The 121,975-nt window shown below is 39.2% G+C and overlaps 3 protein-coding genes and 2 long non-coding RNA genes across 6 annotated transcripts in view; 3 read left to right on the top strand and 2 right to left on the bottom strand.

Moving 5' to 3' along the window:
* Positions 1–7,776: 7,776 nt before the first annotated feature.
* Positions 7,777–12,137, top strand: LOC309859509. The gene is made up of 3 exons (XR_014308739.1): positions 7,777–7,855; positions 8,771–8,819; positions 12,041–12,137. It is a non-coding gene; the product is annotated as an uncharacterized lncRNA (long non-coding RNA).
* Positions 12,138–12,939: 802 nt separating this feature from the next.
* On the top strand, positions 12,940–49,290 carry DNAJC12 (DnaJ heat shock protein family (Hsp40) member C12). 2 transcript variants are annotated; one of them, XM_082715082.1, is made up of 5 exons: positions 12,940–13,190; positions 24,807–24,885; positions 35,986–36,125; positions 40,279–40,483; positions 48,748–49,290. In XM_082715082.1, exons 1-5 carry the CDS (start codon positions 13,113–13,115, stop codon positions 48,840–48,842), a joined length of 597 nt encoding a protein of 198 aa, XP_082571208.1. In that variant the 5' UTR covers positions 12,940–13,112; the 3' UTR covers positions 48,843–49,290. The 2 variants fall into 2 exon arrangements, with proteins under 2 accessions (XP_082571208.1, XP_082571209.1); XM_082715083.1 differs by lacking the exon at positions 40,279–40,483 and having other exon boundaries at positions 12,942–13,190.
* A 9,086-nt stretch (positions 49,291–58,376) lies between these two features.
* Positions 58,377–81,089, bottom strand: LOC309855146. Its single transcript, XR_014306639.1, has 3 exons — positions 81,021–81,089; positions 69,731–69,808; positions 58,377–59,056 (listed from the first exon to the last, which is right to left on the bottom strand). It is a non-coding gene; the product is annotated as an uncharacterized lncRNA (long non-coding RNA).
* A 15,292-nt stretch (positions 81,090–96,381) lies between these two features.
* Positions 96,382–97,258, bottom strand: LOC309858933 (putative protein BRICK1). The gene is made up of 2 exons (XM_082719258.1): positions 96,974–97,258; positions 96,382–96,862 (listed from the first exon to the last, which is right to left on the bottom strand). Exon 1 carries the CDS (start codon positions 97,244–97,246, stop codon positions 97,019–97,021), a length of 228 nt encoding a protein of 75 aa, XP_082575384.1. The 5' UTR covers positions 97,247–97,258; the 3' UTR covers positions 96,382–96,862; positions 96,974–97,018.
* Positions 97,259–120,495: 23,237 nt separating this feature from the next.
* The window catches only part of CTNNA3 (catenin alpha 3), a 1,840,263-nt gene continuing 1,838,783 nt past the window's right edge, over positions 120,496–121,975 (top strand). The window contains exon 1 of the mRNA XM_082714750.1: positions 120,496–120,574. The gene's annotated coding sequence lies outside the window, so the exon portion shown is untranslated. The remainder of the gene's footprint in view (positions 120,575–121,975) is intronic.

The following is a 121,975-nucleotide window of genomic DNA, read 5'->3' as shown; positions in this document are numbered from 1 at the left end:
TTTAATTTTTTATAAACATATAATATATTTTTATCCCCAGGGGATAAATCTGTGAATCGCCAGGTTTACACACTTCACAGTAGATGAGGTCTTAAGGGCGAAGCCCACATGGTGGAAGTAACATCTTCAGAGGAAGCCTTCTAAGAGACAGAGAGACCAGAGCTCTTTCTCACCACCACGTGAGGACCATGAGTAGGTGGCCATCGGCAAGGCAACAAGAAGCTCTTCACCAAGGAACCAGATTGGCCATCCCTTTGATCTGAGACTAATTTTAACCTCCAGAACCGAGAAGTAAATTCCTGTTGTTTAAGCCACTCAGTGTATGGTAGTTTGTTAGGGTAGCCTGAGCTAAGACACAAACTAAGGCTCGAAGAAGAGAAACATTAAAATTACACAGAGAACTCTCCTGTGGCAAAGTTGCTATTTTTAGTGTTGTGTTTCCTAGAGTAGCATTTTATCCACCAGAGGTGACTCTTCAGTTATAGTAATTAAGGAGGTTACTTGCTAATTGTAGTCTCATCTTCACAATTCTAAGGTCCTTGACTGCTCTAAAATTCTATGTTGCTAAAAAAAAATGTAGTGGAAACAACACAAATGTCCATCAATGACAACTGGATTAAAAAAATATATATCCATACACGGGAATATTATTTGACCACAAAAAGGAATGAAATACTATGCATGCCACAACATGGAGGAGTCTTAAAAACATTACGCTAGGTGGAAGAAGCCAGTCACCAAAAAAGCAAATACGCTTTCATTTATATGCAATATCCAGAAAAGGCAAATGTATAGAGACAGAAAAGAGATTAGTGGTTTCTTAGGACTGGGGGCAATAGGAAGAAAAGGAAGGGATAGCTAAAGGGTATAGGTTTTGGGGCTGGCTTAGTCAGTGGAGCATGCGACTCCTGATCTCAGAAACATGAATTCGAGCCCTACAGTGGGCATAGAGCTTACTAAAAAAAAAAAAAAAAAAAAAAAAATATATATATATATATATATATATATATATACACACACACACACATATATATATATATAGGTTTCTAGTTGAGGTGATGCAAATGTTCTAAAATTGACTATGGTGATGGTTGTGAATATGCTAAATACATACTTTTAAAAAAGATTTTATTTATTTGAGATATAAATAGTGAGAGACAGAGAGTGCATGCACACAAATGGGGGTGGGGAGGTAAGGGCAGGGGGAGAGAGAGAAACAGGCTCCCCACCGAGCAGGGAACCTAATATGAATATGCTAAATATACTTTAGATAGGTGAGGTATATGATATGTGAAATGTACCTCAATAAAGCTCTTTTTAAAACATGAAAAGGTATTCAACTTCATTCATAATTAAAGAAATGAGAATCAAAACAATGGTGAGTAACCATTTTTCATTCATCAGACTGGCAAACATTTTTAAGTCAATAGGTATCATGGGCGAGAGTGGGAGGTTAGTGCTCCTGCACATTGTTGGTGGGAGTATAAATTGAGGCAATCTTCCTAGAAGGAGGTTGGATAAGATCATTCATGATTCAGTATACACACACCTTTTGATTCAGTCATCCCACTTCCAGGGATTTATTCTGCAATACATTTATTGAGAATTAAAATAATTATCACAATACTGATTACAACTGAAAAAATTATTAAAAATTGAAAGTCCATCCATAGAATACTAAGTAAATTATATTATAAATTCATATAAATTACGGGTTTATGCATGGTTAAATGAATGAAGGTATAGAATATACTATTTTGTGTGAAAAGGGAAGAAAATAAGAATAAGAATATATATGTATTTGCATAAAGAAGGATCCACAGTACATGAATATAAACTATTATCTGGTTAAATGGGAACTAAGTAGATGGTAGCTAGATTACCATCTACTTAGTGAGACTAAGAATACCTTTTTATATTGTTCTATTTTTGAGCCATATGAATATCTAACCTAAAAAAAAATCATTAAAATTAATAATATAACTGAAAGAATAAAGTAAAAAATAAAAGTAAATAAATAAAAAGTAAAATACAATTTATACAAGATACACTAAGTGAAAAAACAAGTTGCAGAATAGTATGGATAACACTTTCTTATTTATTCAGCTAACAAATACTTTTAAGTCCCTAATATATGTCCTAGAATCTAAGGATATAGAAATAAACAGGCAGCCAAGGCTCTGGCTATCATAAAGTTTACATTTTAGTAGGAAGTAGGTATGCAAGCACATAAATAAACAAAGGTAAAGGATACTGACATGGGTTGGGGTATAGTTGTTTGTTGGATGACACAAAAAGCCCGAGGAAGTGACAAATGTGCTGACACCTGAATGAGGAGGATGTGGGAAAAGAGTGGTGTAGGAAAATAATGTAGTGAGTGCAAAGGTCCTGAGGCTGGGACAATTCAATGAGTTTGAAAATCTGGAATACAGGCTGCATTACAGGGAAAGTGGTAGGGGATGAAATCAGAGTAGTAGTCAGGGGACAAATAATGGGTTTAAATAAAAGAATAATACATGTGTTTACACATCAACTGCAAATACTTGAAGAACACACAAGAACCTTAACATTATTAAGTGGCTGTTTTGTAGATGGGTATTGGAGACTCTTTAAACTTTCTACCTTCAAGAGAAGTCTGGATTTATTAAAGTATTTAAACATGCATAAAATAAGGGCGCCTGGGTGGCTCAGTGGTTAAGCCGCTGCCTTCGGCTCAGGTCATGATCTCAGGGTCCTGGGATTGAGGCCCGCGTCGGGCTCTCTGCTCAGCAGGGAGCCTGCTTCCTCCTCTCTCTCTCTGCCTGCCTCTCTGCCTACTTGTGATTTCTCTCTGTTAAATAAATAAATAAATAAATCTTTAAACATGCATAAAATAAGAAAATATGCTTCACGCACAAAAAAGGGTTATTGTTGTTTTTTAATGTAGAATATTGAGTAGGAATCTAGGAAAGTGAATATGGTCCCTAGAAGCTCGATGATTCCTTTGGTTCTGGTCCCTCTAGTGGCCATTATGGGGTAGTGCTGGTGCCTGTGTCCAAGAACAAGCAACCCATCGTGAGAGCTTAAAAAAACCCACAACTTTATTTATTTATTTATTCACTCATTTTTTTTAAAAGAACTTTTTTTTTAAAAAAGGTTTTATGTGTTTATTTGACAGAGACACAGCTAGAGAGGGAAGACAAGCAAAGGGAGTATGAGAGGGAGAAGCAGGCTTCCCACTGAGCACAGATCCTGATGTGGGGCTCAATTCCAGGACTCTGGGACCATGACCTGAATCGAAGGCCCACCCTTAATGACTGAGCCACCCAGGTGCCCCAAGAGAGCTAAAAAATCTTTAATGGAACTCTGATACACTCAGAAGTTTAAATTCTTGAAATTGTTTAATCTTTGCCAAATGGTGGGTGAAGAAAACCCTCAAATTGCTACAGTGATTGTTACAATCACCTATTTACATCATGAAGCAGGGGGCAGCAACATCTTCAGATTTTAAAATTAAAACATTAGGAAAATGTTGCAGTTCAGGAAGCTGTCCTGCAATTTTATGAGTTAACTACCCAGGCCCTGGTCACTATCTCTTCTGAACCTTTGCTCAGACCTATACTGTCTTATCTTCTCTCCATCTGGATAAGTTACGTCTCTCTCCCATCTTTGGACAGCTCACCTCTTCTGCACAACTTCCCCAACAACTCTCTTTGTCCATTTCTTATCCCAGCCCTAAGTTCTTCCTGACCAGGATAAAAATAGCTGACATTTAGGGAGCTGTCACTGGGTACCAGACACCATGTTAAATCATGTTACCTTGTTCAGTCCTCAAATCAACCCAGTGAGGTACTTGCTATTATCGCTACTCTTATACAAATGGAGAAGGGCAACCTACGGCATAGGCCCCTACAGTAGGATCAAGGCTGATAAATGGTACCTTGGAATTGAATCCCTAACTAGACCACACACATTTAACCAGTTACCTGTACTTGAATATATGGCTTTTTAAAAATTTATTTATTGGGCACCTGGGTGGCTCAGTGGGTTGAGCTGCTGCCTTCGGCTCAGGTCATGATCCCAGCATCCTGGGATCGAGTCCCATATCGGGCTCCTTGCTCGGCGGGGAGCCTGTTTCTCCCTCTGCCTCTGCCTGCCATTCTGTCTGCCTGTGCTCGCTCTCTCCCCCTCTCTCTCTCTGATAAATAAATAAAATCTTAAAAAATAAAAAAAATAAAAAAAAATCTTTTTGTTATTTATTTTTTGAATATATGGCTTCTTATCTAGATAGATATTGCATATATATTTTAATCAGTGTAGATCATGGATCATAAACTCAGGTGTGAATAGGGACTAGGATGTGAGTGCAGAGAACTTGATATTACATTCTGTATTTTCTTAAAGGAATATGTCCTCTTGTTTTTCTTGAAACATAGGGCCTTTTTGCTCTGTCTTTGGATAAAACTAGGGATCAAGAAATATTTCACTTTTAACTCTATGATAAAAATGTAAGTGATAATGCCTGACAACTGATACTTGGCCTCAGTGTCAGAGAACAGCAGGGAATCAGGAGACCATGACATGACTGTGACATGACAGCACAGACCCCATCTAAATGGTTCCACTTTGGTTCCAGGCAAATGTTGCCACTAGGAATGGCAAGTGAACCCCAACAGATACTCCAATGTTTCAAAAGGAAATAGAAGCCTGGAATATTATGTAAGTTTTCCCAACTTTAAAATGTTGGCAACTAATTCATATCTAGGAACATGGCTTGGTAGGCCTGATTTGATCTGTGCATCACAAGTTCAATCTTATCTCTTATTGTCATGCAAGTTCCTTGTGAGGAACCACTAAACAGATTCCTTTAGCTCTCTCACAGTGCTGGGTGCATACCACTTACTCAGAGAATTTGTGCTGAGCCACAAAGCTGCTCATGAGTATTTCTCTATATTTAGATTTCAGTTCCTTTTGGCAAATGTTCTGTGAAAGCTTGGGCTTTCACAGAATCATATAGTATCTGTCAATTTACCACAAAATCAAATGGATTCTCTGAATTTGCCAAAGAGGATGGGGACCAAGACATAGAAAATATTAATGAAAATTTCTTGTTTTGGGGGGATACCTGGGGGGCTCAGTTGGTGAAGTGTCTGTATCATCCCACATTGGGTTCCCTGCTTAGAGTGGAGTCAGCTTCTCCCCCTGCCCCGCGTCATATCCTCTCTCACTTTCTCACCCTCAAGTAAATAAAATCTTAAAAATAAATAAATAAATAAAATTTCTTGTTTTTGAGATACTGGTCTGGCTCAGTCAGTAGAACATGCAACTCTTAAACTTGGAAGTTGTGAGTTCGACCCCACTTTGAGTTAGAGATTACTTAAAAAAATAAATAAAAATATAAAAAAAAAACAGTAAGTTTCTTTTTTTTTTTAAAGATTTTATTTATTTATTTGACAGAGAGAAATCACAAGTAGATGGAGAGGTAGGCAGAGAGAGAGAGAGAGAGAGGGAAGCAGGCTCCCTGCTGAGCAGAGAGCCCAATGCGGGACTCGATCCCAGGACCCTGAGATCATGACCTGAGCCAAAGGCAGCGGCTTAACCCACTGAGCCACCCAGGCGCCCCCTGAGACTCCTTTTTAATTAGTCTATAGGATGGGCCTTGCATTGGTGTGTGTGTGTGTGTGTATTCACCAAGTGATTTTAATATGTAGCTGCACTAGAGATTACTTGTCTAGGTTCTGGGAGTTAGGACTCATAGGACCAGAGAATCACAGATCTTACTGCCAGGAGTTATCTCATGAATGATTTGGTCCAGTTTTACACCCTCAAGTCATTATTTTCTTAAAATTACCATCATATCTGATTTGATTACCGTATTACTGATATACTCCACTGCAATTCTATTTGAGAAGGGAGTGTGAAGCTGAAATGTCAGGGACTTATTTATTTAAAAGATTTTTTATTTGTTTTTTAATTTCTAAAGTTTTTTTTTTTTTTTTATAGAGAGCGCACAAGCAGGGGGAGCAGCAGGCAGAGGGAGAGGGAGAAGCAGACTTCCCACTAAGCAGGGAGCCCAATGTTGGGTTCAATCCCAGGACCCTGGGATCATGACCTGAGCTAGGCCAACACTTAACCAACTATGCCACCCAGGTGCCCCAAAATATTTTTTATTTTTAAGTAATCTCTATACCCAATGCAAGGCTAAAATTCACAACCCCAAGATCGAAAGTTGCATGCTTCACTGACTGAGCCGGCCAGGCACCCCCTGTCAGGAACATATTTAATATTTGCTTCCCAAACATAATCAAGTGACTATTTAAGGAATTTCATTGTTTAAAATAAATGTTCTAGTAGTAGACACAAACAAGTAAGTTGGTGGCTTCTTTGTTTACCAACAAATGGCATATTAACCGCTTTTTTATGATCATTAAAATGAGTAATTTTTTAAAAATTAGAAATACACACACACTCCACACACTTAATAAAAGTTCCAAAGGTATAAAAGTATAAAGTTTACCTACCATTCCTGTACTTGGGCCTTCTAGTCCCCTCTCTGAAGGCCCATGAAACTCATGGGTTTCTTGTGTATCTTGTCAGGGACATTATTACTATACTTCAAATAGCTATTTTTTTTTTTTTTTTTGCCTTGAGATAGGAATTTTTAGCCACTGTTCTTTTTGACAAATCCTTTAATTAAGCTGCTGGAGAGTAAAGGTGCTAAGGTATCAACAGCCTTTAAAGAATCTTTCACCGGGTGTCTGGGTGGCTCAGTGGGTTGGGCCTCTGCCTTCGGCTTGGTCATGGTCTCAGGGTCCTGGGATTGATCCCAGCATCGGGCTCTCTGCTCAGCAGGGAGCTTGCTTCCCTTCCTCTCTCTCTCTCTCTCCATCTGCCTCTCTGCCTACTTGTGATCTCTGTCAAATAAATAAATAAAAAATCTTAAAAAAAAAAAAAAAAGAATCTTTCACAAATTCTACTCTAATGTCTGACTTAGAAGCAAGACTCCTTTTTGACACAATGTGTGGGTCTCAAAATGCTGTTCTGCTCTTGCAGCCAGGGAGGGATTTTATTAGCTTGTTTTACAAACTGATGGCAGTGACACACGTGGAGACTAAGGTCCTGGCAGGCTCCGTTTTCTTTGCATGGGTCCCATGCTGGACCAGAGCAGTAACGTCTGAGGAGCAGGCGTTGGGAGCTAGGAGCTAGGTCAGAGATGGAGGCCTTTTCATCACGTCGCGCAAGTGGTGTCCGCACGATCCCAGTCTGAGCAGGGGGCGGGGGCCCGCGTTGCGGGAAATCAGGACGATCGGTTAAAGGCAGTTTCTGCAACTATTGGGTTTAGCGCCTTGAAAGCTCGGGATGCGAAAAGCTGCAAGGGAAAAGTGCCGATTTTGTCTATCACGACAGAAATTTAGCGCCAGACTGGAAGGAAAAGAGAGGGAGGACACCAGCCAGTCCGAGAACGACCCTGGGGGCTGCGCAGAGCCCACCTGTAGGCTGCCTAATTTCTTTTCTCACTCGGCGCTTCTGAAGCTTGTTAGTCTTCAACGTCTAGCTCGTCTCCTTTTTGTTTCCACCGACCTTGAGCTGTTTTTCTCCTTCCCCCTTAAAGACTACCGCACTTGATGAGAAGGGGGAAAATTAAAAAAAAAGCCAAACCCAGTAACACCTAAACCAAAAACACTTCCGGAGGGTGGTTCCTGGAGACGCGACGTAATTGGGACTTCCCGCCATGCCGCTTTCATGCTAATCTCGCAATGCCTGGTGGGAGTTGTAGTCCCGGGGTGGGAACCCGCTCTCCGGCCCGGGGCGACTGGGGCTTTTTTTCTGATCTGGATTGGCCTGGGCTTGGACATCTAACCCCGCGACTCTTGAGGTGCAAAGAATTTTAACTCATAAAAAGTTCTACATGATTCCTATTATATATATTTTGCAGTATGTATTTTTTCAAGTTCTTTTTTTTTCAACGACCATATGTAAATAAGACGAATGGTAGTTGCTCCTTGACTTGATACAAACAGTTCAGAAAAGCATAGATTGAAACTAAAAGCCTCTCTTCTGTGCCTGCCCAGCTCCCTCCCTAAGAAGAAAAACACCAGCCTTTTAAGGAAATAATTATAGGCGCAAATGTACATATTATTTTAAAAGTACACAAAAGTGTTAGTGCTAGGGCGCCTGGGTGGCTCAGTGGGTTAAGTCTCTGCCTTTGGCTTAGGTCATGATCCCAGGGTCCTGGGATTGAGCCCCACATCATGCTCTCCGCTCAGCGAGGAGCCTGCTTCATCCATGCCCCCGCCCCGCCTCCTTGTGATGTCTGTCTGTCAAATAAATAAATAAAATCTTTAAAAAAGTGATAGTGCTATAATACTTTATAGTGCTATAATACTCTTTTTTTTCTTTTTTTAAGATTTTATTTATTTGTCTGACAGAGATCACATGTAGGCAGAGAGGCAGGCAGAGAGAGAGGCGGAAGCAGGCTCCCGGCTGAGCAGAGAGCCGGATTTGGGGCTCCATCCCAGGACCCTGGAGTCATGACCTGAGCCAAAGGCAGAGGCTTAACCCACTGAGCCACCCAGGTGCCCCAGTGCTATAATACTCTTATCAAACTACCTTTTTCATTTGATAATCCATCTTAGAGATCTTTTCATACTTGCGGAGAAAGAGCTATCTTACTCTCTTTTTAATGACTGTATAGTAGTTTCTTCCACAAATATAATTTAGTCATCTGCTATGTTCTCTGTTGCAGTGAGGGACATTTTGGTTGTTTCTGATTTTTTTTTTTCTGTTGCAGAGAATGTTGAAATGATCGCCTTGAACATATTTTGGTGTAAATCCACCGGGTAAACTCACAGAGACAAAACTGCCCAGTTAAGGAGATAATAACTTTATAAAAATTAATGAATACTACCAAATTGTGCCAATTCACAGTCTTATCCAAAAATGTATAAAGGTGTTTATTTCCCCACTTCTGCTCTAGTGTTGGTATTATCAAACTTAAGAAATTCCACTTCTCTGAAAGATGAACAATTTGTTTTCTTTTGATTAGAAGTTTCATAGTAAAAAATGAGGTTGCACGCCTATGTGTTTTGACCATCTATATTTCTGAAAGTAGCCATGTTGTCTGCCTAATTTTCTACAGGGTTGTTAATTTTTTTCTTACTGATTTGTCTGTACTTTTTGTAAATTAAAGAAGTTGGTCTTTTGTCTATTATGGGAATTATGAAAATGTTCCCTTTGTACATTATACCTTCTGATTTTGATTTTTTTTTTTTTTTTTTGCCACACAAATGCACTTAATATTGATATACTCACGGGGGGCTTGGGTGGCTCAGTTGGCGAAAGTCCTCAGACTCTTGATCCCAGCTTGGGTCTTGATCTCATGGTCTAAGGACAAGCCCCACATTGGGCTCCATGCTGGTTGTGGAGCCTATTTAAAAAGAAAATTATATACTCATGATTATTAATTTTTTCTATGGCTTCTGAGTAATTTGGTTATATGTAATTTATTTTGGCATAAGGAGGAATGGTTCTAACTTTATCATTTATCATTTCTATAAATAGTAGCCAGAGGACCCAACGTGATTTTTGTTACATTTATTGAGGAAAAAAGCCCCAATGAACATTAAAAATATACCCTTCAATGAGATGCCACAGCAGGTTTGGAAGTTTATTTTGGGGGAAGAATAGAAATAAATAAGTGGCACACCAACTTTTCTCAAAGCATCTGTTTGTCTTGTATTATTGCCTTTTCTGAACAATACCCCATAAAGGCTGCATCTATTTATTAAATACATAATGAGGGGTGGCTGGGTGGCTCAGGGTTCTGGGATCGAGCTCTGAGTCGGGCTCTCTGCTCAGCGGGGAGTCTGCTTCCCCCTCTCTCTCTGCCTGCATGTGATCTCCCTCTGTCAAATAAATAAAATCTTTAAAAAAAAAGAATAAAAGGTAGATGCCTTATTCTTATAAACTCACAATACATTTTTCATAATATATGATTTGAAACATGTAGGTTAAAGTAAACCTTAAAAGTTAAATATTGTGAAGTCATTTGATCATTTTGTATATTAGCAAATAATGAAAGTGTTACATTTAGGCATTTGATTAATTTATATATAATATATATACTCTAATTGCATGTTATATATACATATATGGACCCAAACTTATTTTATCATTTTGGATTGTCATTTGGTGAAATTTAGAGTTGGTTTTTGTTCAGGCCTATGGTATATGATATATTCTATACAGTATATGGCATATTCTTGTCATTTTTCTATTTTTGATCACAACTTTAGTGTAGATAAAGCAATGCAATACTTTACCCTTAAAAGAAGTTCTGAAGTATTAAAAAAAAAATAAGAAGTTCTGAAGTATAAACATCATTTAGGAACAAGGAACAGGGTTTGGCGTTGTTTACCTTGCATTATGATTCTTGTAACTTACCAATCAGAAAAGATAGTAGCTGAGACACCTGTGAGAGGGGAAGCCCTGTGATGGGTGCATTCATTTTATTCTTCTTTGTCAACTGTACAGCACAATGTGAGCGTCCCAGGATGAGTAAACTGGTTAATTACACAGCAGCACTAGGATGTACAACAAACCAAACTAAACCAAACAAAGAATAAACCTTCCGAGTTATCATCTCTATTAAGGCCATAAATAGCTGTGTGCTGTTTGTCATTTTCCAGTTTTTACTGACTTGTTTTTTATTGCTCCTTTTTTTGTTACAAGAATAATACATGTTTATCTTAGCAAATGTAGATGAGTAAAAAGAATAAAATGTAAACCACTTGTGACCCTATTATCTAGTGATAACTGGTCTGTTTTGGTATATATGCGTTTTCATATTTTGTAAATACACATAACATATATTTATAAAACTGGCATTGTACCATATATATTTTTAAAATTTTACATGTTTTTAGGTTTTAAATTGAGATATAACTTTGACCCAGTGACATGTACAGTCTTCATGCTCAGTGAATTTTGACATAGTACATACTGGTTTCTAACTGTTTTTTCACAAAAAATTAGATGGTGAACATCACTCAGGCATTATTGATGTTTCTACATCATTTTGTTTTTTATTTTATTTTATTTTTTTAAGATTTTATATATTTATTTGACAGACAGAGATCACAAGTAGGCAAAGAGGCAGGAAGAGAGAGAGGAGGGGAAGCTCTCTTGCTGAGCAGAGAGCCGGATGTGGGGCTCGATCCCAGGACCCTGAGATCACGATCTGAGTCGAAGGCAGAGGCTTTAACCCACTGAGCCACCCAGGTGCCCCCATTTTGTTTTTTAAAGAATTTAATTTATTAATTTGACAGAGAGAGAGAGGGAGGGAGAGAGAGAGAGCGTGCCCACATGCTTGCACAAGTAGGGGAGGGGGAGGGAGAAGCAAACTCACTGCTGAGTAGGGATCCTAATGCGGGGCTTGATGCCAGGATCCTAGGATCATGACCTGAGCTGAAGGCAGACACATAACTGACTGAGCCACCCAGGTGCCGCTATACTGCATTTTATTTTTTCCTGTGTCAAACACTCGGGCTGCTTCTACCTTTTCGCTGTTGTGAATAACGATGTTATGAACATGGGTGTACAAATACCTGTTCAAGTCCTTGCTTTCTGTTCTTTTGGGTCTATCCCTAGAAGTGGAATTGTTGGATCATATGGTAATTCTATATTTAATTTTTGCCACCCTATTTTCCATAGCAGCAACTTCCCATGATTTTAAGGCCATTTGTCAGTTCTTCTGGTCAGTATTTTGTGATACCCAAGTAGGCCTCCGAATACCCCAAGGGATGTAAATTCCCCAGAACAAAAATAACTACACTTTTTAAAAACAAATTCCACACAGAAACGTAGTAAGAGAGGATATATAATGAAGACTTTGTAAAAATGGTGCTTCAGCATTTTATTTATTTTCCGAAATAAACCTTAAGAAGATGTATATAGGTGAGCTCAAATAAACCATTTCTTTTTTTTAGGTGATAATGTTTAAAGGGGTAAGGTGGTTAAAATGTTGCATCTGTGACCATTCACCTTCTTCTCTAAATCCTAGACCTGATCTGCAAATCATCCTAGGGCCAGAGCGAGCTGAAACAAGTTCCCTAAACCCACCTTGGGCCGGATGCATGAGCCTGGAGAGAGCTCAGGAGGAAGGCTACAGTGAGACAAACCTCCGTCAGCATACAGTTCTTCTCTCCCTGTCCTGTTTTATTTCCTGCAGAGTATAAATCACTATTTTAATTGATCTTGTTTGTCTGCATGTTTCTTGTCTGTCTCCCTCCATCAGAATGTAAGCTCCTGAAGAAGTGACTGGTGTGTCTGAGTGGCTCAGTTGGTTAAGCATCTGCCTTCAGACGCTGATGTCAGGGTCCTGGGATCAAGACTCTCAGTGAGGAGCCTGCTTCTCCCTCACCCTCTGCCTGATGCTCTCCCTGTCTGTGCTCTTTCTCTGTCAAATAAATAAAATCTTTAAAAAAAGTAAAAGAACTGACTGACTGACTTATCACATCTTTTCTCATAGTCACACTGGGCACAAATCACATTCTCAATAAATACTTGTTGAATGAATAAATTACCAAGTGATTGAAAATTTGCTCTCCTAGTCTATTTCCTTTTACTCCCAAACTATTTAAAAGATTATGAAATATTTTAAACACTCAAAAAATGCCCCCTACTCAGATTTAACAATTCTAGGAGTTTGATTATATTGCTTCAAATTTTCTTCTATCTCTTAAAACAAAAGGAAAAAAGATAAAAATACATAGGGAATGGAGAAATGGGTAATTTGGGGAGTACGTAAAAATAGTCAGTCTTTGTCAACCCATAAAATGAATGGTTCAAGTGCATTACTTACTGTAAACTCAAACTACAGATCCCAGGCAGCTTTGCAGCAAACAGCTCGGCACTTGGCCTATTCTTTTCTCTTCCACCAACAGCCAATGAAAGGTAGAGTTTACAAAGGTCTAGGGTGACATCTGGTGTACTGACTGTGACCAGCCTTAAATCTCATTATTGCCATTTGGAACGTGCGGCTGAAAACAAGATCTAAAAAGGCTTTTCCGATTAATTCACAGCTTATTCTGTCTCTTGTTTCAGAGGGAAAAGAAGCTGATTTAGTAATTGAAATGGATGCAATACTAAATTACAGTTCAGAAGACACTGAAGATTTCTACATGCTGCTGGGATGTGATGAACTGTCTTCGGTAAGACTGTGGATAATGCTCTTCTTTTTCAAGTTTTTATTTAAGGTGGTAACTTTGAACTTTTAGTCAAATTGCCTAAAAACATAATCTTATATTCTTTTAAAGAACATTTGACTTAGAGAAAGTTAAGGATTTAAATCTTGGGTCCTTAGTGGGGTAGTGTCCTTTTGTGATTTTTAGAGGTTTCTGACCAAATTTGTGTATTCTGGCACATGGCCATAGACTCTATTTCAAATACACTAAAAATATGTATTTGAAATTTTATTGTAATGCTCTTGGCAGTGTTTAACAGAATACCCAAGTTGTATCTTCATTATGGTAATTTATACTAAAATTTAGATGAAATGTAATTTTCTAGTAATTAGTGTTTTTAAAATGTTTTATTAAAATATGTACTTTTACACGAGCATTTAAATTATATAAACCAAGAAACATCCTTTTATATTAACATTATAAATCATGTGTGAGAAATTACTTAAAAGGGTGGCTTCTGAAACAAAATATGTGAAAAGCTCTGTAGTTATTCACTGGATCTATAATAAAATAATATTTTTAAAGGACATAAAAAATGTTTTGAAGGCAGTAAAAGTTTTTTAAATTATGGAAAACTCATTTATAATTCTATTTCCCAGGAATAATGCTATTGATATGTGATTTATTAATCTTTAGTCTTTTTCTTATGTATATTTTTGGAGATATGTTTGGGAAGATACTATATATTTACTTGTTGATTCCTGCTTTTTACCCACTCAGGGATTTCTCCATATTATTGAACACTCTTCATACATATTTTAATGTTGCACATTTCATTTTATTGTTGTATCACAATTGATTGTTCCCTTATTGTTAAATATTTCATTTATTCCTAGTTTTTCAATGTTTTAAATACCATTGAGATGAATAGGAAGTACCTTTCAACATATTATTAAATATATTATATTTTATATAATAATTATTAAAAAATTTTTGCTAAAATATAGCTATTAATATCAAAATATTTTAAAGCAAAATTCTTTTCTATTTATCTTTGTTTCATTAAGGCTGGAGTTTAGTAATAAAATATGCTTAATTTTGTTTGGAAAATAAAATGTGATGTTGGACTAAAGGATTAAAATCTCTATCTTCATCACACCGAGGGAGTTACCTTATGTATCTTGTAGTTAAACACACACACACACACCAGGTTATAATACTCCTTTAGCTGTATATTTCTTCTTTAGGGTAATATGTCACTCTTGTTTACTTTAGTGGTGGTTTACTTAATAGCAATTGAGAAAGCTTATTGACATTTTTACCACCTGTGTTATGAGTTATGCTATTGCCAAATAGTTTTTGAAGGAGCTTTTTAAAATCAAAGGAACATAATTTAACTTGATAAGCTTCACAAATTGGATTTAAAGAAATATTGTTATTCTAAGTTATGAAGTAAAGGTGATTATATCCCCATAATAAATATCTACATCCTTTTAGTCAGTCTTTTGTAGGTATGTTATTGTTTCCTCAGTCTACAAAGAAGGAAAAGGAGGATAAGTTTTGAATAGACTGAAAAAATGATCCTATTGTTTATTTATAATGTTTATGACAGTCTCTTTCATTATGGTTAGCAAGTTTGTTACTAGTTATAGTCAAACTTCCCTGTATGTACTGTAGCATATATTAAAAGGAGAATAAAAGCATTGTCTTGCCATTCCTTCTTTACTGATTCTGCAAATGACATACCATGTTTAGATTACAGTCATTTATCTAAAATGATCTGTCACAATTTTGTCAATTCTTTTTATACGTATCTTTCCCCTGTTTTCATATATATCTTTCCCATTAAAAATATTTACTTTTTCTTATTTGTAAGTAATCTCCACACCTAGTGTGGGGCTTGAACTCACAACCCCAAGATCAAGACTCACATGCTCTACTGACTGAGCCAGCCAGGCACCTCTGAAAATATTTTAATTCCATTTTTTGAGTATTAAGTGTGACGTTTCTTTTAGTTGATTTGTAGTGGATGGATTTCTTTTACTTTAGATATTCCTTGATATGATACTTTAAAAAGTTGACCAGAACTATTCATACTCAAAAGCAATTTACCAATTATCATTTCAAAGCAACTTATGCAACTTATATTTTGATTCTATTTATAACAACTGTGTTGACACACACACATATAATTCTTTTGCTTTAGTATATAATTCTTAAAATTTAAAGCTTCCATTGAAAATTAATGAAATGACATATATAAACCCTGGGATGATTTCCACAGTGTTGAGTGGAAAACAACATACCCTCATTTCAAAAACATTTACTGAAGGTTGATTCCAAGTTAGCTTTTTTGCCTTGAATCAGATTTTACACAAAAGACACATGTTATGAAATCTTCTAAAGTCCTTATTAATATACACACCACTAGTGTGTAAGGCATCCTCTGTGGTTTATTTTATTTTATTTTTTTTTAAAGATTTTATTTATTTATTTGACAGAGAGAGAAATCACAAGTAGGCAGAGTCAGGCAGAGAGAGAGAGAGAAGCAGGCTCCCGCTGAGCAAAGAGCCCGATGCGGGGCTCGATCCCAGGACACCGAGATCATGACCTGAGCCGAAGGCAGCGGCTTAATCCACTGAGCCACCCAGGCGCCCCAATCCTCTGTGGTTTATACCTTACTTGATTTTTTGATATTTGGTTACCATTTCAGTAGTATTGATAAGAAGACATCCTGATTTCAAGATTTCACAGACTTGAAAATTGAGCATAAACTTGATAGATAAATGGAGACACCTATTTTTTTCTTACCATTTACTAGCTATGTGATCTTGGGAAATGGTTTAGCTTTTCTCTGCCTTTGTTTCCTAATCTTCAAATGGAGTTAATAATAGTACCCACCTCATAGAGTTGTTGTGGGGATTAAATGAGACATGATAAATAAAGTCCTTAGAATAGTGCCTGGCACATTGTGGGTGTGGGCATGGGTATGAGCATTGCTTTGGCCTCACAGTAATACTCTACACTTGGAACTTTGTAAGTTAGACTACTCCATAATTGACATTTTAAAAAATGTTTTATTTTGAAAAAGTTTTTCCTTTTTAAAAAATTTTTTGAGTAAGTTCTATGCCCAATCTGGGACTTGAACTTAGGACCCCAAGATCAAGAGTCATATGCTCTACCAACTGAGCTAGTCAGCCAAAATGATCTCTTTTTAAAATTTTTTTTTATTTTTAAGTAATATTTACACACAATGTGGGAGAGTCCCACATTCCACTGACTGAACCAGCCAGGCACCCTCCAAAATGACTTTTTCTTTAAAAAAATTTTTTTTTAAAAGATTTTATTTATTTGTCAGGGAGAGAGAGAGAGAGAGCACAAGCAGGGGGGAGCAGCAGACAGAGGGAGAAGCAGGCTCCCTGCTGAGCAGGGAAGCAGATGTGGGCTTTAATCCCAGGGTATGGGGTTTGATCCCAGGACTGTGGGATCATGACCAGAGCCAAAAGTAGATGCTTAACTGACTGAGCCAACCAGTCATGCCCTAAAGATATTATTTCTTTATTTGAGAGAGAGAGAGAGAGAGAGAGAGAGAACACAAGGAGGAGTAGGGGAAAGGCAGTGGGAGAGTGAGAAGCAGACTCCCCACTGAGCAGGGAGCTGGATATGGGGCTCCCTCCCAGGACCCCAAGATCACCACCTGAGCTGAAGGCACTTAACTAACTGAGACACCCAGGCATCCTCCCATCCCCCAAATGATTTTTAATACTCTTTAAGAACAGTTTTAGATTCATAGCAAAATTGAGGGGAAGGTATAGAGCTTTCCCCTATACTTTCTTCCCTCCCTTCATGCATAGATGCCCCTCTCCACTTGTTATCAATATCTCCACTAGAATAGTTCACTTGTTACAATGATGACACGTTGCTATCATCCAAAGTCCAGTTTGTATTATGGTCCACCCTTGGGTTTGTACATTCTATAGGTTTTTTTTTTTTTTTTTTTAATATTTTATTTATTTATTTGACAGAGAGAGATCACAAGTAGGCAGAGAGGCAGGCAGAGAGAGAGGAGGAAGCAGGCTCCCCGCCGAGCAGAGAGCCTGATGTGGGACTCGATCCCAGGACCCTGAGATCACGACCCGAGCTGAAGGCAGCGGCCTAACCCACTGAGCCACCCAGGCGCCCCTGTACATTCTATAAGTTTGGACAACATATAATACCATTTATCTTACAGAGTAGTTTCACTGCTCTAACAGTCCTCTGTGCTCCACATATTTGAATAATTTTTGATTTACAGAAAAGTTGCAAAAATAACATAGAATTTCTATATACACTGAATCTGGCTTCCCTTGGTGTAAACATTATATTTACAATTATTGTGCACAGTAAAATTATGCAAATCAGAAAATCAACATTGGTACAAAAGTATTAACTTAACCAGGGACCAACAGGCTTTTTTTTTTTTTTTTTTTTTTAAAGAATGGATAGACAGTCAGGAATGGAGTGAAGAAAGAAGGGCACTTAGGACACAAATTTTTTTCAAGTTCTTTTTTTATTAAGTTTTTTTTTTCCCCCCAAAGATTTTATTTATTTATTTGCCGGAGAAAGAGAAAGAAAGAGGGGGTGGGCAGCAAAAGCAGGGGGAGTGGCAGGCAGAGCAGGCAGAGGGAGAAGCAGGTTACCTGCTAAGCAGGAACCTGGGATCAGGACCTGAGCTAAAGGCAGCTCTTAACCAACTGAGCCAACCACAATACAAAATTTAAGGATGCACTCTCACGGTCATGCAAGTGCAGAAACCTAAGAGAGAGAGAGAGAGAACCTCCTTAAACCTAAGTATCCTGCTTGTTTCACCCTGGTGCTGTCCCTGAGATAGCAAACATTTTACTTTATTTTATTATTTTTGAAAAGTAGGCTCCATGCCCAGTGTGGAGCCCAATGTAGGGCTTGAACTCATGACCTCGAGATCAAGACTTGAGCAGAGATCAAGAGAATGATACTCAACTGACTGAGCCACCCAGACACCTGAGCCACCCAGACACCTCCCCCCTCTTTTGAGCTAGCAAATATTTTAGAGACTTATGGTCTCTGTCACAGCTACTCAGCTTTGCCAGTGCAAGAAAGTAGCCATGGGTAATATGTGAAATGAATGACTATGGCTATCTTCCAATAAAACTGTATTTAAATAACAGGTGACAGGCCAAATTTGGCCTTTGGGCCAGAGTTAGTCAACCGCTAATCTAAGGATAGTTCCCATTCTAATTTCATCAGTTTTTCTACTAATGGCTTTTTTTCTTCCAAGATCCAAGCCAAAATTCTTTATTACAGTCAGTTGTCTTGTTCCCTTGGTTTCCTCCACAGTGACAGTTTCTCATACCTTTCTTATCTTTCATGACCTCAACATTTTGAAAAGTAATGTTATTTTGTAGAATGTCTCTCAATTTTGTTTTGTTTTAGATTTTCTCTTTATTAGACTGAGGTTATGTGTTTTTGGAAAGAACACTGCTGAAGCCATATTATACTTTTTTCAGTGTATCACATCAGGACTACATGATGCTGTTATGTCTTATTGACCTGAACACTTGGCTAAGGTGGTATCTGTCAGTTTTTTTCTACCAGGATCTTGCATTATAGAGGCACTGGTTCCCCTTTTGTAATTAAAAAATATTTTTGGTGATGATTTTTTGAGACTATAGTGTGTCTCTCAGGCTTTTAGCATTGTTTGCTGGATTTTTTAAAAAAGATTTTATTTACTTATTTGAGAAAGAGAGAACAAGAGAGCACCAGCAGGGGGAACAGCAGACAGAGAGGGAGCAGGGAGCCGGATGTGGGATTCGATTCCAGAACCCCAGGATCATGACCCAAGCGGAAGGCAGATGCCCAGCTATGTGAGCCCCTCAGGTGCCCCTTGTGGATCTTCCCTGTAACAATTACTTACCACTATGGTGTTTGCCTATGGTGACTTTCTATTTTCCTCATTCATTTTACATTTATTACTAAGAATTCTTCCATAAAGAAAAGTTATCCTTTTCCCCATATTTATTTATCAGCTGTTTTGTCCCTATGAATTAATAGTTATTGAATTTTTCTGGATTATAACACAATACTACATTATATATTTTGTGGCTCAAATTGTTTCTCTGGCTTACGTTTTAATTGTCATTTGATTAGAATGATGTAGGATCATCTCATAGGATTTATTTCAGGGATATCATTAATATTTGGAGTTTTATGGGAAAAATCCAGTGTCACATAAGTGAACTGAAATGATGGATACTAATGAACTCACTTATTAAAATGAGCCTTCTCTTTTCTATAGCATATCAATTCCCATCACTAGAATCAATTCATTCTTTTAATGACTAAATCACAATTGCCAGAAGCTCCTCTTATGCTATAATCATATTATTGAAAGAACTTCTGTCAGTCAATAATCAAGTATTTATTCAACACTTGGCATCTTGCCAGTACTGGAAGTGATGGGGGTAAAACAAAACAAAACGAAAAGGTGAGAAATAGTGCACGTGTATAAGACACTTGGCAGCCAGCCGAGGAGGCAAAGCTAATACAAAGGAAACAATTTGAGAAAAAATAAATACTGTGCTGTGTGGTACTATTTATACGTGCAACAGGAATTAAAGGAAGACTACCTGAAAAAATTTTGGAGAAGAGATGAGGGTTGAAGTGATCTTCCTAGGTCAAAATTTAGACACATGGTGGGAGAGATGGAGGGCATTTGTGTGGCCAGGGAAATGTGGAGAAGATCCATTCAAGCGGGAATCAGATTAGTGCCTATTGCACAATAGAGTATTTCCTGACACAGATCCAAAGATTGTGCTAATATGCTATGGAAAAGGTACATTTTTTAAGTTTTGAAACTTCATTTCTAAAACTAATCTATTTTCTTCTTTTTTTAATTTTTAATTTTTTTAAAGATATTATTTATTTATTTGACAGATCACATGCAGGCAGAGAGGCAGGCAGAGAGAGAGAGGAGGAAGCAGGCTGCCCGCGGAGCAGAGAGCTTGACGCTTGACGCGGGGCTGGATCCCAGGACTCTAAGATCATGATCTGAGCCGAAGGCAGCGGCTTAACCCACTGAGCCACCCAGGCGCCCCAAAACTAATCTATTTTCAATAAAGAAATGTGAAGTAGGAAGACAAAATGGAGAAAAATGTTAACCTAATGCTTAAAATCTGGGAGTATGCCATATGCATGTGTGCACATGCGCTGTATTTATGTTTTTTTAAAAGATCTATTTATTTATTTTAGGGAGAGAGGAAGGGAGGAGGGGCAGAGGGAGAAGGAGAGAGAAAAACTCAAGCAGACTACATGCTGCGCATGGACCCCGAGGTGGGGCTTGATCTCATCACCCCGAGATCATGACCTGAGCAGAAACCAAGAGTCATACACTTAACTGACTGAACCACCCAGGTGCCCCTATTTATGTGTTATGTAAGTTCACGCCCATATGTGTAAATAGATTTTAAAAGATTTATTTACTTGAGAGAGAGAGAGGAAGAGGGAGAGAGAGGGAGAGAACATGCACATGAGTTGGGGGAGGAGCACAGGGAGAGTGGGAGAGAAGTAGACTTCTTGCTGAGCATGGGGTCAAAACAATGACCCTGAGATCCGGACCTGAGCTGAAATCAAGGGTTGGATGCTTAACTGACCCAGCCGTCTAGGTTTCCCATGTGTGCATATTTGTAAGTGCATTTCCATACATATTTAGTGTCAGACTACCTTCATTCAAATACTGGCTGTGCTACTATGTGTATGGCCTTGGGACAGTTACTTAACTTTTCTATTTCTTGGTTTTCTAATCTGTAAAATGGGAAAAATAAAATAAAATATAATAATAAAATAAAATAGGGGCACCTGGGTGGCTCAGTGGGTTAAAGCCTCTGCCTTCAGCCCAGGTCATGATCTCAGGGTCCTGGGATAGAGTCCCACATCGGGCTCTCTGCTCTGCAGGGAGCCTGCTTCCTCCTCTCTCTCTCTCTGCTTGCCTCTCTGCCCACTTGTGATCTCTCTCTGTCAAATAAATAAAACCTTTAAAAAAATATATATGTATATAATATAATAAATAAAATAAAAAATAGTACTCCATTGAGTGATTGTGGGAATTAAATAAGATATTATATACATAGTGCTTAGAGTAGTGTCTGGCATATAAGTCTCAATAAATCTTAGCTTGGGGTACTTGGGTGGCTCAGTCAGTTAAGCTTCTGCCTTCAGTTTAGGTCACAATCCCAGCCTCCTGGAATTAAGCCCTGCATTGAGCCCCTTGCTCAGCAGGGAGCTGCTTCTCCCTCTGTCTGCTGCTCCCCCTGCTTGTGCTCTCTCTCCCTTTCTCTCTCTGTCATATAAATGTATCTACACACACACACACACACACACACACACAACATAATCCCTTTTAAGGTAAAACACTATGGTTTTATGCTGCATATAATGCTTTGTAGTTTACATTTCCTCATAGAAATACGTTACATAATTTTTCTCAGATTATTGAAAGTCTTCTACTACAAGATGATTTTTTAATGACTGCAACATATTTCAACCTATAACAATATTTTAATTAATTTTAATCTTTTACTACTGGACACATAAGGTTTTGTTTGAAATTTATAATATTTTATTCATTGAACCTTCTTATAACTAAATAATTTTCCCAACTCTATCTCCTTAGACAAATTCCTAGAATTGGAATTGTTATATCAAACAGTGAAAAAATTATAGGCTTTTCATATACAGATATACATATATATGTATATATTTTTATTATACATGTATTAAATATTTATTTATTTATTTATTTATTTATTTATTTATAGGAAGTCTGCATCCTTACTGGGAGAGCAGGAAAGTGTTAATTTCTTTGCAGCCTGAGTGACACAGGTCATTATTATGCCCTGGATGTTTTGATTTATTTGATTTTGAGTAAAGTTGAACATTGTTTGTATGTTTATTGGCCAGCATAATCGGCAGTTTTCCAGACCATTGAGCATTGGGTCAGGAAGGCAGGACTCAGTGGACCTTGAAATGAGAGCCTTACTGGTCCAGGGGCTGTGGTTGGCACATGGGGTGGGGATGCTAGGAGATAGATAGAACATTCTCAAGACAAACTGACCCGCTGTACTCATTAGTTTACTCAGAACCAGCTCTACATAGGTGGCTTTGATAAGTTTTGTGACACTAAAACTATAAAGAGCAATGAAAGACAGATATAGAGTATTCTTTTTTTTTTTTTTTAAAGATTTTTTATTTATTTATTTGACAGAGAGAAATCACAAGTAGATGGAGAGGCAGGCAGAGAGAGAGAGGGAAGCAGGCTCTCCGCTGAGCAGAGAGCCCGATGCGGGACTCGATCCCAGGACTCTGAGATCATGACCTGAGCCGAAGGCAGCGGCTTAACCCACTGAGCCACCCAGGCGCCCCAGATATAGAGTATTCTTAATTTTTTAAAATATAAAATTGGCAAAGTAAAAAAAATATAAAGAAGAAACTAATAATCACGTACATTAGCACTTTTAAGAATTAAACATTTTTATTCATTTGCTTCCATGGGCTGTTACTAGAATGTTTTCTAATGGGATAGGAAGGAAAAAATAAAACAATAACAACAACACTCCCCACCCCAATTTTCTACCTTTGATACATAGGTATAATTTTATCTATTTAGCTTATTAAAATCCTCCAATATATATACATAAATATGTGTATAAGTATGCAAAAAAAAAGTCTTGAAGGGGGGATGTTATCCTGGGAGAATGAAGAGTAAAGGGACTTTTACTTTTTGGTCTGTATTGATATAAATTTTTTCAAAGAGAGATTGTGAATATTTATAAGTAACCTAATTAAAAATGCTTACTCTCTTAGAATCTTTTGAGTTTGTAATATTTTAAAATTTAAAAACAAACTTCATTCTCACTTTTCTTTGTTATACGAGCAGTTTATGGTAACTGCTTTATGGTTAAAGGGAGTACCCAAGGAGAGGAAACACAATTAAGTAATTAAGAGATAATTTACTTTCATTGATTAGTGGATAGTAAATATGGAACTTATAATAGGTCCCTAAGTCTGAAGAATTTGACTATATAAAACAGTAGTTAAGATTATTGGATTTGAGGGGTGCCTGGGTGGCTCAGTGGGTTAAAGCCTCTGCCTTCAGCTCAGGTCATGATCCCAGGGTACTGGAATCGAGCCCCACATCTGGCTTTCTGCCCAGCGGGGAGCCCGCTTCCCTTTCTCTCTCTGTCTGCCTCTCTGTCCACTTGTAATCTCTGTCTGTCAAATAAACAAAATATTTATTAAAAAAAAAAAGATTGGATTTGAATCCAATAAGTCCAACTAAGTCCAGCTGCTTAGTTAACAAAAACTTCAGCTTTTTTAGCAACTAGCTAAATGATTTCAGGCTAGTTACCTAGCCACTGATCTTTGGTTTTAGGTATCATTGAGCTCTTACTATGATCAGGCTTTGTGTTAAAGGCCCCAATTCAATCCATCGTGCAATGTAAAGATAAGGAAACTGAGGCACATGGAAGTTACAAACTTGCCTCAAGTCTGGGCAGAAATGAGGTTTAAAAGAAAGCGATCAGGGGTGCCTGGGTGGCTCAGTCAGTTAAGCTTCTGTCTTCCACTGGGGCCATGATCACAGGGTCCTGGGATGGAGCCTGCGTCAAGCCCTGCATGAAAGCCCCTCATGGAGCCCTTCATGGAGCCCCTCACCTGGTCCTGTATTGGGCCTCCCTGCTCAGTGGGGGGTCTTTTTCTCCCTCTCCCTCTGTCCCTCTCCACCTCTTGTGTTCTTTCTCTCTCAAATAAATAAATAAAATCTTAATAAAAAGAATAAAATGAAGCAATCAGATTGCTGAGCCATATAACCATTGTTGTCTCCTGCTGCTATCACTGGAATTACAATGAACAAAGACAAGTCTTGCTGATGCATGGTAACAAGGATTAGAGGGCTGAGTGAAAGCAAATAAAATAAAAACACCTCTCCAGCCTCATGTTAGTTTGGGATGAAGTTTCTCTTTTCCCAAGGCTTCTAGCCACACTGTTAATTGGTAACAAAATTAACAGGTTTGAATTCTGTCCTTTTTTAAAAATTGCAAAATCCTCTCCCTCTCTCTCTCTCTCTCTTTTTTTTTGCAAAGTTCTTAATAAAGAAAAAAGAGGGGCAAAGGCAGAAAGAGGGAACTTATAATGGATAATTTATAAACTAGACAGTCATCCTTGAGTAATGAATGATGGCTAAGCATATTCTAAAGAGCTCAGATGATGAAAAAAAAAAAGAACTCAGATGAGTGAACACATCTAAATTTATATATTCTTAGGATAGACATATCTGACCATTTTTGACATTTAAGTATATATTAGAGTCACAGGTGCCTTGGGCCATCAGCTAAATGCAGTAGAAAGTTCAATTGTTATCATGGACTACTATTTGGATAGAAGTTTTCATTGGATGCTTTCTGAGTTTCATTATAGAGGAAATTACTTCTTAGAGTAAAAAGAATACAAATATAAAGATCAAAAGGAAAATTTGGGTGGAATATGGCTGTTTTGAGAAGGAATGATGTCCAGCTTCTTCCTTTATGCCATTTAAATTGGATTCCTTATTTTAAACATTGATTTTTATTTTAGGTTGAACAAATCATGGCAGAATTTAAAGTCAGAGCCTTGGAATGTCACCCTGACAAGCATCCTGAAAACTCCAAAGCTGGTAAGTATTTATTAATGCCTATTCCCCATGAAAATGAATAGCATCTAGAACTAAAAAGCTATTGAATAATAATTTAATTTCTTCTTGTATGTTATGCTCACACTTACTCTTTCATTCAATGCCCAAGAATGTTTTTGCACCATTGGATGGGAGGAGGGGAGCACCCGTGTAGGGTTTTTTTTTCCCCCCCAATAATATGGAACTTTCGTCTTTCTTTAGCTATCATGTGCTGCTTCCTGGTTTAAAATTTGACTATTTTATGCTTTATTTACTAGCTCTTGAGTGTTAACATGTCTTAAATATGTTTGTAACCAGGTGATTGCCTTGATGAGAACCTGGCTGTATTTCCTTCATTTGGGGGAACTGAATAATATGTCTCTATACAACGTATGATAATACATTCATACTTTTGTTTTTTCTTTATCATAATTTAAATTCCATCATCATAAATTTTGACATAAATGCTTATGTGTATTTCAGCTTGAAAAAATACAAACCAATTATCTTTCCTTGACCCATCTCTCTCCTGTTCCTCTTCTATTTCTCTTCTTCCTTTTTGAGCCAAACTTCCTGAAAAAGTTCACAGTTGATATTTCTACTTTCCTTCACCAATTTTCAATTTATCCCAGTCTGACTTTCCCCTCACCTTTCTTGGGAATGACTCTTGGAATAGCCGCCAAGTCCTCTGGGCTGGCAATTCAACAGTTACTTTTTTAGCTCTTATCTTCCCTGTGTTTGCATCAGAAATTGACACTGTTGACCATGCCTCCTGGAAACATTCTTTTCTCTTAGATACCAAAATACACACTCCTGCTTTTCCTCCAACCTCTTGGGCTGATCTTTCTGTCTCTGTTGTGACTCCTTCCCTCTTCCCTAAGGTTCCCCCTAAACTCTATTCTAGGCTTACTCCCCGCTTTCTCTCTGCAGTCTTGTCCTGTTGGGTCCGTAATCAAAGGAGCGAGACTGATACAAAGCGAAGGTCAAGCAAAGCTTTATTTCACTCCAAGCATTGAGAATCAAACCGACCAGTTGGGGCTGCTGCTGACAGAGAAGGCGACCCCTCCCTGCCTTGCCAATTAACTTTTAAAGTTCAAGGGCCATGTGGTTGAGCTTGGCCACACACAGGTGGCAAATGAGGTTGCAAAACACAGAGAAAGCTGCACAGTCATGCTAGATCACATGTGACCAACTGAATCACAATTTACGGTATAGTAGATATTTGAACTAGCCTATCACGTTGGTCAGAATTGGCCCCCAAAAGGCGGGGCCCACAATCCTTGGTAGCTAGGGAGAGCGTATGCACGCCCCACTGATCGGATGTCTCCACCTGGCCTGACCCACCCTTGTATTTGGGCTTTGTTACCTGGGACTGATTTCCCCGACTTGCTTTTAAGTAAGTCGCCTTGAGGGGGGCAGGGTTAGTTTAAGTTTTACTACAAAATCAACAAAATCACTGTTTAACTGGATGGAATTGCTCTGGCTAAATAGACCCTTACAGTCCAAATCTGTGATTTCAATTATCAGCTCTTTGTTGACGGCTCCCAAGTCAATCCTTAACTCTAGTTTTCACTGCTTCTTAGAATCCATTTGGAGACATTTCAGTCACCCTGTCAGAAACTGAACTCGTTTTCCTCTCACCCTCTCTAAAATCTTGCTCATTTTTCTGTGTTTCCCCATCTTAGTAAATGGGCACCACCATCCATTTAGTTGGTCAAGCAGAAATCTATCACCCTCCTCTTCCCTATTCTACCACTGGTTAATTACTCAATCCTAGTGATTTACCTTCCACATTTCTCTCCTGGAGGTCCTCTTCCCTCCACCTTCACAGACCTTAGAGTCATAAGTCCCCATCATTTCATGCCTGGATCCCCATAGCACTCCTTTAATTGCTTCACACCACAGGTAGTGGATTTCTTTTTAATTATGAAAAAATATATAATATGTACAAAAAGGTCTAAGAATACTATAGCAAATACTCATATATGTATACCTAGCTTAAAACTTGACCAAAAAGCAGGGGTGCCTGGTTGGCTCAGTTGCTTAAATGTCTGACTCTTGGCTTCAGGTCACGATCCCAGGGTCATGATCTCAGTGTCATGGGGCTGAACCTTGTGTTGGGCTCTGTGCTGAGTGTGGAGCCTGCTTGCGATTCTACTTCTCCCTCTGTACCTCCCCACTTGTGTGCCCTCACTTTCATTCTCTCTCTAAGAAAACAAAGAAACAAAAACTTTACTAATGCATTTGAAGTCTTTTGTGTTTTTCTACCCTGATTTTATCCTCAGGGTAGGTAATACTATCTTAAATTAGGTGATTATATTTACTATATGTGCATACTACAGGTTTGTGTGTAGTATGCATATATATATGACTTTTGAAAATATTATGATTAATCCACATGCCTGTCTTAATCCACATTACACAATGATAAAATTCAAACCCCTCTCCATTAAAAACATTTTCCCTTATATTATAGCTTTTTATTAATTTTCTCTAGAAGTTGTTGACCTGTATAACCAGGTCATTTTCCAATATATGAAGTCATTTCTTTGTTAGAGTTAACTATTATTTTCAGGCATTTGATTTTTACCCTACTTATTAAGGCATAATTTGCTTAAGGTAGTGTGAATGAATCGTAAGTATAAACTTGATAAATTCATCTATGCATAACCAGTTTAACCACTGCTCAGAGGAAGATGTAGAACATTTCTGGTACCCCAGAAGTCCCTTTTCACATCCTGTTTGTTTATTTATTTATTTATTTAAAAGATTTATTTATTTATTTGACACAGAGAGAGAGATAACAGTTAGGCAGAGAGGCAGGCGGAGGTGGGGGGGAAGCAGGCTCCCTGCTGTTTAAAGTCAGCATCCTCTCCCATTTTTAGCTCTCTATTATCATTGATTAGTTCTTCGTGGCTTTGAATTTCACATAAATGGAATCAGACAGTCCTCTTTTGTGTGCGGTTTCTTTGCTTTGCATTAAGTTTGATATTTGCCCATTTTGTACAGGTACCAATAGTTCATTTCTTGTGATTGCTGGGCCTTTATGTACAAGCCCCTTCATGTGCTCATGTGCTCCCCGTCTCTCCATTTTCATCTTTTCTCCACCACCATGCCCACTATTCCATGTTTCTGCCACACAGGACTACCTTGGCTCCTTAATGTGCCCTGTTTTCAGCTCTTCATTTTTTTTTTTTTTTAAGAGAGAGAGGAGCACGCAGGGGTAGGGGAGGGACAGAGAGGGAGAGCAGGGCTTCATCCCACGACCTAGATCATGACCTAAGCTGAAATCAAGAGTTGGATGCTTAACCAACCAACTGAACCACCCAGTTGCCCTTCCACTTCAGACCTTTATGCCTGCTGCTTCCTCTGTCTGGCTCCCTATGATGTCTGTACACTTCTCTGCTTTGCTTTGATTGGTTAGGTCACTCCTGTGTCAGGTTTCAGCTTAGCCATCACTCCCTCTGTTAAGTCATGTGAGCCCTACATACTCAGAGCACCCTATATATCATGCAGAAAACTGTGTATCACACTGTCTCCTTGTTGCGTATTTGCTTGTCAGTCATACTGAAAGCTCAGTGAGGCAGGTTTCCTGCCATCTTGTTCACAGTACTGTGTCCCATACCTCACATTGTACCTACCATGGAGGACACTTAATTTGTGCAAATCATTTATTGAATGACTGAGTGAATAAATTCATGAGCATTTCTTTAGGAGACATATTAATTACCTCTTTGAACTGGAGTTACTATTAAAATAGATGTCCTAGGACTCCTGGGTGGCTCAACTCTTGATTTTGGCTCAGGTCATGATCTCAGAGTCCTGGGATTGAGTCCGCATGGGGTTCTGAGCTCAGGTTGGGAGTCTGCTTAAGGATTCTCTCTCTCCCTCACCCTCAGCCTCCCCCACCCCCAGCTTGCACTCAGTCTCCCAGTTAAATAAATAAATCTTTTAAAAAAAGTTAGATCTCCTAACATAAAAGTATAAAAATTTAATAAACACTTAAAAACAACCACAACCCCAGGTTATTCTTTAACTGGGTTCTTTTCCAATAAAGCGTGGCTTTGAGTTCTTTCTTTGTCCCTCGCAAGCAATTTCTATTTGGGATACATGATGAATCACTGTGCAATCATTGCCATTTTTGGTTGCCATAGTGATGGGTGTTTTCACGTATGGGCTATCTCAAGGCTTCTTGTTCAGAGGAACACTGAACTGTAAATATTGTTTAAAATGAAAGGTACACAGACATCAGTATCTTCCCCTGTCAGGCTTGCACTTGATAGATGAGTCAACCTGTGGTAGAAATTGTTTTCAAATCTGTTTAAGCATCCATTTACTCAATTTGGATTGATACGACTTTCTGAAAATTTAAGTGGGTCTTTATACACTTGGAAAACGATTATAGGTACTGATAAAAGTATTTTAAAATATCAAATGGGGGGTGCCTGGGTGGCTCAGTGGGTTAAGCCGCTGCCTTCAGCTCAGGTCATGATCTCAGGGTCCTGGAATCGAGTCTCGCATCGGGCTCTCTGCTCAGCAGGGAGCCTGCTTCCCTCTCTCTCTCTCTCTCTCTCTGCCTGCCTCTCCGTCTACTTGTGATCTGTCTCTGTCAAATAAATAAATAAAATCTTAAAAAAAATATTAAATGGGGCACTTGGTTGGTTAAGTGTCCAACTCTTGGTTTTAGCTCAGGTCGTGATCTCAGGGTTAAGAGATTAAGCCCCACATTGGGCTCTGCTCAGTGGGGAGTCTGCTTGAAATTGTCTCCCTTTCCCTCGGCCCCACCCCTACTCCCATGCATGCATATACTGTCTCTTTAATAAATAAATAAATCTTAAAAAAATAAATAAAATATTGGGGCACCTGGGTGGCTTAGTGTTCAGGAAGCCTGCTTCTCCCTCTCCCACCCTCCCTGCTTGTGTTCCCTCTCTTGCTGTGTCTCTCTGTCAAATAAATAAATAAACTCTTTTAATAAATAAATAAATAAATAAAATACTAAAAATATTTATATATTTTTTAAAGAATTCACCCAGATGCCAAATTTTAGTTTGGCAGAAATCCAGAATACATTAGGTAGATTTTGAAATCATTTCATCAAAGTGAAAGCTTATAGAGCAACTGCCGTAGGAGAAATTAAACTTGTATATATACCTTTTTGGTTCATTAAGTGTAGTCTCAACCATTTCCACTGAAGTTACTAATCTGTTAGCATGATGGAATAGTAGATATGGAGAACAATCTTGTCTGTCCAGATTGCTCCTCAATCCCACTGATGAGCTAGTTGACCTTGGGCAATCTCTTGAGTGTCAGCATTCTCATAGGAAACCTGGGTAGACTCGTAGTATATTGCTTCATGTATCTCCTATGAAGACTAAATGAGGTAGCTTGTATGCAGGAATAGCTCAATGAATGTTGGCAGTTATGATTCAATGGACTTTCTTTTCTTGTTTTTATGCAGCATTCCAAGATAAGTTTTTTTTTTTTTAATTTTAGAAAGAAAGTGTGCATGCATTTGTGCATGAGAGTGGGTTAGGAGGTGAGGCAGAGAGAGAATCTTTTTTGTTTGTTTGTTTGTTTTAAGATTTTATTAGAGATTCTTAAGCAGGTTCCATACCCAGCGTGCTGCAGAAATTGTGCCACAGAGCACAAGAGCTCCTGGCTGGTTCTCATACCAGTCCTGTGTATCTGCATGGCAGGAGCTATTTCAGACCAATGCTTCGTATGTTTCTCTCTGACCCTGAAGAAAGGGATTGCAGACTAAATTAAAGATCTGTGAAATGGCATTTTTGTTATTGATATGTAGGCTGCAAAAACATTTGGATATTTGAAGGAGAGCTCCTTGTCCTTGCTAACATATCTTTCCAAGTCTCCATGCTTTCTTACTTTAAAAACCCTTTATTGCATTTCCCCCTATGAATAAAAATAACATAACATGTTGAAAGTGAAAGTCTGCTCTTATCACTTCCTGCCAGGGAACCACTATTAATAGTGGTATATTTTCCTCCAGATTTTTTCGAAGTATGGTCTGACATCATATTTTTATTATTATTTTTAAAGTAAGTGTAAGTAGCCTACATTAAAAATATGACTATAACAATACAAATTCAATTGTGAAATATGAATTTAAAAGAACCTCTGTATTTTCAGAGTAGATCTAGGAGTTAAAATGGAATGTCTCTCAAAGGTCCCAGCTTCATTTGCTCTTATAAGCTTGTAAAATGAGATCTCTCTTCCCAGAACGGGTAAATGTTTATCTTGTTGTGACTCATTTGATTAGCTGGTATATTAAAGGACAAATATAAACCCAAACTCATTTTTAATAAATGTGGTGGAGAGGATGGAACAAGGAAAGGCCAGCTATCAGGAAAGATAAAGTATCTTTAGCTTTCTGCTTATCAGTTGTCGAGGGATTGAGAGCACAATAGTCCCAGGCAGGCTTCTTTCATTTTGCAGACTCTGGAAACAGGCTAACAGTAATGTGCAAAGAGCAGGTGACTCATAGATAAATATGTAAATCTTTATAAACACTGCTGTAGTAGGAACTGGAATGTGCATCTGTGGTGATAATTTAATGAGCTTTTTATTCCCTTTGGAAAAAGTGACATCTTATTTGTACAGTGGGATATTTAAGTTGTCGTCAGCAGTAGAAAGGATTACTCACTACAGCGAGCTGCTATGGCAAGATGCTTTTTATTAGCTTGTTTATTCTCCTGTAATTTCCAATAGCCCCAACTTTAGGGTCTTCCCTTTAACCCACTAATTGCTATACCTCCAGCAGCGATATTAGTTAATGGCTTATTAGGTTTTGTGCTGTCCAGCTTTGGGACAGGTCTTGGAGGGACCCTGCCATAGCAGGGAGCATCTCTGATTGTTGGGGGAACACTTAAAGTGGTGGTGTTTGGAGGAGGGGGGCTCAGGAAAAGCAATTATTTACCACCTGGGTACAGAAGAGCTTCAGTATTTTCAATTCTGTCAGTATAATTTTTTAAAGATTTTATTTATTTATTTGACAGAGAGAGAGATCACAAGTAGCCAGAGAGGCAGGCATAGAGGGGGGAAGCAGGCTCCCCGCCAAGCAGAGAGCCTGATGCGAGGCTGGATCCCAGGACCATGAGACCATGACCTGAGCCAAAGGTGGAGGCTTAACCCACTGAGCCACCCAGGCACCCCAATACTGTCAGTATTGATTGTACATTTGCCTCAACGCCTGTTTGAGAGACTCTTGATTACTTCCCATTAAAAAAAAATATTTTATTTATTTATTTATTTTTAGAGAGAGAGAGAGTGCATGTGAGCAGGGGGAGGAACGAAGGGAGAGGGAGAGAGAGAATCGCAAGCAGATTTGCACTGAGCATGTAGTGCAGTGTAGGGCTAGACCCCATGACCATGCAATCATGACCTGAGTGGAAATCAAGAGTCACAAGTTTAACCGACTGAGTCACCCAGGTAACCCCCAACCATGAGGTATTTTTAAACACTATCAGGGCAATTTAAATTAGTTTCCTCACTGACAGTATTAAAATATTCCTAATTCACAAAATGTTTTAATGATATGTGTCATTTTTTTGGTGGTTGGAGCTCAGGGAATAGCACTATATATTATCTTTCTCACACTCAAAATAGGAAGCATTCACTCATTGGTTCATTGAACAGATAGCTCTTGAGCACCTGCTATGCTGTTTCAGTGCAAAGGATATAGCAGAGACCAAAAATGATAAAGTCTCTGTTTTCACAGAGTTTATATTGTGGTAGAGGAGATAGATCATAAACAAAAAACTACATAATGGCTGATAAAAGCGTGGTGCTGGTGGGCAGTCATTTTATACAGCATAGTCAGGGAAGACCCCCTCTACAAGACAGGATCTGAGATGACATATGAGTGCCTGGTGTAAAAGTATTCTTTGCAGAAAGGATAGTAAGTGCCAAGGTCCTGGGGCTGGGGTGTCCTTGGTGTACTTAAGATGCATCAGGGAAGCTCCTATGGCTGTAGCAAGGGGAGATGGGGAGAATAGAATAAAATGAGGTCAGAGAAGGAAGAGATGGTAAAAGGCAGGCAGAACATATCAGACCTACTAGCCATGCCACTGGTGGTAAGAAATTGCAGTTTTACTGTAAGACAACTGGGAAGTCATTAAAAGTCATTTTGAGCAGAGGAGTGATACTATGCCACTTATTTTTAAAAAGATCTCTCTAACTGTTTTGTAGAAAACGGACTGAGACAAAGGCAGGGAGACCAGCTGAGAAGCTAGTATAATACTCGAACCAAGAGAAGACAGTGGCTTGAACCAGAGTGGGGGTAGTGGAAGTGGCAACAAGGGGTCAGATCTTAGATATATTTTAAAAGTAGAGCCAGTAGGGTTTGCTAAGGGATTAGAAGTGAGACGTAAGAGAAAAAGTCAAGGATGATCCAAGTATAGAGAAAACTAATGAAATATTTTCTGACTCCCCAAGCGGAGAAGTCTTGCTTCTATATTTCTATCACATTAAATTTGAAATGATTTGCTTATATATCTGCTTCCTTATTAGACTCTGAGGTTCTCAAGGGCACAATTAGGATCTTACTGGTGAATGGTGACATTTTATTTTCTCTGGAGGTGGAGGAGAAGCTGTGGATTGGAGAGTAACATCCATTGCAAGAAAATGGAAGAAGCAGAAAGGCAGTCAGTGGAGCGCGGCAGCTGGGAAGCCTAGCAGGCTTGGGTTTGATTTGTGGCTCCATCACTTGAAGTTTTGGGACTTTGGATAAGTTACATTGACTCCTTTAGGCTTAGGTTCTGTAAAATGGGAATAATAATAATGATAATGATAATAATATCCACATCATAAGGTTGTTGTGAAGAAGAAAGAAACCCTGTACTCAATAGCAATCATTTCCCATTTCCCCATGCCCAGCCCCTGGTAACCATGAATCTACTTACTCTTGCTACAGATTTTTCTATTTTTTAAAAAAGATTTTATTTATTTATTTTTTAAATTTTATTTAATGGAGAGAGAGAGAGGTGGAGATTGTGAGAGCGGAGGGGAGGAGGAAGGAGAGGGAGAAGCGGACTACCCACTGAGCAGGGTGCCTGATGAGGGACTTGATGATAGGACCCCGGGATCATGACCTGAGCTGAAGGCAGTCACTTAACCAACTGAGCCACCCAGGTGCCCAGATTTTATTTATTTATTTATTTATTTGAGAGAGAGAAAGAGAGCATGAGCTGGGCATTGAGGGGTAGAGGGAGAGGAGAAACAGACTCCCCACTTATGAGGAAGCCTGATGTGGGCTCGATCCCAGGACCCTGAGATCATGACCTGAGACGAAGGCAGATGGCTAATCGACTGAGCCACCCAGGCGCCCCTCATCCACTTTTTAAAAATATTTAATTTATTTATTTGACAGAGAGAGACACAGTGAGAAAGGGATCACAAGCCGGGAGAGTGGGAGAAGGAGAAGCCGGCTTTCCGCTGAGCAGGGAGCCCAGTGTGGGGCTCGATCCCAGGACCCTGGAATCATGACCTGAGCCGAAGGCAGACACTTAACGCCTGAGACACCGAGGCGCCCCTAAAAGAAAGAAAACCAATTGACTGCAAATTTTGAGGGTTTATTTTTAGATTCATAATATCCCATTTATTTATGTTTACTCTAATGCTAATACCACACTGTTTCATTACTGTAGCTTTGTAGAAAGTTTTAAATTGGAAAGTGTGAGTTCTTCCAACTTTGTTTTTGTTTTTCAAGATTGTTTTGGCTATTCTGAGTCCCTTACATGTACATACGGAGTTTTAGGATCAACTTGTCAATTTTTGCTAAAAAAGGCACCTGGGATTTTGATAGAGATCGCATTAAATCTAAAGAGCAGTTTGGAGAATATTACCATCTTAGCAATGTTAGGTCTTCTGATCCTTGAACATGCATATTTATTTATTTAGATATTTAATTTCTTCCAACAGTATTTTATAGTTTTCAATATATAAATCTTGCATTTCTTTTGTTCAACATTTTTTTCTAAGTATTTTATTCTTTTTGATGCTATTGTAAATGGGATTCCTTCCCGGATTTCATTTTCAGATTGCTCACTGCTACGGTATAAAAACACAATTGATTTTTGCGTATTGTTCTATAGAAAGTTTGAACTTCATTGGGGAGCAGAAGGGACACTGGAAGTGTTTACAGAAGGGACATGGATGGTTTCTATTGTATGCCATTTGGTCAAATAGATCAGTGACAAAGTTACCATTTATCAACTGCCCACCATGTTACTTCCTGTGCTTAAACCCTCCCAATAGCTTCTTACTGTTCTTACAGTAAGAAGAACAAAAAACAGACCAGAATCCTTAGGGCTCTAAGTTCCTGGATGACTGGGTCCTTGTCTACTCGACAGCCCCGTTCCTCATTTCCTCGTCATCCTTTCCCAGCCCTGTGTCCTCCAGCCACATGGTCCTTTTATATTTTTTTAAAGAAATATACATATATATATTTTAAAGATTTATTTACTTGACAGAGATCACAAGTAGGCAGAGAGGCAGGCAGAGAGAGAGGAAGGGAAGCAGGCTCCCTGCTGAGCAGAGAGTCCAATGTGGGGCTCAATCCCAGAACCCTAGGATCATGACCTGAGCTGAAGGCAGAGGCCACTGAGCCACCCTGACGCTCCCACTAGGGCCCTTTCTATTTTCTCTAAATCACTGTGCTCCTTCCTGCCTCAGGGTCTTCCTTTCCACTCTTCCTCTAGCTCGATTACTACCCTTCCTCACAACTACCAGTAGCAAAGGTAGTCGTCTTCCGAGTAGACAAAACTGTAATTTTTTTTGATGTTTCTAAATGTCAATCCCACTAAATAGTTCGTGTCTATGGTTCACACCTGTGTCATCAACACCCGGAATAGCACTGGCGCTTAGTAAAGAGAGTGGATAAACTGTGCGCCAGGAGCTGTACATACATGACCTCACTTGTCCTTGTGATTCATTCTACACATGAGGAAATGAAAGCTTGAAGAGGTGAACTGGCCCAAGGTCACATAGTCGGTAAATAACAGACCTGTTCCAGTGAGATCCCTTTGCTTGGGAGTTTAAAATAACTCCTTCAAGAGAGAAGTGCTCAACTTTTGATCTGTTTTCCAGTGGAGACTTTTCAGAAACTGCAGAAGGCAAAGGATGTTCTGACAAATACGGAGAGTCGTGCCCGTTATGACCACTGGCGCAGGAGCCAGATGTCGATGCCATTCCAGCAGTGGGAAGCTTTGAGTGACTCGGTGAAAACGGTGGGTTTCTCTTTGAGCCTGAAGCTCAGGCTGCCCATGGATTAGACTCACGTAGTAGCTTAAAAAGTCAATAGGCAGTAGGAGGGAGAAGACCAAGAAGCTGATAGAATACGGATATGACTCCGTGTCCACAAACCCTATGGAGGGGAATTCAATGGATCAGTGCCAGAAGAGCTGATGACTGTGATTGTCACTCTGCTTGGCTGTTTGATTCCATATCTATACTCCTCACTGGCATTTATTGTTTTATACATTCTTGTTTTTTTTTTTTTTAAGAATTTGTTTATTTGACAGAGACAGAGACCACAAGTAGGCAGAGAGGCAGGCAGAGAGAGAGGGGGAAGCAGACTCCCCACCAAGCAGAGAGCCCGATATAGGGCTCGATCCCAGGACCCCTAGATCATGACCTGGGCCGAAGGCAGAGGCTTAACCCACTGAGCCACCCAGGTGCCCTGTTTTATACGTTCTGACAACTGTGCTTCTCAAGTGGTTCATATAATACTCCTGAATTTTGAACTAGTGCAAATTCATCTCTTCCATCCTTTTAGTTCTTTTCGTAAGGCTTATAAATTCTATAAAAAACAGAGCCTGATTAGTTAAAGAAAGCTGTAAATTATTTTAAATTTATTCTTGTTACAAATTCTGGTGAAAGAGTCATTGTACTGATGTAGAGAGACTTTAAATCATTGCGTTCTCTTTCTTCATGCTATTAAAAAAACTAAATATAAAAGTCATCACCATAATTGCTGAGTTAGACACTTACTTTGTTCTTACATTTGCATTTATATATATATTTCAATATATAAAAATTATATTTATTTAAATATATGTTTAGGAGGGGAGGGGCAGAGGGAGAGAGAAAGAATCTTAAGCAGGCTCCATGCCTAGCGTAGAGCCGAAGGGGGGCTTGATGTCACAACCTTGAGATCATGACCTGAGCTAAAATCAAGTCACACACTGACTGAGCCACCCAGGCGCCCCAACAGAGAAACTATGACTTGGGCTTGCTGCATGATCTCAGAGTCCTGATGCTGAGCCTGGCCATGAACCCTGAGCCCCAGGTAGAACCCTGGGTGGAGCCCCCACATCAGACTCAGCACTCAGTGGGGAGTCTGCTTCTCCCTTTCTTTCTTCTCATCCTCTTGCTCATGCTCTCTCTCTCTCAAATAAACAAAACCTTTAGAAAAAAGAGTTAATAGGCACACATTTTTGGTGAATTGATTGTTTGACAAATTGATCCCTTCTGGGAAGGCTCTTTGGGCTCTTTGAGTTACCCTCACGTGGATCTGTTTGTCCACTGATTGTTCTTGGGTTCCTGGGCTTGGTGAGGTGTCCTTGGGGTGAGTCCAGTTGGCTACAAATGACAGGGGAAGCTTCCTACTATGCCCGTTTGGTTACCCTTTCCCCAGGAAACAGTGTGTAATTCAGTACCTTCTGGGCCTGTTCAGAAAACAGTCTGTCCTAAGTGAATGTTATCCAAGAGCTTGTCAAAGATCACCTAGGCAAGTAAAAAATTTACTCATGTTGATCCAGAATAAAAACAGCTAGTCAATATTGAATAGTTATTTAGCTTATCCATGGCTCACGTAAATCAATTAATTTTTTTCTATTTGTCTATTTCTTTTCTTTTCTTTTTTAAAGATTTTATTTATTTATTTTTTGTCAGAGAGAGAGAGGGAGAGAGAGCGAGAAAGCACAGGCAGACAGAGTGGCAGCCAGAGGCAGAGGGAGAAGCAGGCTCCCTGCCGAGCAAGGAGCCAGATATGGGACTTGATCCTAGATGCTGGGATCATGACCTGAGCCGAAGGCAGCTGCTTAGCCACCTGAGCCATCCAGGCGTCCCTCTGTTTGTCTATTTAATATTTACTGGCATGTAGGCACAATTTTTTATTATTAAACAAGGTATAGAATTAAATGAAATTACTTACTTTATTTATTTTAAAGATTTTATTTATTTGAGAGAGAGAGAGAGAGAGAGTGCACGAGCCAGGGGGAGGGGCAGAGGGAAGAGGAAGAAGCAGGCTCCCCGAGGAGCAGGGAGCCGGATTTGGGACAGGATAACAGGACCCTGGAATCAAGACTGGAGCTGAGGGCATATGTTTAAGCCACCCTGGTGCCCGAAGGTCCAGAATTTTAAAAACGACTTCCTAGGGGAAAAAAACACATTAAAGAAAGCTGATAAACAAGTTAATGGAGAAGGTAAGAATAAACAACATACCAATTTCATAGACTATAGGACAGTGGCCTTTGCACCCAGGCTTGGTGTCTGTTTAGCATTGGTTCACCCACTGCACACAGTGAGTTTTTTGGTCTGGTGCAGTTCATTATTTTGCTGCACAGACTGTCCTTTTCCTAATGTCCCTCTTAGTCTCTATCAACGACTATCATTTGATATTTATGCTGATGATCCTTCTATTGAACTGAGTCATTCCACACTAGTATCCTCGATGTTAAATGTTGTTCTGCCCAGTTAATATCTTAGGGGAGCTGAGAAATACGCTCTGTGAGCACAGAAATGAGGCCTAATTGTGTCCCAGCAAACCAGGCTGCCTAGCATCGCTCTTACATTAGTCCTTTGATTGAAGTGCAAAATATGAGAGGCACCCGAATTTGTGGTTAGATACCGTTTGGATTTTTCCCCTGTGTATTTCTTTAATTGGGATCAGCAAATACAGGGGCCTGATGTTAAAATATTTTATTCTTATAAAGTGGATGGATGAACAAAACTATTATCTCAGGATATCTTTGGCATCCATCAAAGCATTTACTGTAGGTAAGTCATTAATCCTCAATGCCATCTAAGGGAAATAGACACGTTTATCCTGAGAAGGAAGTACTGAGGCCTGGAGTAAATTCACTGTACAGGACACTTAACAGACTTGTGATGTTGAAGGACCACATTTTCAGCTCTCTGGGCCCTGAATTCTTGAATTTCTTATTTTCTATTTTTCACTAACCTTCCCGATATCCCTTCCCTGATGGATAAAACCACTGGAAAGCCTCTTCCACTCTGTGCACCTGCAGAAAAAGGAAGAAACCAAACTAAACAACAACAGACCCAAACCAACCAAAACAAAAGCAGATTTTTTGCACCAGCTAAGGCCACTGTCCCTTTTAAAAATTAACATTGAAAAAATATTATATTTATTTATTTGAGAGAAAGAGCATGAGCTGGGGGGAAGGACAGAAGAAGAGGGATAAGCAGGCTCTCCACTGAGCAGAGTTAACTCAAGCGACTCAAGGCTCGATTCCAGGACCCCGAGATCATGATCTGAGCTGAAGCCAGTTGCTTAATGGACTGAGCCACCCAGGTGCCCCTAAAATTAATATTTTAAGAAAAGATTTCTTTTTTTTTTTGAAATTTATTTATTTTATTTTGCTTATTTATTTTTAAAAGATTTTATTTATTTATTTGACAGAGAAAGAGAGTTCACAAGTAGGCAGAGAGGTAGGCACAGAGAGAGGAGGAAGCAGGCTCCATTCTGAGCACAGAGCCCCATGCAGGGGTCGATCCCAGGACCCTGAGATCACGACCTGAGCCGAAGGCAGAGGCTTAACCCACTGAGCCACCCAGGTGTTCCTATTTATTTTAGAAAGAGAGATGGGGTGGGGTCAGAGAGAGAGAGAATCCTCAGCAGGTTTCCACTAAGTGCAGAGCTGTATGCAGGACACAGTCTCACGACCTTGAAATCTGAGATCATGACTTGAGCTGAAACCAGGAGTCAGACACCCAACCTACTGAGCCACCCAGGTGCCCCTTAAATATTTTTTATTTTTAGGTAATCTCTTCACCACATTGGGGCTCAAACTTATAACCCCTAGGTCAAGAGTTGCATGCTCTACTGTCTGAGCCAGCCAAGTTTCCCATCTTTTTCAGTTCCTCCCTTCTTTTCTTCCTTCCTTCCACCTCCCCCCCCCCTTCTCTTTAAGTAAGCTCTGGGCCAACCTGGGGCTCAAATCCACCACCCTGAGATAGTCACCTGTTCCACTGACTGAACCAGTCAGGTACCCCAAAATTTACATTTGTATTTTGAAATAAAAAATACAGAAAAATTCTTAATAGTAGGTCAAGTTTTACCACATATCGAACTTTAAATACAGAATACTATATAATACTGATTTTATGTTTTGTGTCTACTTTTAATTAATGTAGTCAATGCACTGGGCTGTCAGAGGTAAAAAAGATCTGATGCTGGAAGAATCTGACCAGCCTCATACTGACAAGATTGAAAATGAGGAATGGAACAAGCAAAGAGAAATAAAGAAAGAGGAACTGGGTTCAACCACAGAGAAAATGGAGCAAAAAGAATCCAAGTCCTTGGAGAAGTCATTCTGGCCACAAAATCCCGATTCTCCAAGTAAGTCAAGTTATGTAGCTTTGCAGAACAAAGAAGATATGAAATTAAAGGGCTTGGTTTGGGACACCTGGCTGGCTTAGTGGGTTAAAGCCTCTGCCTTTGGCTCAGGTCCTGATCTCAGGGTCCTGGGATCGAGCCCCGCATCAGGCTCCCTGCTCATCAGGGCTCTGGCTTCCCCCTTTCTCTCTGCATGCCTGTCTGCCTACTTGTGATCTGTCTGTCAATAAGTAAATAAAATCTTTAAAGGGCTTGGTTTATACTGCGTTTATTCTCAACCTCTTCCAACTAAACAGTAGTGCCAAATTGAAGGATTACTTTATCACCTTAAAAGATACTTACTTAGCACGGACACAGACACCGGAAGACACATTCCCCAATACATTTCTTGCAAGGGAAATTTGGGGCATTTCTGGGAGTGTCTTGTGCTAGACTGAAATAACACTGCCATTTATTGGGTGTTTACTGTGTATAGAAATGTTCTTTATGTGCATTACTTTACATGGATTATCTTGTCTTATGTTTAATTCATAGACAATTTATTTACTCCTCACTACAAACTTGTGAGGCGGGCACCATATTGCTCATTTTACAGATGAGAAACCTGACGTCCAGGGAGGTTGAGTGATTTTCCCGAAGCTCTCCAGCTTGTGTGTATCAAGTGGGGGGCTGAACGAAGGCAACTTGGCTTCAGAGTCTGTGTGTAAGGCAAAGCATTGCACTACCTTGAGAAGGTACATCTGGAAGTAGCTCTGGAGACATTCTGTATGATAGACAGCTCCACTGAAGCAGGGCATTATAGAGATTAAGTTCCCAAGCTACACTACCTAGCTTTACCACTTGTGATCTGTATTACTTGGTAAAAGTGACTTAACTTCTCTAGATTTCAGTTTCCTCCTCTATAAAATCAAGATCTTGACGGTACCTTCTCATAGAATTATCATGAGGATTAAATGAGATCCATGCAAAATGCTTATCAGTGATTCGCCTACCCAGCCGGTCTTGGGTTAATGTCAGCTATTGTGATCATTTCTTTGTGTTTCCAGCCATTCCACTGTGTTGATCTTGTATAGGTGTGTTTTGTATACACACCGTCATTGTCCTTCAGAGTCTTGCTAGGCTCTCAGGGTTGTGATTCAGCATATCTTTAGAATTTAACCTTTAAACCAAAGGCTCTTGAAAGTCCTTGAATCCTTGAATATTTACTGAAGGAAAGAAGATAATTAGTTTGTGGTGAATTACAGTCTTTCTAGAAATAGTCACTTGAAATCTCCCTTTGGGGAGAACTTCTACATGCTCATTACCTGAAAGAATAAAGATTTTTAGGGTGCAATTCAGGTGTCTGTGCTGGTTACTCAAGATATCCTTTTGTGGAGTCCACATATCGATTGCATCAGCCTCATATCTGGGCATGGTTATAATGTAACAAGCTGATCAAAGCAGAAGACCCAATTTCAGAAAAAACAGTGTTTTAGGTAAATACACACATACCAATGGAGACCTACGCACAGGCACACACAGGTAAACATACAAATGTTTCTTTACTCAGCCCAGAATATTCAGATCTGTGCTTCCTGAACCCTTGGGTCCTCCCTCTGCCGCTCTGTTTAAGATTCAGACCTAGTCTGAATTCACTGGGGCCCGCGAGGGGGGCGGGGAATGGTGGGGGAGGGACATCTGATCACTTCAGAGCCTCAGGCTTGACGCTGGAATCCCTTGCATCAGATTCTAGGAAATTTTCTCTTCCTTTAAAAAACTATACTTGGGCGCCTGGGTGGCTCAGTGGGTTAAGCCGCTGCCTTCGGCTCAGGTCATGATCTCAGGGTCGTGGGATCGAGTCCCACATTGGGCTCTCTGCTCAGCAGGGAGCCCGCTTCCTCCTCTCTCTCTCTGCCTGCCTCTCTGCCTACTTGTAATCTCTCTCTGTCAAATAAATAAATAAATCTTTAAAAAAAAAAAAAAACTATACTTATTTGTGGGGCACCTGGGTGGCTCAGAGGGTTAAGCCTCTGCCTTCGGCTCAGGTCATGATCTGGGGAGCCTGCTTCCCCCTCTCTCTCTGCCTGCTGCTCTGCCTTCTTGTGATCACTCAAGAATTAAATAAATAAAATCTTTGGAAAAAAAATCACTTATTTAGATATTTTTTAAATACCCCAAACTAATAGGAGTTTTTTTTATTAGAGAATTCAAAGAAGCACATATAGATAGTGACTTGGTATCTTACCCCAGGTTCCCATCATTCTCTGCTTCTGTTTCCTGAAGTAACCAATGCAGATGCCCAGGTGTGTCTCCTTTCATATCGTCCTCTATGCTAATACAAGCCTGAAGAAATACACGTTCACTTGTGAGTGCTTTAAAAATAATGGTGTTATACTGCTACACAGTGCCTAGAGCACAAAGTCTGGAATCAGATCCTTGCTTTTCCACAGATGAGTTGCATGACCTTGTTCAAGCAAGTTAATAACCCCTCTGTATCTGTGTTTTCTTATTATATGGCCAGAACGTTAGTGTCTATGTCATACGGTTTTCTTGATAAATAAATTATGTAAAATATTTAGAGGTACCTGGTAGGTGCTTTTTTTGGTGTTAGCTTTTATTATTATGGGGCTTCTCCTTAGACTCTTACATTTAGAATTAACTCATCCTTTTACTTTTTTTTTTATTATGTCCTTTTAAACAGCAGATAAGGATTCCACATGATAGATATATTATAATTTACTCAGAATAAATTGTGATGTCAGGTTTTTTTTTGTAATCCTATTTTATTATTATTAATTTTCAAATTCCAGTGTAATTAACATACAGTGTTATGTTAGTCCCGGGTATGTAGTACAGTCTGATATCAGTTTTGATGCCTTCCCATGGTAAAGTATATTCTCTTATGATGATGGAGGGATGAAAGGTGGGGGGAGCAGTGAGAGGAGGGTCACTGTTCTGAGAAGCTGTTGTTAGAGAATAAGAATTATGAAATTTTACTCAAGGCCACATTTACCATTTCTTAATGCTTTTTAAGAGATTATTGGCTGTAGGGGTGCCTGGGTGGCTCAGTGGGTTAAGCCTCTGCCTTCGGCTCAGGTCATGATCTCAGGGTCCTGGGATCGAGCCCCACATCGGGCTCTCTGCTCAGCAGGGAGCCTGTTTCTGCCTCTCTTCCTGCCTGCCCCTCTGCCTACTTGTGATCTCCCTGTCAGAGAAATAAATTTAAAAAAAAGAGAGAGAGAGAGAGAGAGAGATTATTGGCTGTAAAGAGTAGCACCGTAAAGTTGGAGTTTGATATACCAAAGTGCAGTTGTATGATTATTTGTACCTTTATTTTACTGCAGCGTAAATTTCTGTAACATCCGCACTTAAGAAATATTATTCATGTCTGCTTTACCGAGTCCAGAGTCACTTCTCACCTACTTTTTCAGCATATTCATTAATTCCTTCAAGCAGTGATTCATATTTACTTCGGAGTTTGCCTTTTGATGCCTCTTCTGTGATGGCCATCTGTCAAATAGTCCCCATCCTGTTCTGACTCTTCACTGCAACCAGGAAATATAGAGCACAGCCCCCGAAAACTGGTGTGTGAGACAGTCTCACTTTTCCTTTCTTCCACTTAAATATGCAGTAAATATGGCTTCTGATCAATGCCATTCTCGAATAAAATGGTTTATGTAATGTTCTGGAATTAAAGAAAAAAGATCTTATGTAGCCTATGTGTGCTGCTCTGGACATCTCTGGACATCTGCCTGCCCACTGCTCACTCTATGGTTTCTATCAGAGGGTGTTCTCTGGCAGTTGAGCCAGCGTGGCAATAAGTGCCAGGGAATAAACACCTTTGGATTAGCCATGGATATTGATGAATGTGAGTGGGAGGCTCCTTTACTTCTCAAACTGAGAGAACTCTGTGGGGGTTTTTATACTATCTTCCAGGGCTCTCTAGTGCAATCAAGCCCTGGTTGCCCAGGGTAGCAATCTGCCTGATAACGTACCTGATAACTTGGTTCCTTTCCCTATTTTCTTACCAGGACCTCCCTGAATCAGCTTTCAGATTAACCACTTATTGACCCTGGTGCAATCAGAAGAGCATGCAACTCTTTTTTTTTTTTTTTTTTTTTTTTTAAGATTTTATTTATTTATTTGAGAGAGCGAGAGCTTGAACATGTGAATGTGAGCAGGAGGGAAGGGCAGACTGAGAGAGAGAAGCAGACTCCCCACTGAGCAGGGAGCCTAACTTGATCCCAGAACCCTGGGATCATGACCTGAGCCAAAGGCAGATGCTTAACCAACTGAGCCACCCAGGTGCCCCAGCATGCAGCTCTTAATCTTGGGGTGTGGAGCCTACTCAAAAACAAACAACAAATGAGCTACTTACATTGGAATTCTTGTTTGGGGCTCTATTTCTATTGGAACCCAAGCTAGAAAACACCTTTTTCAAACTGTAAAATAACAAGTATATTTATAGTAGAAATGTGAGAAATGTGGTCAAGCAAAAGGTAGAAAACACAAACTTGTAATCTTAGCACCTAGAAACGTATCTATTATTGATCTTTTGGTGTATTTATATATATGTTAGTATACCTAAAATTAAGAGGACCATACTGTACATGTTGTGTGTGTGTGTGTGTGTGTGTGTGTATTTCAATCACAGGTTGTCAGAAATTTCCTTTTGCTTTTTCCTGAAAAGAAAATTCTTAAATTTGTTTTCTCTGATAATTCTAAAGAGAGTACAAACAGATCGTTTTCTTAAACAACCACTGTCAACTGTTCTGTGTGTATTTTTCTGATTAAATATTTAGATAATATTTTAAGATATCAATGGAAGCATTGTGAGTGGGAGCTTTTTTTTTTTTTTTTTTTTTTTTTTTTTTTTTTTAAGATTTTATTTGTCAGAGAGAGAGAGAGAGAGGGAGCAGCAGGCAGAGGGAGAAGCAGACTGCCCACTGAACAAGGACCCCTATGTGGGACTCCATCCCAGGGCCTGAGCTGAAGGCAGACATTTATTGATTGAGCCACCCAGGCATCCCTATAAACTGTTTTTTTAAAATTGTTTTTAATTTATTTAACAGAGAGAGATCACAAGTAGGCAGAGAGGCAGGCAGAGAGAGAGGGGAAGCAGGCTCCTTAATGAGCAAAGAGCCCGATGCGGGGCTCAATCCCAGGACCCTGAGACCATGACCTGAGCTGAAGGCAGAGGCTTAACCCACTGAGCCACACAGGCACTCCTATAAACTGTTTTCTAACTATCTGTCAGTGATATGAGAATTTTTCTATGACCATAAATATTAAAAAATTGTTAATGACTATATCAAACACTTTTTAAAATATTTTATTTATTTATCTGACAAAGATCACAAGTAGGCAGAGAGGCAGGCAGAGAGAGAGGAGGAAGCAGGCTCCCCACTGAGCAGAGAGCCCGATGCAGGGCTTGATCCCAGGACCCTGGGATCATGACCCGAGCCAAAGGCAGAGGCTTTAACCCACTGAGTCAGGCGCCCCAATATATCAAACACTTTTAACCAACTTTCCATTGCTGAAGATTTAGATTGTTTCTTGATTTTTAAAAACATTTATAAATCATGATAAATATCCTTATGGTTAAATCCTTGAGAACATCTGCGATTATTTCCTTAGGATAAATTTCTAGAAGTAGAATTATTGAGTTAAAATTTACACATTTTAATGAGTTTGATAAATTTTGCCAAATTGCCTATGGCAGATTTTTTGCCAATTTACCTTCCTTCTAGTAGAGAAGGAAAATGACCTTTTATGTAATTTTTAACAAAGTTGTTTAGAATTAAAGAAATCTTATTATTGTGGAATAAATTATTTGTTTTTCCAGAGATCCTTTACCATTGACCTTTTACTTTGGCAGCTATTTGAAAGTTGTTTCCAATTTCTTTGCAAATGAACTCCCAAATTCCCACCACTGGAGATATCTATAAATATTCTTTTATTGTTAATCATTTAAGCACAGAATGTCCTTTCATCCATGTAAACTAATTCTTGTTGATAAGAAGTCAAAAGTTGACTCTACAAATCAAGAAGAGAAAGATCAATATTCCAAAAGTAAAAGGGCGGGAAACTTTATAAATAGGCAGTTTAAGGCAGAAAATATAGCAGCTTTTAAACATATAAAAATATTTCATCTCATTGTAATTAGTGAAATGATAACTTCTCTTAATGTATGCTTCTGTGAATCAGTGAGACATAGGATCAACCACTCGGTAAAAAAAAAACGAGCAGATAATTCATAGAACCGAAAATACACAAATAACCTTGGAACATATGAAGAGATGCTTTAACTCACTCATACCAAGAGAAAGGCAAATTAGAACTGCACCGTTTGGTACTCTGCCTGGCAAAGTTTACTAAGTTTGTTAATGTGGTGTTAATGATGGTGTAGGAAAATCAGCTGCTGCTGGGTCAAGCTTTATGAAGAACTGTCTGGCAGTGTCTGTTAATAACAAACTGCAAATGCACAATGACTTTGACCCAGCCATCCCACTTCCACAAATTTTATCCTACAGATCACCCATGTGCAAAATGACATGTGTGCCATGTTATTCACTGCAGAATAGCAAATAAATGCATTGTGTTTTTGTTTATCATACAATAGAATACTCATCCACTGTAAGAGAGAACGGGAAAGCTCTTTATATATAAAGAGCAACCATACATTAATGCCTGGATGGCTCATTGGGTTAAACCGCTGCCTTCGGCTCAGGTCATGATCCTGGGATTGAGAAAGGAAGGGTTCCTTGCTTACCAGGGAGCCTGCTTCTCTCTCTGCCTCTGCCTGCCACTCCCCTTGCTTGTGCTCTCTTTCTCCCTGATAAATTTAAAAAAAAAAAAGAAGAAGAAGAAGAAGAGCAACCACCAAGGTATATTAGAAATAGAAAGTCAAAAGGAGACTAGTGGGCCATCTGTTAGCATTTAGGATAAAGAAGGGGTGGGAAGGTGGGTTGGAGGATGTATGCATGTATTTGCTTGTATATACGTGGACTATCTCTGGAAGGATAGGCGGCAGCTGGTAACAAATTTGTCTACTGGGAACATCAGAGGAGAGGAAGGAGAAGACTTTTGGAGTAAATCTTTGTGCCTTTTGAATTTTAGCCATGTGAATATACTGCCTACTTGAAAAATAAATAACAATTTTAAATAGACAAAAATCAAAATAGATAAAGAGAAAAAGAAATTTGGGATCTATACCTCATTTTACTGTTTTGTGACCACACAGAAGTCCCCCCTTTTCTTTCGGAGTGGGGTCTCCCCATATATAATATATAAATAAATGAATATTTAATATCAAATATTCACAAGGGCTTTATAGAAAAATTAGCTGGGTAAGGAGACAGGGAGGGACGGAGGTTGGGGCTGGGTACTATTTGCATCAAGTGGTCATGTAAGGAAGCTGCTTAGAAATCCAGAATCGGGGTGCCTAGGTTGCTCAGTCGTTAATGGTCTTCCTTAAGCTCAGGTCATGATCCCAGGGTGCTGGGATCCAGTCCTGCATCAGGCTCCCTGCTCAGTGGGAAGTCTGCTTTTCCCTCTCCCACTACCCTTGCTTGTGTTCCCTTTCTCCTGTATCTCTCTCTGTCAAATAAATAAATAAAATCTTAAAAAAAAAAAAAAAATCCAGAATCTCAGTCTCTACTCCAGACATCCAGAATCAGAATCTCCAGAATCAGAATCTCCAGTATAACAAGATCTCTAGATAATGACTATGCATATGGAAGTTTGAGACACCCTGGTCTAGCTAATTCCTACTCATGGCCACTTTGAATGTGACTTCCTTCTAGAAGTCTTTTCTCACTTTACCTCCTTTATTCTGCCAAGTCCACACTGAATGACTTTCTCTGGTCTCCCATTCTCCTATGTGTTTCCCTCCATATATATATATATATATATATATATATATTTTTTTTTTCCCCCACATCAATAGTTTTCTGGATTCCTATGTGACCCCCATCAGGAGACAGGCACTGCTGTCTCATGGTACTCAGCACAGAGGCTGGCAATATGTAATAGTTGCTCAAAAAATGTTTCTTTACAAATGAATAAATGAATGGGTGCACCAGGCCAAATCAAAGTGTGTGTGTATGGAAAAAAGAACTCGAATGTCTACTTAAGATAATCAGTTTCTATAAGATATTGGTAATCCATATTAAAGACTTACTTACATTTCATTTATTGCAGTGAAATCTTATCAGCAAGCCATTTTGCCATGACACAGTTTTCTTTTGCTACCTCTCTGATTTTAAAAACTCTTCTGTGCTTTAAAGGTTTTTCAGATGGGAACTCTTGGCACCTTCGTTTCCGCTGGTCTGGGGATGCTCCATCAGAACTCCTGAGGAAATTCAGAAACTACGAAATATGAAAAGTTCCTGCTCAATTGGAGAAAGAGAAAGCAAGACCATTTCCTGTGTTGCCAACAAGGCTTTGTTTAAATCTCATAAATGTTACGTTTCTCTGTCATTTTTGTGAATCGCTCAGTACTGATTGGTTCCTCCATCCTTTAAACCCATTCAATCACAATGTGTTTTTTAAATGAGAAAAGCTTCAGACTAGTTTCTTTCAATGTTTGAATACATTAAAGCTCTTAGATCCAAAGTTGGCTTGTATGGTGTGTATTTTCCTGTTAATGTTACTTGTAGAACTCTGTTTTAAAAAGCTATCTCTGTATTTAAATAATTCATTGATATACCATAATCTCTCTTAGTGCTGGTTGTATAAGAAATGTTTTCTGACTCTTGACTTAAAATGAAATGTGAAATTACTTGTCTAAATCCCATAGAGTGAAATAAATCACTTCCCAAAATTCACAATGAATTTGTAATTTAATTGTATTTTGAAAATAATTTGATTATCTATTTCTTTCTTTCTTTTTTTTTTTTTTTGGAGATTTTGTTTATTTATTTTAGAGAGAGAAATCATAATAGGCAGAGAGGCTCCCTGTTGAGCATAGAGCCCGATACGGGGCTTGATCCCAGGACCCTGAGACCACAACCTGCACCAAAGGCAGAGGCTTAACCCACTGAGCCACCCAGGCGCCCCTGATTAGCTATTTCTATTTTAATGTTTATAAAATTAAAATGTTATTTATTTGAGAAGATATGTTTTGGGAGGAGAGGCAAGATGGCAGAGAAGTAGGAGACCCTGTTTCAGCCGGTCTTCTAAAGTGAGCTAATTAGCTACCAGATCACTCTCAACACCCATGAAACCAGCCTGAGATGTAGGATTATACACTTCTGGATCTCTATGGGGGCAGAAGACACCAGTGGAGAGGTAAAGCAGATTGGGAACAATTGGACTGATATCAGAGGATAAATGGAAGGGGGAGGGAGCCACCAGAAGCAACCCACTGGAAAGTAATACCCCAACACGAAAGTGCTCTGTGGTTGGGAACCGGCATTAAAATGGAGTCTGGGGGCTCCTGAGTGGCTCAGTTGGTTAAGCGGCTGCCTTCGGCTCAGGTCATGATCCCAGTCTCCTGGGATCTAGTCGCACATCGGGCTCCTTGCTCAGCAGGGAGCCTGCTTCTCCCTCTGCCTCTTCCTACCACTCTGTCTCTCTCTCTCTCTGACAAATAAATAAAATCTTTAAAACAAAGTGGAGTCTGGTTAAAAGCACTCAAAAAGAGCAAAAGATCTTCACGGGCAGCTGGTGGAATGAGGCAGTCACAGGCATGGGCCTAAGCCCACGGACCTAGGTTGGCCACTACAAGTGACCACCCGTGCGGTGGTGGAGCCTCTAGTTCCTGGTCCCAGACCCCTCAGCGTTGTGCGGCTTGCACCGCCACTCGGCTGGGGTGCACTCCTGCCCCCGTGAGGGAGTCTGGTGGGCGCTCTCTAGAACCACAGCCTTTTTGCACTCTGTGCTCTCTGCGAGACTGGGGTCTGAACTGTGCTCCCCACCCGCCCCCGAGAGTGCTCTTGGTGCTAGTCAGCGGTCTCTAGGATCTGCGGAGAGTCTGAACACTCCTAGCCCAGACTTGAAGGAACTACCCCAGAGAGCTGTCCTGGCAAAGGCAGCCACCTGAAGTGGGGCTCCCTGAACCAATATCGCTAGTGGTTTTAGTGGCATGAGGGTGCGGAGACAAGTGGGCGCTTTGGGCAACCCCTGAGACTGTGGCTGGGAACGGGCCCTGCCTGTGGGAGATTGCATGGCTCAGCAGAGTTTGTAGAGGAGGAGCTGGTATGTTCTGCACCACCCAGAGGGGAGCAGACTGAAGCTACTCTCTGAGGCAGAGGTCTAGGTACAGTTTGCTTTCCACTAAACCTCCAATAAGCCTCAAAAAGTCACCAAAGAACAAAAACTTCCAGAGAACAAAAGCCTATAAAACTGGTTTCCACAGAGCTCAGCCCCTTGATAGGGAGCAGGACTCAACCCAAGCAAGACTGACTGAAAAACAATGCGGCAGGCCCCTCCCCCAGAAGCCAGTCAAAAGAATGAGAGGACACCACCACAGGGTCCCCATAAAACTGTAAAATCCCAGTATCAGAGGAAAACAATATATTAAGCTCCCGGTATTGCCCTAAAACCTGTATATTTCATAGATACAACTTTTATTTTTCATTTTTTCTCACTATTCTTGTTCTTTAAAAATTTTTTAACCTATTTACCATTACAACTAGAAGTTAATACAACATATTCCATAATAACTTTTTAACTTAATTTTTTCATACATATACCTGTATTTTTCTTTTTCTTTTCTTTTTTTTAATATACATATAGATACAAGTTTCAAGGCAATCTTCCTTCCCTAAACAATACTACCCCTATATATTAACCAGTTTTCCTCTCCCTTTATCTCTGGAAATTTGAGTCCTTTAACAAAGATATCAAGATACATCTAGGAAGAATCAAATGTCCTTGCCCACATTGAGGATTTATAACCACTCTCCCATCTTTTTCTTCTGTCCATGTTTCTGTGTATTTGTTTTTATTCTGGTATTATATAAATCTCATCCTTGAGGTCCATTTTGGCTGGGTTCTTTTTTTTTTCTTGTCATTTACTTTTGTCAGTCTTTTTGTTTGCCCGTTTGTGTTTGTATACCTTATAAATCTTACCTTGGGGGGCTATTCTGGCTGGGTCTTCTCTTTTTTTTCTGTCTCTCTTTCTCTCTCTCTCTCTTTTTCTTTTTTCTTTCTTTTTGGTGGTGACTTCCAATTGCTCAGAAGTGTTTCAGGGTGCACCTTGCCTGGATTGCAGTTGATATATTCAGCTACACATCCCCTCAATGACTTCTTACCAAAATGACTAGAAGGAGGAACACCCAACGAGGAAAAATTCAGAGAGTATGCCGTCTCCATCAGATCTACTGGGTATGGACATAAACAGTATGTTAGAAAGGGAATTCAGGGGCACCTGGGTTGCTCAGTGGGTTAAGCCTCTGCCTTTGGCTCAGGTCATGGTCTCAGGGTCCTGGGATTGAGCCACATCGGGCTGTCTGCTCAGCAAGGAGCCTGCTTCCTCCTCTCTCTCTCTGCCTACTTGTGATCTGTCAAATAAATAAATAAAATCTTATAAAAAAATAAAAAGAAAGAGAATTCAGGGTAACAATTATCCAGGCAATGACTAGGTTGGAGAAAACCATTAGTTTTCATGGAATTGATTAGGATAGAAGTGAAAGCTGTCTGGGAAGAAGTTAAAAATGCTATCAATGAGATTGAGTCTAATCTAAATACTCTAACATCTAGGGTAACCGAGGCAGAAGATAGAATTAGTGATCTAGAGGACAAATTGATGGAGAAAAAGGATCAGGAGGGGGACTGGAACAAACAGCTTAGAAGCCATAAAAACAGAATTAGGGAAATAAATGATGCCATGAAATGTTCCAACACCAGAATTATTGGGATCCCTGAGGAGGAGAAAGAAAAAAGACTAAAAAATATAGTTGAATAAATTCTCCATGAAAATTTTCCCAGTCTGGGGAATGGAACCAGTGTTCATGTCCTAGATGTAGAAAGAACACCCCCTAAGATGAACAAATCTAGAAAGACATCAAGGCACTTGATTGCAAGACTGACAAATCATAATTTTAGGCAAGAGCTTTTGAGAGCAGCTGGGGGAAGAGATTCCTTATGTACAGTGGAAGGTCCATCAGAATAATGTCAGACCTGTCCACAGAAACCTGGCAGCCCAGAAAGGGCTGGCAAGACATATTCAGGGCACTAAATGAGAAGAACATGCAGCCAAGAATACTTTACCCAACAAGGTTGACATTCAAAATGGATGGAGAGAGAAAAAGCTTCCAAGACTGGCAAGGTTTAAAAGAGTATGTGACCACCAAGTTGACACTACAAAAAATATTAAGGGGTGTTCTATAAAAGAAGAAAGAACCCAAGAGTGTCAGAACAGAAATTTACAGAGACAATCTATAGAGACAAGGACTTCACAGATAACATGATGTCAATAAAAACGTATCTTTCAGTAATCACTCTCAACATGAATGGCCTAAGCACTCCCATAAAATGGCACAGGGTCACATATTGGATAAAGCAACAGGACCTGACCATATATTGTCTACAAGAGATCCATTTGGAACCCAAGGATACATCCAGACTGAAAGTGAAGGGATGGAGAAGCATCTTTCATGCCAATGGGCCTCAAAAGAAAGCTGGGATAGCAATTTGCGTATCAGATAAATTAGATTTTAAACTGAAGACTGTAGTCAGAGATAAAGAAAGACACTACATCACTCTTAAAGGATCTATCCATCAAGAAGATCTAACAATTGTAAATATTTATGCCTCAATATGGGAGCAGCCAACTACATAAGACAATTGTTAATCAAGATAAAGAGTCATACTGATATGAATACATTAATAGTAGGGAATCTTAACATGGAACTCTTAGTAACAGACAGATCATCCAAGCAGAAAATCAATAAAGAAACAAGACCATTGAGTGACACATTGGACCAGACGGACCTCATAGATATACATAGAACCTTCCACCCTAAAGCAACAGAATACTCATTCTTTTTGAGCACACATGGAACTTTCTCCAGAATAGACAACTATTGGGTCACAAATCAGGGCTCAACTGATACGAAAAGATTGAGATTATTCCCTGCATATTCTCAGACCACAATGCTTTGAAACTGGAACTCAAGCACAAGGAAAAGTTTGGAAGGAATTCAAACACTTGGAAGCCAAAGACCATCTTGCTTAAGAATGTTTGGATTAACCAGAAAATCAAAGAAGAACTTAAACAATTCATGGAAACCAATGAGAATGAAGACACTTTGGTTCAAAACCTATGGGATACAGCAAAGGTGGTCCTAAGGGGGACATACATAGTTATCCAAGCCTCACTCAAAAAAACTGAAAAATCCAGAATACACCAGCTCTCTTTACACCTTAAAGAAGTGGAGAATCAACAACAAATTAAGCCAACCCCAGACACAAGGAGGGAAATAATTAAGATTAGAGCAGAGATCAATGAGATAGAAGTAAGGATGCAATAGAACACATCAACAAAACTGGAAGCTGATTTTTTGAAAGAATCAATAAGATTGATAAACTATTGGCCAAACTAATCCAAAAGAAAAGAGAACCCAAATTAATAAAATTATGAATGAAAAAGGAGAGATCACGACTATCACCAAGGAAATAGAAACAATCATCAGAAATTATTATCCACACTTATATGCCAATAAGTTAAACAACCTAGATAAAATGGATGCATTCCCGGAAACCAAAAACTTACAAAACTGAATCAGGAAGAAATTGACAACCTGAATGGACCAATATCTAGTAACAAGATTGAACCAATGATCAAAAACCTCCCAAAAAACAAGAGCCCAGAACCTGATGGATTCCCTGGAGAATTCTACCAAACATTCAAAGGAGAAATAATACCTATTCTCCTGAAGCTGTTTCAAAGAATAGAAACAGAAGGAAAACTTCCAGACTCTTTTTATGAAGCCAGCATTAACCTGATCCCCAAATCAGGCAAAGACCCCACCAAAAAGGAGAATTTCAGACCAATATCCCTGAGGAATATGGATGCCAAGATTCTCAACAAGGTCCTAGCTAATAGGATCCACCAGTACATTAAAAAGATTATCCACCATGACCAGGTGGGATTTGTCCATGGGATGCAAGGGTGGTTCAACATTCACAAATCAATCAATGTGATAGAACAAATCAATAAGAGAAGAGAGAAGAACCACATCTTTCTCTCAATTGTTGCAGAAAAAGTATTTGACAAGATACAGCATCTGTTCCTGATTAAAACCCTTCAAAGTACAGGGAGAGAGGGAATATTCCTCAACTTCATAAAATCTATGAAAAACCCACAGCAAATATCATCCTCAATGGGGAAAAGCTGACAGCCTTTCCTCTGAGATCAGGAACATGACAAGAATGTCCACTCTCGCCACTGTTATTCAACATAGTACTAGAAGTCCTAACAACAGCAATCAAACAACAAAAAGAAATAAAAGGTATTCAAATTTGCAATGAAGAAGTCAAATTCTCTCTCTTCACAGATGATATGGTACTTTATATGGAAAACCCAAAAGACTCCACCCCCAAACTACTAGAACTCATGCAGCAATTCAGTAATGTGGCAGGATACAAAATCAATGTACAGAAATCAGTTGCTTTCTTATACACTAACAATGAAAACATAGAAAGGGAAATGAAAGAATTGATTCCATTTACTATAGCACCAAGAACCATAAGATACCTGGGAATAAACCTAACCAAAGAGGTAAAGGATATGCACTTGAAGAACTACAGAACACTCGTGAAAGAAATTGAAGAAGACACGGAAAGATGGAAGAGCATTCCATGCTCATGGATGGGAAGAATAAACATTGTTAAAATGTCTATACTGCCTAGGGCCATCAATACTTTCAATGCCATCCCAATCAAAATTCCACTGGCATTTTTCAAAGAGCTGGAACAAACAATCCTAAAATTTATATGGAACCAAAAGAGACCCCAAATTGCTAAGGAAATGTTGAAAAAAAAAAAACAAAACTCGGAGCATCACGTTGCTTGATTTCAAGCTTTACTACAAACAGTGATCACCAAGACAGCATGGTACTGGCACGAAAACAGACATATAGACTAGTGGAACAGAGTAGAGAGCCTAGATATGGACTCTCAACTCTATTGAGGACTCTGTGGTCAAATATTGACTCTATGGTCAAATAATCTTTGACAAAGCAGGAAAAAATATACAGTGGAAAAAGAAATTTCCTTCAATAAATGGTGGTGGGAAAATCAAACAGCTATGTGTAGAAGAATGAAACTCGACTATTCTACACCATACACAAAGATAAACTCAAAATGAATAAAAGATCTCAATGTGAGGCAGGAATCTATCAAAATCCTAAAGGAGAACATAGGCAGTAACCACTTCAACATCGGCCACAGCAACTTCTTTCAAGATATGTCTCCAAAGGCAAAAGAAACAAAAACGAAAATGAACTTTTGGGACTTCATCAAGATCAAAAGCTTCTGCACAGCAAAGGAAACAGTCAACAAAACAAAGAGGCAACCCACGGAATGGGAGAAGATATTTGCAAATGACACTACAGACAAAGGGCTGATATCCAAGATCTATAAAGATATCCTCAAACTCAACACACACAAAACAGATAATCATTTAAAAAAATAGGCAGAAGACATGAACAGACACTTCCCCAAAGAAGACATACAAATGGCTAACAGACACCTGAAAAAATGTTCATCATCATTAGCCATCAGGGAGATTCAAACCCAAACCACATTGAGATACCACCTTACACCAGTTAGAATGGCCAAAATTAACAAGACAGTAAACAACAAGTGTTGGAGAGGATGTGGAGAAAATGGAACCCTCTTACACTATTGGTGGGAATCTAAGTTGGTGCAGCCACTTTGAAAAACAGTGTGGAGATTCCTTAAGAAATTAAAAATAGAGCTACTTATGACCCTGCAATTGCACTACTGGGTATTTACCCCAAAGATACAGATATAGTGAAAAGAAGGGCCATCTGTACCCCAATGTTCATAGCAACAATGGCCACAGTTGCCAAACTGTGGAAAGAACCAAGATGCCCTTCAATAGATGAATGGATAAAGAAGATATGGTCCATACCTCCAACAGAAAGGATGAATACCCAACTTTTGTATCAACATGGACAGGACTGGAAGAGATTATGCTGAGTGAAATAAGTTAAGCAGAGAGAGTCAATTATCATATAGTTTCCTTTACTTGTGGAGCATAAAGAATAACATGGAGGACATTGGGAGATGTAGAGGAGAAGTGAGTTGGGGGAAATCAGAGGGGGAGACAAACCATGAGAGACTGTGGACTCTGAGAAACAAACAGGGTTTTGGAGGGGGAGGGTGGGGTGAACCTGGTGGTGGGTATTATGGAGGGCACGTATTACAATGGAGCACTGGGTGTCGTGCATAAACAATGAATTTTGGAACACTGAAAAAAACAAAATTAAATTTAAAAAAAAGGATGAAAAGAAAAAAGAAGACGTTTTTACAGGATTTCTTTTGTTATATATAGTAAGTTATATATTTATAAACTATGTTCTCACAATGAGAATAGGCCTGTTAGGTTGGAGTTATTGATGTTCATGTATAGTCTGTGATTATTTTTTAGTTTGTAAACAAGTGAATGAAAAATTAAGAAGAAAAACATTCTACTTTATTTATTTTTAAAGATTTTATTTATTTATTTATTTATTTATTTATTTATTTATTTGAGAGAGAGAGAGAGAACGTACACACAAGCATGGGGAGGGTCGGGGAAGAGGAAGAAGCAAGCTCCGTGAGGCAGGGCTTATCCCAAGACTCTATGATCACAACCTGAACCAAAGGCAGACAACCAATTGAGCCACCCAAGAGCCCCAAAGAAAAACAATTTTAGAGCAGGGGTTCCTTAGTCAATGACAGAGTTTTCACTAGTCAGTTACAGAGTTTTCACTGGTGTTCATAGCAAAATGAGAGAAAAAAGAATATAGAAAGTTTTTCAATTTTAATTTATTTATTTTTAAAGGTTTCATTTATTTATTTGAGAGAGAGAGAGAGACAGATAGCAAGAGAGAGCACGAGGGGGAGGTGGAGAGAGGGAGAGGGAGATACAGACTTCCCACCGAGCAAGGAGCCCAAAGGGGGCATAATCCCAGGACCCTGGGATCATGACCTGAGCCAAAGGTAGACACTTAACTGATTGAGCCATGCAGGCAGTCTAGTTTTGTTTTTGTTTTTCAAGCTACATTATTTAGAAATTATGTCCTTTGTGGTTTAAAATGTGCTTCCTTTTATGAAATAATATCATAGTAGATTGTGTTAGTTTGCAAGGGCTGCCATAACAAAATACTACAGACTGGGTGGTTTAAATAATGTTTCTCACAGCTCTGGAGCTAAAAATCCAAGATCAAGTTATCTGCAGGTCTTTAAAAAATTTGTTTGTTTGCTTGTTTTTTGAGATTTTATTGTGGGAGAGCACAGTTAGGGGAGTGGCATGCAGAGGGAGAGGGAGAAGCAGGCTACCTGCTCAACAGAGAGCTTGTTGCTGGACTCCATCCCAGGACCCTGGGATCATGACCTGAGCTGAAGGCAGAGGCTTTAACCCACTGAGCCACCCAAAGGTCCCTGCAGGCTTGTTCTTTTTTCTGAGCCCTCTCTTCTTGGCTTGCTGCCTTCTCAGTGTGTCCTCACATGACCTTTCTGTGTGCACAAACACCCCCAGTATTTCTGCCTCCTCTTATGAGGATAGCAGTCATATGGGATTAGGGCCCCACTCTACAGCTTCCTTTCAACACATTCACCTCTTTAAAGAACTTATTTCCAAATAAGGTTACATTCTAAGGTGAGGAGGATTAGGACTTCAGCATATGAGTTTTGGGGTTATACAATTTAGTATAAAGGAAAACTTTGTTTTTCCTTTTTCTTGGATGAAACTTTTTTTTTTAAGCAAATACAATTTCGTGTTTGTTCCCTTAATTTTATTTGAATTTTTACCTTTTGTCAAATAAAAAGTCAAAGCCAGCTGTTTAGAGAATTATTTCTATTAAAATTTTACCATTTCAGTAAAGTGTGATTTGGCATTGTTACTATACTGCAAATTTTTGCTTCAAAATAGAAACAGAGTAATTTTTTAAGGCACGTTTTAAATTTTATTGGAAAATAAAGTTTTTATTAAAAGAACATTAAAAGACTAAGGACCAGGGGCGCCTGGGTTGGCTCAACTGTTTAAGCAACTGACTCTTGATTTTGGCTCAGGTCATTATCTCAGGGTTGTGGGATTGAGCCCTGCTCTGGACTATTTGCTGGTGGGTGGAGACTGCTTACAATTTTCCCTCTTCCTCTGCCCTTCCCTACTCATTTAAAAAAAAAAAGACAAAGGACCTGTATGGGAATTGGTGTGAAGAGAAATAAATCTCAAGCTCAACTGGGCTGGACATGGGGCTCTTCTCCTGAGATTGGGGGGTCTCAGGGAAGGCCTGGTTGGGGTGCCACTGGGTCTGGTAGAAGGTCAGGAAGCAGTCAGAGAGCACCAGGTCGCAGTGCGGAACTGGGGTCAGCGGTGGAGGTCAGCCTCGGCAGCCTTAGCAGCTCACCAGATACTTCCTGGAGGGTGAAGAAATAGAGCACGTTAAGTTAATAAAATGAACTTTTGGGCTACAGTCATAAGGCTTGTGTGGCCCAGGTGAGCCCTCAGACAAATACTAGACTGAACAAGGGAATTTTTGAATCTAAGAATCAGGTTTTTAATTTTCCCCCCCTGTTTTCCACCAGACTGATTTACAGCACAGATGACTTTGAGCGCTTGTCGAGGGGCAAACCTCTCCCACTCCTGCAGTCCACTTCGTTTTTATTACAGATGCACTTCCCAGTTGTTGACAAGATTGAGAACAGCTCTTGTTCACTCTTCTCTCCCATGATGGCCTGAAACCTCCAAGTAAGAAATGAGAAATAGCTCCACTAGATTGTGAGTTTATGATGGGTCACGCTCTATATAGCACTTCCTGTACTTGCTCTCTTGTAACTTAGCAGGACACCTTTTATTCTTAAATACTTACATACTTTCCTGAAACCAAAGTTTATAAAGGGAGGAAACTGTGCTTTGATAATGTAGTTTTTCTCTTTGAATGAAAAATAAGGCGAAACCTGGACAAGTTTTTTTCAATAATTTGTTTGAATTCTCCAGTGTGTCTAGCAACTATGGTCACACGTATGTACAACAGCACATTTTCAAAGCCATTTATTTTTGGGTTATGGCTTAACTTCATGACATAGCAAACTGATGATGAAAAGAATTTTATTATTGAGTTCTTTTTTTAAAAAAAGATTTTATGTATTTATTTGACAGAGAGAGCATGAGCAGGGATAAGATCAGAGGGAGAAGCTGACTCCCCATGGAGCTGGGAGCCCAATGCGGGACTCGATTTTGAGAGTCCGGGATCATGACCTGAGCCAAAGGCAGTTGCTCAATCAACTGAGCCACCCAGGTGCCTTATTATTGAGTTCTTAAGTCAGATCTAAATGATGAAGATAATTTGATTCTCTCATATTTGATATCAAATGATATTGAATGAATGAGTGAATGATAATGAACAAGACACATTTCTTTAAAACATTATTATGTGATATTGTGCTAGCATTTGTCTAAGATATAAAAATCCTTAAGTCATGTTTATGTTCTCAAGTAGTTAATAATCTAGTGAAATAAGACAGGCACATGAATGTTTTATAGTTAACAGAAGCATATCGAATTAGTTTAAAGAATGTGTTGTGTTTAGAATATTCCTGGCACATAGTAATCCCTGTGTGTTATTTACTATTCCTACTATATTATTAAGTAGGTATGCTCTAAGGAGTGAGCCAGCCAGCCACTCTGTTACTGTAACAAATAATAGAAGTGTGGCCTCTGTTCCCTGGACCACTCCTCTATCTCAGAAGCATCATTTCTTGCATGTCTTTTCTTGGATATCTTGTGCATTTACACACATACAAGTATTTCTTTTCTTTTCTTTTTTTTCTTTTTTAGATTTTATTTATTTGACTCAGAAACAAACTGAGGGTTTTGGAGGGGGAGCACTGGGTATGGTGCATAAACAATGAATTTTGAAACACTGAAAAAATTTTTTAAAATTTTTATTTATTTGAGAGAGAGAGCGAGAGAGCACACGAGCAGTGGGGAGGGGCAGAGGGAGAGAGAGAGGCAGACTCCCTTTTGAAGGGGGAACCTGACTCAGAGCTCCATCTGGGGACCGCAGGGTCATGACTTGAGCTGAGGCAGACGCTTAACCGACTGAGGCACCCAGCGCACCTGTATTTCTCTTCTTTGCATAGATGGTAACGTACTATTTACAGTGCCGCACGCCTTCATTTTTTCAGTTGCTGTATCTTGGAGCTTTTTCCTTTTTAGTGCATTAGTGCTAACTTGTTCTTTGTAGGTGCTTTATAACATTCCATGGTGTGGATGAACCACACAGTTTATTTAACTTGTCCACTATTCTATTTGATACCTTCCAAGGTTATTTACATTTTTTTATAACACTACAATGAATAGCTTTGCACATAATATTTCTTGCATGTGAAGTACACTGGTAGGGTAAAAAGTTAGCACCGGAATGGATCAAAGAGTACTTACGTCCATTTCAGATTTGATTACCATATTCTTAAACAAACAGCTGATGCAATTTGGCAAGTTTTAAAGATCTTAGGGTCATTGGATTGGAAAACCCAGAAAATAGTGTTTGTTCATTGGGATTGTTGCCTGCAGGGTTTTTTTTTGTTTGATTGTTTTTTGTTTTTTTGCTTAAAAAGTCTAGGCCATATTTGTTGAGTAACTCAGCTTGAAGCACTGTGTTTATGGAACAACTTACCCAAAACCTTCCCAGACCCCTGATATCAGGGGGTGACCAAGATATAAAACAATAATAAAACCAGAGTACACTTTTCTTCCAGTAACTTCTCATGGAGCCAGGGGGAGAACAGAGTGTTTTATCAGTGTTAAAGCTTCCTGCTTTCTGGGTGTCCTGAGATGCTGAAATGTAATTGTGAAATATTGTTGCTCCTTTAAGCAACAGGCAACTCAACAGAGCAACTCTGAAAAACCGAGACAGAATCCACAATTTCCTGGGATCCCGAACAGTTTCTAGTCCCGAGTGAATAGAAGAACCCTGTCTGTCAAAAATACGTCCCTGGATGAGCAAATTAGAAATGCAAAAAGTCTTGAAGCTATTTCTTGTAAAAAGCGAGCTGGATAAGAAGAAGATAACATTGTTTTCCTGCTTATGAATTTTCATATCCTTTCTGGGCCCAGATCTGATGGTGGTTACGAGATCAATCACAGCAGCAAGTGCCGATGACTAATGCAGTTACCGAGAGGGGTCTTTAATTTCCTGGAGGCAAACACCATTACCCGCCACCTCCACAGTGAGGATGAGGAGATGCCAGGACCACTGGGGAGTCAGTGATGGAAGAAATTATAAAACTGATGCAATTACTGAGAAAATGATGAAATGTGTCACAATGAAAGGCTTCAGTTCCCTTCAATTTCAGGTTTTGTGATATGCATCAGTATGGCTGTGTCTGCAGCATTATTACTTCTCAGTTGCCTATGTCATCTCACCCTCATTGAGAGAGAAAATTCTGCAGCAGGCAGCTCATTCTCATCCTTTCTCCTCCCATCCAGGGTCTTTCATTTCTTTATTTTCGCTTGGACAGTTTCTTGTATTAATTAGCTGCCCCGCATGAATGTTTTCATAGTGGAAGCTAGGTTAGGTTTACAGAGAACTAGGTCTTTCTCTTGTTCTAACGTGTGGGATATAGGGAAAAATCACTTGAGCTCTCAGATCCAGTTTCTTCTGCCTGTGGCTGGAATCTCCCCTTTGTAGAACACAAGGTCTCTGCCCACGACCAGGTCCAGAGCTGGCCCGCTTCGGGCCTCCATTGGCCCCATAGGTGTGGGCCCGAGAGGGAGTGTGTGGTTTAGAAGTCGAGGACTAGTGAGGACAGGGAAAGCAGAGATAGAGGATGTGTCTTCTCCATCCTTCTGATAACTTGTTCTTCCTTGATTTTTTTTTTTTTAAGATTTTATTTTTTATTTTTGAGAGAGCATGAGCAGTGGGGAGGGGAGGGATGAGGAGGGGGAGAGATTGAGAGAGAGAGAAGTAGACTCCTGCTCAGCAGGGATCACCTAGGCAGATGAGGACAAGAGAGTCCATCAGGGTGGGGGATGTGTAGGGGGAAGAATTATGTGTCTCCACCAGCAGCAGCCAGCTAAAAATGCTGGTTTAGAAATTCCATCACTGCTTAAACAATAAAAATGTGACACTCAAAAATTTAGAAATAGTAACATCTAGGTGGCTCAGTTGGTTGGGCATCTGCCTTCACTCAGGTCATGATCCCAGAGTCCCAAATCGGGCTTCTTGCTCAGCAGGGAGTCTGCTTCTCCGCGCATCACCACCCCCCTTTTGTGCTCTCTTTCTCTCTCTCTGACAAATTAATCAGTACAATCTCAAAAAAAAAAAAAAAAAAAAGAAAGAAAGAAAAGGAAAAGAAAATTTTAGAAATAAAACCTGATGTGGGAGAAAAAAATGCAGATGTGAAGGTTGTTCATCAGATAATACTTAAAGAGAAGTGATTGGCTATATGGCCTGAGGCAAGTTCTTTACTTTTATTTCTTTGAGCCCATTTCCTCTCTTATAAAATGAGAAGACATAAAACTCATTGTACCAGGAAGTGAAATGAACCCAGGAAAATTGTGAACCCAAACCAGACTGTTCTGGTTTTAATTTTCCTCTTCTGGTCTAAAGTCAAGGAATCAGGGATCTATGCATCAAGGCAAGGACTCGACATTGGCAGACATCCACAGTGATTTCATCCTTGGTGAAGATATGTGGTTAAGCGGTATCTCTGCAGAGAGGACTTAACCATCAGTATCACCTTGGGCAAGTTCACTAACGTCCTTGTGCTTCAGTTTCCTCATCAGTAAAATGGGATAGTAAATACCTTGATGTAGGACACAAATATTAACCACTAAAATATTAACTATTAATAGTAGCCATTGGGAAAGAAAGAGAGTGACTAAAACTTTTTTCCAGCACCTTCTCAAACTTTAGAATGGTGCTCCAGCATCACCCAGGAACTTCATACAAAGGCAAATTGTGGGAGCCCTACTTAGATCTACGGAGTTAGAATCCATGAGGGATAAGGCCCAGGACTCTGTTTGGATTCTCTCTGGAATCTCCATGGGATCCTTATGGATGCTGAAGTTTGAGCAATACTATTTTAGAACTTTGCTCCCCAAAGTGTGGTCTAAAGCCCAGAATCATCAGCATCACCTGGGAACTTATTAGACATGAATCCAGAGCCCAGTCTGATACGCTAAGTTGCAATCTGCATTTTAACAAGATCCCCAGGTATTTCTATGCATGTTAAATCTTGAGAAGCACTGCCCTAGAACTGTATTTCTAATACAGTAGCCACTAGCCTTAGGTGGCTCTTTCAATGAAAATTAAATTAGTTAAAATGAAATAATATTAGAGATGCAGTTCATTAGTCACACTAGCCATGTTTCACATGCTCACCTGCCACATGTGGCTAATGGTTACTATTGGACAGTATAGATCACAGAACTTTTCTATCATCTTAGAAAGTTCTATTGGATGGTGCAGCTCTAGAATAATTATTCCAGGGCTTTTTTTTTTTTTTTTTTTTTTTTGTAGGCACAGAGCATCTAGATGGAGCAAATTGCCTGGGATAAGGATGACAAACTAATGTTTAAAAAAGCCAGGCAGGTGAAGTAAATGAGTGAAGTGTGTCAATTATAAGAGAACAATGAACATAAACACAGTGGTCATTGGCCAGTGATACTCAACCTCTGTGCTGGGATTACCATCGGGAATACTGGGGACTCTGTAAACTGGGAAAGCAGGTTCCAGCCGATGGTTACCATGAAAGAGGGTAGGCTCTGGCTATCCTAGACAGTTTTATTTTTGTTTAAGGAGGTAGAAATCTGGATTTTTATGTGGGTCTTAAATTTTGACTACTAAACAAACACCTGATTCAGTATTACCAAACACCTGATTTGACCTTGGTATTGTGGCCTGAAAATCAAGCTGTGTGGTTCTGCCTTGCCAAGATCAATTGTTTGCCTTATGTATATCATCCTTTATTGTCTCTATCATTTCTTCTCTTCTTTTGATTCCATCTTTGCTTTCTCTTTCCTTTTGTTCTTTTCTTTCTTATCCTCTAATTGTCCTTTCCTTCGGTAAGCATTTGCTGAATGCTCTGTGCTGGGAACTGAGGATACAAAGATGAACTAACATTGTCTCTCTGCCTCAGACAGCCCAGTGCTTAGTGGGATACTCAGACATGAATTGAGGAAAAGATAGTGTAATTTGTGGGATGCCCCAGTAGTGGTGTGTCCAAAGCCCTGCAGAGTGGTAAATAAAGGAGTGAATCAACTTTGACGTGGGAGAGGTCAGACAGGTCTTCACACGTGTGTGGACATTTGAGTTGGGTTTTGAAGGATGTGCAGTAGTTTTACACAGTGAAGAGCTGAGATAGGAGTGGGAGAGAGTATTTTTTAGTGGGAGGAGCACCTTGGAGACTTGACAATGCTTGGTTTGTTTGGAAAGAGAAAACTTCTGGATAGCTGATGTATAAGGTATAAAAAGTTATTTACCAGAGTTCTCTGTTCTCATAGTCTGTCGGGTAGCCACTTCCCACCACCATTTGGGCCACTTGCCTCTACCCTCAGGCTCTTCTTACCACAGTCTTGTGTCCCCTGAATCTAAATCTTCCTTTTGAATCTTCTCCCACCCCCTACTGTCTTTTCATTCCTTCTACTCCCCTGCCAAGATCTCCCTCCATCCATTTAAAATTCAGAGTTCCCTTTATATATTCAAAATCATCCAGTGCTCAACTAATCAGAAGGAGAATAAAGATGCTGAGATTGTTAACTCACCTCTTAGGAAGGTGGTTTAAATGTCAATGACTCTGAGAAACTTATTTGAATCCTGATTCAAACTTAGTGTTGAAAAACACTGAGAAAACTTGAGAGATGATTGGAAATTTCAACACTAACTGGATATTAATAATTGATATTTTTAGGTATGATAATGATATTATGGTTGTGTTGAAATAAGTTCTTATTTTTAGAGATGCATCAGATATTTTTGGATGAAATTATAAGAAGTCTGAGGTTTGCTTGAAAATAATATAGGAGGAGAGAGAGTGGATGAGATTCAGATGAGACAAGACTGGCTGTGTATTTATAATTGTTGAACCCAGGAAATAGCTACATAGGGTTCATTACACCAGACTCTATTTCTGCATATGTTTGCATATGTATTATGTTTGAAATACTGCATGATATTGGTTGAATTGAGTCCTTCAAAAAGATGTGTTAGGGGTGCCTGTGTGGCTCAGTCGTTCGTTAATCGTCTGTCTTCAGCTCAGGTCATGATCCCAAGGTCCTGGGATGGAGCCCTGTGTCGGGCTCCCTGCTCAATGGGAAGACTGTTTCTCCCTCTCCCATTAACCCGTTTGTGTTCCCTCTCTCTCTGTGTCTCTCTCTGTCAAATTAATAAATAAAATCTGTAAAAACAACCCCCCCCCAAACCCACAAAAAGATGTGTGTTAAAGTCTTAACTCTTAGAACATCTGAATATGACCTTATTTGGAAAATAGGGACTTTCCACATGATATCAAGCTAAAATGATAGGGTTGGTCCTAATCCAATATGATTGGTGTATTTTTATAAGAAGAGGAAAACTTACATGGTCAACTAATATTTGACAAGGAAGCCATGAGGGGGAAGGAGTAATTCTTAATAATCGGTGTTGGGAAAACCGGATGACTGCATGCAAAAGAATGAAATATTTCTGTCTTACACACTCGCAAAAATGAAGTCGAAATAAATTAAAGATTTAAACATAAGATCTTCAACTGTGAAACTCCTAAAAGAGAATATAGGAAGAAAACTCCTTAACATTGGTCTTGGCAATGGTTTATTTTGGATAGGACACCAAACATAGGCAATGGAGCCAAAAATAATAACTGGAACTATATCAAACTAAAAAGGTTCTGCTCAGCAAAAGAATCAATAAAATGAAAATATGACCTACAGAATGGGAGAAAATACTTGCAAGTCAATTCCCAATAGTGAGTTAATATTAGAAATATATAAAGAACTCATACAACTCAATAGCAAAAACCTCAAATGATCCTTTTTTTAAAATAAAGATTTTATTTATTTATTTATTTATTTGTCAGAGAGAGAGAGAGAGGACATGAGAGAGAGAGAGGGTGGGCTGCAGATAGAGGAATAAGTAGGCTCCTTGCTGAGCAAGGAGCCCGATTAGTGACTCTGGGATCATGACCTGAGCCAAGGGCATATGCTTAACTGACTAAGCCACCCAGGTGTCCTAACAGAAATAATCCTATGAAAAATGGGCAAGGGAACTGAATAGACAGTTTTTCAAATTTGTATCTTTATGCACTCCTATGTTTATTGCAAGATGATTCACAACAGCCAAGATATGCCAAGATATGCCAGATGACTGTCAACAGATGACTGGAAAAAGAAGTTATGATACACACACACACAAACACAGGCACACACACATGCACACCCATGCACACACATGGGAATATTATACAGCCATAAAAGTGAAGGAAATCCTACCGTTTACAACAACATGGATGAAACTTGAGGGTATTATTCTAAGTGAAATAAGTCAGACAAAGAAAGACAAATACTGTATGATATAATTCATATGTAGAATCCAAAAAAGCTGAACGCATAGAAACAAGAGTAGAATAGCATTTACCAGGGGCTGGGGGTGGGGGTGGGAGAAATGGGATGTTGGTCACAAGGTATAAACTTCCAGTTATGAGACAAATAAGTTTGGGGGACTCTAATATATAGCCAGTAATTATAGTTAATAATACTGTATTGTATACTTGACAGTTGTTAAGAGAGTAGATCTTCAAGGTTCTCATCACAAATAAGAAATGGCAATTATGTTACATGATGGAGGTGTTAGCCATCACCACTGGCGGTAAGCATTTTGCCACATACAGGTGTAAGATATCAACACATAGTACACCTTTACTTTATGCAATGTTGTATATCAATTACATGTCCATAAAGATGGGAATAAAGAGTGGGGTTTGGACAGAGACACACAGGGGGATGCCTTGTGACTGGCAGAAGCGGAGCCTGGAGTGATACAGGGGCAAGCCAAGGAATGTCAAGGACTGATGGCCAACACCAGAAGCTAGGAAGAAGCAAGGAAGAATTCTCCTTTCTAGCCTTTGGATGGAACATGATCCAGCTTACACCCTGATTTCTAGCCTCCAGAACTGTGGGGGAATAAATTTTTGTTGGGACAAGTCACCCAACTTGTGACTCTTTGTTATGATAGTCCATGGAAACTAATAACTTCTCAATAAAGTGAGGGGCTTGGGTTACACCAGGAAACCTTCCTTATCTACCTCACACTGGCTCAGGTGCTCCTTTTCCACCTGAACCAACCTACTCCTACTGTACCAGGCATCATCCCATTTGTCCCTGGTTACCCTCTGTCACTGCCACAGGATTGTGAGCTCCTTGAGGCAGGGACTGTTTTGTTCACCACTGGATCCCCATGCCAAGTCCCTGGCTTCTCACTTAGTAGATGCACGACAGAAGTAACCTGTCACAACAACACTGTATTTATGGTAAATCTGTAAAATGGGTGGTAGAGGGGTGCCTGGGTGGCTCGGTCGGTTAAGCAACTTCCTTTCCACTCAGGGTCTTGGGATCAAGCCCTGGGTGGGGCTTCCTGCTCAGCAGGGCAGTCTGCTTCTTCTATCCACTCTCCCACTACCCCTGCCCCTGTGAGTGCTCTTTCTCTAAGTAAACAAATAAAATCTTAAAAAAAAAAAAAAAAAGTGTGGCAGAATTTCCCTTTCGGAGAGATACAGAAGAAGCCATTTGTCTGCATGTAACTATTTTAACTCTTTGGACTCTGCCAGGTCCCTCTCTTCCATATCCTCTTTGGGATCAGTCTCCCTCATCCTTTCTCCCCTTCCAGAGGCTCCACCTCACTGTGTTTGACGTTAGAAATACATTTGGTACAATGCCCAAAACTGTGCTGAGGATAACTAACGTGCTCGCCTGGGGTAGATTTTTTTTTTTTTGGACTGTGTCAAAAGTTTCGTGCTTTTTAGTGATGAGAGTTAAGCCTTACAATTGGTTTCAGAGAGGAAACAAGAAAGAGGCAGAGTACTATCGGTGTTTAACAAGGCCTTCGAAGAAGGATTTTTCTTTGCTCCAGGGAAGACATCAGAACTGCAGATATGCATGTACAGTTGAAGCCCTGAAGAAAAATGAGCCAGAAAAAGCACTTCAAACACATATAGGTTGGTTTCTGCAGTGCCTATGGAATGAGATTTTTTCCTTAGGAGTGTTTCCATTTCGGAAATAAGGAAAATTTCGTGATGCAAAGTAACCATGTGAAGAATGTATAATCTGTTATACAGCGATTTTAGCAGAGTGATACATTAAGACAGACATGTTGTTGGACTGGTTTTACAAACTGCCTGGCTGTTTCTCTATATGGTGGTTTTCAGGATTGTTTTTACTCTAAATTTCTATGCTTCTTTGAGTAGAATCTTTTCTATTCCACTTTCAAAATAATTCAGAGTATGTTCTACCCAGACTAAAAGTTTATGGAAGTTATGACAATGAAATGTAAAGCTTTTTTTTTCTCCCAGCAGTGTATTTGCATGGCCCTCAAGAAGTTTTCCTTCAAATCTTTAAGGTAGAGTCACCATTATTCCTCAGATGGCCACAAGATGGCAGCTTTGGGCTAATAGTAGTAGAAAGATCCACCCAAAAAGCATTTGCTGGTTGCTGTGATGGTGCAAAAAGACTCAAGACCTGGTTGTTTCTTGGCCTCTCTATCTCCACAGTGTGCTTCCCAAGTTTTATATAAGGCAGAGTTCTGGCTATCTGTGTTGGTCCCTCAGACCCACCCTCTGCTGTCCTCAGCTGCAGAGGCTGACCAGTTACATTTGGTCAATGGGGGAGACCCCGGCAGGGAACAGAGGGGGCAGAAGAATGACGAGGGACAGTTATCCCCCTGCAGGATCACCTTGCACTACTTGTGTCCCCTAAAGGGAGGTCACTGCTCTTCTTTTCAGAATGTTTCTTCTGGGTCCCGGTGGCTGCTCCTTCCCCTCTTGGGAATGGTAAAAGCTTTTCTGTCCCCTTGTGGTTTTCCTGGACCTTCTCCTTACCTTTGTAAATTGTTCTGGGAACAGTGAGTAATTCGCTTTCTTTCAGTGGCAGTCTTCTGATCTGTTGACCTCCCACACCTGAATAATAATAAAACCTACATTGTACTTATTTATTTATTTTTAAAAGATTTATTTATTTATGTTTAAGTAGTCTCCACCCCCAACGTGGGGCTCAAACTCATAGCCCTGAAATCAAGAGTCGCATGCTTCACTGACTGAGCCAGCCAGGTACCCCAAACCTACATTTTATTTATTTTTTTAACTTAAATTCAACTAGTCAACATATAGTATATCATTAGTTTCAGATGTGATGTCAGTAATTCATCAGTTGCATATAACACCCAGTGCTCACCACATTACATGCCCTCCTGAATGCCCATCACCCAGTTATCCCATCTGCCCAACCATCTCCCCACCAGCAACACTGTTTTTTATAGCTAACAGTCTCTCACGGTTTGTCTCCCTTTCTGATTTCTTCCTATTCAGTTTCCCCTCCCTTCTCCTTTGATCCTCTCCACTATTTCTTATATTGCACATATAAGTGAAACCACATGATAATTGTCTTTCTTTGATTGACTTATTTTGCTCAGCATAATACCTTCCAGTTCCACCCATGTCGATATAAACAGGAAGATTTCATTCTTTTTGATGGCTAATATTCCATTCTTTATATGGGCCACATTTTCTTTATCCATTCATCTGTTGATGGACCTCTGGGCTCTTTCCACAGTTTGGCATTGTGGACATTGCTGCCATGAACACTGGGGTGCAGGTGCCCCTTTGAAAGCATTTTCAAATATGTGGAAAGCATAAGGGAACTCTCATATACTTAACTCGAAGAAGGAACATTGTATGGAAAGTATTTTCAACTAACATCTTCTTGCATGAAGATAGAAGCATAAAACATACATTTTAAAACAGATACAAGTGTTTTGATACTTTTTTTTTTTAAAGATTTTATTTATTTATTTGACAGAGAGAGACCACAAGCAGGCAGAGAGGCAGGCAGAGATAGAGAGGAGGAAGCAGGCTCCCTGCTGAGCAGAGAGCCCGATGCGGGACTCGATCCCAGGACCCTGAGATCATGACCTGAGCCGAAGGCAGCGGCCCAACCCACTGAGCCACCCAGGCGCCCCTGTTTTGATACTTTTATCATTTTTAGAAAGTGACTAGCTCTCCCCAGATCTGTGACATTATAGAAGAATAGTAACTGGGTAATGTTACAGCTCTGTGGGGGGGTTTCACTGGAAAGACGAAAACTTCTATTGTAATTTTCCGGTGCCCAAACATTCGCCCCAATGAAAAATTCTCAAATGCTGTAGTAATAATAATAGATAATAAAATAGAGCCACTAAAAAATTGAAATATGAAGATATGGCCTAGTCAGCAACGGGCTGGATGTTTTGTAGAGAGAGTCTTGAGAAAAATGGTGAGAGGGTTTTTGTTTTTGTTTTTAAATGAAGCTTGAAAAGCACTGGGGAGGGGGAAACAAAGGATAATTTAGAAAGACATACTACTTGGGATGCCTGGGTGGCTCAGTTGGTTAAGCAGCTGCCTTCGGCTCAGGTCATGATCCCAGCGTCCTGGGATCGAGTCCCAAATCGGGCTCCTTGCTCAGCAGGGAGCCTGCTTCTCCCTCTACCTCTGCCTGCCATTCTGTCTGCCTGTGCTTGCTCTCTCCCCTTCTCTCTCTGATAAATAAATAAAATCTTAAAAAAAAAAAAAGAAAGACATACTACTTGAAGGTGGTATTGATATATTAATATATGTTAGAAAAGAGTGGCTCAGGAAGCATCAATCTGCCTGAGCAGTGGTCATTTTTCAAGCCTGGATGAATGTAAACAAAAATCAAATTGTCACAAGTAGATCTGAACGATATATTGGCTAATTTCCATGGCAAAAAGAACAAGAAAAGCAATAGATAAGAGGGTGTATGAGGCTCTTTGCTTGCATTTTAGAAATAAATTAGTTTCTAATGAGATTGCATCGTCAGAGAATGCACAGCAAAGCAGTGGGGACTGTGCTGTATTAATGTAGGTACTGAAAAAATTCAAGTCTTTCATCTCACCCCTGAAATGTTCTTCAAGTAGAAGTAGTAACCGAGAGTGGGTCCCACGGACCTCTCATCACTCCCTTGCCTTATAAATAACCTTTGTCATGCTGCAGGGAAGTTTCCAGACCTGCATTCTTTGTAATCCAGTCTTTCCTGTCCTTTTTTATGACCAGAGGCAGTGAGTACTACACCCAAAGAACATTTGAGTCAGTAGGGGCTGTAGTCACAGGAATTATTATTGAAGCGTCTTGAATTCTTAATAAGAATTCATGAAGTCCAATAGTTTCTGGTAGAATATGGAGAGAAGGACAGAGAGAGGAAACAGAAGTAGGAAGAAAAGAGACTGTTTCCAAGAACTAACTCATTTGGGATGATTTTTAAAAAAAAGATTTTATTTATTTAGGGTGCCTGGGTGGCTCAGTGGGTTAAAGCCTCTGCCTTCAGCTTAGGCCCTGATCCCAAGGTTCTGGGATCGAGCCCTGCATTGAGCTCTCTGCTCAGTGGGGAGCCTGCTTCCTCCTCTCTCTCTCTCTGCCAGCCTCTCTGCCTACTTGTGATCTCTGTCTATCAAATAAATAAATAAAATCTTTTTAAAAAAGACTTTTTAAAAAGATTTTATTTATTTATTTGACAGAGAGATAGATAGACCAGGAGCACAAGCTGAGGTAGTGGGAGAGGGAGAAGCTTGCCTCCCACAGAGCAGGGAGCCTGATGCAGGGGTTGATCCTAGGATCCTGAGCTGAAGGCAGATGCTTAACAGCTGAGCCACCCAGGTGCCCCTCATTTGGGGCATTCTTAGCCCTTGTTTTTCCCTAGAAATGGAATAGATTAGCAAAGGGGAAAATATCTTTTTCTTTTTTCTTTCTAGGGCATTTGTTTATACTTTTATTTGTTATCCTTTTCAGTTTTATTGAGGTTGGACCGTATTTTTAGAACTGCTCAACCACTGATTTCTTGTGTCCAGTTCCTGATATCTGCACAAAGGGCTGACTCTTCTCTTTCCATTCTGCATGACAGTAGATGACTGGGACTGAGATCCCTGTTTTCGAAAATGTCATGGATACGAGATTTTCTTTGAAGCATTTCTTTTTTTTTTTTTGTAAAATCAAAAGATTTGAAATAATTTTGATCGTCATAAATAGGGATTTGGTTAGATAAATCATGTTATTTTTATTCTGAGGCAGTGAGCTCTAGTTGCTGAGGGCATTTCAGTTAGCAGAGGCCATCTTTAATGAGAAAGCTATTTCTACAGAAAGATGTGCTGGATATATTTTAAAATAACAAAATAAGGTTCAAGACATTTTATGTAGTGTGCTAACATTTGTATAAAAGCTATGTATATTCTTGCATGTGCATAAAGAAAAAAAAGATGAGAAACTGGCCATTGGTGGTCTAGGAAGGAGACGTTGGTGGCAGGAGGCGGGGGGCGGGGAGCCCTTATGAATTTGAACCATGAGACTATCTTACCTATTCAATAAGCAGTTAATGTGATTTAATTAAAAATTGGGATGAATTGGAGTTGGAAGAAGGAATGTCACACAGGCTGGGAAATTATATTTGTAAAACCAATAATGAACTACAAAAGACATAAAAAAACCCCCACAAAAAATCAGCCCAGCTAGGAGAGAATATCAAAGTAACGACATGCCTCTGAGAGAAGGGTCTCATAAAGTTCTAAACACGTCCTCAGCCAGAGGAGCTCCGGGCGGCTTTGTGCATCAACTCCCAGGGAACTTGCTCAGTTCAGATAGTCTAGTTCAGAGAGACAATAAAGCATAAAAAATTCCACTCCAGTAATATGAATTAATAGCCTCTTTTGTTCCTGTCCAGGGGATTCCTCAGGATGATCTCAGACACCTTTATGAAGGACCTGCTCTGGGTAAAGAGGAAAGGAAGTGATAGCATGAGATCTCTTCCTCCATCCCCAGCAGTAAACCAGTTGTGACCTGTTTTGAGGGTTAAAGGAGATAATGTATGTAAAGCACTTACCACAGTGCCTGGCCTATGGTTGGAGCTCAGAAAATGGCAGTTATTCCTGCACCGTGAAGTAGGAGTAATAATTATTATCACTTAGTAGATAAGGAAATTAAGTCTCAGAGAGGTTAAGTCACCTGCCTGAAGTAACACAGCAAGAAAGGGAAGGAGCCTGGATTTGAAATCTGGTGGCTCTGGGGTTCATTTCAGCAGCACATATACTGAAATTGGAATGAAACAGAGGAGATTAGCATGGACCCTGCACAAGGATGACACACAAATTCATGAAGCCTCATGGTTCTGACTTCAAAGCCCTTGTTCTTCCCACTCCCTCAAGATACTTCACAAATAAACCTGCCAATACGTATTCGAATCACATCCTAAGGTTCACGGTTTTGTTTGCAACAGCAGATACAGATAGAGCATTTATTTTTTTCAGAGCAGTAGCCTATGTTGCAAACTACAGAAAGAGGATCTGCACCCTTTCAGTCTCTTTAGTGAGTAGAACACAAGAGCATAATGCACAGGAGAAGATTCTGGAAGGTTCTGGGCTCTTCTGATGTATTGAGATAAAATGATCTTAGAAAACATTCACTCCCAGTTTTGCCTTATGTATTTTTATTGATGTCTTTTCTTGGTATCTTTATGTTAATGAAAATCTCAAGATTTTATAGCTATGTTAACTAGTCTCTTAACAGTGTCACAGTTAATCATATCTTAATATTATACTTGGAAAGACCTTTTTATTATACTGGGGTGAGTCCTCTGGCCGCTGGGCCAAATCCAGCCTGCTACCTGCCCTTGGAAATAAAGTTTATTTGGAACATGATCACACTCATTTGTATATGGCTTTTTTCCATGCTGCAAAGGCAGAGTTGAATAGTTACACAACAGAAATTACATGACCGGCAAAGATAAAAATATTTACTAGCTGACCTTTTATAGAAAGTTTGCTGATCTCTACCCGAGAGTTATGTGCAAAAAGTAAGCATGAAAAAAAAAAGTAAGCATGGCATTTCTGTGCTCCAACATTCTAACACACATTATTTCAAAACACTAAGTCTCTTTCCACTGATGTATATGTCTTCACATCTGGAAGCTAAGTCCCTTTCACATAGATACCATCTCTGGGAATGACTTGTGTTGTCAGGTAAACTGTGTCTAAAGTTCCTCACTAGACAAACACTCTGAGAATCTTAAATGAATATGAATATGTCTGGGGGGAAACATAGTCCCTAAAAGTCTTTGGGGACAAATGTGGTGTCAAGGAACAAAGGACTCTAAGATCCCTCCCATGGGACTGTGGGACAGGAGCTAATCAGGTAGGGGGTGTGGCCAATCTCAGTGCCTGAGTGAGTTTACCAACCCCTGACTCTTCTCTACCCCTGACCTCAGGCAGCAGACAGTAGAAAGAGCATAAAGCCCACGCCCCGGGCCATGCTCTCTGTTCCTGGAGTCTTCTGAATGGCCTAGAGATGTCAAAGGAGACCTGGCCTTGCTTTCTCAAGCCTCCCAAGCAGCTCAATGCCAGACAAAAGCAGTGAAGGTACATATAAGTCTATCATATCCTGTCTTTAGGTCTCAGAGTCCAATCTCTGAAAGCATGTCCCCAGACCTAAGACAAACGAGTAGATACTGGGGACAGTGGGAAGGAAGTGGAAATACCTCGTTTAACATGACATCTAGTCTATTAGCTTGGGTGAACTTGACAGATCAACTTCATGGAGGCTGGGAAGGAAACTAGTCATTATAAGAAGAGCTGAAGGCTTTAAGTTTTTCCAACAGTGTTTCAAATAGAACACGTCATCTCAAAATACCAATATCAGATCTTCTCTTTCTAACTCTGCAGGGGCTAAGACTTAGCTGTCTCTATTAGTTGTCTGCATTCTAGTCTGCAGCGAGGGCCTAAGATCCAGTGTTCTGAGGGACATGGCACACTTGAGAGCAAGATCTCCAAAAGTGGGCCTGGGGGGCTTGTCAAAACCGGAAAGGACTTGGAATACAAGTTTACACATGTCCTCTGCCAGCCCTATCTTTCAATCCTTTTTTTGCTGCCTCAGTAAACAGCACTGCCTCCATTAATGAAACCTCTGGAGATGAACCTCCTTTACAATGAACATGATGTGTTAAAACAAAATAACAGCTTCATAAATCACACTAAACAGTACTGCAATATATCAGGTGGCTCTGGTGCGATATTCCTGCTGATCTATGCAGTCAGGGCACAAATCTCTCCGGGCACAGTTTTGATTCATCTCCCAGAGCTGAAGGAAAACAGAGTGTATCCACCCTCATTAGAGACTTTATCTCCCACTACTTCAGATATTCTGAGACCTCTTGCTCTCTGACTTTCCCAACCACAAATTTTGTTCAACAGAATTATTGATTGAGGGCCCCTCAATCAATTGTCTGCCTCCCTGGCTCCAAAGGAATCCTGAAAAGCAAATTCGTGGCTTTTTCAGTTTCTGGGATGGGGCCCCCTAAGTACAAGATAAGGACATCTAGTGGTTAAAGGCACACACACACAGACACCCTGCACACATGTTCACACACAAGGAGAGATCAAGCAAATATTCATTCTAACGTATTACACAGTTTCATAAGTGTTGTGAAAAAAAAAAAAGATAATAAAATGGTTTGAAATCATGTAAGCAGGGGACCTCACCAATTTAAGAGGAGCATGACATTGGAATGCATAAAATTCCTAAGCTAAAGAGTCAGGTCTCTCCAAGGAACTAAAAGAAAGACAGTGCATCTACTAGACAATGAATGTGAGAAGCCCAAGAAGTATGCTGCTTGGATCATTGGAAGACATGGGTTCATGCTAAGGGTTTTAAGGCTGTTTTGTTCAGAGTACACGGGCATCCCCAGAAGGGTTTTAAGGCGGAGGGTTATAAGATCAAACGTGCATTTTAAAGAAAATTTTGTTTTATGGACAACAGATTGGAAGGGAGGAAGTGTGGAAGATAGGAGGCTGAGAAGTGGTGGAGGTGAGAGGTGGTGAAGGATGGGAAGTATCAGGCTGATTCCAAGTGGGTGTGTCCTGCTCCAAGGCTGGAGATGCCACAAACTGGGTGAAGAACTTGGAGAAGGACCTGGATCTGGAAGGGAAGGGATGATTATGAGTTCTGCATTTGCAAACAATTCACTGCAGTCTATTTACATTTAAAACCTTTGGCTTCTGGGAAGTTTCAGGATTTATCTTTTATTAATAGAAGTGAGTTGAGAAAGATTTAGGTAAAAAGGAGACTTTGGTGTCATCTTTATAACCTCCTCTGCCTTTTCTAAGGGGAGGCTCTTTAAATGTTGGGCACACTGAGGTCAATGCACAGAGAATTGCTCTGTATCATAAAACAGTGAAAAAGTTGGGGACTGTAGAGCCAATCTTCAAGATCACGAATCTTGTGAAGTTGGATTGGAAACAGCAGGCTCCAGGGGATGCACAGGAGGGTGGGAGGGCAGGAGGACTCTGGAGGAACGGAAATGGAAAGAGAAATGGAAAGAGGAATCAAGTAGTGTCTTTCCTCTGAGGAGGGCAGAACCTCTTCCACATGTCCCCTCTGAAGTCTTCCATGGATTTTCCTTTCCGTGATTCTCAGCCATGGAGAGACCTGACATCAGGTTACATGGAGGTTACCAGGGTGACAGTGAACCACTCTCAGGGAGATGGGAATGGGAGTTGACCCACCGAGGAAAAGGTGCTGCAGGTGCTTGCTTCTTGACTCAGTCTGCCCTTTCAGGGCAAGAAGACAAGGGAATGGAAGAAAAAGTAAAAGAAGACGAGAAAGACATAAGAAAAAGGAAGACAATGGGAAGGGAAGGAGGGATATGTTGTTGGGGTTCTGTTCTCTCTCCTCTTCAATTAAAAACACTGAGAGAAGGACAATATATATTAAGTTATCTCATACTAAAGCAAAGGTCAGTGACTTTCAAAAGGAAAATGGCTGTTGACCTCCTCCATCCCCTTCTCTGGGGTCTTCTTGGGGTGGACTGTGGATTTGTGTGCTTACTCCTATATTTATTCAGTCCTTTATCACAAATTCATTGAGTACCTTTTCTGTGCTAGGCAAGGGTATCACGATGAGAAACACAATCCCTTTATATATTTGCAGGGAAATTAGCACTTAGTGGGAAGACAAACAAACGACAGAAATATTTCAATGTGACCCTTGCTATTATAGAGAATAGGAGAATACGCAAGGGTCTTATGAGTCAGCCTGGGGGATTGCAGGAATGTTTTACCCCCAAGGTAATACACTGAAGAGAAATCACGAGTTTCCATCATGTTGGTGGGGTGAGGAGGGAAATGATACCTGGTATTTGGAAGAGAGAGAAAAAAAGACTGAGGCTGAAAGCAGAAAACTTACCGACCTACTCTAAGGATTTTGAATAGTTCATAGAATTATCAGGAAGGCTGCAAAGTCACTTTTGGAGAATGGGAGAGGAGTAAGTTTGTTAGGCATAATCCAAGATCATTTCAGAATGACAGCACAAAACCAGTCTGGTAGAGACAGGAGGGTCAGTGATGCTCAACAGCTACAAACCCCAGTTGCAGCCTCGGTGCTGCTGCTGTTAGCAATGCCTGCGGTTGTTGTTATCGTGGCCTTGGCTCACCACCACCAGGATGAACCCTTACCCTCTCTGTTTCTTTGCATGAATGACTCAGATTGGAAGTTGCAGGTGGGCACGTTTGATTGTCTGCCTCCCTGGCTCCAAGGGAATCCTGAAAAGCCAATTCATGGCTTTTTCAGCTTTTGGGATGGGGCAGTCACATACCTGGATTCAAAAAGAGAAAGTCCTCCAAATAGAAAGGGAGTTCAAGGGGCACCTGGGTGGCTCAGTGGGTTAAGCCGCTGCCTTCGGCTCAGGTCATGATCTCAGAGTCCTGGGATCGAGTCCCGCATCGGGCTCTCTGCTCAGCGGAGAGCCTGCTTCCCTCTCTCTCTCTGCCTGCCTCTCCATCTACTTGTGATTTCTCTCTGTCAAATAAATAAATAAAATCTTAAAAAAAAAAAAGAAAGGGAGTTCAAATCATGGGCAGCCCTCTTTTCCTAATAAAAGGAGAGGGATGAAGGCAAGACAAAAGTATTCCAGGTAATTGTATGTGAGTATGTAGAAAGGTTCAAAGGCATGAGCTAGCATGCTGTGCTGCCAGGCCTGCTAGTAACTCAAAAATAGGCGGGAGAGAAGGGAAGGAGGGCTGGGAAAGCGGACAGGGGACTTGTTTTGAAGGCTTTATGCCTACAAGTTTGGCTTTCCTGTTAGAGGGTTGTGGCAGGTTCGGCTAGGTGTCCACTCACTATCCATTGATGTTTCTTCCTTACCAATGAAATTCTAGTTTTGATTTGGGTAGCTCTACACCCAGCGATACTTCCTTGTAGCTATCAGTGATTGCCATATTCACCGTTCAAGTCAATGAGACATAAACCGAGGATTCTTGTTTCTCCCTTTCCTAACTAAATACAGCTGTGAGCTCTGGAGGTATAGCAATCAACTTAGGATGGTAAGACAACCAGCAGGGAACGAGGCCCATGTATTAAAATGGCAGAACAAGAAGATGGAAAGAGCCCAGTTCCCGGTTTCATCTGAGACTTGCCTACTCCCAGATTTCTTGAGACATGCCCCACGTGTTTTTAAGTCACTAGAGTTGTATTTTCTGTTATTTGCAGCTGAATGTGATCCTGACTTTAAGAGGGAAGGAGACCAGATAGGACACTAATAAAATCATTTATAAGTGACTTCAGTGGGGACAGAAGAGGTAGGATTGGGCAGAGAGGATAGACTGAGGATGTGAATGTGGTGAATGTATATGTTCAGCCATGTCTCAAACGGGATGGGGGCTATGGGGGTGGAATTTACTTCAGGTACCACAGAAAACTATCCCCAGCATTAAAGTGTTAGGGAACGTCATGAGAACACCTGGAAAGCATGGAGTGAAAGCGGGTGAAAGGGAGCAGAATGGGGAGGTGTATGGTCTCAAAGACTAACCTCACAATATTTTTTTATTATTAAAAAATTACAACATACAAAATACAACAAACAAAATATATTGGGTCAATATACAAATTTTAGAAAACTCAGTTAAGCAAAAAAGTGTCCGTTAAAAATATTAAAACCCTCCCAAATTCCACTACCCAGAGGTAATAATTACTTCTAACATTTTGATTATTTCTTTGCAGCCCCCATGTAGTCCTTTTTTCCCCATTCTTACCACAAAAATGATTCTATAAATAGTTTAACGAAAATGTGACCATAATATGTGTTGTTTTTCAATCTGTCCAACATTTTGCATTTGACAAAACTGAGAAGGGCTTTTTATGTCACTATCACTGTAGTGGCTACATGCAGTGCTCCATTCTGTGGATGTATCTATCATGGTATAGATGTCAAACTTTTAAACATTCTTATTTCTCATTTCATGCAGGGGGGGAATTGTTAAAGGTAATTCTGGGATTGAAGTAGTAGCATTAGCTTTGCCATCAGTTTTTTTTTTTTTTTAAGTTTTAATTTTAATTCTAGTATAGTCAACATACAATGTTTTATCAGTTTCAGGCGTAAAATATAGTGATTCAAGAGTTCCATACATGACCCTGTGCTCATCATCTATTTAACCGCGCCCCCCACCCCCATCAGTTTTAACGTGATAGCTTCTTTGGGCTGTGACAGCCCCCAAAATTGCGCCAATATTTATCTTATTTTATTTGTATTTTGTCAACTTTCCTTCACATTGTGGAAAAAGATCCTAAAACCGTTACCTTGCTTGTTAGGACAAAGCAAGATTTTTCCCTTTAGTATAAACAGTACGTTTGCAGAGCTGACATTTACTAGCTTTCCTTTAACACTTTAGACTTCTCTGTAGGTGAGCAATTTAGCTTGCAGGCAAGGAAATGCAGCAGTTAGTAACGATTATCATTCAATGGCATACATTGAAAGAGGAAAAGAGAAGCTGCCGGCTTCCGCAGCGAGCAGGGTTCGAACCTGCGCGGGGAGACCCCATTGGATTTCAAGTCCAACGCCTTAACCACTCGGCCATCGCTGCTACGGAGGCGAAACAATCGCAGAGACACTTTAGTGCAATAACTGCGCGCACGCGCGTCCAGCCCACTAAAAGGCGGAGCCTACAAACTCCCCAGCCCAGTTCAGAGAGGCGTCAGAGGGTTCACCGCTCAAATTGTGTGAACTATACCGTGGAAACAGAGAAATAACAGAAACTCCCTTAAGTAGTTTAAGTAAACTTTAAGTAGAAGGTCTGGGAAACCCTACCCTTCGCTGAGCTCCGAAAATCCCAAAGTTGCCTGGCTTCTGGTCGCCGACCATATTTTTGCCCTCCCACTCCCTTATTAGGTAATCGAGGTAGCTGTGAAACAAAGACCTATCCCATTCAGTGCTGCGGGCCTGCGCTCTGGGAAATTTCTGCGTTTCTGCGGGGGCGTGCGTCTTCGGCGCTTTCCTGAGTTGACCGCGTCGCTTTGACCCCTCCTCTTTGAGCGGAAAGGCGGGAGGCGGGAGGACTCGGGGGCGCTGTCTGTGGCCACACCTGTCCCGAGCTTCTGCCCAAGCAGCCCTCTCTCATTCTTCCTCCAAGGGTCCCTGCTGGAGGAAATCCGCCCCCAAGTGTGGTCTCAGGTCTTTGAAGTGTTGAGCATTGGACGTAGTTTGAGAACCAAGTTCTGCGAATTAGGTCTGCTTTCTACCTTTAAATGCCATTATTTTCTCCCTTCAGCACTAGCCCTCCCCCGCCCCCCCTTTTTTGAGTTACTTAGTTAAAAGTCTCAGAAGCGGGTAGGTCGGTACTATGCAGCCTACTTCAGACAACAGAAGCCCGGGACCCGCCCTTGGGTGTGGGCTGCCGACTCCAGGGCGCACGCGCGGCTCCTCATCCGCGCACGTGGAGGACGCCGCCCCTCCCCCCAGCCGGTTCTATCTATTGATGCAAGATTTGGTGACAACAGCAGTAACAACAGCAACAAGAAAGGCAACCTTTTACTAAATTTCTAAATTTCTTCTTAAATTTAAACTTTTAAAATTCTAAAAGTGTTCCTGGAAAGAAATGTCACCATCTCTCCAATAGTGTTACAGGAAGGCAAATCCTTGCCTTTGGGAAACCCGGATGTTGGGTGACCTCACTTTATGTGTGAATTTTCTTGAGACTTTTCAGTGCCATTTCTTTTAACCAAATTATGGTGTTAGGTGTCTAAACCTATTTAATTGCAGAAGGGGAGTATAATACTTAAGAATTTTAAGAGTGCTTTCTTTTGGGTTTGAAATGGTTTTTAGAATATTTATCATTGTTTTTAATTTTGGCAAAAGCTACGGAAATGGTCCCAGTTTCCCTGTGAATTCTGTATGGGAACAAAGCTATTCCCGACAATCCCAGGCATAAGTTTTGTCATGTATGTGAACTTTATTTGGCCTTTTCCAATAGAGACTATCTAAGAAGGCATAAATTTCTGTCCTTCATTCTTGTTCTTAGATCATACATGTGCTGTGCGATAACCTTCATTTAATCTTACTACATTAATTTACCTTGATTAGGAAGTCTTTTTAAAAATTTCCCGTGCAGTGAAATGGTAATATTTACTGAAAGCTCTTTCTCTTCCTTAACTCTCCCTTCTCTTAGGAGTACTCCTCACTTGCTTAAAAGCATGACAGTAATGGGAATTGATTATGGTTAAAATAGTTTAACCAAAAAATCTACCCAGAAGGTTTCATGCTCATTTTTTGGTTTGATTTTGAGGGGAAAGGAAGACTGCAAAGAAAAGAATTTATTACAAATTAATGTGTATTGGTGAGAACAACTGTGATTAAAATTTCTTTGCAAAATTCAGAAGTGAAATAACTACATTAACGTTTAATTTTCAGCTTATTTGAATTAATGTAGGCTTTTCAAAAATGAAATTGCCTTTTTCCTGATTTATCATATTAAAAAAATGAGCCAAGAGATCAAAATAATTACAGGTTTTCAAATAGCATGAATTTATAAATGAATTCTTTCAGATTCCACCTTAGGTTTTTTAGCATTGCCATTTAATGCAATGTGTGGCAGCTAAGGGAAGAAGAAGCAAAACACATGTTTCCGACACAATTATAACATAAGTGTTTTATGATTCATGACAGTAACATCATAAAACATTAATTTTCAACCATGAACATTTTACTCTGTAAAGTTCCCCTGGTGATTCTGATTACCTCCTCTTCTACACTAACCCCACATTCTTTTTTTTTTTTTTTTAATTTATTTTTTTCAGTGTTCCAAGATTCATTGTTCATGTACCACACCCAGTGCTTCATGCCTTACGTGCCCTCCTTAATACCCACCACCAGGCTCACCTATCCCTCCAACCTCCCTCCCCCCTCTAAAACCTGCAGTTTGTTTCTCAGAGTCTACAGTAACCCCAGATTATTTTATGTGGTAGTTTTTATCAATCTAATTTGATGTGGAAGGCAAATATCTGTGGCTTTCTCTAAAAACCTCTTTGGATGCTACTTTCAAAGGCAGAATACTAGGGGGGATGGGGCACATGTTTAGGAGCAGATGGGCTCTTTTTTAGCAATCAGAATTTATTTTGAATTATTTTGCTGGTTTTATTTTTGAATAAAAAATCATAGACATTAAAGCTAGTCTAATCCCCCCCGCCTTTTATTTTATTTTTTTTTTACAGACAGGAAATTGTGGCCCATGAATGGCTTACCCAAGGTCATGTAGCTAATTAGTGGTAGATTCGAGACTGTAATTTGTTATATTAGCCCAGTGTTCTTGCTAGGTGTTTTGTGTATTCTTTGTTAGTCTCTGGCCCAGTGGCGTGCAGATCAAGAAGTGTGTATATCAAGAAGTGTGGTTATTGGGGCGCCTGGGTGGCTCAGTGGTTAAGCCACTGCCTTCAGCTCGGGTCATGGTCTGAGGGTCCTGGGATCGAGTCCCGCATCGGGCTCTCTGCTCAGCAGGGAGCCTGCTTCCCTCTCTCTCTCTGCCTGTCTCTCCATCTACTTGTGATTTCTCTCTGTCAAATAAATAAATAAAATCTTAAAAAACAAAAAAGAAGTGTGGTTATTGAACAGCACATATAGACAAAGTCTACTGAATAGGAGAGAGTTGTGAGTTGATATTTGAAGGCCTTTGAGATGTCAGATACTGAATATATCATGGCTGGTGAGTTTTTTTTTTTTTTAAATTCCAGTATCCATCCTCTCAACTAATGATGACACTTCAGTTGTGCTTAAAGAAGACCACTCCTCCAACATTGGATGCAGCCTTACTTCAGCTGTTAATCAAGGTATCCCATCTTCTCCTGGCCAAGAGGTAGGCATGTGACTTGTATTTTTTTTTATTGCTGCATAACAAATTACAAGATGTTTAGTGACTTAAAACATTAATTTATTATCTCACAGTTTCTCTGTGTTAGGATTGTGGTTATGGATGTGGTGGTGGGTTGACTGGGTCCTCTGCTCAGGGTCTAACCAGATCTCAAGGTGGTGACTTGGACTTTGATCTTGTCTAAGGCTTGGGGTCCTCTTCCAATATCACTAGCTATCAGCAGAAATCAGCTTCTGTGGTTGTAGGACTTGTTGCCTGTCAGTGGAGGATCACTTTCAGGTGCTAGAGGCTGTCCCTTATCAACAACATGATGATTGGTTGTAGGTTGTTTGGTTCTTTAAGGCCATCAGAAGAATTACTCTCTAGTTTACTACAGTGGAATTTCATGTAATATAATGTAATTGCAGAAGTGACTGTTGTATCATGCTCACAAATCCAGCTCAAGTGAGGGGGATTATATAGGGTGTATACATACAGCTGGGGCAGGGATCTTGGGAGCCATCTTAGAATCCTGTCTACCATGTTACTGAAGTTGGACCAATCAGATCCTCTCTAAACCCCCATTCTTTCTGTTACACAATTGTATTTTTATGGACATCCCACACAAAACACATACATAGTAATCAATGAGAGGTGATCAGAGACTGGAAATTTTATCTTAGCTGCCTTATGTACTTTGTACCTCATATGAAAAAAATAGAGTTGACAATGGCAGAATTTTAGAGACTCAGCCACCATTCAACTTTCTTGAATTTAATTCTGTACTGATTGCAGAATTACTCTAGCTATCCATTTTAGACAACATATGAGAGCATTAGTTCAAGTTGGCCAAAAAAATTTACAAAGTTGTTGGCAAGAAAACCCTAATGAAGGTTTAGCTAGTAGGTTTACAGGCATCATGAAAAGTGATGGAAATAAATATGTAATTGCTGCATTGGGAATGATTGTATGTTTGAAGCCTAGGCAATTAATTGTGGGTTGCTTTATAATCATTATGTTACTTACACATATATGTTTGAGGGAGGCTAGAGATATACCCTGCTCAGCACTAGAGCAACTTAAAGGATTTTCCTACCTAATTGGTCCCCTAATGCCATGCCAATTAAGAATTAAGAAGTAGAATCAAGACAAATGGAATCTTCTTTTTCTTTTTTTTTATTAGAATAGAACTTTATTGGTGGCATCAAGATTTTTAAAAATTATTTTATACTTTAAAGTATGCAATAATTGATACATTAATCAGTTTTTAAAAGTTTTTATTTTAATCATCCAGTACTCATCATGACAAGGGCACTTCTTAACACCCATCACCTCTGGTCCCCCACCCAATTTCCCTCTGGTAGCCAACAGTTTGTTCTCTCTAGTTAAGAGTCTGCTCCTTGGTTTTTCTCTCTCTCTCTTTCTCTTTCTTTACCCCCTTTGCTTATTTGTTTTATTTCTTAAATTACATGAATGAAGTCATATGGTGTTTGTTTTTCTATGACTGACTTATTTCCTTTAGCATAATACTCTCTAGCTCCATCCATGTCATTAAAAATGGCAAGCTTTCTTTCTTGCTTTTTTTTTTTTAATGGCTGAATAACATTTCATTGTATTTATATATCACATCTTCTTGGGATACCTGGGTGGCTCAGTTGAGTAACTGTTGATTTTGGCTCAGGTTGTGGGATCAAGCTGTGTGTTGGACTCCATGCTCACTGTGGAGTCTGCTTGGGGTTCTCTCTCTTCCTCTGCCCCTCCCCCCTGTGCACTGTCACACATTTGTGCAAGCTCTCTCTTTCTCTCTCAAATAAATATTTTTATTTTAAAGATTTTATTTATTTATTTGACAGAGACAGATCACAAGTAGGCAGAGAGGCAGACAGAGAGAGAGGGAGGCAGGCTCCCCGCTGAGCAGAGAGCCTGATGTGGGGCTTGATCCCAGGACCCTGGGACCATGACCTGAGCTGAAGGCAGAGGCTTTAACCCACTGAGCCACCCAGATGCCCCTCAAATAAATGTTTTAAAAAATATATATCACAACCTTTTTTATTCATTTATCAATTGATGGACATTTGGGCTGCTTCCATAATTTGGCTATTGTAAATAATGCTGCTGTTAACATAGAACATGTTATCCCTTTGAATGAATGTTTTTATATTCTTTCCATAAATAACAGTAGTGTGATTGTTGGGTCATAGGGTAGGTCTATTTTAAACTTTTTGAGGAACCTCCACTGTTTTCCAGAGTAGCTCTACCAGTTTGCATTCCCACCAACTGTATGAGAGGGTTTCTTTTTCTCCACATCCTTGCCAACACCTGTTGTTTCTTGTGCCTTTGATTTTTAGCTCTTCTGACAGGTATGAGGTCATATCTCATTGTAGTTTTGATTTGCCTTTCCAGTGATGAGCACCACTTTTCATGTGTCTGTTGGCCATCTGGATTTCTTCTTTCGAGAAATGTCTGTGTCTCCTGCCCATTTCTAATTGGATTATTTGTTTTTTGGGTATTGAGGTTTATAAGTTCTTTATATATTTTGGATACCAACTCTTTATCAGATATGTCATTTGTAAATATCTTCTCCCATTTCATAGGTTGCCTTTCAGTTTTGTTGATTGTTTTCTTTGTTCTGGAGAAGGCTTTTATTTTGATGTAGTCCCAGTAATTTATTTTTGCTTTTGTTTCCCTTGCCTCAGGGAACATATCTAGAAAAAAGTTGCTATGGCCAATGTCAGAGAATTACTCCTCTGCTCTCTTCTATGATTATTATGGTTTCAGGTCTCAAATTTAGGTCTTTAATCCATTTTGAATTTATTTTATGTTTGTTATAAGAAAGTGGTCCAATTTCATTCATTTGCATGTAGCTGCCTGGTTCTCTCAATACCATTTGTTGAAGAGACTGTCTTTTTCCCATTGGATATTCTTTCCTGCGTTGTTGAAGATTAATTGACCATATAATTTTGAGTTTATTTCTGGATTTTCTATTCCATTCTGTTGATTTGTGTGTCTTTTTCTGTGCCATTACCATACTGTTTTGAACATTACAGCTTTGTAGTATAACTTAAGGTCTGGAATTGTGATGTCTCCAGCTTTGCTTTTCTTTTTCAAGATTTCTTTGTCTATTCAAGGTCTTTTGTGATTCCATACAAATTTTAGGATTGTTTATTCCGGTTCTGTGAAAAATGCTGTTGGTATTTGGTAGGGATTGCATTGAATGTGTAGATTGCTTTGGGTAGCATAGATATTTTAACAATAGTTGTTCTTCTAATCTATGAACGTGGAATGTCTTTGTGTTGTCCTCAGTTTCTCTCGTCAGTGTTTTATAGTTTTCAGAGTACAGGTCTTTGGTTTGGTTTGTTCCTAGTTATCTTATTATTTTGGTGCAATTGTAAATGGTTTTGTTTTCTTGATTTCTCTTTCAGCTGCTTCATTATTGATGTATAGAAATGCAACAGACTTCTGTATGTTTCTTTTGTATATTGCAACTTTACTGAATTTATCAGTTCTAGCGTTTTTTGGTGGAGTCTTTCAGGTTTTCTACATACAGCATCACTTTATCTGCTAATAGTGAAAGTTTTGCTTCTTCTTTACCGATTTGGATGCCTTTATTTATTTTTCTTGTCTGACTGCTGAAGTTAGGACTTCCAGTGTTAGGTTGAGTAAAAGTGCTGAGAGTGGACATCCTTGTCTTGTTCCTGATTTCAGGGGAAAGGCTCTCAGTTTTTCCCCATTGAGGATGATGTTAGCTGTGGGTTTTTCATAGATGGCCTTTATGATGTTGAGGTAGGTTCCCTCTAAACAGACCTTGCTGAGGGTTTTTATCATGAATGAATGTTGTACTTTGTTAAATACTTTTTCTGCATCTATTGAAATGATCATATAGTTCTTATTTTTTCCCTTATTAATGTGATATGTCATGTTGATTGATTTGCAAGTATCAAATCACCTTTGACTTGGGAATAAGTTCCAATTCATCCTAGTGAATGATTGTTTTGAGTGTGTTGTTGAATTTGGTTTGCTAATATTTTGTTGAGGATTTTTGCATCTATGTTCATCAGAGATATTGGCCTATAGTTTTCTTTTTTTGTGATGTCTTTTCTGGTTTTGGTATGAGGATAATGCTGGCTTCAAGGAATGCATTTGGAAGTTTTCCTTCATTTTCTATGTTTTAGAGTACTTTGAGAAAAATAGGTATTAACTCTTCTTTAAATGTTTGATAGAATTCACCTGTGAAGCCATCTGGTCCTGGACTTTTGTTTGCTGAGAGTGTTTTGATTACTGATCTAGTTTCTTTGCTGGTAATTGGTCTGTTCAAGATTTGGTACTTTTGCCAAGTTGCCCTTGAGAGCTGTTTTCCCCATTTGTATTTATACCAAAAAGTGTCTTAGTATTTATATCTCTATACTCTTGACTTTCTTATGCCCAGACTCTTATCATTCTTTTAAATTTTTGATAATAAGAAATAGTATCTTTTTAGTGTTTTCATGATTTAGTTAACTCTCAGATTATCTTGTAATGTAATAGGTAAAATCCCTAATATTATTTTCTTCTGCTAGATTGTTCACTTTTTCAGGAGATAGGTTTTTGAGTCTTTTATTTTTTTCTTTGTATTTGTTCTTACTGGATAAGTACTCCGTTAATTTTTCTATATTTGACTTGAATTCCCAACAACAACAGATTGTTCAACTCTCACTTCCAGATTCAGAACGTTTAATATGATTGTTAATCTTTCAGTCCCATTTATACCCTGATTCTGACCGCAGTCAGGTGTTTCATCTTCATGTGGTTCTTAGTTTCATGTGAAAAAAAACAAGGAAAGTTAATTTGAATTAATTAAAATGTAGATTTAACATCTGAACAAAGATTAAGTGAATTTTTAACTGATTTAAATGGTTGGCCAGAAAAAGAGAAAGGGAAAGGTTTATTTAATAAAGTCTTAAGTCTGTAAGTGGGTATTACATAGAGGATAGAAGGAACTGAAAGAGTTTCTGCACCTGGAGGAGTTTAAGTTGGGAATAATAAAAAGAATCTCAATATGGTTGTTATGAGACATTAAAATAAATTCTCTGGTGGAGGTTAAGTATTTTCTGAAAATCTGTCTCCCTCTGAATGGTCCAGGTGCAGCCTTTTCATGGAAAGAGAAACTATAAGTCCTGAAGGATTGGGCTGTGGCTTCTTTTATATTTTTAATCTCTTAAGACCAGAACCAAATTTAGGTTCTGGCCACCATGGTGCTACCCAGAATGTTTCCTTATAAGTGTTACTAAAACATCAGTGGCAGTGTGGTAAGATGGAGAAAGTCCTGTTTTCCAGAATGCCTCTCAGGAAGAAAAGAATAAATATGGTAGGAAGGAATAAGATCCTTGGAGTGGTAGAGAGGCTAATAGTGGGGTATTTGTGGGGAACCTGCTCCAATAATGAAAGATGTTAAACTCTTTTCTAAGGAAGGTGTGTCTAATTATGTATTTCCCAAGGAAGGTGAGTCCAGTTCTTATTTTGCTGAGTGACAAGTACACATTTAGGGCCAGAATTGAATTTTTTAAAAAAAGACTTTATTTATTTATTTGACAGAGATCACAAGTAGGCAGAGAGGCAGGCAGATAGAAAGAGAGGTGGAAGCAGGCTCCCCACTGAGCAGAGAGCATGATGCAGGGCTTGATCCCAGGACCCCAGGACCACGACCCAAGCCAAAGGCAGAGGCCTTAACCCACTGAGCCACCCAGGTGCCCCCAGAATTGAATTGTTTTGAACAACCGAAGGGAATGCATACCACCAGAAGTCCTTCTTGTGGCCCCTTTTTGAGTGGAGAACATCTTCTTTGATGTTGAATAAAGGCAGTGAGGTGGGATATGGAAGGATAGGAGATCTAGAAATGGGGAGTGAGTATTGAGGAACCCAGAATTCTATTATAGATGTATTATATTTGAAATTATTTGATAGATATATTTGTATAGATGTATTATATTTATCTATATATGTATAGATGTATTTGAATTATATTTAAAATGCCACATTCAAATAGTTTGATACATTTAAGTAGATTTATTGTGATTTGACCATATACCCTTTTGGGAAAAATCGAGTATTTTGAATTGGAATTATAGTGGCTTTTTTTCAATGAAATTTTATGTAGGCCGCTTTATTTTTTTTTAAATTATTTTTTAAAAAAGATTTTATTTATTGATTTATTTGTCAGAGAGAGAGAGAGTGCACGCACACAAGCAGACAGAGTGGCAGATAGAGGCAGAGAAGCAGGCTCCCTGCTGAGCGAGGAGCCTGATGTGGGACTTGATTCCAGGACCCTGAGCCAAAGGCAATGGCTTAACTGACTGAGCTACCCAGGTATCTCAGGCCACTTTATTTTTTAATCTTAGCTTGTCTAAGACTTAACTTTATTACTTTTTTAATTAAAAATTTAAATAAATATGTGATATAGGTATATGGGTAACTCATTACAATTCTTTCTGCATAATTTATATTTTCTTCTTAAAGTAGTATATATACTATATAGCAAATGGATTACATTTTTTACTTAATGGGCAGCTGGGGACTTTGAACCTACTGTTACCATCTCCGATCATTTCCCCCAGAAACACTGTCTCAGCTATGGTGTGTTTCCTCTGTAACCATTTAGGAGCTCATCTTATTTGCTCAATTCTACAATTTTAATGGAGTCTTTAGAGGAAGAGAAGATAATCTTTAACCTAATTCTGAATATTTTCATAATAAGTTATGTTATATAGTTTTTAATACCCAGGTCTTCTAGAATTCTAGGGACAAATGAAAAAATAATGTGAAAGTAATATGTTGTGAGAGACACAGTAGGTTAAAAGACATTTTATCTAACTTCATACTCTATCTTCATTACAAAACTGCCCATTTTTGTGTTGTTGGTTCATTATACAAGTAAATACATAGAAAGATTTAGGCCATTCTGTTACTGATGAGCGTTGAAATGAATTACATTTTTTTTATTCTAAAACTGTGCATTTTTAATTAGCAAGTTATGTCAATAAGAAGTGCTTACAACATGCAAAAAGGACTTCTCAGTTTGGGTGAAATTAGTAACATGAGGTTTTTACTGATCAAGAGGATTAAGTCAACAACGGTTGTTAAGTATTATGAGTTTTTGTGATTTTTATGACACTTTTCTTCTAAGACCACATCCCATTTAGATACTCAAACAAGATTTTAAGTTAAATGACTAAATATCTATTTACTCCTAAGCATGTTTTAATTTAAGCACATTTAGATGATTGTTTATTTATTTATTAAGATTTTATTTATTTGACATAGAGAGATAGAGAGGGAACACAAGCAGTGGGAGTGGGAGAGAGAGAAGAAGGCTTCCCACTGAGCAGGTAGCCTGATGTGGGGCTCAGTCCCAGGAACCTGGGATCATGACCTCAGCTGAAGGCAGACGCCCAATGGTTGAGCCACCCAGGCACCCCTGGATAATTGTTTTATATAACCTACACTTTTGTTTGATTTTAATTATATTTTTTATTTAAAAAATTTTTAAACTATTTATTTAAGAGAGAGCATGTGTGCAAATGTATGAGTGGGGTAATGGCAGAGGGAGAAGCAGGCTCCCCCCTGAGCAGGGAGACCAATGCGGGGCTCAGTCTCAGGACTCAAGGATCATGACCTGAGCTGAAGGCAGACACTGAACTGACTGAGCCATCCAGGCTCCCCTGTTTGAATTTTAAAATATAATCCCAATGGTTGGTGTCATAGAAATCTGTAAATAAGATTTTTCAATTAAACTTTACTTTTTATCTAATGATATAAACACTTGTTAAAAGCAAACTAGTTGAGGGGCACCTGGGTGGTTCAGGTAGTTAAGCAACTGAGTCTTGGTTTTGGCTCAGGTCATGATCTAAGGGTCATAAGATTGAGCCCCATTTAGGGCTTTGTGCTCAGTGCAGTCCTCTTGAGATTTTCCTCCCTGTCCCTCTGTCCTTCTTTCCACCCCCAACTCATGTTCTGTTTCTCTAAAGTAAATGATAAATAAAATCTTAAAAAAAAACAACAACAAACTAGTATAAAAGACAAGGCTCAGTGGGTTAAGCCGCTGCCTTCGGCTCAGGTCATGATCTCAGGGTCCTGGGATCAAGCCCCACATCGGGCTCTCTGCTCAGCAGGGAGCCTGCTTCTGCCTCTCTTTCTGCCTGCCTCTCTGCCTTCTTGTGATCTCCTTGTCAGAGAAATAAATTAAAAAAAAAAAAAGAGAGAGAGAGAGAGATTATTGGCTGTAAAGAGTAGCACCGTAAAGTTGGAGTTTGATATACCAAAGTGCAGTTGTATGATTATTTGTACCTTTATTTTACTGCAGTGTAAATTTCTGTAACATCCGCACTTAAGAAATATTATTCATGTCTGCTTTACCGAGTCCAGAGTCACTTCTCACCTACTTTTTCAGCATATTCATTAATTCCTTTAAGCAGTGGTTCATATTTACTTCGGAGTTTGCCTTTTGATGCCTCTTCTGTGATGGCCATCTGTCAAATAGTCCCCATCCTGTTCTGACTCTTCACTGCAACCAGGAAATATGGAGCACAGCCCCCGAAAACTGGTGTGTGAGACAGTCTCACTTTTCCTTTCTTCCACTTAAATATGCAGTAAATATGGCTTCTGATCAATGCCATTCTCGAATAAAATGGTTTATGTAATGTTCTGGAATTAAAGAAAAAAGATCTTATGTAGCCTATGTGTGCTGCTCTGGACATCTCTGGACATCTGCCTGCCCACTGCTCACTCTGTGGTTTCTATCAGAGGGTGTTCTCTGGCAGTTGAGCCAGCGTGGCAATAAGTGCCAGGGAATAAACACCTTTGGATTAGCCATGGATATTGATGAATGTGAGTGGGAGGCTCCTTTACTTCTCAAACTGAGAGAACTCTGTGGGGGTTTTTATACTGTCTTCCAGGGCTCTCTAGTGCAATCAAGCCCTGGTTGCCCAGGGTAGCAATCTGCCTGATAACGTACCTGATAACTTGGTTCCTTTCCCTATTTTCTTTTTTTAAGATTTTATTTATTTATTTGACAGAGAGAGATCACAAGTAGGCAGATAGGCAGGCAGAGAGAGAGAGGAGGAAGAAGGCTCCCTGCTGAGAAGAGAGCCTGATGCGGGACAGGATCCCAGCACTCTGAGATCATGACCCGAGCCGAAGGCAGCGGCTCAACCCACTGAGCCACCCAGGTGCCCCCCTTTCCCTATTTTCTTACCAGGACCTCCCTGAATCAGCTTTCAGATTAACCACTTATTGACCCTGGAGCAATCAGGAGAGCATGCAACTCTTTTTTTTTTTTAAAGATTTTATTTATTTATTTGACAGAGAGAGATCACAAGCAGGCAGAGAGACAGGCAGAGAGAGAGGAGGAAGCAGGCTTCCTGCTGAGCAGAGAGCCTGATGCGGGCCTCGATCCCAGGACCCCGAGATCATGACCTGAGCCGAAGGCAGCAGCTTAACCACTGAGCCACCCAGGCACCCCTAAACAATATTCTTATATTACTATTTCTTGAATTTTTGGCTTGAGATTTTATATCTTGATTTTTATTATATAACCTTTAGCTTTTAAAAAATCTTACCTTTTAAATTATATGATGATACTTGGTTCAAACAATATTCAGTGTTCATATTACTGTGATTATGTGATTATTATTCATTCATAGATAAGCCACATAATATACCATGATTACACTTCCTTTCTATTAAAATCTTTGTTTCCCCTGGGCATTAATGATTATATTATTCTTTTCTGTCTGCTTGATTTTCTATATGATTGTCACTAATTCATCTGTAGCTTCCTGACAGAACTACTTATCTCTCATTATATTTAAACATGTCAGATAATAGATTTCTTTCCCTGTCTTCTGGCATCTATTCTTTCCCCCTCTCTCCATCCCTCCCTTTCTCCTTCCTAGCTTTCTTCTTTCCTTCCTTCCTTTTATCTAGTATCCCTTCTAGATCCTCCTGTTCTCTGCTCTAATCTGGACCAGTTGCTCTTAAACCTGCCCACCTGTCATCTTGGGATGTTCCTTCAGTTCTCTCTGTAATGTATTTTATTGTTTGCTGGATCACATCTTCCTTTTCTTTGTTTCCTTTCTCGGTTGAGGAGCGCATGCACTATAGTAGCTACCTCAGAAAGGGTGAATGAGAGGGGAGATAACATCTTTCAACTTCACGTATGTGAGAATGTCTTTATTCATGCCTGTGTTTGATAGTGCGGCTGTGTAAAAATTGTAGGTTCAGTCAAAGTTTAACAAGATGTCAACATTCTTTTAAAATAGTCCCAAGAAAAGGGCCAATGAGGGCATAACTTTGTATTTATTTTGAAAGATGCAAGCCATTTGAATCTGATATAGTTAGAGTAACCTGCTTACCTCTCTGCTTTTTAGCCCTAATATGTGTAAACTTTTACTTAGAATTTTCTAAGATTTTTTCCCCCCTGGAATTATGAGTAATGTATGAAGTTGGACAGGGACTATTTTTTCAAAAGAGAAGGGAGAGTAAATGAACCAAGTGGGTGGGGGGACACCAATCAAATTAAATGCTTTTGGGAGATTATCATTCCAAGTTATTTGCTAGTTGGGTTTATACATTAAGTCCAACATTTTAAGGTTTTTTCTCTTGTAAAATGTCAGGAGCAAGAATCTTTTTAAAAATTAACATACAATGTATTAAGGGATACAGGTCTGTGATTCAACAGTCTTAAACAATTCACAGAACTCCCCATAGCACATACCCTCCCCAATGTCCATCACACAGCCACCCTATCTCTCTCACCCCCCTCCACTCCAGCAACCCTCAATTTGTTTCTTGAGATTTAGACTCTTGTTATGGTTTGTCTCCTTTTCTGGTTTTATCTTGTTTCATTTTTCCCTCCCTTCTCCTATGATCATCTGTCTTGTTTCTCAAATTCCTCATATCAGTGAGATCATATGATAATTACCTTTCTCTGATTGACTTATTTTCCCTAGCATATTACCCTTTAGTGCCTTCCACATCATTGTAAATGGTAAGATTTCATTTTTTGATGGCTGCATAGTATTCCAGTGTACATATACACTATATCTTCTTTATCCATTCGTCTGTTGATGGAAATCTGGACTTTTCCCATAGTTTGACTATTGTGGACATTGCTGCTATGAACATCAGAGTGCAGGTTCCCCTTCGTATTGCTACATTTGTATCTTTGGGGTAAATATACAGTAGTGCAATTGCTGGGTCATAGGGTAGCTCTATTTCCAACTTTTTGAGGAACCTCCATACTGTTTTCCATAGTGGCTGCACCAGCTTGCATTCCCACCAACAGTGTAGGAGGGTTCCCCTTTCTCTGCATTCTTGCCAACACCTATCATTTATTCCCACCAACAGTGTAGGAGGGTTCCCATTTCTCTGCATCCTTGCCAACATCTGTCATTTCCTACTTGTTAATTTTAGCCATTCTGACTGGTGTGAAGTGGTATCTCACTGTGGTTTTGATTTGTATTTCCCTGATGCCGAGTGATGTTGAGCACTTTTTCTTGTGTCTGTTGGCCACTTAGATGTCTTTTTTGCAGAAATGTCTGTTAATGTCGGAGCAAGAATCTTTTTTTTTTTTTAAAGATTTTATTTATTTATTTGACAGACAGAGATCACAAGTAGGCAGAGAGGCAGGCAGAGAGAGAGAGAGAGAGAGAGAGGAGGAAGCAGGCTCCCTGCAGAGCAGAGAGCCCAATGTGGGGCTTGATCCCAGGACCCTGGGATCATGACCTGAGCTGAAGGCAGAGGCTTTAACCCACTGAGCCACCCAGGCGCCCCTCGGAGCAAGAATCTTTTTTTTTTTTTTTTTTTTTTTTTTTTTTCAGAGCAAGAATCTTAAAAGGACTTGAAAACTGTTGAAGTTGTCTTGTGAAAAACCAATCTTTTATTTTGTTTTTATGTGTTTTTAAAAAAATTGAGGTGACATTGACATAAAATTAACCATTTTAAAGTGAACACTAAAGTGGCATTTAGAATATTTACAGTGTTGTGCAACCTTACCTATGTGTTGCTCCAAAACATTTCATCACCCCAAAAGGACTGCCAAATCTTGATACTGATTCTTTTCTTAGAATACAAACTTGTACTGTGACTTTCATATTTGGTCTTAAGCTATCTGTAGTAACTTAGGAAATCAGCCAAATTATTATATTCTGGCTATTAAGTTCTTTCAAAATTACATTATAGACAGTGTATAGTTTTCATACCAGAAAATCACAGAAAGATATTAATGTGCTTCCTATGTATCATATTTTTTGATACAGTGTAGATGTTAAATTAGAACACATTATTAAAATTAGATTGTCTTTACTATTGTTGTTTTTTTTTTTAAAGTTGAGGAGTTTATTAGGGAAATATGAGAGGCAAAGATATCCCAAGTGACAGAAAGAAAATTCTGAACATGTCCCTTCAAGCCAAGTGGGGGCCTGGAAGGACAAGAAACTGGTGGGTTAGCAACAACATTCTCTGGCAGCCACCTTGCCAGGGCATAAGTGTCTCGGCCAGGACTGCCTCCCAAATGCCACCAAAGGTGAAAAGGAGACAAAGACTGTTTCCAGAATCAATGCAGAGGCAATGAGAGCTGTAAGAAAAGTCTGAGAGAAAGAGAGGTGGGGAGGACCTTAACAGAGTCCCAGGCATCTGGCCCTGAGCGCCTCATACATTGACAGATAGTTCTACAAAATGTTACTTCAAAGATAAAATGCCTAATGTTGGTTCCAAGAGCTTCTCTGGATGTCTTCCCACATGCCACATCACACACCGACGTACATGGCAGAACCCAAAGGCCACACTTTTGGAAAAAAAACAAAAACAAAAACCAAAAACAAGAATAAGCCCTGTTGCTCTTTAAGGAGAGAGGAAGGAGCTGAGGCTGCTGGGGCCTTTCCCATGTCAGCCTGCGTTCCATGAAGCAACTTCCCAGCAGCAGCATGGCATAGCTCTAGGTGAGAGTCTCACCTTTTGTCACCCGCGCTTCAATGTACTCTATTCTCCGTTCGAGGGCTGTCAATTTCTCGTTTAGTGTTGCAAGTCTTGAACGACAAGACATATCAAATGAGTTGAGAAAGTCCGCAATTTTCTTGATGCTGCTGGTGATGACCTCAATGTATTCTCGGTTCGCCCAGTCCTGGTGAATCTCCCGCTGCACCGGATCCTCTTGACCCGCCATGGTTGCCGCCGGACGACCTTTTTTTTTTTTTTTTTTTTTTTTTAAGAGTATTTAGAAATGTACTGCCAAAGGACTTTGAAAATGCAGGCTAGAGAGTAAACACATCTCATCAAGAAATGTTCATTTAACAGGGGCGCCTGGGTGACTCAGTGGGTTAAAGCCTCTGCCCATGCTCAGGGCATGATCCCGAGGTTCTGGGATCCAGCCCCGCGTCGGGCTCTCTGCTGAACAGGGAGCCTGCTTCCTCCACTCTCTCTCTCTGCCTGCCTCTCTGCCTACTTGTGATCTGTCTTTCAAATAAATAAATAATCTTTAAAAAAAAAAAAAGAAAGAAATGTTCATTTAACAAATAAGACAGTAGATCTATAGATGTTTCTGTTTTTTTTTTCTCCCACCAGCACATTGTGCTGCCATTTGTCACATGCTGTAGGATGATCATCTTGTCATTCTGTGATGGAGATGATTCTCTTTTGAAGAGAACTTAAAGTGGGTGGGGTTTCATGGAAAATAATTTCTGGTACCTTTAGAGAGGTGGTGAGAATAAGGAGTAGGAAAAGTGCCAGAGACCACTTTTATCTTTTCTTTTCCCCCTAAAACTCTCTTTTAAAAAATTAGATTCCCTTCACATTTCTGCTTTTCTTATTAACAGCTCTTTTTTTTTTTAATTTTGTGACATTTAGAGATTAATAAGGAAACTTCAAAGGGAGAAGCATTTTTTCTGGAAGGCAGAGTCTTACCAGCTTTTGCCAGATTAGTCATGGGTGGTAGTTAAGTAAGATTTGTTGTCTCATTCTGTCAGTCAAATGTACAGATTTTGTTTGTTTGTTTTATTTCAGTGTGAAATAAAATACCACATAACAACAGCAGGTAGATCTAAAAAATCTAAGTAACTATGGAGTGTTATAAGTTACCACACAGATGTAATTATTAATAATTAGAGTGTAAATTAAATAGAAAATAACAAATAATATAAATAAAATGATGAATAAAGATCAAATTGCATGTTAATTAAATGTATGTGTATAAATACCTCCATATGTAATAATTAGATGTAATTATTTGGATCAGTGATTCTCAAAGTGTATCTCCCAGACTAGTAGCATCAGCATCACCTGGGAGCTTGTTAGGAATGCAGTGTCTGGGGTTCCTGGGTAGCACAGTCGGTTGACGGTTGAAAATTGAACTCTTGGCTCAGATCATGATCTCAGGGTCATTAGATCGAGTGCCAGGTTGGTTTCCAAGCTGAGCATGAAGTCTGCTAGGGTTTCTCTCTCCCTCTCTCACTGCCCCTCCCCTCCACATACTTGCTTGCTCTCTTTCAAATAAGTAAATAATCTTAAAAAAAAAAAAAAGGAAATGCAGTATCTATGTAACGACTCAAAACTCTAGGGATGAGGTCTAGCAGCCCTCTAAGTGGTTCTGATGCAGGACCCAATTTTAGTTGGAAACCAGTATATTAGGTACTGATAGGATGTCCTCTAGTGTTTCTGCCAAAATTGCATTTGACAAATCACTGGCCTAGAAATCCTGATGTAAAGGTAAAAATGAAAGAATAAATATAAATAACCTTCTCTTGGGGCCGTCAGTTAAATATCAGACTCTTAATTTTGGCTCAGGTCATGATCTCAGGATTCTGAAATTGAAGCCTGTGTTGTATTCTGAGCTGAGCATTGAGCCTGCTTAAGATTCTTTCTCTCATTCTCCCTGTCCCTCTGCTCTTCCTCCCTCCAAAAAATTACCTGCTCTGAATATTTCTCTTTCTCTCTCTCTTTTTAAATATTTTATTTATCTGTTTGTCAGAGAAAGAGAGAGTGTGAATGAGCACAAGCAGGGGAGCATCAGTCAGTGGAAGAACCTGGGGAGCAACAGGTTGAGGGAGAAGAAGGTTCCCTACTGAGCAAGGACTACAATGAGGGACTCAATCTGGGGACACTGGGATCATGACCTGAGCCAAAGGCAGATGCTTAACCAACTGAACCACCTAATCATCCCTCAGTATTTCCTTGAAGTCTTTTTTTTTCATGCATATTCTGCAAATTTTAGAAAACATCTATACAATTTTAAATTTTGGTCTTTTTGGACTTAACGTTATGGAAGAAGCATTGTCCATGTCATTAAAAACACTTGGTAAACATAATATTGAAAGTCTGCTTAATAGTTCATAGTTTCATCTTCTTATTTTCCGTACTTGTACTATGAAAATTTCTCTTTTAAGAAGAAAGGATGGGGGAATGGTTTTTTGCCTACCATGTTATCTTTGTATTACTTAATAGTATCATTGCTATATTGCCAAAGAGTCATAGACAAATTTTGTAAAACTTTAAAGCAGGCAGTCGTGGGTGCTTAAAATGTTAATTTATTGGATTTTGTGTTTTTCATTTCATGCCCTTCATCACCTCAGCTTATTGGCCTTTGGCTGCTCAGTGTCTCATTCTCTGGTTTAGTCCTTTTTTTGTTGTTCCTTTTTTTTTTTTTCTTTTTTAAAGAAAGAGAGTGAGCAAGCATGCAAGTGTCAGTTGAAGGGAGGGGAAGAGGGAAAGAAAGAGAGAGAGAATCTAAAGCAGGATTCATGCTCAGTGAGGAACTGATGTGGGGCTTGATCTCACAACCCTGAGATCACATCCTGTGCCAAAATCAAGAGTTGGATGCTTAACCGACTGGGCAACCCAGCACCCCTCTGGTCTAGTCCTTTTTGACTCACTTTTCCCTTTAAATATCTTCAGTCTTTCACTGGTTCTATCCTGAAGCCTTTAAAGGCAGGAATTTTGGGGACTATGATAAGCAATTGGAGAAGATATTTTGGTCCTTGCCTTTAATCTCAGGATAGAGGTGCTTGCTTACTTGAGCTTAGTGGTTAATAGAAGATCTGTAGAGTCAGTTAAACCACATCTCCATGTATTAGCTTTGTGTCTTTGGCAAATAAATCCCTGTGAGCTTAGGTTTTTTCATCTAATAGTCTAATAGTGTCTTTTTTTTTTTTTTAAAGATTTTATTTATTTATTTGACAGAGAGAGATTACAAGTAGGCAGAGAGGCAGGCAGAGAGAGAGAGGAGGAAGCAGGCTCCCTGCTGAGCAGAGAGCCCGATGCAGGATTCGATCCCAAGACCCTGAGATCATGACCTGAGCCAAAGGCAGCGGCTTAACCCACTGAGCCACCCAGGCGCCCAGTCTAATAGTGTCTTATTTATAGATGTGACCATTACATTCTATACAATTTATAATTTATAAATGTGAGCATTACATTGTATATGAAGTGCTAACTAGTGTCTGTCATAACAAATCCTCAGTAATTATTAGCTGTTATAATTACAGCTACTATAAGTGTTTAACTCTAGAGCCATTTTTGTACAGTTTGGTAAGACTCCTAGTTTTAGTTCTTAATTTTTGTGACTATTTTTTACTTTTTATATTTTGTGTTAATGGAAAAATTGCTATACTTTGTCTCCCAGTCAAATTTAACTGTTAAAGTGACAAATTTTAAATTTTTATGGAAAAAATGTTTTAAGAAGGTCTTATCTCAGATTCATATTTAATCTTTCTTTTTTTAGAATTGAACATTCTTTCAGAGTAAGTTGTCTCTTGTAGACTTCTTGTATTTTCACTATTTTTATAATATTACCGATTTCCTAGAAATTTGTGGGGAAAGCATATATAAGTGTACTCTTATTTATAAGCTAATTTAATGTTTCCTTTGTATTCAGTGAACTTGCTTAGGTTTTTTTTTTTTTTTTTTTTTAGGATTTAATTTATTTCTTTGAGAGAGAGAGAGAGAGCGTGTGCATGCACACAAACAGGGTGAGAGGCAGAGAAAGAAGAACACTCCCCGTTAAGCAGGGAGCACATTGTGGAACTTGATCCCAGGACTCTGGGATCATGACCCAAGCCAAAGATAGACCCTTAACTGACTGAGTCACCCAGGCGCCCTGAACTTGCTTAGTTCTTAAGCATGGTAACTCGAAGTATTAATTGAAAAAAGGAAGCATGATTAGGTTTTATTTTCATTTTGCATATTTTTTATGATTTTGTGCATGTATAAAATGAATTTGAGAAACCTCTTTAACATGAGTTACTCATATAAGTGATTTTCTTAATACTGATTTGTTCTCTGCATGTGCTGAGAAGTGTGCAACATTTTGGCCTACCAGTTTATTCTCTTAACCGATAATTGCATGAGGTAGGTACCATGTTTGGTGCTAGGTATATAAGTATGAATAAGATACGGTAGAGCTTATTCTTTTGTGGAGAAATATATAAACAGGTAGCTTCAGTGCAGTGTGCTGAGTAGTATAATAGAAACACGTAAAAAGTGCTGTAGAAGCATTTGGGTAGCACATTTAACTTGGCATTCAACTTGGGTAGAGAGCGAGGAGGGCTGGTTGTTAATTGTGTGTAAGGCCAGGCAATTAGGTAAGACTTATCCAAGAAGGTAACGTTTGATTTGGCTCTGAAGAAAGGAAAAAAGTTTAGTGGGTTGTCCAGGCCAGTATGTCTGAGAGAAGGAGAGGGGCACTGATGTCATTTGTAGATGACACAGGAATCAACTGAGAATGTAAAATGAATGAGAATTCTGCAACATTGCCAGGTATGAAATCAACTTACAGGAATGAATAGCTTTTCTTTGTACTTGTCTTAACCAACTAGGATATATAATTAGAAAATTTATTCAAAATATAAAAATATCTCTAAAATATCTAGAAATGACAAAATCTAAATGGCAAAAACTTTGAAACTCTAAGACAAAATAAGCTGAATAAATGGAGGGATATCCCATATTGAAGAGGACAACTTATATAATGTATGTCAATTCTCCCTTAATGAATGTATAAATTAATTGCATTTCCAGTTAAAATTATAGTTTTATTTTTGAGGAATTTGATAAACGTTGTTAACTAAATCAGTCTTAAATCCCCATCCTTTGTTTTTTTTTTTTTTAAATCAGACAAAATATTAAGACATATTAAAAACCCTTAATGTTACACATAGATCAATGAAACAGCTTAGAGATTTTGTAGACAGGCTATGTGTGTTCGCTGATTCTCATTGTTCACAGATTCTGTTATTTGTGAACTCATATACTTGCTAAAACTTGTTTCTAACGCGAGATCGATATTCACAGTGCTTCTGCAGTCATTCAACAACGTGTACAGAATTGAGAAGTATTTCAGTTGCCTGATGAGCAGGAGCATGTTCCCAGCTGAACAAGGCGATGTTCTTGTTTCAGTGCTCATGCTATAAATGCGTCCTTTTTGCAGTCTGTTTAGAGCCACATTTCCTGCATTTTTGTGTGTTTTGATGATGACCTCACTGTTTAAAATGGCCCTGATGCATAGTGTTGAAGTGCTGTCTAGTGTTCTTAAGCACACTGTGATGTGCTTTATGGAAAATATTTGTGATGTGATGTGCTTTATGGAAAAATATTTGTATCAGATAATTTCATTCAGACATGAATTATATAGTACTGTTAACTGGGAGTTCAGTGTTCATAATTAATGATATATATTAAATAAGGTATCTTTAAACAGAGACACACATAAAACAAGGTACAGGTATTGATTGTACTGGAAATATTGTGACCACAGATTCACCGGCGCTATATTTTTCCTAGGATCAATGGTTCAGTATTGCTAATTCAGTGGTTGTGGTGACTTTATTGCATAATTAACAAGAATCGACTCCATACGTACATCTGTCAGAGTCAAGAAATCAGAAACCATACTAGGAGGTTCAATAAAAATAATTCACTCTCGAGAAGTGTCTATAATTGTGTCGGAGGGCTAAAAACCAAAGAAAATCAGAGGAAACACCATGGGAGAACAAAGGGAAGAGGTTGGAGTTCTTAGAATTCTCAAGCATGGAGCAGGTTCTGGTGGAGCTGGGACACTCAGTCATCTGAAGGGAGAGTACTTTAGGATGGGGTTACAGAGAGATCACCTCTGCACGTTTAAAGGAGCTGACCCTGGAAGAGCCTTTGCTGATGGGATGAAGAACCATTGCTGGGCTGAGCTGTATGAATAGCAAGAAAATAGGAAGCAGGGAATTCTGTTTACTCTCTTGCCTTTCAGTGTCCTTGGAAGAACCTAACAGTATGCCAGCTGGCAAAGGAGGATAATTTACTGAATTCCAGCTCCAGTATTACAAAGCATAGTATAGGAGCAGGATGTTTGGATCTGAGGGACAATAGTTTAATATCCAGCACAATATGAGGTCTTAATACATAATAAGATAGCACTGCAAATTCTCACACATGTCCATGAGAGACATGCATAGCAGGGTGATTAAAAGCACAAATTCTGGAATGAGACAGCTTAGATTTGAATTTTGGCTCTGTTATTTACTTTATGATCCTGGGCAAATTATGTAATCTGTCCGTACCACCACATGAAGGAAAGAGATTCACCTCCCAGAAATAACTATATTGGATTGTTACATGAGCAAGAAAAACTACTTTGTTAAGCACTGAAATTTTTTTTTCAGTACGTAACATTTTCCTATTACCATAGTAGTATTTGTTGCAATGTTTTTTAAGGTAGGGCAGTGTCTATTTTGATGAAAGGAGACAGTTTAAATATGGTGTATGCACAGGTTGGTGAGATTTATACAATAATTAGAAGTGAAAAACATAGATATACAAATGAATTACAAAATTGTGGTGTTGGGAACCATATATCTCATGAAACAATGAGACATATGACACCAGTACCATTTAGGTGAATTAAAATATATTGATACAAAACAATACACATTTTTTCCAGAACAAATTCAAACACAAAGATATACTTTGAGCATATTGGACGGGTCTCAAGGGATAAAAGTAACAAGAGGGGCATCTGGGTGCCTCAGTTGTTTAAGCATCCGACTGTTGATTTCAGCTCAGGTCATGATCTCAGGGTTGTAAGATCGAGCCTTGCATTTGGCTCTGTGCTTGGCACAGATGCTGCTTGAGATTCTCTCCCTCTGCTCCTGCTCACATACTCTTTCTCTCTCAAATAAATAAAATCTTTTTTTTTAAGGCTTATTTATTTGACAGAGAGAGACAGTGAGAGACGAAACGCAAGCAGAGAGAGGGGGAGAGGGAGAAGCAGGCTTCCTGCTGAGCAGGGTGCCTAATGGGGGGCTCAATCCCAGGACCTGACCTGAGTCAAAGGCAGACGCTTAACCACTGAGCCACTCAGGTGCCCCTAAAATAAATAAAAATTTAAAAAAAGAAAAAAAAGAAAGTAACAAGAGAGAGGTTGTGCACAAACTAGTAGTGATAATTGCCATAAACCTATGACATTTAATTTATTCAATCTTCTTTTACCTAAGAGTAAAAGAAAGATAAACATCAAATCTATAATAGTAACAAAAGAAAAAAATAAATTGGAATGAATTTAATGAGAAATGTAGAGCACACTAAGGAAGAAAATTTTAAAGCTGTACTGATGTGAATGAAAGATATCTTGAATATATACAGATAGTCCTTGTTTTTGTGAAGTTCAAGTTTTTCTAAATTGTTCCATATATTTAGTACAATCTTGAAGTATTAATAGGATTTTTGGGAGCTGAATAAGCTGATTCTAAAGTTGATATGGAAAATAAATATGTGTGAACAGCTGATAAAATTGCGAAAAGAAAAGTAATAAGGAGTGACCAGTCTTGAGAGAGATTCAAATGGGAATGTATAAAAACAGATTAAAAAAAAAAGATTTTATTTGTTTGACAGATAGAGATCACAAGTAGGCAGAGAGGCAGGAGGAAGCAGACTCCCTGCTGAGTAGAGAGCCTGATGTGGTGCTCAATCCCAGGACCCTGGGATCATGACCCAAGCCGAAGGCAGAGGCTTTAACCCACTAAGCCACCCAGGCACCCCTAAAAACAGCTTTTATAGAGCCATTAATTTGTATTTGAAAAAGTTTAGAATTGCCTTATGAATCAACAGAATAGAAACCCCTAAATAAATCTCTCTCTCTCTCTCTCTATATATATATATATATAATATATATGGAAATGAGTGTACAATATGATTCATTTAAAATTAAGGAAAGAAGAATTGTTCAGAAAATTATGTTGGTATACTTAGTTATATATTTAGCAAAGTATATATACTTAGCTATACATTAGGAGGAAGAGTAATTGGGTTCTACCTCATTTCTTTCATAAGGATCAGTGGCAGATGGGTAAAATTTAAACATCCCAAACTAGAAGTTCTAGAAGAAAGTATAAGTACATTAAAAAATTAGAAGTACTAGATGATTAGGTAGTTTACATTGTCATCATTATCATCTTCATTATCTTGGAGTTGGGAATGTTATTCAAGTAAGATCCAAAACCCAGGTCCAATAGGGGCAGGATTTTTATGTTGCATTGCATGAAAATTTTAAGTTTCTGCCTGGGGTGCCTGGGTGGCTCAGTCATATAAGCAGCTTCCTCTGGTTGGGGTCATGATCCCAGGGTCCTGGGATCAAGTCCTACCTTGGGCTCCCTGCTCGGCGGAGAGCCTGCTTCTCCCTCTACCTCTGCCTGCCGCTCTGCCTACTTGCGCTCTCTCTCTCTCTGTCAAATAAATAAAATCTTAAAAATTTCTGCCTAGTAAGAAACACTCTAATGGTAGATTAACAGGAAAGATTGACAGCATCTGTATAAGATGAACTAATTTCTTTCATATATATAGGGATTACAGTTAAATATGAAAGCAGCCAATGGAAAAGTAGCAAAGAAAAACAACGCTTGTATGGGAAATGATATACAGATGGATTTGCATACAAATGAAACAATTGTAAAATTACTCATAATTAGAGATACAATTTTTTTTTAAAGATTTTATTTATTTATTTGTCAGAAAGAGAGAGAGAAAGCACACAAGCAGGCAGAGAGGCAGGCAGAGAGAGAGAGAGAGGCAGGCTCCCTGCTGAGCAAGGAGCCCGATGTGGGACTCGATCCCAGGACCCTGGGATCATGACCCGAGCTGAAGACAGTGGCTTAACCCACTGAGCCACCCAGGCGTCCCTAGAGATACAAATTTTAATTTTTCGGTATATGTGCTGCCAAAGTGAGCACAGCAAATTTTATTTTTTAAAAGAGACCATTTTTCATTAATCAGATGGCAGAAATAAAAAGTTTTTTTTTTTTTTTAAGATTTTATTTATTTCTTTGTCAGAGGGAGAGAGAACAAGTAGGGAGAGTGGCAGGCAGAATGAGAGGGAGAAGCAGACTCCCCACTAAGCAGGGAGCCTGATGTGGGACTCAATCCCAGGACCCTGGGATGATGAGCTAAAGATAGATGCTTAACCAACTGAGCCACCCAGGCATTTCCAGGAATAAGTTTGATAATGCAGGGGGTTGGCTGGGATGTGGGAAAATGGACAGTCTTATGGATTGGTTGGAGGGTGTTTTAGGGGAAGCTCACTGAGGAAAAGAAGGACATGATTTCTGTAGAAACTGGCAAATACTCTGTGTCTTTATGCTTTTATTTTATTTTATTTTTTTAATTTTATTTTTTTAAAGATTTTATTTATTTATTTGACAGAGAGAGATTACAAGTAGGCAGAGAGGCAGGCAGAGAGAGAGAGAGGAGGAAGCAGGCTCCCTTCTGATCAGAGAGCCTGATGCGGGACTTGATCCCAGGACCCTGAGATCATGACCTGAGCCGAAGGCAGCGGCTTAACCCACTGAGCCACCCAGGCGCCCTCTTTATGCTTTTATCCTGAAAGATAACTGCTTAGATAAATAATATCTCTTGTCCTTAGTATATTTGTATCCTTTAAATTGGAGACTGGTATTTGGAAAGATAGGGAAAACCCAGATTGGTAAAAGGCTTTGAGTTCCAAATTAAAGATTTTATAGTTTATTGTCCAAGCCCCCTGAAGACTTTGTATGCAGCGTAGTGAAGAAATCAGACTGTATTTTATTTTATTTTAATTTAATTTTACTTCACTTTTAATTTAATTTAATTTATTTTTAAAGTGGGCCCCATGCCCCGCATGGAGCTCAGTGCAGGGGTTGAACTCAAAATCCTGAGATCAAGAGCTGAGCTGAAATCAAGTCAGGCACTTAACCAACTGAGCCACCCAGGCACCTCCAGATCATATTTTAGAAAGAACTCTGATAGTAAATGTGGAGAATGGATTGGTGGAGTTATGGTTTGGTGGAGGTAGTGATATTGAGAAGACTAACACTTGAGAAATCATTTGTACAACATTGCAGTGGTTCAAATGACCATCGTTAAGGCTCTGATTTGGGACAGTGGGAATGGGGAGAGAGAGAATTTGGAGTTATTAGGATTTGGTGACTGACTGGGTATGTGGGGAGAGGGAATAAATATGACTCTCTTCGTGAAGTCAAAAAGGAATTGGGAGTTTTAGAGAGTTTCTTAGAGTAATTCTGCTTGCTTTAGAGCTTGTAAAACTAATTCTACTCACTGTTGAGTAAGGTACACCTATGTATCTACAATAAAACCTAAACATTTTAAGATTTTGGGGAATTAAGAGTGGCCTGGGGCAGGGTTCTTGAGCCTTTTGCATTTCCTAGAACCAATTTCCTTGTCTCTTTCCCTTTCTTTCTCTCTTAGTTTCTGAGATTTTATTTATTTATTTGACAAAGAGAGACACAGTGAGGGAGGGAAAATAAGCAGGGGGAGTGGGAGAGGGAGAAGCAGGCTTCCCACCGAGCAGGGAGCCTGATGTGGGGCTCAGTTCCAGGACTCTGGGATCATGACTCAAGCAGAAGGCAGACACTTAGTGACTGAGCCACCCTGATGACCCTCCTAGAACCAGTTTCTAGCATTGGTTTTGGAACAAGCTCCTCTCCTTGCCTTCTTTATCATCTCTTTCTCTCTCATCTCCATCTCCCGTATCCATCTCTGTCATCTTCATCTTTATCATCTTCTCTGTCATCTTCACCTCTGTCATGTCTGTCTTCATCTCTATCCTCTCCCTCTCTATCATCTCTATCTCCATTTCTATTACTTATGTCTCCCATCTCCGTCTCCCATCTCTATCTCTGTCATCTCCATGTTTGTTATTTCCATCTCCATCTCCCTCAACTCCATCTTTGTCATCTCCATCTCCATCTCTATTCCACAGCTCTCATATCCCCTCTCTCATCTCCCATTTCCCATTCCCATCCTTTTCTCCCCACTTGTTTATCATGGCTCTGTTAGAATATCAGCCATTTCTGTTCTCTGTTCTAGATTTAGTCAGGTGACTCTGATGTGTGACAAATGGTAATGCTGGGAGGAATGAAAGTGTCTTGTCCTTAGAGTATATTAGCCAGATCTTATTATATAAAAGCAATTTAATAAATTAATATTTCTATTAGGTGAGTGTATAGTTGAATGACTCATGTATACTATAAATCCATCATTGTTTTATCATATAGTATGTGCCTGAGAAGGTAAAAAGTTGAAAATAGATTGTAGTGGGAGTATAAATGATACAATTTTCTAAAAAATAGCATATGATTAATATATATTACCTTTTTGTGTTTATGGAATTTTCACCTGAGCCCTGGCAGACTGCAATATAATATGTACTTATAAACTTTCTAATTGCTAAAAATATACTTCTTGTATTTGGAGAAGGGCTGACCATGTTGGAAGCAGCTTATTTGTGCCATAGGACCAGGAATAGCCTTGGGTTTTGGTGATCTGTGGCATAAATTCTGGGAGAGGTACTACCAGGTCCCCTTAAAAATGGGAGTATGGAAAGAAGGAAGTGGAAAACTGGAGTCTTGGCCAAAATTCTATTAATAAGGAATCCCCTAGTACCTTCCTAGTCATCAAGACCTTTCAGTGGAATTCTAGGTGGGGGAAGTCTTGATTGTAGTTTTTGCCAAGTTTTGTAGTGTAAATACTGATAATTTTGGCCGTTCTCAAATTACCTGTGTGATGTCACTGAATGCAGAATTGGGAATAGATGCTCACAAACAGCTCTTTTCACTTGTACTACATTTTTGTTCACATTAGTGAGATGTCATGTGCTAGAGCTTATCACTGGCAAAGGGGCCTCATTTCCATCTGGACTGTGAGTGATCTAGTTCAAGAGTACTATTGTGTTTTCCAGGCCCACTCCTGGTAATGTCTTGGATTCTATCCAAAAGAAAAAATACTGGGACTTGTGTCTAGGTAGTTTATTTGGGTAGTAGCTTTAGGGAGTGGGGATGAGAGACTGGACAGAGTGAGGAAAAGAGGAAAGGAGAATGTAGGATAAGCCTGCATTATCAAATCCACTGCTAAGCCCAGTTGGGGCTTGATGCTCCTTAGAATTCTCTTCCTAGAGGTCAACTAGAAGGAGCAATTGTCTACCAGTTGTTCTTGGCCCCCACTAGTTGTGGGTTAATCCTGAGCACTCATTCTCCGAAATTTATATGGCCGTGCACGTACTAAGTGGGCTCCCTGTATCCTCTGTGGTATTGGAAAAGCCCTGGGGCAGCCAGTGAAAGATGTGAAGTGTGACACTGACAATGTGAGGGGTGTTATGGCCCTCCAGGAAGTATCTTCCACCATTGTGATTGGGATAAAAATGAGGTTGAACTTGTGTGGGCAGGGCACCGGAAGTATCTAATACAGTGATGCTTGGTTTTAAAAGATAGACTAAAAAACATTTATTCACAATGAAGCTACTATTTCAGATCATAGGTCTTGTGGAATTAGTTCTTTAAGAATTGGGGGGCAAATGCAATTATTTCTCTCCCCTTTTTTTTTTTTAAATTTTATTTAAGTAATCTCTACACCTAATGTGAGACTCAAACTCATGACTCTGAGATCAAGAGGCCAAAATTAGCAAGACAGGAAACAACATGTGTTGGAGAGGATGTGGAGAAAGGGGAACCCTCTTACACTGTTGGTGGGAATGCAAGTTGGTGCAGCCTCTTTGGAGAATAGTGTGGAGATTCCTCAAGAAATTAAAAATAGAACTTCCCTATGACTCTGAAATTGCACTACTGGGTATTTACCCCAAAGATACAGATATAGTGAAAAGAAGGGCCACCTGTACCCCAATATTTATAGCAGCAATGGTCACGGTCGCCAAACTATGGAAAGAACCAAGATGCCCTTCAACAGATGAATGGATAAGGAAGATGTGGTCCATATACACTATGGAGTATTATGCCTCCATCAGAAAGGATGAATACCCAACTTTTGTAGCAACATGGACAGGACTGAAAGAGATTATGCTGAGTGAAATAAGTCAAGCAGAGAGAGTCAATTATCATATGGTTTCACTTATTTGTGGAGCATAACAAATAGCATGGAGGACATGGGGAGTTAGAGAGGAGAAGGGAGAGGAGAAGGGGGAAATTGGAAGGGGAGGTGAATCATGAGAGACTATGGACTCTGAAAAACAATCTGAGGGTTTTGAAGGGGTGGGGGGGGTGGGAGGTTGGAGTCCCAGGTGGTGGGTATTATAGAGGGCAGGGATTGCATGGAGCACTGGGTGTGGTGAAAAAAAATAATGAATACTGTTATGCTGAAAATAAATAAAAAATAAATTAAAAAAAAAAAAAGAGTCACATGCTCTTCTGACTGAGCCAGTCAAGTAGCTCTCTCCTTTTTCTTCTTCCTCAAGTAAAACTCTGGGTTATGTAGTGTTTTTGTATTGTAAGAAACCCATAGAAAGGATTTTATTTTATTTTTAATTTTTTTGTATTTTTTAAATTTTTAAAAATTTTTTATTTCATAGAAAGGATTTTAATAAAGTTCACAAACATTGAAAAAACATGAACAAGTAAGTTAATTCATTTAAGGAATACTTAATATTAGTTTGAGAAAATGTAAACTTAATTTGTGAAACCATCAGATCCTTTAAAATGTCTTTATAGGTTTTTATAAGGGATAAGGGATGATATAAAACAACTTTGATGAAATTTAGGCATTCATTATTTTTTGATTTCTTTGAGAGAACATTTCTGGAAGTTTTAGTGCTTCTACTACTTAGTCATAGGTCTTTGTTATGGTTTCTTTCCATTTGGTAAAAGAATAAAGACAAAATACCTATGTATTCTCAAAGCTACATCTCTAAACCTCTTTCTCCTTGACAGTTTCTTTTGGGATATCATCCTTATGTTATTTCCTCCTTTGAGGTTGGTAGCTGTGAATTATTTGTGTATTTGATTGCCTTTAGTTATCTGTAAAAATTCAGAGAGCACGGATAGCAAAAACTACATGACATGATTCATGCTTTGCCTTACCTTCTTTAGAAAAAGAGGAACAAAAACTAGAACTGGTCTAGTCCTACTAGAAAAGAATTCTCTCATTACTTCTTTTATTACTCACCTTCCTTGTCACTCTTTTTCACTGAACATTTCCCAAACTAGTGAATAGTCTGACATCCTGTGCAATTCTGTTAGATATAAACCCCGGTACTGAATTTTAAAAAATTTAGTTCTTAATGTTTGTCCTAGTTTCCAAGATAAAGTATTAATTTAGTGTATAAATGAGAGGAAACAATTGATACTGTTAATAGAAGGTTTAACTTAATTATTTAAAGAATATTTTATTTATTTATTTATTTTAGAGAGAATGCACATAGTGTGCGTGAGCGGGAGTCAGGGGCAGAGGCAGAGAATCTCAAGCAGACTGTGCACCGAGCACAGAGCCTGACTCTGGGTTTGATCTCACAGCACTGAGATCATGACTTAAGTTGAAACCAGGAGTTGGATGCTTAACTGATTGAGCCACCCAGGTGCCCCAGAAGTTTGAAATTATTTAATTTCAAAGTTAACAATTAGAAAGGGTATGTAAGTCATGGACTAGTTTTTTAGCTACTGAGATTTTTCTTATTTTCAAATCTGTGCTACTAATTAGGTCATTTAATAAGTACCTTAAAATCTCTAATGCTTAGCTGCTGTTGCATATTTTCTGAGACAAAAATTCCTGGTTAGTACATGGTAAGTGTTAATATATTTGATAACATGAATTCTAATAATAAAACACTGAACTTTTATGTTTGTTATTGAAAGGCGTAGCACACCCAAACAAGGATCATTTATATTCAGGAGCTGTATAATAAAGGTTCTGCTTATCCAGCTGACTAGCTGCAGTCAGTTAAGATACCTGCTCTTAAGAATATATGAAATATCTTCTTACAACTCAAGACATAATAAGTGTGTGCATGGATTACTTGAGAAAAGCTGAATCTGCATTATGTAAAGACTGCCTACCTCAAACTTTTTCACTTATGTAGATACTAATGTTTGTAGTCTACGGCATCAATCAGACCCATCCCAATTCCCAAATAAATCTGTTTGTAGATAGAATCTGGACTTTTAGTCCCATATCGGTGTGTCCATTGAGTCACAGCCTTCCTTCTAACTCTCCACCATGTTTGTTCAATCTAGGTGACTGGTTTTTCACCCAGTGCACTTGGCTGGGGCTCTAACTCCCTGCCTAATGTGTAGGAGTTTCCAACAAACAACCTGAAATAAGGCATCACTACCACCTAACATGGAGATACTGCTGTCAGGGGATTTCTGCTGCAGTGACCCACTTACCAGATTCTTGGTTCTTGGACATTGTAACTGGTCCTAGTTAAGTACAAGTTTGCTGTATCCTCCTAACCCCTGAGCCTTTTCAGTTGGCCTGATATCCAGGTCTCTTTGGGGTTTAGCCCTACCATTTGGTCAGTTCCTCTAGTGTTATTTTTGCCTGGCTCCATATTGTTGCTTGGTCCTTTCTCTCTCTCTCTTTTTTTTTAAAGACTTTATTTATTTATTTGACAGAGTTAGAGAGATCACAAGTAGGCAGGGAGGCAGGCAGAGAGAGGAGGAAGCAGGCTCTCCATGGAGCAGAGAGCCCGATGTGGGGCTCAATCCCAGGACCGTGGGATCATGACCTGAGCCGAAGGCAGAGGCTTTAACCCATTGAGCCACCCAGGTGCCCCAGTCCTTTCTCTTTCTTGCACTTGCCTATTGCTGAAGTTGAGGTGGAGCTTGCCTAAAATGCAACGTGAACTAATAGACTATTTACTAAGTAGTTAACATGATTAACTATAATTACCATATATTAAAGACTTAACTATATGTTGTTCAGTATGTCTGAACATCAACACCATGTTTTATAAAATAAGGTCACATATTCTTTTAAATATCTAGATTTCAATAGCTCAGGTCCCTATTGTCTCTTCTTTTTTAATTTTTTTAAAAAGATTTTATTTATTTATTTATTTGACAGAGAGAGATCACAGTAGACAGAGGCAGGCAGAGAGAGAAAGGGAAGCAGGCTCCCTGCTGAGCAGAGAGCCCAATGTGGGACTTGATCCCAGAACCCCGAGATCATGACCTGAGCCAAAGGCAGCAGCTTAACCCACTGAGCCACCCAGGTGCCCCCTTTTAAAGGTTTTATGTATTTATTTGAGAGAAAGAAAGAGAGAGAGACAGAGACACCCCCAAGCACACTACCTGCTGAGCTTGGAGCCTGATGCTGACCTTGATCTCACCACCCAGAGATCATGACCTAAACTGAAAGCAAGAGTCTGATGCCCAAGCAACTGAGCCATCCTGGCACCCCTCCTCTGCCTTTTTTTTTTTTTTTTTTAAGATTTTATTTTTAAGTAATCTCTACATCTAATGTGGGGCTCAAACTCACAACCTCGAGATCAAGAGTTATATGCTATACTGACTGAGCCAGGCTGGTGCCCCAAATCCCCATTGTCTTAATGCTAGGAACCAGCCCTTACTGTTTCTTGGCTATATCTGAGTCATCCCCAGAGCTCTCTCAGTTGGGTTTAGGAAGAGGCCCATCACTGTTTTCTGTTTTGGACATGTTGTCATGCTGTTGCACTGCTGCTTTCGCTCTTGTTCTCCAGGTCAGTATTCCATCTGAATTAGAAAACAGAGGCTTTTCTTAATTTTCAACAGCATAGCATTTTAACCAGAGTTTAACAAAAAGAGGCAGGATAAAGCTAACACAGTAATTACAATAAACACACACACACACACACACACACACACACACACACTCTCTCTCTCTCTCTCTCTCTTTTACCGGGGCCGCACTCAGTATTCCCTGGTCCATTTTCAGTCATTTCATTTCAGTCAGTTCATTTCAGAGCCATTTTCAAGGCATCCTTGAAAAGGGTCTCTCTGACTTGTTTCTGTCTACTACTAGTATGAACGTGTCAGCTTGCCTTTCCATTGTGGGTTACTGTCTGGCTTTCCCTTTCTATCTGGAGTCTAGGCGGCCAAAGCATGGACTTTACAGAGAAAGGGACCCCCCTCCCCCTGCCCATTTCACCTAAAAGCCCAGCTTTCCATTTCTCACACTGTCCTACATTCATCTTCTTGCCCAGAATAAATAACAATGGAAATATCCATTCTTTTCACAGAAACCTCACTCTCTCACTTACAGGATAAGGTGTGGTCTTGTGGGTACTGCCCATTCTCTCCTCTCCCCCAGACACTTACCATAACTGTCTTTAAAACGTTTTCTGGAAATTTTAATTATTATTAGTTTTTTAAATCATGTTTGGGACTATGGTAGTCCATTGTAGGTTGTGCTATGCCATTTTAGTCAGGACTTTTTAAAGAATGGATTTTCCTTTCTAGGTCAGTCCCTCCTCTTGTCTATCTTCATTTCAGCCTCGGGGCTCTTGTAAACATGCAGTGTTTAGAGCAGTGATTCTCAAGTCCCTGCCTCTTCTGCTTCACTGGGGCAGGCAGTTTTTGTTGTCACAGTAGTACAGACACATCTAGCATTTAATTGTCTTGAGCTAAAGAAGCTTACGTGTTTTGCAATGTGTGAAACTCCCCTCTGTAATGAATTGTCACACATCCCAAGCAGATTTCAGATATCCCACTGGACATTCGTATAGATTCTGTTTATAATTTTCTAAGCCTAGAACTTAACTGTGCTTAAAACTTAAAAACTTAAAAACGCTAAGTGTTTTTTTGCATAGCTTTAATATATACTGATTTTTCTAGGAATGCACTTGAGTATATCTAAGGAAGATCGCACTCGGGTATATGAAAGGAAGATTGTTCTTGTTTTGTTTTGTATTATATGAGGGGTTGTTCACCATTTAGGAAGAATCTTGTCTCTGTTGCAAAGCAGCTGTAGATATTTGAATTACCAACACAACACATCCTTATCAATTTACATTTGTAGCTATCACATTCACATTGATTTTATGCTTAACAGGAAACGTGACTTTCATTATGTGTTCCAGTATGAGTGTGCCTGAGCATTTGTGTAATGAAATACAAATATACAATTTATGTAAATATATATAACTGTATATAACTTACATTTTTATATAAAGTGTGTTTTTAAAGATTCAGTTAGATAATGTGTAGTTAGTAACTATGAAATTCATTTTAGGATATTAAAAAAGGACATTGGGAAATACTTATAAAGAGGGTGTCAGTTCTGATGGGCTTGAGAATCATATAGATTCAACCAGGAAAAAGAAACTCTTCTTTTTGAGAAGCAATAAAAATCTGTAGAGACATACCTCACTGAATTTCTTTGTGTAAAACAGCATTTTATTCTTCATATTTTCTTCTTCATATTTAGGTGAGACTTGGCTTTTGTGCATTTGCACAACTAGAAAATTTACCATATTGGTTTTCTCAGAACAAAGAGACAATTTGTCTCAAAGGAAAATTTAACCTGGTACTCTTTGAAGGCCAAACGTGATTCTACCTTTTAAATGATATCAGTCTTACTGTATCCCTCAATGAGTACCTCTAGGCTAAGGTGCTACATTACTTTTTATTTATATTATTTACTACTAGCTCTTGAGGTTACATTCAGAAAAATAAGACAGTTTCTATACCATTTTAGAAGTTGTATCAGTGGGGCATCTGGGTGGCTCAGTAAGCTAAGTGTCCAATTCTTGGTTTCAGCTCAGGTCATGATCTTGGGGTCCTGAGATTAAGCCCTGCTCCTTCTGAAACAGATGAACAAAAAGAAAGCTGTATCAAGTAAAATGTATGCTTAAATACATATCATGTTACATAATTTGATCAATAATTACATCTTTTGTTTAAACAGTTTGAAACAAAAAGTTTTCTAGATGTCCTGTATCTCTGAAAATGATTGTGATTTTCAAAGCTGCAAGAGCAGGTTTTTAGAACCATCAATACTAGATCCTTTGGTTGATTAATATATTCAAGGGAGTGATAGTGTGCTTAATTAATAAAAGAAATGTCACCAAGAAGGTCTGTGCTGGGAATTTTCATTAACAAGTTGAAAAAGAAATAACAAAGTAATCAATGAACTAAAACAGACGTGATTGACTGTAATTACTGTGCTTGTTAAGGTTATTGACTAACAGCAAGATGGCCTGTCAAAATTGAGACATGGCACTCTGAGAAAATTAAATGAGAAAAATTAATGAGAAGAACATTTGTTTTTGCCTCTCTTTTATCACCAAGGAAATAAAGTTAATGTGTCAATTTCAGTAGTGATGAACTAGTTAAACTGAGATTTTTAATTTTAACTCTAAGTACACCCTACTAACGTTTAAATGCTGTATTTGAGTTTTACATAAAGTGAAAGAGAGGGTAAAGAAGAAATTTGGTGGTAAATATACAAAGATAACATACAAGACATAACTCTTTTGTGTCAGGTCAAGGTAGTAGCTGTGAAGATGGAGAGACAGTGGATTTGAGGGACATTTGATAAATAAAACTAGTAAGACACTGTTCTCTTCGTTTTCTGGTATCTTTTATATCTGCATCCAGGCAAATATAACTCCCTCCAGGAAAATTTCCTGGATTATCCTCTTCTCCTAGAGATATCTTTCCCTCCTTTGAAATCTCATAGATATTGATGCATCACTTTGTATTAAGTTAATTTAAATATGCTGTACTGTAATGGACTTGCCACTGCCCTTAGATTTCATTCCCCTGGTGAAGACAGCGTAAGTAAACAAATAAATACATGCTCAAGGTTTTGGGGGCAGTGAGATAAGGTAATCAGATAAGTGAGAGGGGGCAGTGAGATAAGGTAATCAGGCAATACCTGCATGAAAAGGAGCCAGACATATAAATAGCTGGAAAGAAATGATTTCAGACAGAGGAGGAGTAAGTGCAACATTCCTAAGGAGCATAAACTTGGGTGTTTTCTGAGTAGAAAATGGAACTGAAGTCCATGAACTAGGGGCGAGGGTGCTGTGAGTCAAAGTAGAAGAGGTTGTTGATAGGAGCCAGATCACAGAAGGCTTTGTAGATTTGTTAAAGAACTTGGATTTTCTTTCTTTCTTTTTCTTTTTTAAAAAAATTTTATTTATTTGGCAGAGAGAGATCACAAGTAGGTAGAGAGGCAAACAGAGAGAGAGAGAGAGAGGAGGAAGCAGGCTCCCTGCCAAGCAGACAACCCGATGCAGGACATGATCCCAGAACCCTGAGATCATGACCTGAGCTGAAGGCAGAGGTCTTAACCCACTGAGCCACCCAGGTGTCCCCCCCCCCTTTTTTTTTAACTAGTAATAAGGCATTGGATGATATTAAGGAGGAGCATAACATGAGCTGAGCTCTGTTCTGAAAGATCATTTAGATGCTTTGTGGAGACTAGTTAACAGATGCCTCAATTTAGCTGCGAAAGAGGAGATGGGGAGAAGCGGATATATTAAAGATCACTTTTGGAAGTAGGATTAGTGGGGATTTTTGATGACTGTGAGGGGAAAAAAAGGGTTGAAGGATGATTCCTAGGTTTTGGTTTAAAGCATTTAGGCGATGAAACCAGTTACTAGGATATGTTAGTAGATTTGAGAGGCGTAATCAAGACATCTTTTTTGGGATAGAATAAGTTTGAAATGTCTATTAGGTATCCAGATGGGGAAGGCAATTGGATGCTCTGGGGCTCCTGAGAGAGGTCCAGCTGGGGACACAAGTTTGGAATTTGTTAACGTATGGATGTAGGAGTGGTGTATCTGGTGCACTAATGTGCCTTCTCCAGTCTCTGCCTGTCCTTTTGCTCTGTTGCATCTCCCTTTCTCATTCTTGAATGACCTACTGGTAGGTGCCATAATTTCCCTGCCGTTAGTGCAGTGCTTTAAAGATGGCTTAGTCCAGTTTAAAACTTGCACTTTATTCCAGTTTAAATCTTCTCTTTTTCCTTCAGCATTGACCAGATGTCTTCTCCAAGGACTTGGCAATGGGAAAGGGCAAGACTGATTTTTTTCACCACTTCTGTTCTGGTATCTTTAAGAGGAAAGATTTAGTTGGCCTTGTTCCTCTAATTTTTCAAGTCCCCTGACTTTTTCTATAGTGTTAGGGCTAGGAGAGGAAACAGGAGGGGAAGAGCCTATAACTTCTAACTGCTTCTTAGTGAGCCCTGAATGAGGTGTCTCTCTTCAAATACTGGAAATTTGCATGTTATATTGCATGCAATATAACATAGATGGCTTAATTTTTTTATTTTGAGTTTGGTTGCCAATTTTGTACAATAGGAGAAATCCCACTTGACATCTTATTACAGATCTCCTTTAAAACTGTGGGATTGGATCAGATAACCCTGAGGCGACAGTATGATTTGGCCACACAGGTGTTGGTGGTAGACTTAAAAATGGCCCTCACGGTAGAGAAGGAAACAGAAATGGGTTATGGAGTGAATGACAGGTGAAAATGTAAGAAGGGCAAGCAGCTTATTTAGGAAGTATTGTGATGAAGGCAGCAGAAAGTAGGAGGAGCTGTAGGGTGAAGCTAATACTTTTGTTTGTTGGATATTTTTAAAGTTTGAGGTCTTGTGGCATATTTTTGTGCTGATCATTAATTAGAGAAACGGTGATAGTGTGGTACATGAAGTGAGAAGGAAGGAGTGGAGTACTTGAGAAGGGCGGAGAAGAAGGGATCCAGAGCAGAAGAGGAGAGATTAGTCTTTGATAGGAGCAAGGGTACTGCTCTCATTGTAATAGGAGAGGAGCTGGAGACACTGGGACTCAGTGCTGGTGCTTTTGTAGACTTGATGATGAGAAGGCATGGGACTTCTTCCCAGGGGGCTCCTGGTTTTTTTTTTTTTTTTTTTTTTTGTCTGTGAGATAGGAGAGTTGGTTAGTAGCTAATTACAGGATGGGTGGGAAGGGAGAGTTGGGGAACATTTTTTTTGCTGCAGCATATAAGACCTTTGAAATAGGAGCAGATTTATTTAGTTTCATCTGAAACATCCAACAAAGTGCCAGTGCTATTTATCACATATTTTTGGTATAAGATAATTTTATTTACAACAGAAAAATTATCCTTAACTTTAAATCTCTTCTTAAAAAGGTGTTATAGGTGTTAAGAAAATCACATGTTTTTTTGAAGCCCCAACCTGCAATTGCCTGAAACATTTTGAGGTATCATATATAGAATAAAATGGACTCATGGTTCATGCAAAAGCTACATTCATTCTTTAAGGTATTTTAATGAAAAGAAGAAAAGGTATTCTATTCTGGTTGAAGAACTGATTGTATCCTGGAGGGCTTATTTTCCAAGAGGGGCTGCTGATAGAGATAGAATTATTTTCTTTTTGGAGGCCTCCCTTCTGTGCCTCTGATGTTCTAGCTAGCTCCTAACACAGGGCTCCACATCAAGGAGCTTCTGGGTATATGTAGTTGAGTGACTTTGTCTGGGGCCAGAGACACACTTTTGATTACCTCAGGATGATTGCTACAACTGCCGTGATTTATTCTGTCTCTTTTGTCCTTTTTTTTTTTTTTTTCCAGCTCCTTTACCCTTAACCTTTGTTTGCTTGCAAGAGGAATGTGAGCCAAAATTTTAAAGTTTGAAAAGTATAAAGAAAGGAAACAAGTAAATAGGGAAGGAGAATAAATACTGAACAAGACTGGGCAAGGTTACAAGAAGGAATTACTGTGAAAACCTGGAAGGGGGCCAGGATGCAAAACGCAGTAGCTGTGTAGTTTACAGGAACTATTTAGTGTTCAGCATGCTTCAGTGATCACCCAGAGAAAGCCGGTTTTCTCTGGTTTTGTCTGCTGTCCTATAGTTAGCTATGGAAACTTGACATAGGTGATCTGTATTTTTTCTCAGCCAACTGATATAAATATAGGGATTGTGGGGCCTCTGCCTATCAAATCTGACACGATTTGAATTGCTAGGACAAGGACCTCTTGTGGCCAGAGTGGGAAATACTTCAACTGAGAAAAAAAAACTGGGAGGTTACATTTTTATGAGGCAATTAAAATAAAACAAAACAAAACAAAATAGGGCTCTTTATAATTACATTTCAGATATTTAATTGTTTTGATAACACCAAATACTGTAATTGCATCTGTATTTTATCTATGAGAAGTTTAATATAATTTGAAACACTTCAGATTTTATCCATTTAATTCACCTATCCCCTGAATACAGAAAGAATAGGGGTTTTCATTTTCATTTTGCAGATGGAAAAGAGAAGTTCAGAGCAGGTAAGTAACTTATTTGTGGTTTTACAGTGGGGGCAGAGTGACTTATAATAGAATGTGGATATTTTATCTTGGGTTCAGTTCAACAGTCTGGGTTTGGAAAACATTCATTATTAAAGCTCTAAAACAAAAACTTCTATTTTGCAAGTGTCAAGTGAATTCTTTATTCAAGAAAAGATGGATTGGGAGACATAAAACTTACTCTTTGTTTTCAGGGTGAAAAGAGGCTATTCCTAGATTCTCCAGGGGGAAAAAAGCTGCTTTAAAAAAAAAAATGGGGAGGACAGTATGTTAGCAACTAAGAATCTTTAGATAAATGTAATGCCAATTACGTGCAATTTAAAGGAAGCTACATAAAAATACAGTTATTTGCAAATTTTTCTAGGAATCATATAAAATTAAGCCCCTTTCATTGTTGATTCTCTCTGACAGTCCCCAGACCCAGCCTTTTCTGTCGTTTCCCTAATACTTGTTCTAAGAGTGCCTGTGGAGCTAATACACAAATGCTTCCTTTTTATTTTTATTTTTAATTATTTTTAATTTCTTTTTATTTTGAATTAAGCTTTTTAAGAATAAGAATGTTTAAACTTAAATGAGTAGTTCTTTTATTTATTTATTAAGTATATAATTAGAAAAGTTTCAATTCCAGTATAGTTAACATACAATGGAGTAGTTCTTTTTTAAGGGACAGTTACCACCTGTTGTTTTAGAAGCTGTTGGAAGAAAGTTGCAGAAGTGGTAATGTGAAGGAAATGTGTAAGTTCAGGTGAGGAGTCAAGGAACTGATGAAATGATAAAGCATAAGTGAGATTTGTTCTGGTGAATGATAGGGTTTGAGGAAAAGGATATAAAAAAAAGGGAAGAGGAACTATAAAAAGAATAGCCACAGAAATAAGAAATTTTGTTGGAGAAGACTTTTTTGGTAACTTTAACAATGGTTTCACCTATGGAGCATTTGGTAAATCTTCACTGTACACACCTTACTAATAATTATGTGGTTTTAGTGTGATACCTGGGGCAGGTGTATCTTGCAACAGGCAAGATTTCAGAAGAAAACCACTATCTCAGATGTGACACATCATCCTATGGTATTGAAGACACTGAATTTTACATAATTGATCTTTTGATGTGTGGATTTCCTGGACTCCCGTTATTCCTGCTTTATCATTTTTTTTTCATTCTCCATAATTCTAGCCATCAGCTTTAATTAGATGTAAAGAGGTCCTTATTTTGGAAAGGGACTAGAGAAATGCAAATCTAACTTATTCAGAGCTTCCTGACAGCTATGTTTGTAGATCTCTAGGCAAAGTATGTGTCTGGCCTTTTTCAACGAAGTATTTTCAGTAACAAGTTGTCAGTGAGGTCAGTGACTAGCAGTTCAGGATTAGATACCACCCACCCTGG

The sequence above is a fragment of the Mustela nivalis genome (genome assembly GCF_964662115.1).
Source record: "Mustela nivalis genome assembly, chromosome: 2".
Classification (NCBI taxonomy): Eukaryota; Metazoa; Chordata; class Mammalia; order Carnivora; family Mustelidae; genus Mustela; species Mustela nivalis.
This window is presented reverse-complemented; position numbering and strand designations above follow the sequence as displayed.

What these genes read in the sequence shown, in the direction of transcription:
- DNAJC12 (XM_082715082.1), top strand. Translation starts at nt 13,113, where the DNA reads ATGGATGCAATACTAAATTACAGTTCAGAAGACACTGAAGATTTCTAC. An exon ending in TCCTGAAAACTCCAAAGCTG is followed by an intron (nt 24,886 to 35,985) that starts GTAAGTATTTAT and finishes TCTGTTTTCCAG; the next exon opens with TGGAGACTTTTCAGAAACTG. An exon ending in TGAGTGACTCGGTGAAAACG is followed by an intron (nt 36,126 to 40,278) that starts GTGGGTTTCTCT and finishes TAATTAATGTAG; the next exon opens with TCAATGCACTGGGCTGTCAG.
- LOC309858933 (XM_082719258.1), bottom strand. Translation starts at nt 97,246, where the DNA reads ATGGCGGGTCAAGAGGATCCGGTGCAGCGGGAGATTCACCAGGACTGG.